This window comes from Aegilops tauschii, chromosome 3 (assembly GCF_002575655.3).
Source record: "Aegilops tauschii subsp. strangulata cultivar AL8/78 chromosome 3, Aet v6.0, whole genome shotgun sequence".
In the NCBI taxonomy this organism is placed as follows: domain Eukaryota; kingdom Viridiplantae; phylum Streptophyta; class Magnoliopsida; order Poales; family Poaceae; genus Aegilops; species Aegilops tauschii.
In genome coordinates this window covers 625,327,595-625,471,773 of record NC_053037.3, presented here as the reverse complement: position 1 = coordinate 625,471,773, position 144,179 = coordinate 625,327,595, and the positions used below count along the sequence as shown (strand labels likewise).

The following is a 144,179-nucleotide window of genomic DNA, read 5'->3' as shown; positions in this document are numbered from 1 at the left end:
AGCATTGCATACATGATAGAGCCTATGGCTGAAGCATAGGGGACATCTTTCATCTTCTCTCTATCTTCTGCAGTGGTCGGGCATTGAGTCTTACTCAACTTCACACCTTGCAATACAGGCAAGAATCCTTTCTTTGCTTGATCCATTTTGAAATTCTTCAAAACTTTTTCAAGGTATGTGCTTTGTGAAAGTCCAATTAAGCGTCTTGATCTATCTCTATAGATCTTGATGCCCAATATATACGCAGCTTCACCGAGGTCTTTCATTGAAAAACTCTTATTCAAGTATCCCTTTATGCTATCCAGAAATTCTATATCATTTCCAATCAGTAATATGTCATCCATATATAATATCAGAAATGCTACAGAGCTCCCACTCACTTTCTTGTAAATACAGGCTTCTCCAAAAGTCTGTATAAAACCAAATGCTTTGATCACACTATCAAAGCGTTTATTCCAACTCCGAGAGGCTTGCACCAGTCCATAAATGGATCGCTGGAGCTTGCACACTTTGTTAGCTCCCTTTGGATCGACAAAACCTTCTGGTTGCATCATATACAACTCTTCTTCCAGAAATCCATTCAGGAATGCAGTTTTGACATCCATTTGCCAAATTTCATAATCATAGAATGCGGCAATTGCTAACATGATTCGGACAGACTTAAGCATCGCTACGGGTGAGAAGGTCTCATCGTAGTCAATCCCTTGAACTTGTCGAAAACCTTTCGCAACAAGTCGAGCTTTATAGACAGTAACATTACCATCAGCGTCAGTCTTCTTCTTGAAGATCCATTTATTTTTAATGGCTTGCCGATCATTGGGCAAGTCAACCAAAGTCCATACTTTGTTCTCATACATGGATCCCATCTCAGATTTCATGGCCTCAAGCCATTTTGCGGAATCTGGGCTCACCATCGCTTCTTCATAGTTCGTAGGTTCGTCATGGTCTAGTAACATAACTTCCAGAACAGGATTACCGTACCACTCTGGTGCGGATCTTACTCTGGTTGATCTACGAGGTTCAGTAATAACTTGATCTGAAGTTTCATGATCATCATCATTAACTTCCTCACTAATTGGTGTAGGTGTCTCAGAAACTGGTTTCTGTGATGAACTACTTTCCAATAAGGGAGCAGGTATAGTTACCTCATCAAGTTCTACTTTCCTCCCACTCACTTCTTTCGAGAGAAACTCCTTCTCTAGAAAATTTCCGAATTTAGCAACAAAAGTTTTGCCTTCGGATCTGTGATAGAAGGTATACCCAACAGTCTCCTTTGGGTATCCTATGAAGACACATTTCTCCAATATGGGTTCGAGCTTATCAGGTTGAAGTTTCTTCACATAAGCATCGCAGCCCCAAACTTTAAGAAACGACAACTTTGGTTTCTTGCCAAACCACAGTTCATAAGGCGTCGTCTCAACGGATTTTGATGGTGCCATATTTAACGTGAATGCAGCCGTCTCTAAAGCATAACCCCAAAACGATAGCGGTAAATCAGTAAGAGACATCATAGATCGCACCATATCTAGTAAAGTGCGATTACGACGTTCGGACACACCATTACGCTGTGGTGTTCCGGGTGGCGTGAGTTGCGAAACTATTCCGCATTGTTTCAAATGTAGACCAAACTCGTAACTCAAATATTCTCCTCCACGATCTGATCGTAGAAACTTTATTTTCTTGTTACTATGATTTTCAACTTCACTCTGAAATTCTTTGAACTTTTCAAATGTTTCAGACTTATGTTTCATTAAGTAGATATACCCATATCTGCTTAAATCATCTGTGAAGGTGAGAAAATAACGATATCCGCCACGAGCCTCAACATTCATCGGACCACATACATCTGTATGTATGATTTCCAACAAATCTGTTGCTCTCTCCATGGTTCCGGAGAACGGTGTTTTAGTCATCTTGCCCATGAGGCACGGTTCGCAAGTGCCAAGTGATTCATAATCAAGTGGTTCCAAAAGTCCATCAGTATGGAGTTTCTTCTTGCGCTTTACACCGATAGACCTAAACGGCAGTGCCACAAATAAGTTGCACTATCATTATCAACTCTGCATCTTTTGATTTCAATATTATGAATATGTGTATCACTACTATCGAGATTCAACAAAAATAGACCACTCTTCAAGGGTGCATGACCATAAAAGATATTACTCATATAAATAGAACAACCATTATTCTCTGATTTAAATGAATAACCGTCTCGCATCAAACAAGATCCAGATATAATGTTCATGCTCAACGCTGGCACCAAATAACAATTATTTAGGTCTAAAACAAATCCCGAAGGTAGATGTAGAGGTAGCGTGCCGACCGCGATCACATCGACTTTGAAACCATTTCCCACGCGCATCGTCACCTCGTCCTTAGCCAATCTTCGCTTAATCCGTAGCCCCTGTTTCGAGTTGCAAATATTAGCAACAGAACCAGTATCAAATACCCAGGTGCTACTGCGAGCATTAGTAAGGTACACATCAATAACATGTATATCACATATACCTTTGTTCACCTTGCCATCCTTCTTATCCGCCAAATACTTTGGGCAGTTCCGCTTCCAGTGACCAGTTTGCTTGCAGTAGAAGCACTCAGTTTCAGGCTTAGGTCCAGACTTGGGTTTCTTCTCCTGAGCAGCAACTTGTTTGCTGTTCTTCTTGAAGTTCCCTTTCTTCTTCCCTTTACCCTTTTTCTTGAAACTGGTGGTCTTATTGACCATGAACACTTGATGCTCCCTTTTGATTTCTACCTCTGCAGCCTTTAGCATTGCGAAGAGCTCGGGAATTGTCTTACTCATCCCTTGCATATTATAGTTCATCACGAAGCTCTTGTAGCTTGGTAGCAGTGATTGAAGAATTCTGTCAATAAAGCTATCATCCGGAAGATTAACTCCCAGTTGAATCAAGTGATTGTTATACCCAGACATTTTGAGTATATGCTCACTGACAGAACTATTCTCTTCCATCTTGCAGCTGAAGAACTTATTGGAGACTTCATATCGCTCAATTCGGGCATTTGCTTGAAATATTAACTTCAACTCCCGGAACATCTCATATGCTCCATGACGTTCAAAACGTCGTTGAAGACCCGGTTCTAAGCCGTAAAGCATGGCACACTGAACTATCGAGTAGTCATCAGCTTTGCTCTGCCAGACGTTCATAACATCTGGTGTTGCTCCTCCAGCAGGCCTGGCACCCAGCGGTGCTTCCAGGACGTAATTCTTCTGTGCAGCAATGAGGATAATCCTCAAATTACGGACCCAGTCCGTGTAATTGCTACCATCATCTTTCAACTTTGCTTTCTCAAGAAACGCATTAAAATTCAACGGAACAACAGCACGGGCCATCTATCTACAATCAACATAGACAAGCAAGATACTATCAGGTACTAAGTTCATGATAAATTCAAGTTCAATTAATCATATTACTTAAGAACTCCCACTTAGATAGACATCCCTCTAATCCTCTAAGTGATCACGTGATCCATATCAACTAAACCATGTCCGATCATCACGTGAGATGGAGTAGTTTCAATGGTGAACATCACTATGTTGATCATATCTACTATATGATTCACGCTCGACCTTTCGGTCTCCGTGTTCTGAGGCCATATCTGTTATATGCTAGGCTCGTCAAGTTTAACCTGAGTATTCCGCGTGTGCAACTGTTTTGCACCCGTTGTATTTGAACGTAGAGCCTATCACACCCGATCATCACGTGGTGTCTCAGCACGAAGAACTTTCGCAACGGTGCATACTCAGGGAGAACACTTATACTTTGATAATTTAGTGAAGGATCATCTTATAATGCTACCGTCAAACAAAGCAAGATAAGATGCATAAAGGATTAACATCACATGCAATCAATATAAGTGATATGATATGGCCATCATCATTTCGTGCTTGTGATCTTCATCTCCGAAGCACCGTGCTTGTGATCTCCATCTCCAAAGCACCGTTATGATCACCATCGTCATCGGCGCGACATCTTGATCTCCATCGTAGCATCGTTGTCGTCTCGTCAATCTTATGCTTCTACGACTATCGCTACCGCTTAGTGATAAAGTAAAGCATTACATGGCGATTGCATTGCATACAATAAAACGACAACCATATGGCTCCTGCCAGTTGCCGATAACTCGGTTACAAAACATGATCATCTCATACAACAAATTATATCACATCATGTCTTGACCATATCACATCACAACATGCCCTGCAAAAACAAGTTAGACGTCCTCTACTTTGTTGTTGCAAGTTTTACGTGGCTACTACGGGCTTAGCAAGAACCGTTCTTACCTACGCATCAAAACCACAACGATAGTTTGTCAAGTTGGTGCTGTTTTAACCTTCGCAAGGACCGGGCGTAGCCACACTCGGTTCAAGTAAAGTGAGAGAGACAGACATCCGCCAGTCACCTTTAAGCAACGAGTGCTCGCAACGGTGAAACCAGTCTCGCGTAAGCGTACGCGTAATGTCGGTCCGGGCCGCTTCATCTCACAATACCGCTGAACCAAAGTATGACATCCTCGTAAGCAGTATGACTTATATCGCCCACAACTCACTTGTGTTCTACTCATGCATAGCATCAACGCATAAAACCAGGCTCGGATGCCACTGTTGGCGAACGTAGTAATTTCAAAAAAATTCCTACGCACACGCAAGATCATGGTGATGCATAGCAACGAGAGGGGAGAGTGTTGTCCACGTACCCTCGTAGACCGAAAGCGGAAGCGTTATCACAACGCGGTTGATGTAGTTGTACGTCTTCACGATCCGACCGATCAAGTACCGAACGTACGGCACCTCCGAGTTCTACACACGTTCAGCTCGATGACGTCCCTCGAAGTCCGATCCAGCCGAGTGTTGAGGGAGAGTTTCGTCAGCACGACGGTGTGGTGACTATGATGATGTTCCACCGACGCAGGGCTTCGCCTAAGCTCCGCAACGGTATTATCGAGGTGTAATATGGTGGAGAGGGGCACCGCACACGGCTAAGAGATCTCAAGAATCAATTGTTATGTCTTTGGGGTGCCCCCCTGCCCCCGTATATAAAGGAGCAAGGGGGAGGCCGCCGGCCAAGGGGAGAGGCGGGCCATAGGGGGGAGTCCTACTCCCACCGGGAGTAGGACTCCTCCTTTCCTTGTGGGAGTAGGAGAAGGGAAGGGGGAAGGAGAAAGAAGGAAGGGTGCGCCCCCCTTCCCTAGTCCAATTCGGACCAGACCAAGGGGAGGGGTGCGGCCACCCTTGAGGCCCTTTTTCGTCTTTCCCGTATGGCCCAATAAGGCCCAATACGTATTCCCGTAACTCTCTGGTACTCCGAAAAATACCCGAATCACTCGGAACCTTTCCGAAGTCCGAATATAGTCGTCCAATATATCGATCTTTACGTCTCGACCATTTCGAGACTCCTCGTCATATCCCCGATCTCATCCGGGACTCCGAACTCCTTCGGTACATCAAAACTCAATAAAACTGTCATCGTAACGTTAAGCGTGCGGACCCTACGGGTTCAAGAACTATGTAGACATGACCGAGACACGTCTCCGGTCAATAACCAATAGCGGGACCTGGATGCCCATGTTGGCTCCCACATATTCTACGAAGATCTTTATCGGTCAGACCGCATAACAACATACGTTGTTCCCTTTGTCACCGGTATGTTACTTGCCCGAGATTTGATCGTCGGTATCTCGATACCTAGTTCAATCTCGTTACCGGCAAGTCTCTTTACTCGTTCCATAACACATCATCCCGCAACTAACTCATTAGTCACAATGCTTGCAAGGCTTATAGTGATGTGCATTACCGAGTGGGCCCAGAGATACCTCTCCGACAATTGGAGTGACAAATCCTAATCTCGAAATACGCCAACTCAACAAGTACCTTTGGAGACACCTGTAGAGTACCTTTATAATCACCCATTTACGTTGTGACGTTTGGTAGCACACAAAGTGTTCCTCCGGTAAACGGGAGTTGCATAATCTCATAGTCATAGGAACATGTATAAGTCATGAAGAAAGCAATAGCAACATACTAAACGATCGAGTGCTAAGCTAACGGAATGGGTCAAGTCAATCACGTCATTCTCCTAATGAGGTGATCTCGTTAATCAAATGACAACTTATGTCTATGGCTAGGAAACATAACCATCTTTGATTAACGAGCTAGTCAAGTAGAGGCATACTAGTGACACTCTGTTTGTCTATATATTCACATATGTATTATGTTTCCGGTTAATACAATTCTAGCATGAATAATAAACATTTATCATGATATAAGGAAATAAATAATACTTTATTATTGCCTGTAGGGCATATTTCCTTCAAGAGGTGGGCTGGTGCCCCTACGCGGGTGGGCTGGTCTTGGGCATGGTTATTTTCTCGGGGCCCATTTTCTCACGGCCCAACATCTATTCGGCAGCCCAGTTTTGTTTTTTACTAGAAACTGAATTTGGGTGTGTACTCTGTTAACTGAAGAACAAAAACAGAGGAAACAGAGCATGAACACTGAATAGGGCCCCTGAGAATACCATTACAATAATTCAAGCAAGTTTTGCTTCACACAAATTCAAATTCATCTAACAAATGATCCCTGGCTAACTCAAACTACTGGGCACCCCTGAAACTAGCTAACACATGAAACTAGCTGACACATTAACTGAAACTCTAACAAATTCTAGCGATTGATGAACATCAAGTAAAATAAACCCATAGCAATGACACAACCATAAAATGCTCCAGCCATCATATTTGCTTGCTGCTTCAAATCGATCAGATGCTTTAGTTGTTTGCCAATTTTCTTCAATTCACACTTCAGTTCTGCACTGTGCATCATCGGATCGGCTCTGTCCGCCAAATTGGGGGCTTGTTCCACGGCAAGCCGCCCCCCAAAATTGAGCTCTTGGGTTCGGGTTGATCCCTCCAATTTCAACCTTTCAACATAGTCATCGAGCCACTCAAAATGCCCACATTTCTTCAGAACCTGAAAAATAGGGGGCCGGCGGCGCATGAATCCTAGATCCACCACCCAGATCCACCGCCCTAATTCGAGGAAAAAAGAAAGAAATCGGGAGAAATTAGACCATAGGATTGGTCAAGAACACAGATCTAACCTGCCCCGGCTGTGGCTTGCTCAAGTATTTCACAAATTCGCGCCCACGGTTGCCATTTTCTTCCCTCACACAAGTCAAACGCTTCAGAGGCTCCATGCGCGGGCAATCGGGGCATCTTGTAAACGGCAGTGGACCGTACTGCGTCCATGATTGGCGGGAGGCCGAAGTCGAGCTAGACATCACTCGCCGGCGGCGCGCTTCGTTGCCGGAGCAGAGGAAGAAGAAGGTGGGAAAGGAAAGGGGCAGGGCAAGCAATGGAGGGCGCGGGGGGGGGGGGGGGGGGGGGGAGGGGTGGGCTGGCTCGGGTCGGGGCACGCTGATGAGCACGGGCATGCTTGCGTGGATAAGTTGTGGGTCCCACCCGCATGCGAGTAACTGCTAGGTCCCGCGTGTCATAACTCGAATCGCTAACCCCTCGTGTTTTTCATTTCATGGTTAAACAGAGCCATGTCGCATTGGAGCTATTGTTTGCTTCTAAAACGTCGCATCACAGCTATTCATTCGAACTACATCGCACTCTTTCCAATTCACATGAAAAACGTCGCACAGGAGCTATTGGCCCCTCTCCGGCGGCGACGGGAACATGTCCAACGCCTGAAGCTCCCCGGCCATGGAAAAGCTCGGCCCCTCGTTACTGGATTTTGGGGATTGATTCGGCGGCGGCGGTGTTGTCTCGCTCTATATAAAGCCAGCCAGAGCCAAAAGGAGCCCTACCTGGTCTAGTCGAGATTGACTTGGAGTGGGGAATCCGCGTCCGGACAACGTAGGGAGTACACACCAAACTTTCCGGCGCAGGTTCCAAATTAATCGGCGCCGACTTGTTCCGTTCGAGTCCAAACTTGCTTCTTCTACCGGAGATGGCGCATGCTCCATGCCGCAACACGGCCCTCAGCAGTCCGTACACGGACGCATGACCATGTATATGTTACTCATATTCTTCCTATATATACACGGCATCTGAACTTGCCAGCGCCGCATGTCTCGTGATATTTGAATTGGTGTCCTGATTACAAAAAAGGTTGGTATTTCAACCATGTAACTGGACTCCGTGGTGCCTGATCTAGACAGCGGGGTCTGCGCCGGGGCGACCTTGGCTCCTCCTTGACCCGCTAGAGTGGGGACTCCGGCTCGCACTTCACGTGATGGCACGACGGGGACGGCGGCTCCTCCTTGACGCGCGCCTGCGATGGTGGTGCCGGGCCCATCTGATGAAGTGAACGCTCCGTCATTATCTCTTCATCTGTCAGATCGGTCTCTGTGAGGAGGTGGGGCCGCTGCTGCGCCGTCTGGTCCTCCTCGTCGCCGGAGGAAATGACGATCTATTGCCGTCGTGGATGCCGAAGGGCCCAGAGAGCGGCGGCGGCAGCGCCAAGATCCACCTGAAAAGGAATTGCCACCGCCACTGCCTCCGCCTACCTGTGCGGAGAACCATGACTTCGATATTGCTATTGGAGTTTTGGTGGCTCGGAGAAGAGGAGGTGGTGATGTGCATCGCCAGCACGAGGCTTACATGGCAGCGGCCATGGCCAGGCGAACAACCGAGAGTTTGTTTCTCTGGACGCGACATCGCATTGAAGTGGTAACACTTGAGAGTGACGTTCGTTAACGCCGCCGGTTTGCCGGAAAGAACATGTTTCTGTCGACTATGAAGGAGTCTATGATAACTTCGTTAATCTCAAGATAATGTGCCGGCTCGGTCTCTCGGAAGTGCTTATAGGGTTAGAGTGTGTGTGCACACGCGTTATAAGGGTGAGTGTATGTGTGTATGTTAGCATGTGCGTACGTACCATATTAAATAAAAGTGTGTCACGTTTTTTTTGAGAAAAGAGGATGACCCCCGGCTTCTCCATCTGGGTGATGCATGCATCCACTTTATTAATTATTCACAGAGACCTAACAAAGTAATACATCCATATGTCTGAAGCCGCCATCTTGACAACAACTGTCGTTATTCCTATCCATTGACTAAGGGATGCACAAAGTGTGAGCCGAATACGACCTCTCACCTAAGCCTAACATCTAAAGCCGAGACTCCAACCAAACCACATACTAGGTCTACATCACAAACTAGTCTGACAAACTTAGGTCGTCGCCGCCACCGTCTTCCATCGATCCATTTTCAGAGCAAATACTGACGCATCAACCTTGACAGGCCACGCCGCCGAGGCTCCACGTCGTCGATGTGTCACATGGAATGCCGCTCCACCACAGATGAAAGAGTGTCATGTTTAAGCATGCAAACTTTATATAGTGACAATTTATTAAGTAATCATGTTCAACAGAATGATCCATACGACCAAGCCCAAGTGTTTCAATTCCTAAACACAAGCAAGCTATTACAGAAGTGAGTACCCTAAATAAGCGTAAACAAACAGATGAAGAGAAGTCAGCCCAGTAAAGCTAGACGAAAATTAAGACGAAGACACAACCATATATAGATGGGGCTGCATAATGTGCGTAACTTAGCTCTACACAAGTTACAGCACTAGTAACTTGGATATATAACTTGGTTTTCGACATGTAGCGCCTGTAATGCTTCGATAGATGTTAGAGTGCCAGCAACATAAGTGGAGTAGTAACTTATTTCTCCCGCCAGTAGTCAAGGTAGAGCTTGGGGACGTCGACGTAGCCCTTGGTGAGCAGGTCGACGCGGATCTTGGCGAGCAGGACACCCATGCTGTGGGGTTCCTTCCTCTTGTGCGCCTGCACCTCCTCGTCCAGCTCCTGCCTCCGCGCCTCGAGCCACCCTTGCGGGAACACCCCGGTGGGCGCGAGCTCCGCGGCGGTGGGGATCTTCACCAGGCCCTCGGCGTTGTAGAAGGCGGCCATGATACGGTTGTCGTCGAAGCGAACCATGCCTTGGGCGACCGGGGTCGCGGTGGCGGGGTCGTACTCCCTGATGATCCTGTCGACCGCGTCGTCCAGTTCACGTGGATCCATCGCCGCCGACTCGGGAAACGTTAGCAGATCTGTTTTGAGTATCTCCCGGAGAGGAGCGTCATCCGAGCAGGACGCCTTCTCCGCGGGCGCCGGGAACATGTCCAGCGCCTCACTCTCCCCTGCCTCGGGAGCAGCCACATCGACGGAACCCTCCTTGCCGGCCATCGGTAGACCCACAATACTTAGTCTCGGACGATGGCGATGGATTTTGGGTATTAGAGATTGATGTGGCGGCGGTGCCGGAGTATACAAAGCCAGCCAGAGGGAGACGTACGAAGCCTACCTTTCCCTTTTCCTAACTCGTGATGCTGGGGGAGTCCGTAAAGAATATTTCACGTGAGGTTCAAAAAATATATATTCACGTGGCCAACGTAAATAAGGCTGATTCTGCTGGAAATACTTAGATTCTGATGTGGGTTTTAGTTCCCTATTTTCTCAATCTATTAATCTTCAAAAAATATTGGTGCAACAACCAAGTGTGTCTCATAAAAAGAATGATAAACCAAGTGCTACATACGGTGGAAAGCTAGCTTTCTGCTTGTTCTTGCTTGGCAATCATGGGTACGTGCTAGTGGAAGTGCATGGATTGTCCCAGGGTGCTACTACACTGTGTGTGCATGTTGCCCAAGGATCATGAAAATCTTTTTTTCTGTCTTTTGAATCATTTGTATCGTAAAAGTTTTGCACTTATAAGAAAATCAACTGTTTAGTCGAGAAATGCCGGGACCTGGCTGACACGACGTGTAGCCAGGTGAAGACAACAGATGTTGCCATGTCGGACGAGGAAAATAATAAAGAGACTGGACTTAGGGCATCTTCGATCTGCACGTCCAGAACTCGCGTCCCTTGCATCCCCTAGGGGCGAGCGGGGGCACAAACCCTAGCCCCCCGCCGCCCCCTCCTCCTCCCTCTCCCGTCCCCTCGCCTTCCCTATAGGTGGTCGCCTAGAAAGCCCGTGCTCCACCGGCATGGATCTCATCTCCCACAGCCGTGGTGCGGCTACCTGGAGGGTGGTGCACGGCGGTGTGAGATCTTCCTACACGTCTGCTCCTCCTAGCCGCGTGGCGTCGCTCCGGTGACAACATGGGGACGATGGACTCGACAGAGATCTACAACGCAAGGGCCCCAGAGTAGCTGCTCCGGACACGGCGGCGACGGTGTCCATTCCGTCATGGTTGATGGGTCAGGAGGTGGCCTCATGTGGAAGTGCCTGGGAGCAGCAAATCAAGGGATCCCATACCCGAATTTGTCGCCGGAAGCGCCTTGCGGCCGGAGCTTTCTCAGGCATCAACGGTGATTGATGCGGGAGGTCCGCAGCCCTCCGTGATATGCAAACGTGGTCATGAACTCATGATCACACACAAAACATGTGCAATCGCTACATGCCACAAAAAGCAAGAAAACATGTTCCGAACTGTAACATGATGTATACGAGGACACAAGAATGTATACATAAATGCGAGACTGACACAATCACACATCCGAGTAACCCAAATATGCTATCAAGAGATAGATAAACAGCTAGAGAAGGAAGCATGCCCGAGTTACACGAAAACTAGAACGGCACTGCACACAACAACATTGCAATGGCCATTGTGAGAATAGAAAACAAACACAAGAGTCTCCAAAAAGCATTGCAATGGCAATCGTCGGACAAACTTAGTTAGATACATGGGAGCTCACAAAATCCACTGTACATGTATGAGAAAACCAGGAGTGAAACGGATCACTAGGAATCAGGCGTGCATTCTTTGCATAAACTGCTTCATCCATCCATCACTGCTGGTGGGTGCTGAACCCGGATGGGCACCGTGAAGTCAAGGTAGAGCTTGGGGAGCTCGACGTAGCCCCTGGTGAGCAAGTCGACGCGGATCTTGGCGGGCAGGAATCGCAAGCTGTCGGGCTCATACCTCTTCTCCGGCTGCACACCTCCTCGTCTAGCTCCCGCCTCCGCTCATCTAACCACCCTGGCGGGATCACCTCGGTGGGCAGGAGGTCCTCGTTGGTGGGTAACCCCAACCAGTTGATGTGGATGAATGCCTGACTGATGTCATAGTCTCGAAGCGAACCATGCCTCGGGCAGTCGGCGTCACGGGGGAGGGGTTGGACTCCTTGATGACCCTGCCGACCGCATCGTCCAGCTGACGTCCGTCCAGCACCGCCGCCTCCGGGAAGGCTAGCAGATCTGACTTGATTCTCTCCCGCGGCATAGCCAGGTCGGCCGGCTCGGGGAACATGTCGACCGGCGAAGCCTCGGGAGCATCCTTCGTTTTGACGACAAACGGTGGATGGTCGCTCTGGGCACGATTGTGATTGTTGTGGATTTTTGAGGCGCCCAGGCGTTTGAGGGGTGTTTGAGGCGCCTGGCTGTAAATGCTCGTAGAGCTTTTGAATTGTTCAGCTTGTTTTCCTGTACTCTGCTCCAGCAGTTCTGTCCCCTCCTTCCGCACTCATAAGAACTCATCTCATGGCAGGGTTAGTGACAGGATGACACTGAGTATATATCAAATTTCATACTGAAATAACATTTCAATAAATCCACATGGCATGAATTATCAGTCTATCACTGTATGCAAAATGCATAGTAGTACTAGTACATAGGGTCACTTGAGATTTGAACAAAACACGAGGATATCCATTCAGGACAAAACAACCTTTAATGCATTTAAAGAGAAGTGATATGAATAGAAAAGATGAAGGAAAACACACCAAAATGCCATGCTACTAGTGCTTGATTACTGTAATGTTAACTTTGCGGGGTGGGCCAGTTTTACGCAACAACAAGAAATCTTGGGACTCATCACTCGTATACAGTTCAAATCCAAACCTTGTCTCTATCTAACCTAGATACCAATAATCAAACCTATTTTGTACGAAGAGTACCTCTTTTATCACAGGATAGACCCAACGATAAAAGTTCACTTATAACGGCTGGCTCCTGAAGAAGAAACTGGTGCCGTCTTGCATGAATCATAGAATTATTGTCGTGGTTTTAGTTAAAACCACGTCACCAAAACATTCACCAGCTTCCACCCGAAAGCATGACACCAAAACAAAAGCTTCAGCCATCTCTACTCCACTGAAGCCCAAGAGCAAACAGATGTCATTGGGAGGCAATGAGTGGTGGCTGGTGGATATGATTTCTATACTATACACCCGCTTACAACTGGGTCCACAAGCGGGGTTCCGAGTGCTAAAAAACAAGCTTGGTTGTGCGTGCTCAAAGGGAAAACAAGGGGGGATCTGCTGGTTGCAATATTCAAACTGAATTTATTGTACATATTTTTCTGGGAACTAGTTTGTTGTATGTATATGAGTGGAGTGGTTTTTACATGAAAATAAAAAAGAAGAAAATGGTGGTGCTGCTTCCAGAAAATGTGGTGTCATCTTTGCACATGAAGCATTTCAAGACATCATTACCCCAGAGTTCTCCAAATGTATTGAACATGCATATTATGAAGCAACATGGATAGTCTACAATTCCGCCGAGTAATATTTGGTACTCCAATTTCATGCCCATTACATTTGAAAAGGCTAGTAACGAGAAGATAAATTTTATTCAAGCTAATCAACAATATGTTGTGGCTGTCGGATATTCAAGCTAATCAACAATCAGCAATGACCATTATACATTTGAAAAGGCTAATAACAAGAAGACAAATTTTATTAATCGATTGAGATTCCTTGCCATAAAAACGCTTTTACTCCCAGATCTTACAAATGCATTCATAATTTTCTTAGAGCAAAGGCACACCTCCCCTGCTTTGATGGAAACAGTTCACAAAACTCATGCCTATCTTGTTGAGCAAAGCATACATGTTCTTCATACTACAATCTAAAAGCACGCATACATTTATATCTATAACTACACACGAGATCTCTTCAATGCGAGAAGGCGCTCTACTACATCTGTCATTGATGGTCTTTCATCCACATCAAGACCAAGACATCAAATGGCAACCCTTGTAATGCTACTAAGAAGCTCCAAATCTCTTGGTTCTTCAAATTCTTTGTCGAACAACTCGGTTGGTATCATCTCTTTTTTCTGAGCATCAAGGAAGTTTCTTAGTAAGCTATTGTTATCCAAATACGTAGCCTTTCTCCCACTTACAAGTTCCAATAGTACAACTCCAAAGCTGTAGACATCACTTTTTTCTGTCAGTAGGCCAGTTTGTAGATATGCTGGATCCATGTAAGTCCTGTCGCCAATGACTGTTAAGGTGTGCTCTTTATCTTTTGCAATCAACCTTGATATACCAAAGTCAGATATCTTTGGTACATAATCATCATTCAAGAGTATATTTGCTGGTTTCACATCACCATGTAGAATTGTCTTGCTAGTTTTTGAATGCATGTAAGCAAGACCATCGGCTGATTCTGCAGCAATATTTAGACGTTTATCTATGTCAAGAGTCACCTTCTTCTTGTCATCGTCGTTGTTGTTGTTGTTGTTGTTGTTGTTGTTGTTGTTGTTGTTGTTGTTGTTGTTGTTGTTGTTGTTGTTGTTGTTGTTGTGAAGAGTGTCATCGAGGCTGCCTCTTGAGAGGAACTCGTAAACTAGCATCGGCATATCAACTTCCAGGCAACAACCTACGAGCCTAACAATGTTCTTGTGGATGACTTGAGATTGAATAATGACTTCGTTTGCAAATTGCTCGTTTGGTGCGATATTGTCCTTAATGGGCTTCTTTACCGCAACTAGTTGATTATCAAGATAGCCCTTGTAAACTTCACCATAGCAACCCTTGCCTATAAAATTTGTAGTTTTTATAATCTGCTTGAGCTCGTCTCTTGTGTAGATCTTTATAATTTTTGCCTTTTCTAGTGCAGGGCCGCCATTTCTCTCAAAAAATTGTCTCATCTTCCTTTTCTCTCTACGGAGAAGGACGACAAACCCCAAAAGTGCTATGAGAAAAAGACCGCCGGTTGCACCTATATACGGGGAGCAAAGAAACCACGTTATATACCTTATAGATCAAACCATTTATAGACCTTGTGCACAAGTGAACCTTTGTGATTATGTGATCAACAAACAGATCGATATAAGGTCAGTTAGTAAAAACATGGATCAGACTATGCCGCAATATATAAAGACAGTCAAACAAATTTGCCAAATCATATGCATATCCAAATTTGTTCTTTAGATGATAGGTTGAGGGTAATTAAGTTGGTTACCTAGTGACAGCTTTGCTGGTAGAGGAAATATATCGGTGCAACGCCCTTGTATGGCATTGCCCCTGGTTCCGGCAGGGCAGGTGCACTTGTATCCTCCTTCCATGTTCTGGCATATCCCATGGCAAGGGTACAGATCTGGCCGCTCACACTCGTTAATGTCTACAAACCAGGCAAGCGTGCATAGTTCTTAGTAATATAAATAGCTAGATAGATGAATTAATGCCACAGATACTCCTACTAGATGAACGAATTGATGAAAGGTCTAGTATATATGTTACCTTGGCAACCAGCAGTTGGTATATAAGGATTGCCTTGGTACCCGTCCAAGCACCTGCAGATGTAGGCATCAGTGTAAAAGAAGGGGACTTGGACGCACATGCTGTTGTCGCTGGTGCACGCGTATCCCTTGGGCGCTGGTTGATGAGGTCGCGGACATTGATCGAAACCGGCGACAAAGTCTAGCACGACGGGCACCCCTCGGGCGTCGTTCCTCCGCAAGAAAACGTCGCCGTCGAGGTCCGTCGTCGTGAAGTTGTACCAGGACTTGTCCGCAAGCATGGCGTAGGAGCAATCTTTGTTTTTGTAGTACTCCCTGTCAAGATACACGCTGACGTCGAACACGCCGGGTCTCAACGGCTCGGGCTGTATGGCGACCTGGCAGCAGCCCCAGCCTGAGCACGCCGTCGTGTTGATGCCCTTGGGCAGGGAGACTCCCGCGTACGCCTCACAACTGGGACCAAGGTTCTGCTGGGCCTTGGCAGATCTCCCGATGCCCATCAGCACGGTGCTTCCCTGTGACAGCAGGAACGGACTCTGGTACGGGAATTGTATAGTTATCGTTCTCGCCGTGTTCCACGTCGAGTTGAATCTGCAGTCGTAGCTGAACGGGGCGTGCACCAGTAGCTTCCCCTCCACCACGGACACGCCCGAGAGCTCAACAGGCGACCAGGATGAGTTGATAAACTTATCTGGCTCGCGGATGATGTTGGTGGAGTAGTAGATTACTTCGGTCTTGGTTTGCCCCCAGCCGAAAGTAGCATCAGCGGGAAAGAAGGCGCGGGGGGGATGGAAGGTGTCATCACAGGTGATTCGGAAGCCTGGGAGGTAGCAGTCATCCTTGATGCCGAAGGGGTAAGGGATGCTCACTTGGCCGCACTTGTCGGGGCACCCCGGGAGCGTGATCGGTGCCGGCGTAACACCATGTTTTTGCTGGCTGGCCACTACCATGATTGCTGCTGCCTCGAGGAGGAGGACGAGGAGGAGCGGTGACAGAAGCAGGTAGGTCGTCATGGTGAATTGGTGCTGGTGATGATGCTATGTGTTTCTTACTCTTATTATATAGTAGTAGATCCAGTTGGAGAACTCTTCTTCCATGGAGTTCTGTACATGGATGTTTGTGACTCTTATTACATGCTGTACATGGATGCCGTCCTGGAAAAGCTTTCACACGGATGATGGTCAGTCAGTCATCAATGGAGCTCCCACTTACACAGATTCATTAATAGAATAAGATGCCCATATCAAACTTTATACACTCTTTGGAATCCTCATTCTATTCCTCCAGAAGAAAAGAAAAGAAACATGATTGATTGCGTCCCACAAAAAGAAAAGATAGATACTTTTGCTAAATGTCAACAAAAAAATTCATGCTTTTGCTAAACCTGATACTATCTTGTCTGCCAGGTGCCATCTCATTTCAGGAGACCCCGGCTTCTCGGGAGAAGAGTGAATACGAATGCTCGACTTGACAGCAAGAGGTGAACCCAAGTGTGCCAATACAAATATATGTTTTCTCTCTAAAAGAATCCTTTTCTGTAGCTGATTGTGCACATCGCTTTCCTCTAAAGCAAGTGGTAGACAATGCAATCCTCCCACACTAATTTAAAACATGCATCTCCAATCAATCGAATGCTTTTAGTTCTTCATCTTAGTCTTCCAACTTTGAACATATAAAATTGCAACTTTGTTGAGCACTGGTTAAAGGTACCCCTACTGGCCACTGTATTATATGCAAAATCACGAGCTGTGTGGGCAACCATCAATATGATCTTTATGAAGAGAAACAGAGAAGTACTATACTCAAGATTCGAGTACCAGCTGACGTCCGTCCAGCACCGCCGCCTCCGGGAAGGCTAGCAGATCTGACTTGATTCTCTCCCGCAGCATAGCCAGGTCGGCCGGCGAAGGGAACATGTCTACCGGCGAAGGGAACTCCCCGCCCTCGGGAGCATCCTCATCGCCGGAGTCGGCCGCCTTCTTTTGACGGCCATCGGTGGATGGTCACTCTCGGCACGATTGCTATTGCTGCGGATTTTTGGGGTTGGGTTCCGGATTGATGCGGCTGCAGTGGTGTCGTCTCATCTATTAAAGTCAGCCAGAGGCGAGGAACATTTTCTTTAGGGCAGAGGCGAGGAACCGTAGCTAGCAGGGAGACCTGTTGGAGTTGTCCGAACATTCATACTTTTTTTTTGAGGGAACCAAACATTCATACTTGAAGGGTCTTGTTCGAGAGTCGGCTTCCAAGCCATGGAGTTTGTGTGCTATACGGGTGTGACTTGTAGTGCTAGTCTGGTTAGAGCTAAACTTGAGCTTTGGCCGTATGGTATTAGGAGTTTTTATGTACGTGGACTAGTTGGAGATAGGTTTAGACGTGAACTAGACAAAGTAGGTTACCACCAGGGCTTGTGGGTGTACATATGCATACACACCGGTCCATGAGATTTGTATCCGACTATGTGAGAACACCAGAGAAAACGCGTGGTACACTGGTACTAGCCACCATAGCTTATGGTTGTTGTTTATTACTTGTTCAAGCGCATTTCTTTTCTTTTTCGAGAGAGCGCGAAAGTTTTAAGAACTCGCCGGCAGCAGCATATTCACTGTAGCACAATTGTGTACATTAGCGTTTCAGTTTTTAATTACTTTGAAGATATTTGGAAAATACGAATAATTTTTTGAAAAAACATGAACAAAATTTTTGAAAACAAGGAAATAATTTTGAATTTCGAACATTTTTTGAAAGCAAGGAGTAAAAATATTAAATGTGATTCTTATTGAATTCCGAACATTTTTGCAAATTTTCGAACAAATTTTGAGAATCTGAACATTTTTTCAAAAAAGTGATCAAGTTGAAACCCCGAAAGTTTTTCGGAACCACGATCATTTTTCAAGTACTGCAAATTTTTGAGTATCCCCTTGTCCAGGACACCATCAGGGGTGCTTTGGACTAGGCAATAGTTGGGTCGAGACAGCAAACCGCGGATGGATGACATGGCGGCCATCGCTGGAGTAGTTTTCTTTTACTATTTGGCTCGCTGGTGTAGTTTACTGGATTGGGTGCAAGTAAATATCTATAGAATCATACATTTTAATTTTTCATTCTACAATTTTCTATTAGTAGTAGGTAATTATTTCTGTTTATTTACTTGCACCCCAAACAGGCAAGCATTCATTCTAGAAACAACAATCAATTTTTTATATCTCTTCCATGATATTTAGCGAAACTATAATAGACACTAACACCAATATATCTATGTAAGCTTAATCTATGGGTCAATAAGTTATCTATCAAGACTTACATTTTTGTTCGTATCTATTTTTCCTTTGATCTAAAATAATTTAGTTAAACAGAAAATTGACAATGTCTCACAAAGGAAACAACTACATCACACTCTTTCTAATTAATATATGCTTTAAATTTAGTGAAATTAAATTCTGCACAACCAATGCTATAATCATTTAATAAAAATATTGTATCTTAATATTTAGTGATACCATTATGTAGTCACTATGCATGAGAAAAAAACTATATTGGTTAAAAACATATTTTGAACACCTAACAGACCACTAGTTGTCATAAAGGTAAATTATAATTACTAAGAACTAAAATAGTTTAGTATAAATTGCACCCTTTTGTCGCGACGCCAGGAATATGTCCAACGCCTCACACTCACCGGCCTAAAAAAGATGTACTTAAAACCCTGGCATCTACAATAGAAGAAAATGAGGGGATGCTTTTTGAAAATTTCGTGTTAAAAGAGGAGCTAAATTTGGGCAGAAGTTTTTATCTATTAATTGTTTTCCTAGTTGTAGTAATTGATAGTCAATTTTGATTCCTTATTATTTTCCAGGTTGCAAAAATTGTTATTGACTAGGGATATATTTTATCTTTACCATGATTTAATATTTAATAGTATATAATGTATTAGTTAACTTTTCTAAACGAATCTAATTTTTTTTCTTTGACATGGATTGTATGTTATATCTTTGACTCGCGCATGTACCGTCCCTGCTTCGCTTGATAGCTTATTTTTGCATAAATAATAAAAAGTCTTGGTGTAACATGTAAAGTTTCATATATTTTTTGTCACTCAATAATCATAGCACACTATCCAGATACTCGGCTATGATATTTTTTCTGCCGGGGAATCTTCCTATGATAGGATTGTAATCCTTCTTTGTAATAGAGTTGGTGAGATTCACCAATATGGAAACATATTGTATATTTCTGTCCTCTATCATTGAGAATAACATATTGAGATTCACCAAAACATATTGTATATCCCGTCTCCTTGTAATATTCATCAGCACTCATATTACCTTGAGAGAGCCACTATAACTTGTTGTACATATCTCTTTTATAGTGCTCAGGAACAAAACGTCGCCTCAAGAATTCTTTCATCCCTTGCCAAGTCATCGGGTGATGTCTTGAACGACAAATTTGATTCCACCAAACTAGCGCGTAACCGGTGAACTCAATGCCAGCAAGTTGTACTTTCTTATCTTCGCTATAATGATGGGCATAAATTTTTTGATCAACACACATCTCCCACTCCAAATAGCCTTCTGGTTCGCACTTGCTGTAGATTGAAGGAATTGAAAATTTTATGCGCCCACTCCGTCATCCATGGGAACATGTGCAACTTGACCCACTCGGTCAAGCGCTCTGCCATGAGTGTCAGCTTCAGGATGGGGCTCATAATGTCGCAGTCGTGGTGCGTACCCCGCCACATGATCAACGTTGTCGTCAAAGCCGTCATCTCTAGCATGAGGTTGTGCCACCAGATGGCAATCATGCACGCCGACATGTCCATCGCGAGCTGCTGGTACGTAATGCAGTGGAGCATGGTGGTGCGGAATCCATCTTTGGTGTATTGATGATGTCCGCCAAACCGTCGAACCTGGTGATCAGATCATCCATCCTTTTTCCGAGCTTCACCTCGAGTGTCTCATGACATTGCTTGACATAGTTGCACGTGTGGTCAAAACCATCCTCAATAATTTGAGGAATATCATCTGCTTACACGGGACATACAACTTCCTCAAAATCAGCAGCATCCTCGGCGCCCATGTTGTTGACAGAGTTCGACATCTTGATCAACACAGTACTATGAACAAGATTTGCTCTAAATACCACGTGATGAAGCAAAAACTAGAGATACGCTAATTCGTGTGTGTAGACGGTCCGATCTTTCATGGTACTATTATAGTCCTCCCGACATAGTAGATCGTTCAATAGCCACAAGAAAATATTCTAGTCGATGTTGATAGTAAATCAGGAAGAAACATTTTCTACCCTTGCAATTTAACAAGAACAAAAATTAGCATGCAATTTAACAAGAAGAAAAATTAACCTACAACCAGATTGATGAGGATCAATCTCAATACAACAGAAATTGGTCCATGAGAGAATGAGGTTCCTTTGCCTCCGGCGGGCGCCGCCGCTGGTCCGCGTTGTCTCGGGTCTCCTTAGGACCATGGGTGTGTGGTGGATCCCAGCCCTTACCGGCGGGAGGGCTCCGTTTCAGATGTTTCTTCAAGTTTTGTTAGGATTTCTGTCATGCTCAGGAAGACAGGACCGCACTGACTTTCTGAAGATGGAATAAGGTTCCTAGCCCCTGTCCTGGGGGTGCGTCTAGCATCGTCTAGCCACCGAGCGCGTGTACCGCCGATAATCTGCTAGTTTCCTTGATGTGGGCCACCCCCATATCGTCTGCGCCTCTTGCCAAATCACTGTACACGCTGAAGCAGGTGCCTCGCGCCTGGAACCAACGGTTTGTCGCATTCATCTCAAGACTTGGCTTCCACACTACGACATCGGATTCCTCCTTGTTCGTGCTTTGACGCGATAAGGACACGAGGTATCTTCTGCTCTACATCGATGACACTGTCCTCGCAGTGTTGAGCATCAAGTTTCTACGCAGTGTATCGATCGTCTTCATGAGGAGTTCTTGATCAAGGACGTGGACCCTCTGTACTTCTTCCTCGGCATGAAGGTAAGCCACACGACTGTCGGTTCTTCCACTCACGGGAGTAGTACGCTACTGAGCTCCTCGACCTAGCGGCCATGACTAACTTCAAGCCCGCTACCACGCCTGACAACACGAAGCCCAAAGTGTCTGCCTCTACTGGTGCCCTTGCTGCAGATGGCCCCCTGTACCATAGAATCGTCGAAGCTTGGTAGTACCTCACGCTCATGCCGCCCAACAACGCCTATGTTGGGCAACAAGTGTGCCTTGACAAGCACGCCCCGCGTGACTCCCAATGGGCGATGGTGTAGTGCGTGCTCGGGTACACTCATGGCACCACTACACTCATGGCACCACTGGTCATGGCCTTCAACCTTATATCTCCTCCATCCATGAGCTCGTCGGCTACTTTGACTGGGTTGGGTGCCCGGATACGCGGTGCTTGACGTCAGGATACTGATCTACCTTGGGGGCTCGCTTTTCTCATGGTCGTCAAAGCGTTAGCCAACCATCTCTTGCTCCACTGGTGAGGAGAGTACCATGCTGTCCTCAATGTCGCTGCGAATTGCTTCTGGCTCGGGAAGCTACTCGGTGAACTTCATGGTGGCATGTGGTCTATTGCGACAATGTTTTCACGGTCTATCTCTCTCCAAGCCCAGTTCATAACAAGTGGACCAAGAACATCGAGCTCGATGTCCATTTCATATGCCAAAAGGTACAGTTCGACGAGCTGGGCGTCCTCCATGTGCCCACCAGTCAGCAGTTATAGCGGACATTGTTACCAAGGGACTCCCGACAACGTCTACCCGTCCATGTCGCATGTACACAATCTCATGGTCCCACGTATAGCACAGGTGGTCGTTATTCTTTGCTTGATAGGCTACCCACGATGTGCATGTAAACCTGTACAAATACCCCTCACATCAATACAATCTTGTGTGCTGCATGTATTCCCTTTCTCCCAATGCCAATACTCGAATTAGATAGTTTATTTTGCAGAAAAGGCACACCTCGAAGGTTGTTGGTTTGAAAACAGAAAGCTGCCAACAGATGACGATAGATTTAAAGATGCAAACTTGACACAAGCCAAAGAGAAGTCGCCACAGATGTATTTGTAGTCAACGGGAATGTCTTCTCTCACTGGATGCACATCACCAGAATGCATGAAATATAAATCCAGAAAAATACGAGCACCAGTGTCAAGTCTAATACTTGAACTCTGATGGGCTGAGAATACCACTGTTCTCCTAACTATCTAACCACAGGTTGGTTTGCTGAAAGTCACTTGTTGCATTCAAATAGGGAAAACATAGTCATGAACTCATTTTTTTTAGAAATGGAGGAGGACCCCCGGCCTCTGCATCTGGACGGTGCATGCAGCCACTTTATTAGTTATTCACACAAGACCTTAGAAAGTCATACAACAGTAAGACTAAAGCCACCGTCTAGGCAACATCTGTCGCTACTCCTATCCAGTCGATGAAGAGATGCTAATAATCTGGGCCTAATACCAAACAGACCTTGCAGCCAAACCTAACATTTAAGACCTGAGGTCCCAACCAGGACGCCTGCCAGGTATGGGGCACCTATCAGTCCGGCGCACTCCTCAACCAGGACGCCTGCCGGGTATGAGGCCGCCGCAGCCACCTGCTACCAATCCATCTTCAGAGCTGTACTGTTGCATCTACCATGCCAGGTCTCTCTACCATCGACGCCACCACGACGCCAGACATCGTGGTCCTCCTGCGCGAGTCCATCGCCACGCATCGGGCGCCGAGTCTCCACTGCGCCACGCCGCCGAGATCCGCCACCATCAATGTGTAGGATGAAGCACCGCTCCACCAAAGAAGCCGCCCACTGGTCCCTCGATCATGTGTACGCCTCCAAGAATGACGCCCCCAAGGAGGAAACGAGACCAACGCGCCGCCGTCATCCGATCTACTGATTTAGGGTTTCCCCCGAAGGTAGCGGATAGAGGTCTGGGGCTTCTCCACGGCGATGCCTTCAAGAAGGTAATGACACAAAAGAGTGCCGCCAACGCCGGTCTTGGCATCAAGCCAAGAACGAGGTTTTCACCCGGATCCGCTCGAACAACCTCCATCAAGCATCGTGTGCACGGGTCGCCGCCGATCTGAGCCGCCGCGCATCGAGCAAGCCGCACCAGCCAGATCAGATCTGTCCGGAGGGCAAACCATGCATGACGCCAACCCAACCACCAGGCCCTCCATGCCGCCACCGCCGATTTGAGGTTAGATGGTCCGTCAGCGCAGATCCGGCCGCTGCCGCCGAACACAGCCAAGGCCGCAGCCCGAAGCAGGGACGGCCGCCGCACCCGCCACCATCGCCGCCCTAGGCCGAGGCAGCCGCCGATGAAGGAAGGCCCACCGCGCCACCAAGGCCAGATCGGCCGTGCCACCATACGCCGCGGGGCTCTGCACCGCTCCCATGGTGCAGGAGAGAGGGAAAGCCCCCGCCACCGCCGTCAGCCCCCGGGCTATAGGCCGGCGGCGTAATTCGGCGGCGGCGGAGGGAGGGATGGAAGGACGAGGAGCCCCCGGCTAGGGTTGCAATCCCGCCCTCTAGCTAGTACTGTCAGCACAAGTATAATTAATACAGTAGTTGGCCTAGTCATGAACTCATGATCACGTACAAAACATATGCGATCTTTACATGCCACAGAAGACAAGAAAACATTTTCCAAACTGTAACACGATCTATATGAGGACACAAGAATACATAAATGCTAGACTACCACAATCACACGGCTGAGTAACCCAAATATGGAATCAAGAGATAGATAAATAGAGAAGGAAGCATGCTGGAGTTACACGAAAACTAGGACGGCACGGCACACAACAACATTGCAATGGCCATTGTCAGAATAGAAAACAAACACAAGAGTCTCCAAAAAGCATTGCGTAATCGTTGGACAAACTCAGTTATCTAAAAGTTTGTTACAGCTAGTACCTGCTACATGGGAACTCAGAAAATCCACTCTATATGTATGATAAACCAGGAGTGAAACGGATCACTAGGAATCAGGCGTGCATCCTTTGCATAAACTGCTTGATCCATCAATCTCTGCTGGTGAGGGCTGAACCCGGACGGGCGCGGTGAAGTCAAGGTAGAGCTCGGGGAGCTCGACGTAGCCCCTGGTGAGCAAGTCGACGCGGATCTTGGCTAGCAGGAATTGCAAGCTGTCGGGCTCATACCTCTTCTCCGGCTGCACCTCCTCGTCTAGCTCCCGCATCCGCTCATCCAGCCACCCTGGCGGGACCACCCCGGTGGGCGGGAGGTCCTCGGTGGTGGGCAACCCCAGCCAGTTGTCGTGGATGAAGGTCTAGCTGATGTCATAGTCGCCGAAGCGAACCATGCCTCGGGCGGTCGGCGTCACGGTGGAGGGGTTGGACTCCCTGATGACCCTACCGACCGCATCGTCCAGCTGACGTCCGTCCAGCACCGCCGCCTCTGAGAAGGCTAGCAGATCTGACTTGATTCTCTCCCATAGCATAGCCAGGTCGGCTGGCACCAGGAACATGTCGACCGGCGAAGGGAACTCCCCACCCTCGGGAGCATCCTCGTCGCCGGAGTCGGCCGCCTTCCTTTTGACAGCCGTTGGTGGATGGTCGCTCTCGGCATAATTGCGATTGCTGTGGATTTTGGGGGTTGGGTTGCGGATTGATGCGGCGGCAGTGGTGTCGTCTCGTCTATTAAAGACAGCCAGAGGCGAAGATTTTTTTTTCCCGGACAGAGGCGAGGAAGCTTCCAGGCCATAGAGTAAGTTTGTGTCCTGTACGGGTGTGGGCTTGTACTGCTAGTCCGGTTAGAGCTTACTAGCAAACATACCCATGCGTTGCAACGGAAAACATACCCATTCCCTGTCTCTAGCTTATATGGACCTTATATATGTTGCAACATCATAAGAGAAAAAAGCATTTGATTTTACATTTTCATATATTTTTTGTTTACTTGTCTACACTATATCATATAAGGGATATCACAAAATAGCACTATAATGAATCAGGTTTACTAAGGTAGTGCTGCATTAGAATCATTAAATAATTCATAAATCTGATGCATTGGATTCATTAAATAATCCATAAGTCAAAGACAATATAGGTCCAGAAATAATACATATGTCAACATGAGCTAAATTCAAATATATTCAGTTAGCAGTTGTCATACCAAAAGCAGTAGGGCAAATGAATACATCTTTAACATAGAAAATTTTGCATGAATCTGATCTTTGTCTTTTATTATCCATGATTACCACCACTGACATCATAATTCTTCTGCCCATCGATAATTTTCACGGCATATGATTCTTCAGGACTGGACACTACAATATCAATTTTACACACGTGCAGAATATTGGCATGCCTTTATGCGTACTCTGAACATATTTAAGGATGGAACATTTAAAGATTAAAATAATATATACCTAAACTATGCTATGGCTGTGTCTTTTGATCAGTTTACATGTATTCATGGTCGAAATATGAAGAAAACAACATACAGTATATCCATATCCTTCAAGGCAATGGTATAGTTCACTAACTGGAAAAATGATGCATTACATATTCGCCAACTATGAACTCTTGTTGTGTGAAGTTTTTCTCATGTTTATCTATCATTAGGGGAATACACAGTGTCAGGTAAGCAACGTAAGTCTTGCATGTTCCATCCTTAAATTTGTTCAGAGTATGCATAAAGGCATGCCAATATCTTCACAGCCATGCACCTTGTACACATCTTACATGGGATGACGACCCAGCAGCCGCCCATCTGCTACGTACCGGCACTGTCGCTTAAATGTGATCTTCTACCAAAAGCTAATCTATCTTGCTCCTTCACAAAGCTAGCTCTCCGTAGCTGATTGATTCCTTGAAGTAGGCACCGACAGGGCAACCACATGATTGGCAAAGTGCTTGTGTTGCTTTGATCGGATAATTTACTGGAGAAATTTTGGAACCACTGCATTTATTTTCCATTGCCCAACGGAAGCCACCATATTGGTGTGCAGTCACGTCACATACCAGCTCTTCAGTCCTCTTGATCTCAAATCGCCCAGATCACCACAGCTAGATATATCTACTCCATCTTCAAGTCTACAGAGCGGCAGTGACCTGGGACGACGTTCCTGACGCTAAGGAACTCCACCATGAGGATTGGAAACGCAGCCATAGCCTCCGGCTCACGTCATGCCATATCTTGCCTTGGTGCTGTTGACTGCTGCGCTGGCCGGGATTCCACCGAGAGCATGACGACCCGGCATCGAAGTGTTCCCCAGACGGCAGTGTGGCGGCACAGGGGTTCATGGTCGTCGCCAATCATCTCTAGTGGGGCGGCTCGGCGCATCGTCCCTCAGCGCTGGTTCTGCGGGCCAGCACGCTGACGACGGCGACCAGTGCACAACCAGCCGAACAGGGCAGCCGGCGACGACTGCAACGGGATGCACGATAAGAAGGCTGCATGCGTTGAGCCACAATGCGCCGCCGGCAAGAAACGGAGGCCAGGCCCAAGCGCTGACCGTGATGCCGGGATGAAGACTGGCACAGAGTTGTGAGGACTGTGACGTACTCGCGTATGAACGGGCACTCGTCCTCCTAGCTCTGTGGCATCACGCACAGCTCCGTTAGCTGCTATAACATGGTGGCGGCGGCGTGGCGGCGCAGGTTCCCCTGTGAGTGTTGACATGTCGTGCAACTCGTGCTAGACCGCCGCGAACAGCAGCTCCGACCTTTCACTCCGGCTCCCCTGCACCGCCGCTGAGTGTGATTCTCGTGGCGAGCAAGGTCGACGTGGTGGCGGCGCCAGCCTCTTCGGTGCAAACGTCGTCGACGAAGGGCCGCAACATGTTGATCAGGAGCTAGGAGGAGACGGCCGTGACAGCAGAGAAGCGAGGCTAGGGAAGCGGAATCTAGCGGTGGACTGGTGCGTGCCGGAGGTCACGTGCGGCGTGATTCGGACGGAACGACAACACAAGATGATAGAGAGAAGCATGTGCAGCGAAAAATTTACGTCCATGGGTTCCAATCGTAGAAGGACACGGGATTGCATGTGGGCTGGTGCAATCAAAGGTTTCCTTTCCAGTCTAATCAATCGGGCGTGCGTTATTATGTTTCATTTTATGGACTGCGGGCTACCCAGCCTCGCGTCAATGGCACTTTGGCCTAGGAACCCTTTGATGTACTAAGAGCATCTCCAGCCGCGCCCCCAACAGGCCCCCTCCAGGCGACTTTTTCGACGCCGGCGTCAAAAAAAGCCCAGTCGCGTCTCAGGACGACGAAAAGCGCCGGTTCGGCCCTTTTTTCCGCCCGGCGGTCGCAGGCCGAACCCGGCGCGTTGGGGGGCGCTTGGGGGCTCCGGCGCAAGGGAAAAGCGCGGCTGGCCCACGCCGTCAGGTGAAAAGTCAAGATTTTCTTCCCCGACTCGCCTCCCACCCCCCGCGCTCTCGGCCGCCACTAGGTATATCCCGGCGCCGCCCCGCCGCCCTTCACCGGTAGATAGTCATTCCCCGCCAGAAAAATAGCAGAGGTTCGCCGCGACAGCCCCTTTGAATTTTCTGTGATGAAATATGTGATAAAAAAATATTTATGTTGATAATTGAACGCCGAGCCACGGCGAACCACGCCGAATATGGGCCTATTCTCGCCCATATGGGCCTTTTTCGCCGAAATGGGGCTTCAAAAGTGGGCCAAAATCGGCGACTCGGGGCGAGCTGGGGACGACGACTGGGCGCAAAACCGCCCCAGCGCCGAATGAATCGCCGGCTCGCCCCCAGGGTACGATTTTTATGCGTCTTGGGGGGGCCAACGGCTGGAGATGCTCTAAACAACGCTTCGGATCTTTTTAAATCTCAATCGTCAATCTTTATGTTTAATATAAAATTAACGGATATAAAAAAATGACGTATGGAGAACTATGAAAGCCTTCGTCTTTTAATATTAGGTATAGATATAGATATAGATATAGATATAGATGTACAGGACTAGTTGGAGATAGCTTTAAACATGCCAAACTAGGTTACCACCGGGGCTTGTGGGTGTACATATGCATACACCCCGGTCCGTGAGATTTGTATCCGACTATGTGAGAACACGGGAGAACACGCATGGTAACTCGTATGCGAGAGAGCGCGAAAGTTATAAGAACTTGCCGGCAGCGGGATATTCATTCTATCACACTCATGTACCGTAGTGTTTCAGTTTTTCACTACTTTGAAGGCATTTGGAAAATACGAATAATTTTTTGAAAAATGCTTTTTTTTAATTCCAAAATAGCTTTTGAAAACATGGACATAATTTGGAATTTCAAACATTTTTTTAACATTGTGACTCTCATTTTCGGTAAACTAGGACAAAAAATTTGAAATTTAAAAATAGTTTTTGATAACAAGGACATAATTTGGAATTTCGAACATTTTTTGAACATTGTGACTCTCTTTCCGGAAAACTAGAAACAAACAATTTGAATGTGATCTTTATTAAATTCCGAACGTTTTTGCAAATGTTTGAACAAAATTTGAAAATTTATACATTTTTAAAAAAGTGATCAAATTGAAACCCCGAAAGTTTTTCAGAAGCGTGATCATTTTTTGAAGTACCCCAACATACTTTCAAATTGCAAACGTTGTTGAGTTTGTGAGTGAAATTTAAAAATAATTTTTTTTAGACATTTCAAAACATTTTTGAATAATAATGTGGTTTTTTAATTTGCAGATTTTCTTTTTGAATTTATGAGAAAAGCTAAAAACCTGATCCTTTTTTGGAATCTGGCCTTTTGGTAGAAACCCAAATATGTTTCCGAAATCTCCAAACATTTATAAAAAATGCAAACATTTTTTGAAAAAGGAAAAGAAGTAAAAATAAAACAATGAAACACCAAAAAAAGGAATGAAAAATGAAAAGAAATAGAAAAAGATAAAGATAAAACTAAAAAAGAACCGAATTTGAAACAATGAGCTTCACATAAGGCTTTCCATCGACGTGTGCAGGCATTGGTTATTCTTCTTCTTCAACACGACCTGGCGGGACTGGGTTGGGCCTTCTTCGAGCTCAGTTAACTTTTTTAATTATTTTATTGATTGAAAGAAAATGGTTGCTTCGTTTCCCTAAAACATAAAGGTAAATGATAAAAATCTGACGTCACTATTTTGGTTGACCAGAATGAATGCGTTCATTTTCATTGATCCAGTGCACAAATCTCCGCGCACAGCGACATTGAAACATCACCCTCCGGAGGCGTTCGATCCGAGACACCGTTCGAGCAAAGGAGGCAACCCACATCCTCCTCCCTCCCCTATCGAAGCTAAGTTGTCGGCAGTTTCTCTCCCACTTTCTCTCTGTCGCACTCTGGCCAATGTTTTAAATAGCGGGCTATGCCATTTAGCGGCGGCTCAGCCCGAAGCTATGAAAAGCTATAGCGGAGCTAAGCCCATTTAGCGTTTTCCATAAATCATGAAGAATTGAAAAAATAAGTATACAAAAAGGCATCATATATAATATATCCCATATACAAATGTTCGTACATCAAGACCAAGGACCAACCAGGTGTTCTAATTAAATAACCAAGCTTCGTATCAATGCATCACATATATAGAAAGAAGAACAAAAAATAATGCAGAAAGTTGGTTTTCTATAGCGGCTTAGCGGGCTAAATGACTCTGAATTTAGCGCTATAGCGGGAAATAGCAGGCTATTAGCGTCATTTTCAATTTGATGTTAAAAGTTCATAGTTTTAGCGTGAGAGTTCTAAAAGGCTATAGCGGGGCTATAGCGGAGCTATTTAAACTTTGATTCTAGCAGACTCCCTTTAGATATATTCCGCCCACATTTCTTCGGCGAGCTGCGACGTTCAGGTCAAGGATCCCAGTTCCAGGATGATCGGGCCGGCTCAAGGACGGCCTGCTGATTTGGAGGGGGGAGTGGATCTCGAGGAGCATCCAATCACGTGTTGCACCTAATGGCTACATTATGCATGCCAACAGAAATAGCATGTCGTGCGAAAGTATGATCCATCTCGTTTGCTTCTCTTCCTTTGAACTTCAGCTCAAACCCCTGAAAATGCGAGAGATGTGACTTCATCTCTCTAATAATGGGACCCCCAATTGACCGGTCCCTCCATTCCAGCCTGCTCCACGCAGGCTAGTGCTTCACCGACCAAAGGATTGGTTATTGCTCTGTGTTGAGTACACCTCTCAGCACCAAATGTCCGCCCCTGTTTTTCTTCCTATGTCCGGAGCAGCCAAAATAACTACGTACAAAAATAGCATGATTCATCCATAAATAGTATGCAAATATTCTAGTGCAACAATAAAAATATGACAATCCAAACAAGAAATTTGAAATAAAATAAGTCAAATTTGAATTCAACTTATTCCAACATATGTTCTAGTTCTCCCAGTGGCAATGCTCAAATTCCAGACCACCGGTAGTGGGCTGGATAACATATAGGTGAAGCGAAGCACGCCCAGACTTGGTAAGTCAGATAGATTGTTCAACAGACACTCAGAACAGATGAGCTACATAACTTAGTGTTGAGCTGCATAACTTAGTTCATACAGTAGACCAAACTTAGATAAACTTAATTCGACATATGACAGTTCCAGTAAGTTGCATAGATGGGCTGCATAACTTAGTCACTGTACATCATATTACAGTAGCAGCATCAAAGATGGGGTGCTGCATAACTTTTAGTTCTCTAAAGTATATATTATATTGGTAGATACATGATAAAGATAGTTGCATGACATGACGACGAATCGACCACCAAGAGTGATTAGTTCTCTAAATTATATGGTTTATTTTGCATAAAAGGCAAAACTGGAAGATTGTTGATTTTTAAAAGGTGAGCTAGCTGTCAACAGGTCCTGGCAGATTTAAAAAAATGCAAACTTGACAGATTAAGCTATCAAAATCAACAGAGCGATAAACAGAACCAAGGTCATTCTTTGCTAAAGAGAAATGATCACTATGAGTCAGACTCAATAGAATTGGATCCGTTCCAAATAGCGAGAATTAGGATTCTTGATCCCTCTCAATCTCTCTTTCAATTCGAGGATCCAGAGAAGTGTTTTCATAGTCATCTCCGAATATTTGATATCTCCAATTATAGCCCCTCTGGGATGTAAAATATATCTCTTCTCACCATGCCCATAGTGTATGAGACAAATGTATGCATTTCGATTAGGGTCGTATGCTATGGTTACGATTCTACCAGATATGTCTTTTTGATTCCGTAGAAAAGCCCAACTTTTTAAATCCATAATGAAAAATAAAGCATAACAGAAGCTAATGAAGTGGTATAAACATGGTTGGCATGGATATTACCTGAGTTCCAGCACATGAAACAAACAACACAAAATCACATGTCAAACATCACCAAAAACAGAAAATAGGTTCTGAAGTAACACAGTCTATATAAGAGAAGGACACAGCCATGCATAAATTCTACAGGCATGAACACCATAAGCATGCACACAACCCAATACTTTTTTCGTGAATACGCTGAGCAGCGTATCATTTCATTGATAGGTGGAAGAAGAATACAGAGTGCAGCTCACTCGGGCGTACACACAAAGGTATCCGAGAGAGTGCATAGCGAGCAGCGGAGGAGGATGCCCAGCCTCGGTACGAAGATCAGGTTACAAGGATGATCCTATCTAAACCTCTGTCGCCGGCCTTGGCCCAGCGGTCGCCTCAACTTTGATCAGCTGCACAAGCACGTCTGTGGAGGGACGGGCACCATCAAAGATGGCCGCATTCCCAAGCCGTGAGGGCGATGATGGAGTTTAGTCCGCGCCTGAGACCGCCTGGGGAAGCCGCCGTGGCCTGCAACCACCAGTCGAAGAAGGAGGTCGAGCCGAGCATGGGAGGTGCAACAAGTCGACACCAATAGAGAATCTCGTGCCAGGTGATCCGCGAGAATACGCCCCCCACTAGGAGATGGTCGATAGTCTCGAGCTCCTGGGAACAGAAGATGCACACCGGATCGTGTGCTAGGCCATGTCTCACACGACGCTCCGCAGTCCAGCACCGAATAAAAGATGCGAGCCAAAGGAAGAACTTGTAGGAGAGGGGAGCCCACCCCTTCCAGATCATACCCCACGCGGGCGGGGACGTGGAGCCGAGGAAGAGTGCCTTGTAGCAGGATTTGGCAGAGTAGATGCCATTCATAGACCATTTCCAGCTGATGGTGTCCGGGGTGCTACAAAGCTGGATTCCTTGCAAGCGATGCCAGAGATCGACGTACTGCACCACCTCGACAGGCCCCAGACTGCCATGGATGTCACGAATCCAAGCCTGCTAGTGAAGGCCGTCGAAAACCAGCGTGCGTCGGCGCCTGCACCGCGGCACCAGAGCAAGCAGCTCGGGGGCGAACTCGGAGATGGCCTACCCATCAAGCTAATGGTCACACCAGAATCGGCAAGTTCTTCCGTCGCCAAGGGTCAAGGAGGTCGACGCATGGAAGAATTGCCTGGTCTCCGCGTCGCACGACACCTCCAGGTGGTGCCAGGGGCGATTGGGATCTGTGGCCTGTAGCCATAGCCATCTAGCACAAAGAGAAATGCCGGTGAGGTGTAGATCACGCACACGCAGCCCACCATACTCTAGAGGAAGGCAAACACGCCTCCAATTGACGAGACAACAGCTGGAGTTGGCATCCTTCCGCCCATGCCATAGGAAGTCGCGTATGATCCTGTGGACTCTTTTGAGGATCGTCGGGTTGATGGCCATGGAGAGAAGGATGTGAACTGGCATAGCCGAAAGGACATGCCGCACGAGGGCGAGCCGCTCGGCGCGCGAGAGGAGTGAGGCTTTCCAGGTAGCCAGTTTCTTGGTGAGCTTTTCCAGCAAGGGGAGGAGGGTTGAGGTGAGTGTCTTGTGGAGCGAGAGAGGGAGCCCAAGGTAGACGATGGGGAAGGTGGTGCAAATATTTGCTTTGATGATAGGCTAGCATGCACGAAGGAACTCAGCGGTGAAGCCGTCCGGGCCCGGAGCTTTGCCCGCCGGCAAGAGTTTGACGGCACTCCAGATCTCATCTTCGGTAAAGGGCTGGTCGAGGGCCGATAGGTCAAAATGGCACTGGTCAATGGTCTCGAGGTTGATGGATAACGGCCTGTCTGTGCATGCTTTGAGAATGTTGGAGAAGTTCTCGAAGGCGGCCTGCGCCATAGCCACCTCGCCAGAAACACGCAAGGGGCCAACCTGCAAACTGACTATATGGTTCTTCTTGGCCCGATGAGCAGCGTGGATCTTCAGGAAGGCGGTGCTCGTGTCACCCTTGCTGAGCCAATTGAAGCGGACTCGCTGCCGCAGGATAGAGCGCTCAAGAGAGGCTAACCCTAGGTAGGAGCGACGAAGCTCCTGACGCAGCCACTTCTCAGACTGCGACAAAGGGCGGGAATCTCGCGCCACATCAAGTCTATAAATGAGCTCCCTTGCAATCATCAGCTAGAGAGAAATGTTCCCAGTAGAGCGCACCCCCCAACTCTGGAGGGAGTGAGCAGTTGCTTTCAAACGCACGTAGATCGTGCGGCAGGGGTCCTGGTCAGGCGGCACCGAATTCCAGGCCGCGTCCATGGTATCAAGGAAGCCATTCAGCTTGGTCCAATAACGCTCAAAATGGAACCGCCTCTTGCCGCGGCCCCTGGGAGAGCAGTTCAGAATCAGAGGGCAATGATCAGAAGTGACAGTGGCCATGCAGGATAGGACGTGGCTTGGGTGCGCAGCTTCCCAGGAAGAGGAGCAGAGAACTCGGTCATTCTTTAGCAAGACGGGGTTGGATTGCTCGTTTGACCAGGTGTAACGGCGACCGCGAAGGTAGATGTCCCGAAGGGCATGGTCGGAGATGAATCTGTGAAATCTTCCCATGGTGCGATGATTAACCCTCCCGGTGTTCTTATCCGCATAGGAGGTAATCATGTTGAAGTCTCCACCCAGCACCCAAGGGCCCGCAATACTGTCCCGCAGTTCGTGCAACTCCGAGACGAAAGCCAGCTTGTCATCAACGGCCTGGGCCCGTAAACACCGGTGATCCACCAGGGAGGTGATCCATCACTAGTGGAGACAGTAGCAGACACGTGGTATAGGCCTATGGTAGGGTTATGCAGGGCGACACGGTCGGCACGGCGGGCGAGGAGAATTCCACCCCTGGTGCCATCGGCTGGGAGAAAAAAGAAGTCCTGAAACGGGGCACCCAAAGTTTCCATGACGCACGACAACGAGACCGAATCAAGTTTCATTTCAGAGAGGCAAGCAGTACAAGGTTCAGCCGAGGTGATAATCGTGCGGACAGCGGTGCGTTTGGCACGGCTGTTTAGCCCACGCACATTTCAAAAGATAATGCCTAGGTTGTGATCCATGAGAAGGGATTGGGGGGGGGGGGGGGGGGGGGGGGGGGGGGGGGGTTGCGACACGCGGGCGCGCGAAGCGATCAGACCTCGACCAGGCGAGGCACGGGGGTTGCCAAGCTGTCAAGGATGCCAGGGGGCACGGTCCACCCAAAGAAATCAGCGAAGGCTTGCACAACGTCTCCCACGAGTGGACGAGCGAAGAGCATGCTATAGCGCTCGAGGGCCGCCTCGGAGATAGGCTCATCATCATCCAGGAGGCCGAGTCGTCGAAGGAGCACCCGCTTGGCCTTGGCCTCCGAATCAAGCCCACGGTCATTCTTGGCAATACGATCACTGCGCCGGGGTGTAAAGTTGGGCGGCACCACGCCTCGCTTGCGGCGAACCGGAGGGGTCTCGAGGACGGGGACTGCACGCGAACTGACGGCCTGGAGAAAACCCACCACGTGATCCGGGACGGGGCAAGAAGCTTGCCCGTTCGACGTGCATGCAGGGATTTGCATGGGTGGCTGTGGAGGGACGACACTTGGCGTGATGTGGTCTGCGGAGCAAAGCATCAGTGCATGGGAGGCTGGCGCCGGATTGGCCGACGCTGTGCCACAAGAATCCAAAACCAGGGTGGGCACCACCTGATCCGCAACAGGAGATGAGGGAGACACGCCAGGGACGGGATCCAGCTTGGGCGCCGAATCGCTTTCACTAGTAGAAAAAGAGTCTAATGTTCAGCTCATTAGTCCCGGTTTGTATTTGAGCCGGCACTAATGTGACCATTAGTGCCGGTTCCAACGGCTAGGCGGGCGGCGCTCATTGGTACCGGTTCGTGGCGAACCTTTAGTACCGGTTCGTGCCACGAACCGGTACTAAAGTGGTGGTAGCCTTTAGTACGGGTTGGTGGCTCCAACCGGTACTAAAGACCCCCCCCCCTTTAGTACGGGTTCGTGCCACCAACCGGTACTAAATGGGTGCGCTGCCACCCGCCGTGCAAAATGTTTAGTCCCACCTCACTAGTTGAGAGGAGCTCGCACCGGTTTATAAGCCCCGCCGCGGCTACCGTTTCGAGCTCCTCTCTCAGAAGACCTTTGTGGGCCTATTGCAAGTCTTCTGCCCTGTGGGGCCTATTGGGCCGTACGGGCCTGCATCCTGGCCCAACTAGAGGTTGGGTTTCTAGTCGTATGCAGGCCATGCGGGCCCAGTAGGTGGGTTGTTTTTTCTTTATTTCAATTTTTTTTTCAAAAAAAAAACCTTTAGTACCAGTTGGTGTTACCAACCGGTACTAAAGGGCTTCCCTCCCCCGGTGCTGGCTCGTGCCACGTGGTGGCCCTTTAGCGGCAGTTCGTGCAGAACCGGCACTAAGGGGGGGGGACCTTTAGTCCCCACCCTTTAGTGCCAGTTACAGAATCGGCACTAAAGGGCCTTTCGAACCGGTGCTATAGCCCGGTTCTGCACTAGTGTTTGGGCAAGAACAGCCTTGGGCGCCGGGCTGCTTTGGGCAGGGACAGACCCGCTGCCATCAGAAGGGTCAGACTGGGGATCAGCGCTGGTGGCCACCGAATCAGGAGGAAGGTTCTCGGTTGGCTGGGATGTTAACTAGGCAAATTTGACAATTTTGACCTCTGGACGAAATCAATTCACGGAATGAACTGGGTGTGAAACTATTTCACGCCCCTGACCATTTTGTGTAGCGCCCGCCACGCCGGTGCCACACCCTACGGTGCAGCGCCTAGCGCGGGGGCGTTGCACTCCTGTCCATCGTGGCAGCCACTGGGCCCGCATCTAGCAGTGCAGCGCCTCCGAGCTAGGCGCCACACATGACTTAGATCCAGCCGCGCCGGCCCTCTCCTCCCCCACCCACCCCATTGCCAGTTACAGAACAGAACAGAAGAAGCCGCGGCGGCGGCCCTCTCCACTCCCCCTCTCAATCCCCTCTCCCAAATCCTTCAGATCCGACGATTTGGTCCGTGCATTTCTTCACCAATCCATCCTAGAAGGTACTCTCCTCCGATCCCCTTCTTTCTATCCATAGAAAATATGATATTTTGAAGATTTGGGGAATCCTTGTTTGATTTGATTAGATTTGAATCTTGCATGTATTAGAACTTTACATGTATTACAACCCTTGTTTGTTTGATTTGTGGAACCCTAGTTTAGTTTATGGAAAAGTTATTTGTATGAAGTTATTTGTATGAAGTAGGCCTAGTTATTTGTGGAACCCTAGTTTATTAGTTCTGTTTGATTTGATATGGTTGGATACATAGATTGATATGGTTGCATCTAGTAGGCCTAATTTAGTTTGAATTGAAAAGATAATCGTGTTGACAAGAATGCTTTGTTGAAATTGTTAGGATGGTTTGGCTTCTCGATGATCACTGGGACAAACAACACCGGTCGTACGCTATGTAGGTGGAGCAACGGGTAATACTGAAAGTGGCCGGTGTTATGAATTTCGTATTTATTTCAAACACAAATGCCCCATATGTAATGTTATGATTTGTTTGTTTGTAGGAGCTTGCACCTCTGAAGCTTCGGTCTCACGGGGTCACCCTTGGATGGATGCGCTATGATGAGCGGTACACACCGTATGTAAGGGAGGCAGGACTTCTCCCTTTCATTCAGTTGGTCAGCCGGTCGACGCCACCCAACAATGCTGCAGCACTCACTGCGCTTATTGATCATTGGAGGCCGGAGGCACACACTTTCCATCTTCGGACCGGGGAGATGACCGTGACGCTCCAGGATATTGCTATGATCACCGGTCTTCCTATCGATGGGAATCCTTTATGTATGAACACCGATTCTGATGGGTGGCGCGAGCAGATGCATGCCCTTATCGGTATGGTTCCTCCGGAGCCTCGGGAACCAGAAGCAGAAGACAAGAAGAAGGAAAGAGTCGCAGCCGGTGCTCCTTTCACGTGGATTACATCGAACTTCAGTACTTGCCCTGAGGATGCTAATGAGGACACGGTGAAGACATATGCTCGTGTCTACATGTGGTACGTGATATCCAGGACTATGTTTGCTGATGGCACATGCAAGAATGCTCCATGGATGTGGCTCAAGGCGTTGACTGTCTTCGATAGCAAATGGAGTTGGGGTTCAGTGACACTGGCTTACTTGTATCGACAGGTATGAAGTTGTTTCCTTTTCACTTCATTGATACATTATCAATGCGCTCTTGCGGCAAATTTGACCATGTTCTCTTTTATGTGCAGTTGGACGAAGCCTATTGTAGGCACACTAGAGGTATTGGTGGTTGTCTACTCGCACTTTTCATATGGAGTTGGGAGCGTTTTTCGGTTGGACGACCGAAGACCGTGAAGTACGAAGATTGGGACGACAAAGACGACCCACTACGGCTCCCCACTTGGGCTCACAAGTGGAATGTGTTAAATGAGACGACGGATGATCCCTCGGTCATGTACAAGTTGTACAAGAGCGAGCTGGACGCGATTACGCCTGAGCAGGTGAACCGACATTGCATAAGTGATTATCATGCTTGTATCGTAACTCGATATCAATTTTGCATTATATCCCATTTTGCAGGTGGAATGGGAGCCGTATGGAAAAGGAGAGAGTTTTGGTAACCCTATGGAGTTCAGGCTGAATCCGATGTGCACTAGGGATAGGGATCTCTGGCATATGCGGTGCCCACTGATATGCAACTGGGCGGTTGAGCTTCACCTGCCGCATCGGGTGTTCCGCCAGTTTGGTTTGTTCCAGCCACACCCACCGGAGTGGGAGGACACGGACAAGTTGCTACACGCGTAAGATATAATTAACCTTGATCACTTAGCAACTTCTCGGCGGTTTCGATGATGCTACTATTCTGTTTCTAACTTGCAGGTTGGATAGGAAAAAGCAGCGGAAGGTCAAGGATTGGGCCAACCATCACAGGAAGTATGTCGTATAGTTCGCGCTTAGTGTAGAGCAAGCAAGGGCTGGAAAACGAGCCCAGCTTCGTGAGCACTGCCCGATCGCGTTCAACAACTATCTCACATGGTTTCTTGCAAGTACCCGCGTGGAGGTATGCAAGCCGGCATATGCTGAGGAGATTTTGGAAGAACCCACCGTTTTTGATGAGGTAGCCCAGCACCAGTACAACGCATTAGTCAGGAAAGGCAACTCAGTGATCCCTTCAGCTCCAATGATGAACTTTGTGGTATTTGCCCTTTTTGCTTTTCCATTCGCGCTATTCACATCTTCGCCTGCCTAACACTTTGATACCGTTTCTGTTCATAGCGTGGCCAGATCAAGAAAGCAGCTGATGAGACCGAGACTATTCGGGAAACAACCCCGGCTAGCAAAAGCGATGGGGAAGGTGCACTTCGAGCATTCATTAAGGTTCACATCTCCTTCAAACTAGCACTTAACATGTGTTGCTACGTTCCATGTCTCATTCACTTGTACATGTTGCAGCACCATGTTGCTGCACATTACATGTGTGGCGCCTAGCTCGGAGGCGCTGCACTGCTGGGTGCGGGCCCAAGGGCTGCCACGGTGGATAGGAGTGCAACGCCCCCGCGCTAGGCGCTGCACAGTAGGGTGTGGCACCGGCGTGGCGGGCGCTACACAAAAGGGTCAGGGGAGTGAAATAGTTTCACACTCAGTTCATTCTGTGAATTGATTTCGTCCCGAAGTCAAAATTGTCAAATTTGCTACCAGGAGAACGGGGAGCTAGCGGTGGTGGGATCCGAGGCGGCCTGGGTATCCGGGCCCGCAGGTGAGGGAGAGCCGATTCTGATTGGGCAGGCGCGTTCCACCGGGCGAGCGACCACGGTCAGCGCCAGCATTTGAACACCGGCCTGACGAGCAGCGACGGACAGGCGGGCCACGAGGAGCGCCGGCGACTGCTGGGTGGGGCCCAAGCACACCCTGCCGGCCACGGAACGGAGGAGCGGCCCTGGCGCGCGGCTAGACAGACTAGAAACCTGCCCCAGTTAAGCTAGGCGAAAGTATGACGATACACGACGGCATTGGAATTGCAATTGACACAGTACGACAGTAGATCATGTAAAGGCAAGCATACGTGCAGTGGAGCACTTAAATAGGTGGGCTGCTACACAGTACATTCACATTGTAACAGTACCGGTAACTTAGATAACTAGTTCTACATATCACGGTGTAGCAGCAACTTGATAGATGGTTCGGCAAGTACTCTCTCCGCCCCAAAAGAAGCGCCTTTGATTTAGTACAAAAAAGTTATACAAAATCAAAGACACTTATTTTGGCACGGAGTACTACTTAGATAGATGGGGCTGCATAACTTACAACATCATTACAGTAACTTGCATAACTTAGTTCTCCACATATACATAGATAGATATGATAAAAGATAGGTGCAGGGCATGAGTATGAATCAGCACCGGAAGAGCATCATCCTTTGCATCTGCTTCATCTACCCATCACAATTTGACGGGCGTGTATATCCAAAGCTGCGGCGTGTGGGGGGCGGGAACGTGTAGTCGAGGTACGGCTTGGGGAGCTCGACGAAGCCCTTGGTGAGCAAGTCGATGCGGATCTTGGCGAGCAGGAAGCGCGAGTTGTCGGGGTCGACCCTCTTCTCCGGCTTCATCTCCCCGTCCAGCATCCGCTGCCGCTCCTCCAACCACCCTGGCGGGACGACCCCGGCGGGCGGGTGGTCCTCGGCGGTGGAGGTCACGAACCACTTGTCGCAGTGGAAGGTCTCTCTGATGCACTCGTCGTCGAAGCAAACCATGCCTTGGGCGGTCGGGGTCCCGGTGGAGGGGTTGGACTCCCTGATGACCCTGTCTACGGCATCGTCCAATTGGCTTGCGTCCAGCACCGCCGCCTCCTGGAAGGTTAGCAGATCGGACTTGATCCTCTCCCGCAGCGTAGCCAGGTCGACCGGCGAAGGCAACATGTCGACCGGCGAAGGGAACTCCCCACCCTCGGGAGCATCCTCATCGCCGGAGTCGGAGCCGGCCGCCTTCCTTTTGACAGCCATCGGTGGATCTAATGGTCAGCCCCGGAACGATTGCGATTGCGGTGTGTATTTGCGGGTGGGTTGTGGATTGATGAGGCGGCCGTGGTGCCGTCTCGATCTATATATAAAGGCAGCCGGCCGGGAGCCGGCCAGAGGCGAGGAACCCAGAGAAAGAGAACCCTAAAAAGAGAATCAATTAACTACGAGTGTCCGAAAACAATTACTACTAGAAATTAACTACAGCGCCTGAGGCGCTTACTTGATGGAAAAGCAACGACGTCTCGCGCTGCTTGTTGGGCGCCCGACGCGTCTGGTCATGTGTCCACACAAACCAAAATCGTGCAGGAATTAAAATTGGGACCGAGTGTGCCAAGCGCCATCTGATCCTGCCGCGTGTGCCAAGCGCCCGAGTAGAATATTGGGACCGGCTAGCGATCAGGTGACTGAAATTAAAATTTCGGTCAAAATCGATATCGTGCATGTGAGCGTGAGTAGCAAAACACAACGCGCTCCACCCCTGCAGGCATGCAACACTGATCACATGTATTTCGTGTGTGCGCGCGTCAGTACACTTCGAGTGAGCGGAAGCAAGGCAGCATGCAGGCATGCACGTATAGACACATCTAAGCTAGGTAGGAGTTTCCAACTTAAAAAAGTAGCTAGGGGTTATTGAACTACTACACATATGCCATACATATTTTTGACTTATCTGGATCTCTGTGACTGGCAGAAGCCGTCAAAAAATGTATAATCATTAACAATAAAACTGTTCAAATTATTTTAAGAAAAAAAATTAATGGCATGGGTATTGCCGCTAAAGAGAAATGAAAATATATAAAGAAAAATAAAATGAGAAGTAAAAAACGAATAATGACAAAATTTGCAAAAAATTTACATAGAAATTGCACTTTTTTATAATATGCAAGGATAATTATAATAGTAGAAATTTCACATAAAGGGGAAATTTCCTAAGAAGGAATGAATTAATGAAATAAGAACAAAAACAAAGTCAAAAGAATGAAGTTTTATATGAAAAAATGAATTAATGGTTTTGGTATTATCCCTTGAGAAGAAATATAATCAAATGAAAACTAAAACAAAATCAAAACAATGATGTTTTCTAAGGAATAATGAATTAGTGGCATTGACGTTACCCTTTAATAAGAAATAAAATGAAAAACAAATTTGCACAAACAACGAAACAATTTGCACATAATATACAAAGAAATTGTGTTTTTTATAATATGCAAGAATAAATATATAATATTGAAATTTTCACAAAAAGGGAAATTTCCTAGGAAGGGATGAATTAATGAACAAAAAATAAAAATAAAATAATGAAAATTTCTACAAAAAGAATGACTTAGTGGTTTTGGTTTAACAATTTAAGAAGAAAGAAAATGAAACAAAATCAAAACAAATAAGAAAGAAAATAAAAATAAAAAGTAAAACAAACAATGAAAATTTTCACACCATATACAGAAAAATTACGCTTTTAAAAAAAATGCAAGAACCAGCATATAATAGGGAAATTTTCGCAAAAAGGAAATTTCCTAAGGAGGAATGAATTAATTTAACTAAAAACCAAACAGATTAAAGAAGATTTCTACGAAAATAATGAATTACTGGTATAGGTATTACCTTTTAAGAAAAGGGAAAATGAAATAAAAACAAAAATAACATCAAACCTTTGCACTGAGTTTGCACTTTTTGTAGTATGCAAAAATAGTCATATACTAGTACAATTTTGATATATATTTTATAATATTTATGTGTATATGTTTTATATTGACCAACATCCCAAAAATACCCACACAAAAAACCCAACTAATAAAGAAAAATCAAAGCAGAAAAAATAAGAAACAGAAAAAGAAAGAGGGCTGGGGCCCACATATAATGACTTTAGCCCATTTAGGAATTAATGAAAGTAGAAATATAGACTAAAACAACTCACACAACAAGTCAAAAGAGCACGAATCTTAAAGCAAAATAACGACCAAAAAATTGACTAACCCAAAATCAAATTTCAGGCAACTTACGTTTAGCTAAAGTGAAGAATATATTACGGGATTGCTAAATCTCAGTTGACTGACACTTAACCAAGTGTCAGTTGATGCCATATCCATGGGATCTTACGTGAAGAACCATGCAAAATTTTCTTTTTTAGTTATTCTATTTTCTTTCTTCCATGTTCTGTCACTTGACTTAGACTTTGTTAAGTCTTAGTCGACTGAGACCTAGCCACACCCAACATTTTATGTCAGCTAAAAAAAAGGTGTGGCCATGTAAATAACAGGTAAGTGCTCTTTTGGCGGGTCGACGCGTGGCCATTGGATTGGGCTTTTGATACGGCACCTCCTGTGAGTGCTATGTATATTATTTTCCCTGTTGCTGATGTTGTCAAGCGACAGTTGTTGTTCTTGTTTCTACCACGCAAGGAGAAGTTCAAAAGAGACATGGCTGTGTTTGCAAGAGTTTGGTGGAGCGTGCTGTGTTTGAAGGAGTCCGGCTGGGGTCCACCTACAGGCGTGGCAATTGTGGCACACCAAGGAGTCCTTTTATTTTTAGTTGTGTTATTTTATTTTCTGTTTAGGAAAAGTGGGTCCGAGTCAAGTTGTTTTTATTTTTCCGTTGGTTTCATTTTCCTTGTAGGACAAGTTGAGTCGGCTAATATATAAAGCCACGTGCAGCCATGTAATAGGGGATGTTTTTTGAGTTTATAAACACGATGTATTTTCGAGGGTAGATACCCGTGTTGAGTTTTGAGGGAGCTGTCCAAAAACCTCCGTGCTTGCTGATTCATTAGAATCTGTGTTGCGTATTGAGGAGTAGAATTCAATCTATTCATCGATCGAAGTTATCATCTGGTTCGCCGTGAAAGATCAGGCCTAAAAACCCTTTTGGATCTCTACTTGATCCTTATCAGCTTTGTCGCATTGTTGGATCTGCCTCTCAAAAAGTCCACCGTCTATCTCTGTTTTTTTCCTGAACAAGATCGCACGTGCACCGTCCTCTCCGCCCCGTACGTGTAGCGCAGTCGTCGTCCCTGGCCACCATTCTGGCCTCCTATAGCAGATTGCCGCTTCTCGTCGTCGCCGCAACGCTGCTCATTGCAGCAACTCCGATTGCATGTCGCCAGCGCTCGCCGTAGCCGCAGTGTTGTGCTTGTAGCACCTCCGGTAGTTCCCGGTGGCAACATAAATTTCACTAACTCCAGCAAAATTGGTGGTTGATACGTCTGCAACGTATCTATAATTTATAAAGTATTCATGCCATATTTACCTAAGTTCTACATGGTTTTGGTGCACTTTTATATGATTTTGATGGACTAACCTATTGACCTAGTGCCAAGTATCAGTGCCAGTTCCATACTTACCTAATGTTTTATGATGTGGATAAAGAAAATGATTCACTCATATATAAAAAGTTTGATATACTGATTTTTTTTCATAAATCTGATCGTGTTTTATCAAGCTGCACATTCTGGCTACAATGTTTCTTCTATAATTTTTGCCGTATAGTATTGACTAATGCAGAAAAATTAAATAGGATAACATTCTCAAACTACTGTTGGAGATAACAATGACATGTGCACCACCAAAAAATAACAAGTTATGACGAATGTGAGTGAGAGAACATTTTACCAATCTCGGCAACATTCAACCATAGTTACATTGATTTAATTGGAAATTGAGATCGTAAATTGGAGTAAAATGAGAAGATCGAGCATATGGATTAGTTATGATATGGTAGTAATAAAAATATGGGGGAATGAAAAAAATGAAGTGTAAGAAATAAATGTTTAGATTTTCTCTAAAATTCCAAAACATCGTTGTGAACAAAATCAAGGGATGAGAAGGACTGGAATAGTGAAAGATGGATAGTAGTATGAGAGATACTTGTTTTGCATTATGCCACACATACCACGATCCTTTTTGTCCTTCACCATCACACATCATTGTACCTACCAGCAACCTAATACAAAAAGGAAGTGAATTTGCTCCAAAGTCTAATCATATTTTCCCAAGATGTAAATGTTGTTCATATTATCTATATCATGATGAAGGCAACAACGAATAATATATCAAACTTTATAGAAAAAACCTCCTTTTCACGTTAGGTCCAACATGACATCCAACAACACAATAATATTATTACCTAAGAAGCAACCACTGAACCATGGAAATGGCACAACTGATATTTGACGTCCCCTATATTGCTAAGTTAGGTACATGTATCCTTTGGATCGCTCGTCCTTACGCAATCGGTCGTTTAGTTACCTCCTTTTTCTTGTATGAACTGCAATGCCCTTTGACATGTGTTGGCTAACCTATCATGTCATTGAATTAACTATCCTCTCTTGTCATGGTGCACACACATTTTTTATCTCACAAACTAGTCTTCGTACCCGCTCTTGGAATGTACTACGTCGCCAAGGCCAACCTCCAAAGTGTGTCAATGACCTCTTCGAATTAATCACTATAAATCCTCACGCTATCTTCATCCAAGAAACAAAACTTACCTTCTTAATGCTAAAAAGTCCTTTCTACCACCTAGACTTGATATCACTGAGGTGAGGATATGGCGCAAGATCAACCATAGCATAGAGAAGAAACTGATAGTTCTATCATGGGATTCCGAAGTAAATATACCCTAGAGGCAATAATAAAGTTGTTATTTATATTTCCTTATATCATGATAAATGTTTACTATTTATGCTAGAATTGTATTAACCGGAAACTTAGTACATGTGTGAATACATAGACAAACAGAGTGTCCCTAGTATGCCTCTATTTGACTAGCTCGTTAATCAAAGATGGTTAAGTTTCCTGACCATCGACATATGTTGTCATTTGATGAACGGGATCACATCATTAGATAATGATGTGATGGACAAGACCCATCCGTTAGCTTAGCGTCATGATCGTCTAGTTTTATTGCTATTGCTTTCTTCATGACTTATACATATTCCTCTGACTATGAGATTATGCAACTCCCGAATACCGGAGGAACACCTTGTGTGCTATCAAACGCCACAACGTAACTGGGTAATTATAAAGATGCTCTACACGTGTCTCCAATGGTGTTTGTTGAGTTGGCATCGATCAAGATTAGGATTTTTCACTCCAAGTATCACAGAGGTATCTCTGGGCCCTCTCGGTAATGCACATCACTATAAGCCTTGCAAGCAATGTGACTAATGAGTTAGTTACGGGATGATGCATTACGGAACGAGTAAAGAGACTTGCCGGTAACAAGATTGAACTAGGTATGATGATACCGAGGATCGAACTCGGCAAGTAATATACCGATGACAAAGGGAATAACGTATGTTGTTATGCGGTTTGACCGATAAAGATCTTCATAGAATATGTAGGAGGCAATACGAGCATCCAGCTTCCGCTATTGGTTATTGACTGCAGATGTGTTTCGGTCATGTCTACATAGTTATCGAACCCGTAGGGTCCGCACGCTTAACGTTCGATGACGATTTGTATTATGAGCTATGTGTTTTGGTGACCGAAGTTTGTTCGGAGTCTCGGATGAGATCACGGTCATGACAAGGAGTCTCAAATGGTCGAGAGGTAAATATTGATATATTGGACGAAGGTATTCGGACACCGGAAAGGTTTCGGGAAGGTTCGGGTATTTTTCGGAGTACCGGGAGGTTACCGGAACCCCCCGGGGAAGTAATTGGGCCTTATTGGGCCTTAAGGGAGAAGAGGAGGTAGGCCAAGGGAGGAGGCGCCCCCCCATGGAGTCCGAATTGGACTAGGGGAGGGGGCGGCGCCCCCTTGCCCTTTCCTACCCCCTCTCCCTTTCCCTCTTTCCCACTCCGGAAAAGGAAAGGGGAATCCTACTAGGACTTGGGAGTCCTAGTAGGACTCCCCACACTTGGCGCGCCCCTAGGGGCCCGGCCTCCTCCCTCTCCTCCTTTATATACGGGGGAAGGGGGCACCCCAAAGCAGATCAATTGTTCTTTAGCCGTGTGCGGTGCCCCCCTCCACAGTTTACCACCTCGGTCATATTGTCGTAGTGCTTAGGCGAAGCCCTGCGTGGATCACATCACCAACACCATCACCACGCCGTCGTGCTGATGAAAGTCTCCCTCGACCCTCAACTGGATCAAGAGCTCGAGGGACGTCATCGTGTTGAATGTGTGCTGAACACAGAGGTGCCGTACGTTCGGTACTTGGATCGGTTGGATCGTGAAGATGTTCGGCTACATCAACCGCGTTACTAAACGCTTCTGCTTTTGGTCTACGAGGGTACGTGGACACACTCTCCCGTCTCATTGCTATGCTTCTCCTAGATAGATCTTTCCTGATCGTAGGAATTTTTTTGAATTACTACGTTCCCCAACAGTGGCATCCGAGCCAGGTCTATGCGTGCATGATATATGCACGAGTAGAACACAATGAGTTGTGGGCGATAATAATCATACTGCTTACCACCAGCGTCTTACTTTGATTCGGCAGTATTGTTGGATGATGCGGCCCGGACCGACATTACATGACCGAGTTCATGAGACAGGTTCGACCGACGTGCTTCGCACACAGGTGGCTAGCGGGTGTCTGTTTCTCCAACTTTAGTTTAATCGAGTTTGACTATGGCCGGTCCTTGTTGAAGGTTAAAATAGCACACTTGACAAAAAATCATTGTGGTTGATGCGTAGGTAAGAACGGTTCTTGCTGGAAGCCCGTAGCAGCCACGTAAAACTTGCAACAACAAAGTAGAGGATGTCTAACTTGTTTTTGCAGGTCATGTTGTGATGTGATATGGTCAAGACGTGATGAGATATAAATTGTTGTATGAGATGATCATGTCTTGTAAAAGTTATCGGCAACTGGCAGGAGCCTTATGGTTGTCGCTTTATTGTATGAAATGAATCGCCATGTAATTGCTTTACTTTATCACTAAGCGGTAGCGATAGTCGTAGAAGCAATAGTTGGCGAGACGACAACGATGCTACAATGGAGATCAAGGTGTCAAGCCGGTGATAATGGAGATCATGATGGTGCTTTCGAGATGGAGATCAAAGGCACAAGATGATGATGGCCATATCATGTCACATATTTTGATTGTATGTGATGTTTATCCTTTATGCATCTCATTTTGCATAGTACGGTGGTAGCATTATAAGATGATCCCTCACTAAATTTCAAGGTATAAGTGTTCTCCCTGAGTATGCACCGTTGCTACAGTTCGTCGTGCCGAGACACCACGTGATGATCGGGTGTGATAAGCTCTACGTTCACATACAACGGGTGCAAGCCAGTTTTGCACGTGTAGAATACTGGGGTTAACTTGACGAGCCTAGCATAGGCAGATATGGCCTCGGAACACTGAGACCGAAAGGTTGAACGTGAATCATATAGTAGATATGATCAACATAGTGATGTTCACCATGAAAACTACTCCATCTCACGGGATGATCGGACATGGTTTAGTTGATATGGATCACGTGATCATTTAGATGACTAGATGGATGTCTATCTAAGTGGGAGTTATTTAGTAATATGATTAATTAAACTTTAATTTATCATGTGCTTAGTACCTGATAGTTTTTGCATATCTATGTTGTTATAGATCAATGGCCCGTGCTACCGTTCCCTTGAATTTTAATGCGTTCCTAGAGAAAGCTAAGTTGAAAAATGATGGTAGAAACTACACGGACTGGGTCCGTAACTTGAGGATTATCCTCATTGCTGCATAGAAGAATTACGTCTTGGAAGCACCGCTAGGTGCAAGACCCGCTGCAGGAGCAACACCGGACGTTATGAACGTATGGCAGAGCAAAGCTGATGACTACTCGATAGTTCAGTGTGCCATGCTTTACGGCTTAGAATTGGGACTTCAAAGACGTTTTGAACGTCATGGAGCATATGAGATGTTCCAGGAGTTGAAGTTAATATTTTAAGCAAATGCCCGAGTTGAGAGATACGAAGTCTTCAACAAGTTCTATAGCTGCAAAATGGAGGAGAATAGTTCTGTCAGTGAACACATACTCAGAATGTCTCGGTACCACAACCACATCACTCAGCTGGGAGTTAATCTTCCTGATGATAGTGTCATTGATAGAGTTCTTCAATCACTGCCCCCAGGCTATAAAGGCTTCGTGATGAACTATAATATGCAAGGGATGGAAAAGACAATTCCCGAGCTCTTCGCGATGCTAAAGGCTACGGAGGTAGAAATCAAGAAGGAGCATCAAGTGTTGATGGTTAACAAGACCACTAGTTTCAAGAAAAAGGGCAAAGGGAAGAAGGGGAACTTCAAGAAGAACAACAAGCAAGTTGCTGCTCAAGGGAAGAAACCCAAGTCTGGACCAAAGCTTGAGACTGAGTGCTTCTACTGCAAAGGGACTGGTCACTCGAAGCGGAACTTCCCCAAGTATTTGGCGGATAAGAAGGATGGCAAAGTGAAAGGTATATTTGATATACATGTTATTGATGTGTACCTTACTAATTCTCGTAGTAGCGCCTGGGTATTTGATACTAGTTCTGTTGCTCATATTTGCAACTCGAAACAGGGGCTACGGTTTAAACGAAGATTGGCTAAGGACGAGGTGACGATGCGCGTGGGAAATGGTTCCAAGGTTGATGTGATCGCCGTCGGCACGCTACCTCTACATCTACCGTCAGGATTAGTTTTAGACCTGAATAATTGTTATTTGGTGCGAGCGTTGAGCATGAACATTATATCTGGATCTTGTTTGATGGGAGACGGTTATTCATTTAAATCAGAGAATAATGGTTATTCTATTTATATGAGTAATATCTTTTATGGTCATGCACCCTTGGTGAGTGGTCTATTTTTGTTGAATCGTGATTGTAGTAATACACATATTCATAATATTGAAGCCAAAAGATGCAAAGTTAATAATGATAGTGCAACTTATTTGTGGCACTGCCATTTAGGTCATATTGGTGTAAAGCGCATGAAGAAACTCCATGCTGATAGGCTTTTGGAATCACTTGATTATGAATCACTTTGCGCTTGTGAACCATGCCTCATGGGCAAGATGACTAAAACTCCGTTCTCCGGCACAATGGAGCGAGCAACTGACTTATTGGAAATAATACATACTAATGTATGCGGTCCAATGAGTGCCGAGGCTCGCGGCGGGTATCATTATTTTCTGACCTTCACAGATGATTTAAGCAGATATGGGTATATCTACTTAATGAAACATAAGTTTGAACATTTGAAAAGTTCAAAGCATTTCAGAGTGGTGGAAAATCATCGTAACAAGAAAATACAGTTTCTACGATCCGATCGTGGAGGTGAATATTTGAGTTATGAGTTTGGCCTTCATTTAAACAATGTGGAATAGTTTCACAACTCACACCACCTGGAACACCACAGCGTAATGGTGTGTCCGAACATCGTAACCGTACTTTATTGGATATGGTGCGATCTATGATGTCTCTTACCGATTTACCGCTATCGTTTTGGGGTTATGCTTTAGAGACGGCTGCATTCAAGTTAAATAGGGCACCATCTAAATCCGTTGAGACGACACCATATTAACTGTGGTTTAGCAAGAAACCTAAGTTGTCACTTCTTAAAGTTTGGGGCTGCGATGCTTATGTGAAAAAGTTTCAACCTGATAAGCTCGAACCCAAATCGGAGAAATGTGTCTTCATAGGATACCCAAAGGAAACTGTTGGGTACACCTTCTATCACAGATCCGAAGGCAAGATATTCGTTGCTAAGAATGGATCGGTTCAAGAGAAGGAGTTTCTCTCGAAAGAAGTGAGTGGGAGGAAAGTAGAACTTGATGAGGTAATTGTACCTTCTCCCGAATTGGAAAGTAGATCATCATAGAAATCAGTTCCAGTGATTCCTACATCAATTAGTGAGGAAGCTAATGATGATGATCATGAAACTTCAGATCAAGTTACTACCGAACCTCGTAGGTCAACAAGAGTACGATCCGCACCAGAGTGGTACAGTAATCCTATTATGGAGGTCATGTTACTTGACCATGACGAACCTACGAACTATGAGGAAGCGATGATGAGCCCAGATTCCGCGAAATGGCTTGAGGCCATGAAATCTGAGATGGGATCCATGTATGAGAACAAAGTGTGGACTTTGGTTGACTTGCCCGATGATCGGCAAGCCATAGAGAATAAATGGATCTTCAAGAAAAAGACTGACGCTGTTACTGTTTACAAAGCTCGACTTGTTGCGAAAGGTTTTCGACAAGTTCAAGGAGTTGACTACGATGAGACCTTCTCACCCGTAGCGACGCTTAAGTCTGTCCGAATCATGTTAGGAATTGCCGCATTTTATGATTATGAAATTTGGCAAATGGATGTCAAAACTGCATTCCTGAATGGATATCTTAAAGAAGAGTTGTATATGATGCAACCAGAAGGTTTTGTCGATCCTAAAGGTGCTAACAAAGTGTGCAAGCTCCAGCGATCCATTTATGGACTGGTGCAAGCCTCTCGGAGTTGGAATATATGCTTTGATAGTGTGATCAAAGAATATGGTTTTATACAGACTTTTGGAGAAGCCTGTATTTACAAGAAAGTGAATGGGAGCTCTGTAGCATTTCTAATATTATATGTGGATGACATATTGTTGATTGCAAATAATACAGAATTTCTGGATAGCATAAAAGGATACTTGAATAAGAATTTTTCAATGAAAGACCTCGGTGAAGCTGCTTGTACATTGGGCATCAAGATCTATAGAGATAGATCAAGACGCTTAATTGGACTTTCACAAAGCACATACCTTGATAAAGTTTTGAAGAAGTTCAAAATTGATCAGTCAAAGAAAGGGTTCTTGCACGTGTTACGAGCTGTGAAGTTGAGTCGGACTCAATGCCCGACCACTACAGAAGATAGAGAGAAAATGAAGGTTATTCCCTATGCCTCAGCCATAGGTTCTATCATGTATGCAATGCTGTGTACCAGACCTGATGTGTGCCTTGCTATAAGTTTAGTAGGGAGGTACCAAAGTAATCCAGCAGTGGATCACTGGACAGCTGTCAAGAACACCCTGAAATACCTGAAAAGGACTAACGATATGTTTCTCGTTTATGGAGGTGACAAAGAGCTTGTCGTAAATGGTTACATCGATGCAAGGTTTGACACTGACCCGGATGACTCTATGTCACAAACCAGATACGTATTTATATTGAATGGTGGAGCTGTTAGTTGGTGCAGTTCCAAGCAGAGCGTCGTGGCGGGATCTACGTGTGAAGCATAATACATAGCTACTTCGGAAGCAGCAAATGAAGGAGTCTGGATGAAGGAGTTCAGATCTGATCTAGGTGTAATACCTAGTGCATCGGGTCTAATGAAAATATTTTGTGACAATAGTAGAGCAATTGCCTTGGCGAAGGAATCCAGATTTCACAAGAGAACGAAGCACATCAAGAGACGCTTCAATTCAATCGGCGATCAAGTCAAGGAAGGAGACATAGAGATTTGCAAAATAAATACGGATCTAGATGTTGCAGACCCGTTGACTAAGCCTCTCTCACGAGCAAAACATGATCAACACCAAGACTCCATGGGTGTTAGAATTATTACTATGTAATCTAGATTATTGACTCTAGTGTAAGTGGGAGACTGAAGGAAATATGCCCTAGAGGAAATAATAAATTTGTTATTTATATTTCCCTATATCATGATAAATGTTTATTATTCATGCTAGAATTGTATTAACCAGAAACTTGGTACATGTGTGAATACATAGACAAACATAGTATCCCTAGTATTCCTCTATTTGACTAGCTCGTTAATCAAAGATGGTTAAGTTTCCTGACCATAGACATGTGTTGTCATTTGATGAACGGGATTACATCATTAGAGAATGATGTGATGGACAAGACCCATCCGTTAGCTTAGCATCTTGATCGTCTAGTTTTATTGCAATTGCTTTCTTCATGACGTATACATATTCCTCTGACTACGAGATTATGCAACTCCAGAATACCGGAGGAACACCTTGTGTGCTATCAAACGTCAAAACGTAACTGGGTGATTATAAAGATGCTCTGTAGGTGTTCCCGATGGTATTTTTTGAGTTGGCATAGATCAAGATTAGGATTTGTCACTCCGAGTATCGGAGATGTATCTCTGGGCCCTCTCGGTAATGCACATCACTATAAGCCGTGCAAGCAATGTGACTAATGAGTTAGTTGCGGGATGATGCATTACGGAACGAGTAAAGAGACATGCCGGTCACGAGATTGAACTAGGTATGATGATACCGACGATCGAATCTCAGGCAAGTAACATACCGATGACAAAGGGAATAACGTATGTTGTTACGCGGTTTGACCTATACAGATCTCCGTAGAATATGTAGGAGCCAATATGAGCATCTAGGTTCCGCTATTAGTTATTGACCGGAGATGTGTCTCGGTCATGTCTACATAGTTCTTGAACCCGTAGGGTCCGCACGCTTAACGTTCGATGACGATTTGTATTATGAGTTATGTGTTTTGGTGACCGAAGTTTGTTCGGAGTACCGGATGAGATCACGGACATGACAAGGAGTCTCGAAATGGTCGAGAGGTAAAGATTGATATATTGGACGAAGGTATTCGGACACCGGAAAAGTTTCGGGAAGGTTTGGGTATTTTTCGGAGTACCGGGAGGTTACCGGAACCCCCCTGGGAAGTAATTGGGCCTTATTGAGCCTTAAGGGAGAAGAGGAGGCTGGCCAAGGGAGGAGGCGCCCCCCTCCCATGGAGTCCGAATTGGACTGGGGGAGGGGGCGGCGCCTCCCTTGCCCTTTCCTACTCCCTCTGCCTTTCCCTCTTTCCCTCTCCGGAAAAGGAAAGGGGAATCCCACTAGGACTTGGGAGTCCTAGTAGGACTCCCCACACTTGGCGCGCCCCTAGGGGGCTGGCCTCCTCCCTCTCCTCCTTTATATACGGGGGCAGGGGGCACCCCAAAGCAGATCAATTGTTCTTTAGCCGTGTGCGGTGCCCCCCTCCACAGTTTACCACCTCGGTCATATTGTCGTAGTGCTTAGGCGAAGCCCTGCGCGGATCACATCACCAACACCATCGCCACGGCGTCGTGCTGATGGAACTCTCCCTCGACCCTCGACTGGATCAAGAGCTCGAGGTACGTCATCGTGTTGAACGTGTGCTGAACGTGTGCTAAACGCGGAGGTGCCATACGTTCGGTACTTGGATCGGTTGGATCGTGAAGACGTTCGGCTACATCAACCACATTACTAAACGCTTCCGCTTTTGGTCTACGAGGGTACGTGGACACACTCTCCCGTCTTGTTGCTATCCTACTCCTACATAGATCTTGTGTGATCGTAGGATTTTTTTTGAATTACTACGCTCCCAACAGATTCACCCTGGCATCACTCTCTGCAGGCCATTAAGGGGAGATTAAGATCTTGCCATTGCGGCATACTCCTCCAACCCTCTTCTTCTCATCTAGGACTGGATTAAAAGCTCATAGCTTGTGAGCTAAATGACTGCTCGATAGTTCGGCTCATTGTGCTCGTGGCTCGCTTCTAAATGAATAAATCCAATCATCAATTTCAGCTCATATAGCTTAACGAACGAGCTAACGAGTTTCACGAGTAGCTCGCTAAGCTCGTTAGTAACAACACAACACATATTTCATCTTACGTGACAAATTTTTTGTAGCACCTCAGCCTATCTATTCAATCTAATCTACATAGGAGACCAACAAGCTAGTGCATTTCCTTTTGTAGTCACCATCTTCCTTCTTAAAAATCACATCTACACACTCATCATGTAGACTGTAACACATCAAAATATGTAAACGAGCGCTCACGAGCATAACGAGCTTCATACAAACCGAGCCGAGTAGGGTTTTCTGGTCGTTAATCTTAACAAGCTTAACGAGCACGAGCTTAACGAGCATGAACTTAACGGACGAGCAGCTCGTTAATCCACCCCTGTTCTCCTCGGCCCAGGGCATCCACCAGAAGAGCCTATGTGGCCACCGGCGAGGGTCGCATTGGGGCCTCGATTGCTCCCCTAGTTGGGTGGAGGTTCTGTGCAAGCTAAGGCGGTGGCCTTGGGTTGGGTGGGGGTGAGGTGGGGTAGGAGCCACACTCACATTTTGTCATATTTTAGTCAGACCTTTATCTAAGAAAGGCGAAATATTCCCATGTTGACTTAATGACTTCGGTTGATTACTATATACAATAAGATAAGCATGAGCAAATTTTCAACGTTTTAATGTTTGGGCCGAATGCATACATTAAAAGAAAATTACTAGCTACATAAAAGAAAGGGACATGGTTAGGAATAAATAATCACATATATCTGCACATTCAATCAACCAAAGAAATTCACAGAATCTTACTCCAATATTATGCATCACATGAAACTGGTTCTCACCTAACGAGCTTGCATTGCTTCATGTCTATCAATTACTGAAAACAAGGAATCACCTGACGAGCTACCTGAATAGTAGACTCATACTATTATTTTTTGGGGATATGTTCATGTAGAGTGGGTAATGCAGGATATGAACCTACCAAAGTAATAAATTCAGGATGGACGGAGAATTTATAATCCTATCAGTAACATAAATAGGAGAAGTTGCAAATTTATGAACATATTTCATCATTTGATTCATGCCTTTTTCTTTCAATATAGCCATGAAACCTTCTATGCCATAATGAGTATCATAAGTGACAAGTTCTCTAATTAACTCCTCAGGAAAAGTGTAACCATCAGGTACATCAAACATCTTAGTTATAGTAGGAGTACTAGGTGTAGCAGGTGATTCCTTGTTTTTGGTAACTTTAGATTCTTTAGCTTTATGAATATGAGCATCGAGTAATTCACCAAGTGGCACAATTTCATCAAGCAGAATAGAAGCATCATCATGAGTATCATCAATAGTAGAAGCAATATCAGTTACTTGTGACATATCAGATTGAATACCAGGTGGTGGTGTCACAAGTTGACTTAAAACAGTAGGTGAATCAAGTGCAGACCGAGTTGGCAGTTCCTTACCTTCCCTTGTCTTAGAGGGTATGATCTTGGTCTTAGAGTCTCTCAGATTATTCATAGTGAATATAAATTGTAGCAGATATTTAACTCCCAAGTGAACTTAATAAATATAGCTATGCTCCCCTACAACAGTGCTAGAAAATAGGCTTGATGACCCACAAGTATAGGGGATCACAATAGCCTTCAAGGGTAGTATTTCACCCAAATTTATTATTTCGGTACAAGGGGATCCGGTGAATATTTATAAGACTTAGTAGTTGAGTTGTCAATTCAACCACACTTGAGAAGTCACTTCCTTGCAGCAATTTATTAGTAGCAAAGTGATATGATAGTTTTGTTAGCAGTAGTAACAGTAGCAATAGTAACAGTAGCAATATTCTAGCAATAGAAACAACAGTAGCAGTAGTGATTCGAGCAAGAAAATATCATGAAAAGCGTAGGCATGGAGTAGCGATGGATATTTTGATGAGATTCATATTCTAACAGTGACAACCTTGAGCGATGCACAATAGCTCCAAATCATTAATGATATGTAGACATGTATTCCCGTATATTGTCATACATGCTTGCGGTAAGAACTTGCATGACATCTTTTGTCCTACGCTCCTGTGGAAATGGGGTCCAATGGAAATAAAGGGTAATTAAGGCGCCCCTTTTAATAGAGAACCAGGACAAAGTATTAACACTAAGTGAATACATGAACTGCTCAAGTTACACTCATCCCCGTAGAGTATACTAATTATATCACCTTAGGGTCTACGGTTCAGACCAATATCAAGTGCATATAACTTGCAAATACGATCAAGAACTCAAATATGTTCATGGAAACATAATAGGTTTATATCTGAAATCATTGCACTCAGACCCTAATGACAAGCATTAACATATCAAGGTCATAGCAAGATCAATATCAGAACATTACTGATACTAGGGGTTAAGCCCTAAAAAATTGACTGTGATTTTTTTCTCGGGAAGACGGTATTTATGGACTTGGAGGTAGGGCAACTGGAGGCTCGAGGGCCCCACAAGCTTAAGTGGCACGCTCGAGGGGGGGGGGGGGGGGCTGGCTCCACTAGAACTTGTGGCTCTTTGATGGGCCTCCTCCAGTGGATCTTTGCGCTAGTACTTCTTATATATTCTAAAACAATTCTCCACAAAATTTCGTCTAATTTCAGAAATTTTATTTTTTCCACAAAAAACAACACCAAGGTAGTTCTGCTGAAAACAGTGTCGGTCCGAGTTAGTTTCATTCAAATCATGCAAATTATAGTCCAAAACAGGAGAAAAAGTGTTTGGAGAAATAGATACATTGGAGACGTATCATAAGGTAGCATTTCTCAATAGTTATCAATCTACAAACTGAAAAGGAAGCCCTCGAAGATTCGAGTAGTAGACATTCTAATTCATTGTATAATTAGCAATTACTAGATAGACTATACTTAGCATCTCATTATTTTTAAGAGAATCTCTAGTAGATCCCGTAAATAGGTTTATTTGGTAAAATAATCGCCAGTTTATGGGATGGAGACTATTTGGAAAGCCTGAATAGATCATGTATATTCGATAGTCCCGGAATTGTTTTGTGGGATCCCAGATACACCGGCCCATTTCCTCAATATCTACGAAATTTGAACTTTTTTTACAAGGACCTCAAAAACATAGAAACGGTTGGCGGGAGGGGAGTTTCAGCTCCCACCGTGAGCTACCGCCGCCGCCCTAGTCGAAGCCGCCATCGCCAGTTGCTGCCTACCAGTGCCACGCTAGCCGGACCCGCCGCCGCCGTGAGTTGCTGCCTCCACGCTAGCCGGAATTGTCATCACGAGCTGCTATTGCCGCTACTGGCCGCGCTGCCGGCCGGCGTGGGATTGAGGTGCCGCTGCTGGACGCACGCTGGCGGCCACGCGAGTGAGCGAGCTGGCTACCGTTGGCCGGTGCTGCCGCTGGCTGGCTGCTGCACAAAGGATCCTATTGCTTTTACTTTTTATGGGTGAGGGTGTTTTGTGCTATCCACATGACCCTTTTGTAAATTCATTTTTTTACGGGATCTATTTTGCCCACATCTAAATCGTACCGTAAATTCCTACAAATTCATTTTAGGGCTTACCATACACTGTTTTTTAGAGGACACAGTTTAGCGGATCTGCTAGAGATTCTCTAACTTGCAAAAGGCTGAGATTAAGCTATCCATGAGAAGAGATCTCATGTATGCTATGATTTTTTTTCAGGTTTACTCGCTCGCTCAGGACACACACTTAGGCTAATGTTGCTCCTATATGTCTCTGTACAGCTTGGGGCATGTGGTTAGGTACATGAGGAGAAACTTGAGATGACTCCTAAATAGTGGATAAAATTTCACTAGTAGGTTTTGACTGGTAGGTTTTATTACATAAAATTTCAGAGTAATATATTCCTTTTATGGGAGTATTGGTAGATATGTTATTCCATGTCAGAGTGGGTAAAATAGTGGAGTTTTAAATGTGATATTCCCCTATTTATACTCATATGTCATTAATGCAGGAATCTCGGTTTCAGCATTTCTGCATAAGCCAAGATGAGCTTGGTCATTTACTTAATCTACCCCTATTTACAAAATCCATCAATTACCTACGTCTTGTTAGAGAAACTATTCATGCCACCAATCCCTCTGCACGGATCTGCGATGAATGGTCATATAGTTGGGTCACACACTATTCTTCCACAAAATATGACATTTTTTATTGAAATACATCATCGTATCAAAACCCTTCAAATGGATTCGGAAATCTAATGTGGTAATGAAATAGAAGGTTTTTTCATGGAATGTTTTGTCACAAGAGCTAAATGCTAGAAATGTGTTGAACAAGAGAAACTGCAACATTGGTAACAACCTTAGATGTCTCCTTTGTGTCTTGGCCTTGGATGAAGTAGTTGAACATCTAATTCTACACTACCCATTTTATATTATATGTTGGACATGTTTCAACATTAGCCGTACTTCCAATCCGGATCGTGTCGTGGTTTTGTCACGGCAGATGTCCTAGAGAAAGGACTTAGTCGTGGAGCCATCGCTACGGGTTTGCTTGAAGGGGTTAAAGCGGACAAGGGACGCAAGAGAGTTTTATACTAGTTCGGCCCCTTCGATGAAGGTAAAAGCCTACGTCTAGTTGTGATGAAATTGATGGGGTTTCGATGACCAGGGAGCGAAAACGCTTTGCCTGAGTCTCGAGTTGTTGTCTGTTGTCCCTGAACCGCCGCCGGGTCGTCCCCTTATATACATGGGTTGACGCCCGTCGGTTTACAGACTCCGAGGCCGGCTCATGATCGTGTCCGGCTCGGTCTCTGCTACGCATATCTTACAACCCAAGTTCACATCTCAATACCGGTTTGTGTCTACATGCCTTAAACCGGCGTTGGGCCCTAGGCCTTCATGAAGCGTCACCGTCTGTCTTCATGGGCTTCAGATACAGATGAACTACTTATGAAGTTAACCCGGCCTCTCCTGGCCGGTTTACGCCCAGTGGTAATATCCCCAACATTAGGCCCCAGAATGATTTGAACTGGTTCATGTCAATCCTCAATACTTGAGAAAATTTCTTCTTCAACATCTTCACACAGTCTTGTAAACTGCCATGACATCATCTTCTAGGATCTTGGTAAACCGCCGTGATGTCACCTGTCATTAACGAGCCTCCGACAATCGAGGCGACAACATCACCTTATATCCAAAAATCCGGCTCCTCGATTTTCGCATCTGTCGTTTTATCTCCTTATAAATAGGGCCAGGGGGTCTTTCCAGTTTCCCCCTCATGCCTCTTTGCTTCATCTTCATCCTCGCGACGCCCGAACCTTCGACCTCAGCCGCCGCCGTCAACCTTCGACTGCTGCACCAACCTTGGCCGCTGCATCGACCTGAACGTACCAGAGCTCCTCCGCGCGCCGCCGCTGCTTAACAGCATCCATAAGTCTCCCCTTTCTCTTACCATAGATCTGCCCTTAGGGTTTCTATCGTTCATCGGTGTTCATCGCCGCCCTTCTTTTCCCTTATTTATATCCATGGGTTAGATCCAAAAACCACATAGGTCTCGTGCGGTAGTAGTTTAAACCACATAGATCTCGCGCTTTAGCAGTCTCAACACCTGTTTGATATCCAACTCATCTCATCTTGGTGAACCTTCAATACACTGCAATTTAGGTCAGAATATATTTTGTTTTTCCTACGCGCGGTAGATCTGAAATTACCATAGCAAGATGTGAAACTTGTTTCTTCCTTCTCTTACACCCTTTGAATACCAGATTGGCCGGTTTAACCTCACAGAAAAAATGATGACCCGGTAGATACCATTAGTCCCCTGTTGAACCACCAATGCATTACACCGTTCCATTGCCAGACTCCGGTTTACCAATATGCTAGTATCCTCATACTGCTGTATAGTTGTCCACTATAAATCTTAAACCGGTAATACTCATGTTTCAGATTTTCCTTGTCATGGCTAAACAAGTTTATGAGTGCAATTGGGCTGCCTCTCGAGTAACCGAGGAGCAATTAAACAACCTTGTTCAAACGGGCACCTTAGCCAAGAAAGATGTCATCCACTGGAGGGTCCCTGGCCCGGAAAATCCTCCTACACCCAAAGATGGAGAAGTAGTCGTGTTTGCTGATCATCTTGGACGAGGTTTTAGCCCTCCCGGTTCAAAAAAATTCCGAGATGTGCTAGCCAATTTTCAGCTGCGCCCTCAAGACATCGGTCCCAACTCTGTTACCAACATCTGCCATTTCCAAGTATTCTGTGAAGCTTATCTGCAAGAGGAACCTACAGTCGAACTGTTTAGGGATTTCTTTCACTTAAACCGTCGCACCGAGTTCTCAGATGGACCCAATACGGAACTGGGCGGAATGGCGGTTCAGAAGAGGAAAGAAGTCACCTTCCCCCATCCCAAACTCCACAGTCACCCCAAAGAGTGGAACCAAACTTGGTTTTACTGCATGGATACCTCTCCATCTGATGAAAACCCCCTGCTGGTTACCGCCCTGAACGCCTGAGCAACACACACCCGTTTCCTCAGAGGTTGACAGCAAGAGAACGGGCCAACTATGCTCCCCAACTATCAAAGCTTAGAGCCTTCATGGTGAACGGTTTGATAGGAGTTGATCTTGCTCGTTGCTGGATAAGCTGTAACATTCTGCCCTTAAGCCGGCGCCCCGGTTTGCTGTGTGAGTACACGGGTAGTCTGAAGGATGCTCAGCGGCACATTGATATTCAGCTTACAAACGAAGAAGTCACCGAGGCTGTAAAGAAAATACTGAACGAACCGGAGGCCGTCTGTGCCCAAATCGGACTACTCCCTTTCTGCACCTTCAACAAACCACCAGCTGTAAGAATCATACAATCCTTTGTATCTGAATTTTCTTCTGTCCAAATATTCTCTGAGCGTGTGATTATTTTTTGACAGGGTGATGATCCGTTCTGGAACAAGAAACCATCACAAGATAAACCGGCAAAACCGCAAGACAAACCGGTCAAGCCAGTTTGTCCAAAGACCAAGGTTGTTAAGAAACCTGCCAAGAGAAGGACCACTGCATCCTCCGATCTACCAGCTGATGACAATGTGCATAATCCGGAATCAGAGGTAGAACTTGACTCTCTAGGTTCATTTTTCATACATCTCATTGACAATGATTATTATCAGGACGACGCTGAAGGCAGTCACGCAGAGGATGTAGAGGTAACTATTCTTTCCTCCGATTCAGATCCTCTGCCAAAATCAAAAATCCGTCAAGCAAACCGGAAAGTAAAATTTTCTCACCCTCTTGCTTATTTGGACCCAAACTTTCTTTTGAAGACGCAGCAGCACGAAGCTCGCCGTACAACCCGGCACAGCGGCCAGGTAGTTACCTCCGCCGGTTTACCGAACAGTTCGGTTTGGAAACGCCGATCAGAGGTCTCTTATCTCATTGATACTTCATGCCCAAAAGCAGGTTGTTTTCGCCAGCCTCTTAACCCGTCTGATTCAAATTATCAGGGTACTTCTCACTCATCCTCTGGCGAGTCTTCGGCCACACAGCTTCCACGCCTCAAAACAATTCCTGGGTGAGTTATGCACATGTCTTTATTCTTGATATGTTATCTTTTCATACTGTACTGATCCTTATGTCTTATCTTTTCGCAGCGCCAAGCCAAGACCCAGCAAGAAAGCTCGGTTGAACAAACCGGCTGATGATAATGTAGCTGCTGAACCAGAAACAACTTCAGATCTGGAAGAAACTGATGCTGACGCCATGCTTCACGATCCGCCGCTTCAAGACCATGCTTTCCTTGCTGAACAAGTGCAAGTTGATACTACAAGTCATGCAGACCGGCCAACCAGCCCTGTCCGAACTGGTGACAAACCGGTCAGTCCAGCGAAGGACACTGATAAACCGCCAACTCCGGCAAGAGCTGCTGATGAACAAGATGATGACGTTATGATTACTGGCACTGGCCACTCCACTCCAGGCAACCCTGTAGCTTTGTCAAAACATACTGCCAAGGATGATCTCTCTGCTATCGGCAAAGGCAAATGGAATGCCGATTTATCAAGCTTCGCCAACCTCAGTGTTCAAGATATTCACTCTGGCTTCTTGAACCGTCTGTATACCAGCCGTGACTATGAAGCTAGTTTGGTAAACTTGATGAAGGAGCGATATGAGGTAACTACTGTTTTTCTCCTTTGTCCAATTGTAGTCCATCGACTTGTAGTAGCTCCCAAGTGACGGTTTATGATACCAATCTAAACCGGGACTTTTGTCATAACTTAACTTTGCCTATTTAGCCTCCAGGGACCGGATTACCTTGTTAAGGTAAATAGGTTCCTTAAAATTTGCCATACTGCTCTTTCGCCGGTATAGTCCCCAAGGGCCGGTTTAACTTTATAAAGATGAACCAGGACTGTAGAAGAATTCCCATATCAACAGCTTTTTGAGCAAACACACATTAGCCCCCAAGTGCCAAGCTTAATACTTGTATTGTGCTTGGGACTTGTAAAAAATTCTGAGTAAAAGCAAATATGCATTAGCCCCTAAGTACTAAGGGCATAACTTGTTATGTGCTTGGTACTTCAAATATGTATTGTCAACTCATTATGTATCTGTCTCTTTACAGGCGGAGCTGAGCAAGAAGGAACGCCAAACCGCTAATCTGCAAGAGAACATCAAAACCCAGCAAGCTGAAGCCTCCAAAGCGAAGGAAGAGTTGACCCGCGCTCTAGGCGCTATGGAGAAACTGAAAGAAGGTTTCAACAAAGAGCGGGTGGATTGGGAGACTGAAAAAGTAGCTTTGATGAAAAGGGCTGAAAACGCAGAAGCCGCTCTTAAACCGGTGGTTGACGAGCTGACTGGTGTAAAGCGGCAAGTGCATGCTATGACCGCTGCTGTGTTTGGTAAGCATCTTGTCTTTAATACTGTCAACATATCTTCCCATGCATTGCCGGTTTACTGATGTTTGCAATGATGCAGGAACTCGCGTTAGTCATCTGGGCTCTGATGTTCAGAAGAAGCTGAAGGCTGCCTATACACTGATAGAACAACTGTATACCGGCGCTCAACGAATTATCTGCACCGCTTCTCACAATAAGCCGCCCCCGACGTTAATCAAAGATACCTTAGACAGGCTATCTATGCTGCCTGCCCGGGTAGAAGAGCTGAAGAGGTCTGCTGCAAGGGCTGGCGCTCTGACCGCGCTAACCCGGGCAAAGCATGGGCGCCTGATCTTGCCCCGACGGACGTGGCTAAAGGCTACCCAAGCTTGAAAGAAGACGGATCAGAATTTTGCACTGAAGATCTACGCGCCATAAACCTGGAAGTACGTCCACTGGCTTGTCAACTTGCTGAAGAGGTTGATCTTTCACATTATCAGGCGAGTTATGATATCAATAACAAGCGGGTTGCTGCACCAGCTCCTGAGGCTCAAAACCTGATCCCTCCAATCCGTAAGCACACTTATGCCCCTGATATTGAACCGTCCCCCCTTATAAGTGACGAAGCTGTGTTCCAAGCTTTAACTGGGATCGACTGGACAACTGTTGACTTCCAGCCGCTGGGTAGGGACGAAGAAGAAGAACCGGTGCAAGATGACCCACAGCCGTCAGGTCAAGCTGCTCAGTGATCATAACCCAGGGGCCGGTTTAATCTTCCATACTGCAATGTTTATTGAGAAACAATTATTCCTTTGGGCACTGAAACGCCTTGCAATAGGCTAGTTAAAACACTTGGTCTGTTATGCCTTCGTGCATATTTATCTGCAACTGATGCGTGTTAATCCGCCATGCTTGAGATATGATGTTCATAATCCATAGCTATTTATTCCAGTTGTTCCTGCAGATAAAAAGCTTAAAGCGCCCTGGCAGTTTACCACCGGGCGGGTGATGATACCCAACTATATATATGCCCAAGCTTTATAACCAAGGTTGTAAAAGATAACCAAGTATGGAAATATATGATACCTGCGACCTTTAGGCATAGTGTTGGTTGACCAACCTTGTAATGAAGGTAATAACCTTAATCCGGAGTAAAAGTATCTCCTGTTATATAATGCCGGTTTACAACAAAACCGTTCCGGGTTGTGATAAACACCGGCTTATTCCATACTGGTGACTATGAGTCAAAACCAGACCGGGCTGATAGTCTCCGGATTATAACTTGGTCATGTACTGACAACTTGTAGTTGACAGCCCAACCGGGTTGATAAACACTGGTTTGAAAACATCACAAATCTTAGCAAAAGAAAAAGAAACTTAGCAAAAGGCAAATAAAACCGTTGTAGTCGAGGCTTTTCACGGGCTGCCAAGCCCCAAATTTGATCAAGAGGTGTTGCTATGGTTTGGGTTCGACCAAGCCCCCAAGTAATGCTGTGGCTTTACGCCGATCAAAAGGCATTGCTATGGTTCGGGTTCGACCAAGCCCCCAAGTGATGCTGTGGCTTTACGCCGATCAAGAGGCGTAGCCATGGTTCGGGTTCGACCATGCTCCCAAGTGATGTTGTGGCATTACGCCGATCAAGAGGCGTGGCCATGGTTCGGATACGACCAAGCCCCCAAGTGATGCTGTGGCATTGCACCGATCAAGAGGTGTAGCTATGGTTCGGATACGACCAAGCCCCCAAGTGATCTGATATCAAGCTTTAAGAAGCTCAATCAAGGGGTAAACCGGACGCTGCTTTGTAAGCTCCATGTAACCACACGTGATGTAAGAAAACAATAGATACCCCGCTTTAGCTGAGGTTCCGGTTTATTATATTGATCATAATATATACAATGTCATAATATGTACATAAGCAGAGCCTGTAGCTCAAGTATAGTAGGGCCGTAGATGAGAAATATTCCATGGCCGGTTGGTCTCCTCCTCCGATTTACGTGAGTCTTTGTGCTCTCGAACATCGATTAGGTAGTACGACCCATTGTGCAGATCCTTGCTGACCACAAAAGGTCCTTCCCAAGGGGGGGGGATAGCTTGTGCATATCTGTCTGATCCTGGATGAGTCGAAGCACCAAATCTCCTTCTTGAAAGGTTCTGGTTCTAACCCGGTGGCTATGATAACGACGCAGATCTTGCTGATAAATCGCCGAACGGGCTGCCGCCATGTCATGCTCCTCATCTAATAGGTCAAGAGCTTCATGCCGTGCCTTCTCATTATCCGCTTCAACATATGCCGCTACACGAGGCGAGTCATGACGGATGTCACTAGGAAGAACCGCTTCTGCTCCATAAACCATGAAGAACGGCGTGTAGCCTGTCTATCTGTTGGGTGTGGTATTGATGCTCCATAACACTGAAGGTAACTCCTCAACCCAACAACCCGGCGTCCGTTGCAAAGGAACCATAAGCCGGGGTTTGATGCCTATCAAGATCTCTTGATTGGCCCTCTCCGCTTGACCATTGGACTGGGGGTGAGCCACCGATGACACGTCAAGCCGGATGTGCTCACGTTGACAGAACTCCTTCATGGCACCCTTTGACAGATTGGTACCATTATCTGTTATAATGCTGTGTGGAAAGCCAAACCGGAAAATCACCTTTTTGATGAATTGAACCGCCATGGCCGCGTCACACTTACTAATTGGCTCTGCCTCTACCCATTTTGTGAACTTATCAACCGCCACCAAAAGGTGAGTCTTCTTGTCCTTGGACCTCTTGAAAGGCCCAACCATATCCAGCCCCCAAGTTGCAAACGGCCAGGTGATTGGAATCATCCTCAATTCTTGAGCTGGTACATGAGCACGCCGTGAGAATTTCTGACAGCCATCACATCTTTTAACCAAGTCCTCGGCATCAGCATGAGCTGTCAACCAATAGAAACCGTGAAGAAACGCTTTGGCCACCAAGGATTTTGAACCGGCGTGGTGCCCACAATCTCCTTCGTGGATCTCACGCAAAATTTCACGGCCTTCCTCAGGAGATACACAGCGTTGAAACGCCCCTGTCACACTGCAATGATGTAACTCTCCATTGATAATAGTCATGGACTTGGACCGCCGGGTTATCTGTCTGGCCAAAGTTTCATCCTCTGGTAACTTGCCCCGGTTTATATACGCCAGATACGGAACCGTCCAATCCGGGATAACATTTAGAGCTGCCACCAACTGAGCCTCCGGATCAGGAACAGCCAAATCCTCTTCACCAGGGAGCTTGACGGACGGATTATGTAAAATATCCAGGAAGACATTAGGTGGAACCGGTTTACGTTGGGAACCCCGGCGGCTTAAAGCGTCTGCCGCTTCATTCTTCCGCCGGTCCACATGATCCACCTGGTAACCTTTGAAGTGACCTGCAACAATATCCACCTCATGACGATATGCTGCCATTAGTGGGTCCTTGGAATCCCAAGTGCCGGACACTTGTTGAGCCACCAGATCCGAGTCACCGAAGCACTTAACTCGGCTGAGATTCATCTCCTTAGCCATCCGAAGACCATGGAGTAAGGCCTCATATTCAGCTGCATTATTAGTGCAAGGGAACATTAAATGGAGAACATAACAAAACTTATCACCTCGTGGGGAAGTTAACACGACTCCAGCCCACGAGCCCTCCAATTGCCTGGACCCATCAAAATGAATAGTCCAATAAGAGTGATCCGGCTTCTCTTCTGGCGCTTGTAATTCTGTCCAATCATTGATGAAATCCACAAGTGCCTGAGATTTGATCGCCGTTCGGGGTATGTATTTCAACCCGTGAGGCCCGAGCTCGATAGCCCACTTAGCAATTCGACCAGTTGCCTCCCTATTCTGGATTATATCCCCCAAAGGAGCAGAGCTGACCACGGTGATGGGATGACCTTGGAAATACTGCTTAAGCTTCCGGCTTGCCATGAAAACCCCATACACCAATTTTTGCCAATGCGGGTACCTCTGCTTGGATTCAATGAGTACCTCACTAATATAGTCAACCGGCCGCTGAACCGGATATTCCTTTCCTGCCTCCTTGCACTCCACCACAATAGCCACACTAACAGCCCGAGCGTTAGCTGCCACATATAGCAGCAATGGCTCTTTGTCAATTGGAGCAGCGAGAACCGGTGGATTAGCTAGCTACCGCTTTAAGTCCTCAAATGCTTCATTAGCGGCATCACTCCAGACGAAGTTATCTGTTTTCTTCAGCATCTGATACAAAGGGATGGCCTTCTCGCCGAGGCGACTGACAAAACGGCTCAACGCGGCAATCCGGCCTGCCAGGCGTTGAACATCATTGATACACTTCGGTTTAGCCAAGGAGGTGATGGCTTTGATTTTTTCCGGATTAGCTTCAATGCCCCTGTTAGACACCGAAAAACCCAAGAGCTTGCCTGCAGGTACACCAAAGACGCACTTGGCCGGATTAAGCATCATTTTATAAACCCGCAGGTTATCAAAGGTTTCCTTCAGGTCATCAATCAATGTCTCCTTTTTCCTTGATTTCACCAGAATATCATCCACATAGGCGTGAACATTGCGGCCGATCTGTCTATGAAGACAATTCTGCACACACCGTTGATAAGTTGCCTGTGCACTCTTGAGCCCAAAGGGCATGGACACATAGCAGAAGGCTCCAAAGGGAGTTATGAAGGCCGTCTTCTCCTGGTCCTTAACTGCCATTTTGATCTGATGATAACCAGAATATGCATCCAAAAAACTTAACCGCTCACAACCCGCCGTAGCATCAATAATCTGATCAATACGGGGGAGGGCAAAAGGATCTGCTGGACAAGCTTTGTTGAGATCTATGTAGTCCACACACATACGCCAAGTGCCATTCTTCTTGAGGACCAGCACCGGATTAGCCAACCACTCAGGATGGAATACTTCAACGATAAATCCAGCCGCCAAGAGCCTGGCTACTTCTTCTCCAATAGCTTTGCGTCTTTCTTCATTGAACCGGCGGAGAAACTACTTGACCGGTTTATACTTAGGATCAACATTGAGAGTGTGCTCAGCGAGTTCTCTCGGTACACCAGGCATGTCAGAAGGCTTCCATGCAAAGATGTCCCGATTCTCACGGATGAACTCGATGAGCGCGCTTTCCTATTTCGGATCCAAGTTAGTGCTGATGCTAAACTGCTTGGACGAATCGCTAGGCACGAAGTTAACAAGTTTAGTCTCATCAGCCGATTTAAACTTCAGGGCCGGATCATGCTCTGTAGTTGGTTTCTTCAACGAAGTCATATCTGCCGGATCAACATTGTCTTTGTAAAACTTCAACTCCTCTGTTGCACAAACCGACTCAGCATAAGCCGCATCACCTTCCTCACACTCCAGAGCAATCTTGCGGCTTCCATGCACGGTTATAGTTCCCTTGTGACACGGCATCTTGAGCTGTAGATAGACATAACAAGGCTGTGCCATAAACTTAGCATAAGCTGGCCGTCCAAATAGGGCATGATACGGGCTTCTGATTTTCACCACTTCAAAGGTCAAGGTTTCTGATCTCGAGTCATGCTCATCTCCAAAAGCCACCTCCAGAGCTATCTTACCAACAGGATATGCCGACTTACCAGGCACCACACCATGGAACACCGTATTGGACGGTTTAAGATTTTTATCTGTTAGCCCCATGCGATGGAAAGTTTCATAATAAAGGATATTGATACTACTCCCTCCATCTATGAGTACCTTAGTGAACTTATAACCTCCCACCTGAGGTGCCACCACCAGAGCCAGATGACCCGGATTGTCAACCCGGGGTGGATGATCGTCTCTACTCCACACAATGGGCTGCTCGGACCAGCGCAAATAACGGGGCACCGCCGGTTCAACGGCATTCACCACCCTTTTATGAAGCTTCTGATCGCGCTTGTCCAAGCTAGTGGTGAAGACATGATACTGTCCGCTATTCAACTGCTTCGGGTTGCTCTGGTAACCCGACTGCTGCTGCTGATTGCCCTGATGATTATAGCCACCTTGGTTACCTTGATTACTTTGATTGTTATGTCCACCCTGATTGCCATGGAACCCTGAACCGGAATTTCCTCCGCCTGAACCGCCTCCTGATCCATGATCATACCGGAAATAGTCAGAATTTTTGAACTCTTGCATGTTGTAACAATCTTTCCAGAGGTGTGTGGATGGTTCCTCCTTCGTCCCATGCTTTGGACAGGGCTGGTTTAACAGATACGACAAATGGCCCAGGTTAGGATTTGGCATTCCATTGCGCCGGGGCGGTTTACCCTTATGCCGCTGGCCCTTGTCATGTGTATTAGTGTTAGCCACAAAGTCTAAACCGTGGTCCGCTTTACGCTTGCCGCCGTTTCCATGACCCGCCGGGTTGTGGTGCTGCCCCTTGGCGTTGCCGCTCTTCTTTCCCTTCTCTGTCTTATCATCGTCAGACTCGGGATCCTTGGTACTATCAGAGTCGGCATACTTCACTAGTGCAGCCATGAGGGTTCCCATGTCATTACAATGACGTTTAAGCCGTCCCAACTTCAACTTCAATGGTTCAAACCGGCAATTGCCTTCCAATGTTAAAACTGCGGTGTCAGCGTTGATGCGGTCTGATGAATGCAAAATCTCCGAAACCCGGCGCACCCAATGGGTTGTTGACTCTCCTTCCTCCTGAACACAGGCAGCTAGGTCCACAATTGACATGGGCTGCTTGCATGTATCCTTGAAATTCTGAATAAACCGGGCTCTCAACTCGGCCCATGACCTGATAGAATTAGCTGGTAAGCACTTTAGCCAAGTGCGGGCCGTTCCTTCTAGCATCATGGTGAAGTACTTCGCACATGCCGCATCATCCACGTCCAGCATCTCCATGGCCATCTCATAGCTTTCGACCCATGTTTCAGGGGATAAATCGGCGGTGTAATTCGGCACCTTGCGCGGGCCCATGAAATCTTTGGGCAGGCGCACATTGCGCATCGCCGGGACAAGACATGGCACTCCCAAGGAACTAGAGGTAACTCCTGGTTCCACCGATGTGGTTGGACGAACCGGAGTAAGCTGACGGGCCTCGTGCTGCGCCACTAACTCGGCCTCTCTGCGTGCCCGAGCCCGGTCCACCACCTCCTGAGCATCACCGGCACCACCATCCGGGTTATGGCCACGGGGCAGATCACGGTTCCGTGCATTGCTTGATACTACCGGTTCATCCATACGCCTGCTGTAACTCTGGCTTGGACGGGGAGTCGAATGAACCCGATCGCGACTATATGAATAAGCCTCCTGTTGAATCAAGGCTGTCTGAAGAAGCTCCTTAACCCGACGCATCTCGACCGCTACTGGAGAATCTCCTTTGATCGGGATGGCCGCCAGCCGTGAAGCGGCAGCGACAATGTTGTCCATTGGGTTAGAATAATGACCCGGTGGTGTGGGGACATGAGGTACCACAACGTTGTTCTGACGAGGCGGATCCACCAAACGTGGCTGAACCGGCGCCCCTGCTCCGGGTGCCTCTGCCTGGTTTACCACCGGCGGATTACTGGTTCCTGCTCCTGGGGTGTTAAAGAGATTTCTAGCCTCATAAACCGGCGGCAGGCGAGATCGGTGCCTCCTCTTCAGGACTTCGTTCGACGCACTCTGATCCAGCATAACCAGATAAGCTTGTGCATCCAAAGCGGCCCGCTCCGCGGCTATCCTGGTATCCTCAGCTGCTAAGTCGGCTTTTGCCTGGGTGATCTGATCTTTCACTTTCGCGATTTCTGCATTGTGTGTATCCTGATCCGCCAGGCTAACCTCCGCCATCAGCGTTGCGAACATGTCAAACAAATCAGATAAAACCTGAGCCGGCGGTCGCACATGGCCTCCTGCCCCAGCCGCTGCCGCCGCTGCTGATATGGAAATCAACGCCGCTGCGGTCGAAGAGTGGAGCGCTGGTTGTGTGCCGGCCATGAAGATCGCCACCCGGCTTGGCAGATCAGAGGGGTCCGGAATAGTCGCCATCGGAACAGCCCCCAATCCGGCCATCTTGTAACTGATATAACAACTCGGTCTCTTCAGTCGATGACTCGTCGCCGGAATAAACGATGGTCTCACCACGAGATTCCGATCTATCCTCAGATTCCCCTCCATGGATAACTCCCACGAAGGCACGCTTCATGACAGGCTTGACCCGGGCAGATCTCGCACGCTGAGCCATTTCGACGAGGTCGGTGCAGATGTCCGGCTCAGGGCCCGGTTCGCCGATCTTGCCAATGAAAACGTGTATGCTACCAAAGGGGACCCGGTACCCGTACTCGATTGAGCCAACCTCGGGGCCCCAGCCTGCATCGTCGATGTAGAGCTTGCCACGACGACTCTTGGTCATCCGGCCCACAGTGTAACCCTTGAGTCCTTCGAAGTTGCCTTCCAAGAACTTGAAAACATCGTGCGATAGCCCCACGGTGGGCGCCAACTATCGTGGTTTTGTCACGGCAGATGTCCTAGAGGAAGGACTTAGTCGTGGAGCCATCGCTACGGGTTAGCTTCAAGGGGTTAAAGCGGACAAGGGATGCAAGAGAGTTTTATACTAGTTCGGCCCCTTTGATGAAGGTAAAAGCCTACGTCTAGTTGTGATGGAATTGATGGGGTTTCGATGACCAGGGAGCGAAAACGCTTTGCCTGAGTCTTGAGTTGTTGTCTGTTGTCCCTGAACCGCCGCCGGGTCGTCCCCTTATATACATGGGTTGACGCCCGTCGGTTTACAGACTCCAAGGCCGGCTCATAATCGTGTCCGGCTCGGTCTCTGCTACGCATATCTTACAACACAAGTTTACATCTCAATACCGGTTTGTGTCTACATGCCTTAAACCGGCTTTGGGCCCTGGGCCTTCATGAAGAGTCACCATCTGTCTTCATGGGCTTCAGATACAGATGAACTACTTATGAAGTTAACCCGGCCTCTCCTGGCCGGTTTATGCCCAGTGGTAATATCCCCAGCAGATCGTATTGGCTCAATATGATTTGTACTGCTAGATTTTATGAGGAGCTTTTCTTGGACATTTGAATTGTGTCCGCTTGGAATCTTTGGAAAGGAATGGTAATATTGTATTTAAAGGGATTTGTCATACGCGAGCAGACCATAGAGAGTTAGTTTTATGCTTGACATCTCAGTTTTACGGTATAGATTGCCGAAAAACCTTAGCTATAATATTCCCACTCTAGAGTACTCCTCATAATTCCTCTTTTCTCCAATTGTTGCAGTGAAACAACTTACCATGTCGATATCACTATAAAAACTATGTCCCCATTGATATTATACCATCGTAGTCTATTGTTCATTGGTAAATGATTCATGAGGTGTGCAATCGTAATCCACTAGAAAGCTTGTTGTGGTGAGGTGCAATTCATGCATCTGTGAGTTGTTAGGAAAAACTAATAGATGACATCATGTCTTCTTATTCCCAACATCCCACCACTCCCATTTAAATTTGGTATGAAATTTCATGTGTTTCTCGTATGAAAAAGGCATATATTTCCAAGTTAACTACTTCACTTTACTAGTATTCTTTACTATAAATAGAAGCAATTTTTATGTTTTTAAATGCATGGGTTGAACGGCGCCAACGAGCTAGATATGATGTAAATAGAAAAAGCGGAAAGAAAAAACCATGGTGGAAAAACACTAGCTACATAAAAGAAGGGCCATATATCATGTGGGGATAAATAATGAATCCCACATATCTAGATATCAAGTCAATCAAAAACATTAATAGTGGCCCTCAAATCCTACTCCTATATTATTGATTACATGAATTTGAAATGATATGTGACAATCGGGATAGTAATTTAAATAGCACACCTAATAGGAAATGAAGGCCTTAATGAATTTGTAGCTAATACACACTCAACAGGGTTGCCATCAAATAATGTGGCATTTCCTACACATTTATGTACCACAAAAAAGAAATGAAATTTGTGACATGTAATGAACATCCCAATTGAATGTATAATGATGCATTAATCACCATTAGGAATCGCAATTATTTCACTAGCAAGAACTAACTACGAATGAGAAGATATTTCATGCGTGTGATGTCATTTTCAGGCGCTCTCGCTCGTCTAGGACACACACTTAGGTTGATGTTGCTCAGATATGCCTCTCTACAACTTGGGGCATGAGCTTAACTCTGCAAGGAGAAAGTTGAGATCGGGAAGATAAGTTTCGAATGCGAGAACTATTACTATCATTTTCAAAAGGATCTCTTCCTATCATGTGCGTAATAGTAGAAATGTTACTATGCGGCAATATGAATGAAACAATGGAGTTCCGGCTGAGGTATTCCCATATTCATAAACATAGGTCATTGATGCAAACATATTGTTTCATCATTTATGCATCAGCCAAGATGTGCTTGTTAAGTTATTTCATCTACTCCTATTGCCAGAAGCTCCTAGTGAAATGCATCTTGTGTGAGAAATTATTCATGCCATCCATCTGATTAAACAAAACCATGATGAATTGTCATATCATAGGGGTCCACACGATTCTTCCAAAGGATATTACATATGATTATTCAAATATATTAGCCTATCAGAATCCTTCAAATGGTTCTAATTTGGCTTCTTCTATAAGTTTGGGTAAATTCCAGAAATATGTTTAATAGGAGAAATTACAACATTGGTAACAACCTGGCTTTTTTCCATTGTGACTCGAGCATAGATAAAATAATTGAACATCTAATTTTCCTCTACCCATTTATTCTATGGCTGAATACATCTCAACATTAGTTGGACTGCAAATTCGGATCAGATTGCCTTAGTATCAACTTCTAGGGCTAGCTTAAATGTGGATCTTCTCTTCAATAATTTCATCATAGTTTCTAGGAATCTATGGAAATGAACAAATCTATAAAGGTATTCAACAACTAGAGCAACCTTGGGAGTTCGGTCTAAGGTTGACCTCTCGCTTTTATGTTACAGGGTGCTGAAGCACCTAAACAATAGTTTTTCCTCCCTAAAATACTCTTTTTAATTCTCTCTTTGTCCGTTGGTGGTGGCGAAGCACCCTACCACGTAAATATTCTTGTAACAACTTTATTCTCTTAATAGTGTACCAAGATAGGAGCCTCCAGCCAGCAATCAACAAAAAACCTAGATATGGGTGAAGCGAGATCCATGTATGTGATTAGCTGTAAGGTAGAAGGTGAGATGAGCTCATATCTTCTTATACCTGACAACTCACCATGGCTCTCAGCTCTTTTCTCAAGGCATAGCTACTTCCTGCAAGTGGATTGACAACAATGGACAGTTAAGTGCAAACAAGCTAGCTCATTTCTAATGGAAAAATTGGTGGATCATTACCCTCTATTAAGTTCGTCCTCATTTAGACTTTAGATTTGGAAACCTCGGTACCTATCATCATGGTCAGTTTTTGACAATGTTGATATGAGCTTACTTAGATTAGCAATATTACAGAAATTGCATGAAAATTATGTCAAAACTTCACTGAAACACTGAAGACTGTTGAGTTATTATCATATGCATGATCACTATCATATGAGAGGAGTTCTTAAATCGTATGGCCATGTGCAAAGGAGATACACTCGTCCTTCTAATGTACTGTCTAGTAGTGCACCGCCGCCTAGGATCTCGGTGGATATATAAGCTAGAGGCCACCACCCCGAGAAGTTTATCTACCTCCTCTGCTCTATTTCCTTTCTCCGAGCAACTGAGCGAGTGATGTTGCTTGAAGCTACATCAGTATTTCCCCAAAGAGGAAGGGATGATGCAGCACAACGGTGGTAGGTATTTCCCTCAGATATGAAACCAAGGTTATCAAACCAGTAGGAGAACCAAGCAATACAACGTAAACAGCCCCTGCACACAAATAACAAATACTCGCAACCCGACGTGTTAAAGGGGTTGTCAATACCTTTCGGGTAACGGCGCCAGAAATTGGCATGTAGACGGAAGAAAGTTGTAAATATTGATAGATCGAATGCCAAATAAAATAAATTGCAACAAGGTATTTTTGGATTTTTGGTTTAATAGATCTGAAATAAAAGCAAAGGAAAATAGATCGCAAACGCAAATAATATGAGAAAGAGACCCAGGGATCGTAGGCTCCACTAGTGGGTTCTCTCAAGAAAAATAGCAAACGGTGGGTGAGCAAATTACTGTTGGGCAATTTATAGAACTTGAAATAATCATGATGATATCTAGGCAATGATCATTATATAGGCATCACGTCCAAGATTAGTAGACCGACTCCTGCCTGGATCTACTACTATTACTCCACACATCGACCGCTATCCAGCATGCATCTAGTGTATTAAGTTCGTGGAGAAACGGAGCAATGCAACAAGAACGATGACATGATATAGACAAGATCTATCTATGTAGAGATAGACCCCATTGTTTTATCCTTAGTAGCAATGATATATACGTGTCGGTTCCCCTTCTGTCACTCGGATCAAGCACCGTAAGATCGAACCCACTACAAAGCACCTCTTCCCATTGCAAGATAAATAGATCAAGTTGGCCAAACAAAACCCAAATATCGGAGAAGAAATACGAGGCTATAAGCAATCATGCATAAAAGAGATCAAAGAAACTCAAATACTTTCATGGATATAAAAAGATAAATCTGATCATAAACTCAAAGTTCATCGATCCCAACAAACACACCGCAAAAGAGTTACATCATATGGATCTCCAAGAGACCATTGTATTGAGAATCAAGAGAGAAAGAGAGAGAGAGAGAGAGAGAGAGAGAGAGAGAGGGAGAGAGGAAGCCATCTAGCTACTAACTACGGACCCGAAGGTCTACAAAGACCTACTCACGCATCATCGGAGAGGCACCAATGGAGGTTGTGAACCCCATCCGAGATGGTGTCTAGATTGGATCTTGTGGTTCTGGATTCTGCAGCAGCTGGATGAATATTTCGTCGACTCGCCTAGGATTTGGGGAATATTGGGGTATTTATAGAGCAAAGAGGCGGTCCGGGGGGCACAACCCACCACGGTGCGCCTGGGCCTCCTGGCGTGCCCTGGTGGGTTGTGCTCTCCTCGGAGCACACCCCCAGGTGCAGCCATTGCCCATTATGTTCCTTCTGGTCCAAAAAAAATCTCCTAAAGTTTCGTTCTGTTTGGACTCCGTTTGATATTGATTTCCTATGATGTAAAAAACATGCAGAAAACAACAACTGGCACTTGGCACTATGGCAGTAGGTTAGTACCAAAAAATGATATCAAATGGCTATAAAATGATTATAAAACATCCAAGATTGATAATATAACAGCATGGAACAATCAAAAATTATAGATACGTTGGAGTCGTATTGATACATCTTCGTCGTATCTACTTTTCCAAACACTTTTGCCCTTGTTTTGGACTCTAACTTGCATGATTTGAATGGAACTAACCCGGACTGACGCTGTTTTCAGCAGACATTCCATGGTGTTATTTATGTGCAAAAACAAAAGTTCTCGGAATGACCTAAAACTCCACGGAACATCTTTTTGGAAAATATAAAAAATACTAGAAGAAAAATCCACGTCAGGGGGACCACACCCTGTCCACGAGGGTGGGGGGCGCGCCCCCTGCCTCGTGGGCCCCCTGACGCTCCACCAACCTCAACTCCAACTCCATATATTCACTTGCGGGGAGAAAAGAAATCAGAGAGAAGGATTTATCGTGTTTTACGATATGGAGCCGCCGCCAAGCCCTAAAACCTCTCAGGAGGGCTGATCTGGAGTCTGTTCGGGGCTCTGGAGAGGGGAATCCATCGCCGTCGTCATCATCAACCATCCTCCATCACCAATTTCATGATGCTCACCACCGTGCGTGAGTAATTCCATCGTAGGCCTGCTGGACGGTGATGGGTTGGATGAGATCTATCATGTAATCGAGTTAGTTTTGTTAGGGTTTGATCCCTAGTATCCACTATGTTCTGAGATTGATGTTGCTATGACTTCGCTATTCTTAATGCTTGTCACTAGGGCCCAAGTGCCATGATTTCAGATCTGAACCTATTGTGTTTTCATGAATATATGTGAGTTCTTGATCCTATCTTGCAAGTCTATAGTCACCTACTATGTGTTATGATCCAGCAACCCCGAAGTGACAATAATCGGGACCACTCCCGGTGATGACCGTAGTTTGAGGAGTTCATGTATTCACTATGTGTTAATGCTTTGGTCCGGTACTCCATTAAAAGGAGGCCTTAATATCCCTTAGTTTCCGTTAGGACCCCGCTGCCACGGGAGGGTAGGACAAAAGATGTCATGCAAGTTTTTTTCCATAAGCACGCATGACTATATTCGGAATACATGCCTACATATATTGATGAATTGGAGCTAGTTCTGTGTCACCCTATGTTATGACTGTTACATGATGAACCGCATCCGGCATAATTCTCTATCACCGTTCCAATGCCTACGAGCTTTTTATATATTGTTCTCCGCTTATTTACTTTTCCGTTGCTACTGTTACAATCACTACAAAACCCAAAAATATTACTTTTGCTACCGTTACCGTTACTTCCGTATTACTTTGCTACTAAATACTTTGCTGAAGATATTAAGTTATCCAGGTGTGGTTGAATTGACAACTCAACTGCTAATACTTGAGAATATTCTTTGGCTCCCCTTGTGTCGAGTCAATAAATTTGGGTTGAATACTCTACCCTCGAAAACTAATAACATTGATGAAAGTGATGATGAAGACTCTCCCCCTAATAAATATGAATCGCCTGTTATTCCTGAGGGTTATGTTCTCGAAAAAGAAGCTGCTTTAGCTACTTTAGCTTGCAAAGATAGATACGAGCTCAAGAGGTTATTAGTTAAATGGAAGCAGCAATCTCTTAATGCTAGAATGAAACCTGACCCTGCTTTTGCTACTTCACCTATCTGTGTTACTGATAAGGATTATGAATTCTCTGTTGATCCTGATATAATTACTTTGGTTGAATCTGATCCTTTTCATGGCTATGAATCTGAAACTGTTGTGCCACATCTTACTAAATTAAATGATATAGCCACCCTATTCACTAATGATGAGAAATCTCGCTACCTTTATATCCTTAAAATATTTCCGTTCTCATTAAAGGGTGATGCTAAGATATGGTTTAATTCTCTTGATCCTGGTTGTGTGCGTAGTCCCCAGGATATGATTTATTACTTCACTGGTAAATATTTCCCTGCTCATAAGAAACAAGCTGCTTTAAGGGACATATATAATTTTGTGCAAATTGAAGAAGAGAGTCTCCCACAAGCTTGGGGGAGGCTTCTCCGATTACTTAATGCTTTGCCTGATCACCCTCTTCAGAAAAATGAAATACTTGATATCTTTTATAATGGACTAACCGATGCTTCCAGAGATTACCTGGATAGTTGTGCTGGTTCTGTTTTCAGGGAAAGAAGACACCGGATGAAGCTAAAATTTTTATTGAATAATATGTTGACAAATGAAAATAATTGGACACTTTCGGAGCCAGCTCCTGAGCCTATTCCTAAACCAACTCCGAAGAAAAGAGGTGTTCTATTTCTCAGTCCTGAAGATATGCAAGAGGCAAAGAAATCTATGAAAGAAAAAAGGTATTAAAGCTGAAGATGTTAAGAATTACCTCCACCTATTGAAGAAACTCATGGTCTTGATAACCCGACACAGGTAGTAAAGGTAAATTCTCTCTATAGATTTGATGAAGGTGATATTGCTCACTATAAGTCTGCTAGACAATGCTTAGAAGAGTTTGATAATTTTATTGTCAAACAAGAAAACTTCAATGCTTATTTTGGTAGACAATTGAAATACAATTCCGATACGCTTGAACACTTGGGTGATTATATGTCTAGAGTTAAAGGTGAACTTAAACTCATTACTAAACATGCTTCTATGGTTACCACTCAAGTAGAACAAGTACTTAAAGCTCAAAATGATTTGCTCAATGCATTGAATAGTAAGAAAAATGATTATGTTGTTAGAGTGGCTACTAGAACTGGTAAAATGACTCAGGAACCTTTGTATCCTGAAGGCCATCCTAAGAGAATTGAGCAAGATTCTCAGAGAAATAATATTGAGGCACCTAGTTCTCTAAAAAGACGAAAAAGAAAATTGATAGGACTTTGCATACTTCTAGTGAACCTATTGCTGAACCACCTGATAATCCAAATGATATATCTATTTCTGATGCTGAAACACAATCTGGTAATGAACATGAATCTAGTGAAAATGTTAATGATGATGTTCATGATGATGCTCGACCTAGCAAGGATAATGATGTAGAAATGGAACCTGCTGTTGATCTTGATAACCCACAATCAAAGAAACAACGTTATGATAAGAGAGACTTTGTTGCTAGGAAACATGGTAAAGAAAGGGAACCTTGGGTTCAGAAACCCATGCATTTTCCTCCCAAACCATCCAAGAAAAAGGATGATGAGGATTTTGAACGCTTTGCTGAAATGATTAGACCTATCTTTTTGCGTATGCGATTAACTGATATGCTCAAAATGAATCCTTATGCTAAGTACATGAAAGATATTGTTACTAATAAAAGAAAGGTAACGGAAGCTGAAATTTCCACCATGCTTGCTAATTATACTTTTAAGGGTGGAATACCTAAGAAACTAGGAGATCCAGGTGTACCAACTATACCATGCTCCATTAAAAGAAACTATGTTAAAACTGCTTTATGTGATCTTGGAGCCGGTGTTAGTGTTATGCCTCTCTCTTTATATCGTAGACATGATTTGAATAAGTTGACACCTACTGAAATATCTTTGCAAATGGCTGATAAATCAACTGCTATACCTGTCGGTATTTGTGAGGATGTGCCTGTTGTGGTTGCAAATGTACTATTTTAACTGGCTTTGTTATTCTTGATATTCCCGAGGACGATAGTATGTCCATTATTCTTGGAAGACCTTTCTTGAATACTGCAGGGGCTGTTATTGATTGCAACAAAGGCAATGTCACTTTTCATGTTAATGGTAATGAGCACACGATACACTTTCCGAGGAAACAACCTCAAGTTCATAGTGTAAATTCTATTGGAAAAGTTCCATCGATTATTTTTGGACGTTTTGAATTTCCTCTTCCTACTGTCAAGAAGAAATATGATATTCTTATTATTGGGGATGTGCATATCCCCGTTGAGGTAACATAGTGTTATTCGAAATTTCTCCGGTTCCATGTTATTCGGAATGAGTTTGTTAACAAGACTTGATCAACCTTGTTAGTGGATTCTTTTTGATGAGCATGAGATGGATGAAACTAGAAGGCACAACCTTCTGTACCCTCTTTCTACTTTCTGTTATTTAGTTGAAATAAAGTAAAAATTAGTATTTTTCTGTCTGTTTCCTGAATTATCTGTGCAATAGTAAAATACCCCAAAAATAAAAGTTCTCCAAATGCCCTGAAAATGGAATATGATTTTTTCTGGAATATTTGAGAATATCTGGCACTGAGAACACAGTAGGGGGAGCAAGCACCTGGCCATGAGGGTTTAGGGCGCGCCCCCTGCCTCGTGGGCCCATGGTGGCTCCCCTCCACTTATTCCTGCACCCAGACACTTCCTCTTCCTCCCAAAAAAAAGTCACCATCCAACTCAAGCACGAGTTCTAGCTCATTTTGCTGCGATTTTTGATCTCCTTGCTCAAAGCACCTCTCACAAAACTGCTTGGGGAGATTGTTCCTTGGTATGTGACTCCTCCATTGGTCCAATTAGTTTTTGTTCTAGTGCTTTATTCTTTGCAAATTTGTGCTGCCTAGGTGACCATGTTCATGAGCTTGCATGTCAAATTTATATGGTTCCAAGTAGTTCTAATGCTTGATATAGGCTCTAGGCACTTGTAGGAGTAGTTGCTATTAATCTTGTTGAGCTTGGTTCACTTTTATTTTAAAGTTACTAAAACTTTCAGAATTTTTTCAGAGGAAGAAATATGCTTAGGAAAATGTTCCAAGGTGGTTCTTCAAGGAAGCAAGGACCCAGGCTTGCAATGCGTGATGCTGACGATGAGCCAGCAAGGGACGCTCCAGTGCGGCCTTGTGAATGGCCTTCAGAAAACTTTATGGATCGAGCAGGAATCAAGGAAGAATTTAACGCATATTTGCGTAACGCTGATCTTGTGAGGTTCGAGGCAGAGAAGTGCCGCCAATACCATTATCTCACTAGTTCATTTGTGAGGAGGTTTGAATTTTCATCTTCACGCAATTCTCAAACTGCCATGTTTGATCTTTATGAAAAATCTTATACGATGGACTTAGAGGATTTTACCACTGCTTGCAAACTTCCACAATGGGGTAGTGCTAGTGAACCCCGCAATCTGAATTTAGAGATTTTCTTGCTAGTATAACTGTGGGGCAATCTAGAGACATAGCACAAGCTACCATAGGGAGCATTCATTTTCCTGCTATACATTATTTTGCTCTCTTCATAGGTAGGTGCATAAATGGTAAAGATGAAGCATGTCATATGTGTGTCCCTGACCTTAGTATTCTTAGGAGTGCTGTGTTAGGAGACAAATCTTATAATTTGGGAGCCATTGTTGCACGTAGGTTGCATCATAATAGATTTAATGGAGATTTCTTTGGAGGAATTTATGCAACCCGCTTAGCTAATTTTCTTGGTGTGGACATACGTGAGGATGATATTGAGTTGCCTCCTACTTATTTAGACTTTAATGCTATAGTTCACCACCAGTTTGTCGAGAGGAATGAGTCACCTCTCCGATGTCGCTTAATCTTTGACAGACGTCGTGCTGTTCGTATTACTCTCCCTGCTCCTGCCTTCTTTAATTATCAGGCAAAAGGACGATATGTCATTACCAGAGAGGAGGCAGATGAGTACGAGAGGAGGGCGGAGGCAGCTCGCCGCCACGCCGCAGCTCAGGAGGCGATAGCTGCTGCATCTCAGTACGACCCCGGCTACAACTATGGATATCCGCCAGGCCATCCGTGGCAATAAACCAACTTAGGCCGAAAGCCTAAGCTTGGGGGAGTACGTATCTCTCACTGACATTACATTTATGTTCACACACTCATTGCTAGATGTCGGTGCTCATACTCTTTCACTGTAATATCCAAGCTAGTTTATTTTCCTTTTTCTTGCTTTCTTCTTGTGTGTTTAATAAACCTTAAGAAAAAAAGAAAAAAATTAGTGTAGCTTTTAGTTAGTTTACTTTTCTTGCTGTGGTAGTAATAATTAAAAAGAAAACCCAAAAAGATTTCCCGTTCTTCTTTTGCTTGTTGGGAGCTTTCCCGTGTAAATAGTTTTATTTCTTTTCTTTTCTTTGGGGGTCGATAGGAGAAGACCATGATTAAATTGTTGAAGTGGCTCTTATATGCATTATTGTTGATTTAACCAAGAGCCCATATTGCCTTGTATTCTCCTGTTTATTGAATGCTCGCAGATTCCAGCTTAGTCCAATGCACGTGCACTCTTATTGTTTTCACATCGTTCGGTCGTGCAAGTGAAAGGCAATTATGACGATATATGATGGACCAACTGAGATGAGAAAAGCTAGTATGAACTCGACCTCTCTTGTTTTTGTAAATATGATTAGTTCATCGTTCCTGATTCAGCCTATTATGAATAAACATGTTTGCAATGACAATTAGAGATCATAGTTGCTTATGCCATGCTTGATTAGCTATGAGTTATAATGGTTTACCTTGCGTGCCAACATGCTATTAAAATGGTTATGATGTGGTATAGTGGGGTGGTATCCTCCTTTGAATGAATTAAGTGACTCGACTTGGCACATGTTCACACATGTAGTTGAAACAAATCAACATAGCCTTCACGATATTTATGTTCATGGTGGATTATATCCTACTCATGCTTGTACTCAATGTTTATTAATTTCAATGCATGTTCATGACTGTTGTCGCTCTCTAGTTGGTCGTTTCCCAGTCTTTTGCTAGCCATCACTTGTACTAAGCGGGAATACTACTTGTGCATCCAATCCTTTAAACCCCAAAGTTATGCCATATGAGTCCACCATACCTTCCTATATGCGGTATCTACCTTTCGTACCAAGTAAATTTGTATGTGCCAAACTCTAAACCTTCAAACGAAATTCTGTTTTGTATGCTCGAATAGCTCATGTATCAACTAGGGCTGTCCGTATCTTCCATGCTAGGCGGGTTATTCTCAAGAGGAGTGGACTCCGCTCCTCACTCACGAGAAAATGGCTGGTCACCGGGATGCCGAGTCCCATGCTTTATGCAAACTAAATCAAAATAATTGCAAAAAAACTCCCCCTGGGACTATTGTTAGTTGGAGGCACTCGTTGTTTCGAGCAAGCCATGGATTGATGCTTGTTGGTGGAGGGGGAGTATAAACTTTACCATTCTGTTTGGGAACCGCCTATAGTGTGTGTGGCATGGAAGATATCGCCATCTCTTGGTTGTTATGTTGACAATGAAAGTATGCCGCTCAAAATATTATTTATCTCTGCCTTAAAATCGAGCTCTGGCACCTCTACAAATCCATGCTTCCCTCTGTGAAGGGCCTATCTATTTACTTTTATGTTGAGTCATCACCCTCTTATTAAAAGCACCAGCTGGAGAGCACTGTTGTTATTTGCATTCATTACTATTAATTTATATTGGGTATGACTATGACTGGATCTCTTATACCATGAATTACAATGTCTAGTCAGTCCTTGATCTTTAAAGGTGCTCTGCATTTATGTTTTGCGGTCTCAGAAAGGGCTAGCGAGATACCATCCTGTTATATCATATTATGATTGTTTTGAGAAAGTGTTGTCATCCGAGATTTATTATTATTGCTCGCTAGTTGATTATGCTATTGATATGAGTAAACATGAGATCTAAGAGTTATTGTGAATGTGGTTAGTCATGATCTTTGCTGAAAACTTGAATGCTGGCTTTACATATTTACAACAACAAGAGCAAACAGAGTTTGTAAAAGTTTTTCTTTATCACTTTCAGTTTATCAACTGAATTGCTTGAGGACAAGCAAAGGTTTAAGCTTTGGGGAGTTGATACGTCTCCGTCGTATCTACTTTTCCAAACACTTTTGCCCTTGTTTTGGACTCTAACTTGCATGATTTGAATGGAACTAACCCGGACTGACGTTGTTTTCAGCAGACTTTGCATGGTGTTATTTATGTGCAGAAACAAAAGTTCTCAAAATGACTTGAAACTCCACGGAACATCTTTTTGGAAAATATTAAAAATACTGGAAGAAAAATCCACGTCAGGGGGCCCACACCCTGTCCATGAGGGTCGAGGGCGCGCCCCCTGCCTCGTGGGCCCCCTGACGCTCCACCGACCTCAACTGCAACTCCATATATTCACTTTCGGGAGAAAAAAATCAGAGAGAAGGATTCATCACGTTTTATGATACGAAGCCGCCGCCAAGCCCTAAAACCTCTCGGGAGGGCTGATCTGGAGTCCGTTCGGGGCTCCGGAGAGGGGAATACGTCGCCGTCGTCATCATTAACCATCCTCCATCACCAATTTCATGATGCTCACCTCCGTGCGTGAGTAATTCCATCGTAGGCTTGCTGGACGGTGATGGGTTGGATGAGATCTATCATGTAATCGAGTTAGTTTTGTTAGGGTTTGATCCCTAGTATCCACTATGTTCTGAGATTGATGTTGCTATGACTTTGCTATGCTTAATGCTTGTCACTAGGGTCCGAGTGCCATGATTTCAGATCTGAACCTATTATGTTTTCATGAATATATGTGAGTTCTTGACCCTATCTTGCAAGTCTATAGTCACCTACTATGTGTTATGATCCGGCAACCCCGAAGTGACAATAATCGGGACCACTCCCGGTGATGACCGTAGTTTGAGGAGTTCATGTATTCACTATGTGTTAATGCTTTGGTCCGGTACTCTATTAAAAGGAGGCCTTAATATCCCTTAGTTTCCGTTAGGAGCCCGCTGCCATGGGAGGGTAGGACAAAAGATGTCATGCAAGTTCTTTTCCATAAGCACGTATGACTATATTCGGAATACATGCCTACATTATATTGATGAATTGGAGCTAGTTTTGTGTCACCCTATGTTATGATTGTTACATGATGAACCGCATCCGGCATAATTCTCCATCACCGATCCAATGCCTACGAGTTTTTTATATATTGTTCTCCGCTTATTTACTTTTCCGTTGCTACTATTACAATCACTACAAAACCCAAAAATATTACTTTTGCTACCGTTACCGTTACTTCCATATTACTTTGCTACTAAATACTTTGCTGCAGATATTAAGTTATCCAGGTGTGGTTGAATTGACAACTCAACTGCTAATACTTGAGAATATTCTTTGGCTCCCCTTGTGTCGAATCAATAAATTTGGGTTGAATACTCTACCATCGAAAACTGTTGCGATCCCCTATACTTGTGGGTTATCACGTATCAGCATCTCCAAGCTTAACTCCTACTCGTCCTCGAGTAGGGAAGTGGTAAAAACAGAATTTTTGATGTGAAATGCTGCCTAACATGTCATTTGGACATTTGGACTTTTATATTGCTCAAAGCAATAGTCTAGTTTTGACATGATAATTTATATACTCAAGCATATCAACAAGCAACCATGTCTTTCAAAATATCAACGCAAAAATAAGTTATCCCTCGCCCATCATGCTCAACCATTGATCCATTCTTCAAACACACTCGCATACTAGCTAACCCAATACTCAAGTACGATCATATTGCCTCCTAGTTGGTGCTTTTATAAGAGAAGATGGAGACTCAAATTCAAAACAAAAATTGCATAAAGTAAAAGAAAAGCCCTTCGCAGAGGGAAGTAGGGATTTGTAGACGTGCCAGAGCTCAAAGCGAAAACTTAGAGATAAAAACATTTTGGGAGGTGTATCCATCCCACCAACGAAAACGACTTAGAGTTCCCAACACTTTCCATGCTAGATATATCATAGGTGGTTCCCAAACTGAAAATAAAGTTTATTCCTTTTTCCACCATACTTTCACTTTCCATGGCTAACCGTATCCACGGGTGTCTTTCATACCAACACTTTCCAAGGAATTTATTATTTGACAACATAAAGTAAATTCATTTTTTTTATTTCGGGGCTGGGCATCCCTAATACCTTTGCCTTACTCTCGTACAGTGACAAGTGAATAAACACTCATCGTGAGAATAACATATCTAGCATGGAAAATATTAGCCACCCCTCACCACTCCGCGAGCGAAACGAACACACAAAAGAGAAGTTTATTTTGAAAATTAGAGATGGCACATGCAAATTTGCTTAGGATGGCAAAATCATACCGCATATAGGTAGATATAGTTGAATCATGTGGCAAAACTGGTTTAATGGATTTTGGATGCACACGTAGATATCATACTTAGTGCAAAGTGAAGGCTAGCAAAAGATTGAGAGGCGACCAACCAAGAAACGGATATACTCATAAGCAAGCATTAAGCATAATTAATACCGAATGATGCACCACAAGTAGGATATAATTTCATTGCATGACTGTTGACTTTCATGCTTGCATTGGAATCACAAACCTTAACACCAATATTCTTACTAAAGCATAATTACTCATCAACATAACTCACATATCACATCATCATACCTCAAAACTATTACTAAGAATAAATTTTATCCAATGATCTTCATGAAATTTTTTATTATATCCTTCTTGGATATCTATCACTTTGGGACTTATTTTCATGTGTTGCTTTTCATAAGCTCAAACAAACATAAGTGAAGATCATGAGCATAATATTTCTTTCTTTCTCTCAAATTAATTTAAGTGAAGCAAGAGAGAATTTCTTGAAATTTTTACTAACTCTCAAATAAATCTATGTGAAGTAAGAGAGAATTTCTTCAAAAATACTCAAGCACTCCGTCCTCAAAAAGATATAAGTGAAGCACTAGAGCAAGTCCATAGCTCAGAAAAATGTAAGTGAAGTAAAGAGAGCAATTCTAACAAGTCATGACATAATTTTGGCTCTCTCAAATAGGTGTGTCCAGCAAGGGATCAAGACTTAAAACACAAAATAAAACAAGCAAAGACTCATATCATACAAGATGCTCCAAGCAAAACACATAGTATGTGATGAATAAAAATATAGCTTCGAGTAAAATACCCATGGTCGTTAGAAGAAAGAGGGGATGCCACTCGGGGGGCATCCCCTGGCTTAGTTGGCTGCAAATTTTTGGATAATAGCTTGGGATACCGGGGCATCCCCAAGCTTAGGCTCTTCTACTCCTTATTCCTTCATCCGTCGTAAGATAACCCAAAACTTGAAAACTTCAATCACACAAAACTCAACAAAACCTTCGTGAGATCCGTTAGTATAAGAAAATAAATCACTACTAGAAGTGTTGTATCAAACCAATTTATATTTTGTTCTTGCATTATATCTACTGTAATCCAACTTTTCTATGGAAAAAACTCATCAAAGGAAACCATAGAGCCATCAAAACAAGCACACAACGCAAACAAAACAGAATCTGTCAAAACAGAACATTCTGTAGCAATCTGACTATTTCGAATACTTCTGTAAGTCAAAAAATTCTGAAAAATTAGGACGACCTGAGCAATTTGTATATTGATCTACTGCAATAGGAATGGGTATTTTATCGCACTGTGGTTAAAAATGAGAATTATTTTCGCGAGCGCAAAAGTTTCTGTTTTTTCAGCAAGATCAAACAACTATCACCCAAGAAGATCCTAAAGGCTTTACTTGGCACAAACACTAATTAAAATATAAAAAACACAATCATAACAGTAGCATAATTTTGCTAACACTCAAAAAACAGGAAGCAAAAAGCAAAAATAAATTTTATTCATTGGGTTGCCTCCCAACAAGCGCTATAGTTTTACGCCCTTAGCTAGGCATAAAGCAAGGATCTAAGTTTTGTCATCCTTGTTTCAAGATCCATAAGATGCCCTCATGATTGATTCATATGGTGGCCTAATTCTTGTTCTAGGGAAGTGTTCCATACCCTTCCTCAAAGGAAATTGGAACTTGATATTGCCTTCTTTCATATCAATCACGACACCGGTAGTGCGTAGAAATGGTCTACCAAGGATAATTGGACAAGACGGATTGCAATCAATATCAAGAACAATAAGATCTATGGGCACATAATTCCTATTTGCAAGAATAAGAACATCATTAATTCTTCCCATAGGTTTTTAATAGTAGAATCCGCCAAGTGCAAATTCAAAGAACATGATTCAATATCGGTAAGACCAAGCACATCACATAAAGATTTCGGAATTGTAGAAACACTAGCGCCCAAGTCACACAGAGCAAAACATTCATAATTTTCAATCTTGACTTTGATAGTAGGTTCCCATTCATCATGTAATTTTCTAGGAATTGAAACTTCTAATTCCAATTTTTCTTCAAAAGCTTTCATCATAGCATCAACAATATGTTTAGTAAAAGATTTATTTTGACCATTAGCATGGGGTGAATTTATCATGGATTGCAACAAAGAAATACAATCAATCAAAGAGAAACTATCATAATTAAAGTCTTTGTAATCCAAAAGAGTGGGAACATCACTAGCTAAAGTTTTGACCTCTTCAAACCCACTTTTATCAATTTTCTCAACAAGATTTTCACCCTCCGAAATATCGGGACGCCTTCTAGCTAAAGTTGACTCTTCTCCAGTCCCTTTTTCATCAATATTAACTTTACTAAACAAGGAATCAATATGAGAAACACCAATCATTTTAAGATCTTCATCACTTCTATCCTCTCGCGAGATTGGTTTAGCGGCCATTTGATTCACTAGAGTAGCTTGTGCATCGGACATTTTTCCTAGCAAACTTTGAGCAAAAGCATACTTAGATTTGAGATTGGAAACTTCACTACTAATATCATGAAGTTATTTTGTGATAGCATCCAGCACAACGGAGTGCTCCTTAAGTTCTTCGGTAAAATACTTATTATGCTTAAATTGTGTAGTCATATATTCCTTAGTACTTTTCTCAATTTCAAGCAAAATATTGGGGTAAGGAATATCATAATACTTTCTTTGAGGCATCATGACCACGCAAACAAGAGCGCACACAAAAACAGATCCGGCAAGAAAACGGCGAACGAAAAGAAAGAGGAGAGAATAAAATGGCAAATTTTTGTGAAGTGGGGGAGAGGAAAACGAGAGGCAAATGGCAAATATTGTAAATTGCGAGGAGATGAGATTTGTGATTAGGAACCTGGTATATGTTGAAGATCCTCCCCGGCAACGGCGCCAGAAATTCCTTTTGATGTCGCTTGAAGCTACGTCGGTATTTTCTCAAAGTGGAAGGGATGATGCAGCACAGCGGCGGTAGGTATTTCCATGAGATATGAAACCAAGGTTATCGAACCAGTAGGAGAACCAAGCAACACAACGTAAACAGCCCATGCACACAAATAACAAATACTCGCAACCCGACGTGTTAAAGGGGTTGTCAATCCCTTTCCGGTAACGGCGCCAGAAATTGGCACGTGGACAGGACAAAGTTGTAAATACTGATAGATCGAACGCCAAATAAAATAAATTGCAGCAAGGTATTTTTGGATTTTTGGTTTAATAGATCTGAAAATAAAAGCAAAGGAAAATAGATCGCAAAGGAAAATAATATGAGAAAGAGACCCGGGGGCCGTAGGCTTCACTAGTGGCTTCTCTCGAGAAAAATAGCAAACGGTGGGTGAACAAATTACTGTTGCGCAATTGATAGAACTCCAAATAATCATGAGGATATCCAGGCAATGATCACTATATAGGCATCACGTCCAAGATTAGTAGACCGACTCCTGCCTGCATCTACTACTATTACTCCACACATCGACCGCTATCCAGCATGCATCTAGTGTATTAAGTTCATGGAGAAACGCAGTAATGCAATAAGAACGATGACATGATGTAGACAGGATCTATCTATGTAGAGATAGACCCCATCGTTTTATCCTTAGTAGGAACGATACATACGTTTCGGTTCCCCTTCTGTCACTGGGATCAAGCACCGTAAGATCGAACCCACTACAAAGCACCTCTTCCCATTGTAAGATAAATAGATCAAGTTGGCCCAACAAAACCCAAATATTGGAGAAGAAATACGAGGCTATAAGCAATCATGCATAAAAGAGATCAAAGAAACTCAAATACATTCATCGATATAAAAAGATAGATCTGATCATAAACTCAAAGTTCATCGATCCCAACAAACACACCGCAAAGAGTTGCATCATATGGATCTCCAAGAGACCATTGTATTGAGAATCAAGAGAGAGAGAGGAAGCCATCTAGCTACTAACTACGGACCCGAAGGTCCACAACGAACTACTCACGCATCATCAGAGGCACCAATGGAAGTGGTGAACCCCATCAGAGATGGTTTCTAGATTGGATCTGGTGGTTCTGGACTCTGCGGCGGCTGGATGAATATTTCGTCGACTCCCCTAGGGTTTTGGGAATATTGGGGTATTTATAGAGCAAAGAGGCGGTCCGGGGGGCACCCGAGGTGGGCACAACCCACCAGGGCACGCCTGAGCGTCCTGGCGCGCCCTGGCGGGTTGTGCTCTCCTCGGAGCACCCCCCAGGCGCAGCTAGGGCCCATTATGTTCCTTCTGGTCCAGAAAAATCTCCGTAAAGTTTCGTTGCGTTTGGACTCCGTTTGATATTGATTTCCTACGATGTAAAAAACATGCAGAAAACAGCAACTGGCACTTGGCACTATGTCAATAGGTTAGTACCAAAAATGATATGAAATGACTATAAAATGATTATAAAGCATCCAAGATTGATAATATAACAGAATGGACCAATAAAAAATTATAGATACGTTGGAGACGTGTCAGCGAGCACATTTGGTTAGGTGGCCAATCATGGCGCGACACAAGATCCAGATCTAGTGGTTCAAGCGCACGGAGGTGTGGTAGGTGTGCTTCACCAAGCGTCGGGCCGGGTTGTTCATGCAGGTGGGCGAGCTGGCCGTGTTGTGTGGCTCCTAGGTGTCTGTCGTTGCATTCTCCACAGGCATCAAGGCTTTATTTTGAAGCCAGAACCATAGAAATGTTGTTCTATGGTATTTTTATTGCATATAAAAATTATATATACAAGTTAAAAGGAATAATACAAAGAGAGTGGTTTTTCACCCACCCTTGGTGCACCCATGGTGCACCTACGCAAGAAAACATAACAAAACATTTTGAAAAAATCAAAAACTTTGTGGGAATGATGATCATAAAAAAATGTTAGAGATGCTTGGAAATTTTCATGGTGAAATGATATCCGAGGAGCTCTATACAAAAAACACAAAATTACTCAAAATGTACGTGCACTGTTGATCGAAATTTGTAATTTTATCTCTTTGTACAGCTCTCCTCGCATGTCATTTGACCACCAAACTTTGCAAGCCTCTCTAACATTTGTTGATGATCATTGACACAAAGTTTCAGTTTTTTCGAAATGTTTTGATATGTTTTCTTCCGTGGGTGCACCATGGTGGGGTTAAGCAACTACTTTCCCTAATACAAAAGAAAGCATGAGGCTCAACCAATTCAAGTTCTAGGGAAATCCATTGTGTTAAATAATGGTTTTAGCTGAGATGAAGATCAATCCAGTTCTTGAATTGTGTGACATGTCTGCTCTTAATTCTATGATATATTAGTAGCAAGTTATTCTTCAGGAGAAATCTCTAGGAAGTGACACTGGGTGATCTATTCTTGATTGAATTTATTCGTATCCAGATATTCCAGTATCCCTGATAATAGTAAGAGACAAGTTACAGGGTAGAGTAATCCTGGTCAAAAGGACATCATCAAACATACATAGGCCTCTGTTTCTGGAGAAGCAATCGGGCTCCCAGAAGGCTAGAGCAAACATGTAGTCCCAGAAAAGCTGTAGTGTAGTCTCTTGAGAGCTCACAGTTATAGGAAGGAACATGATTTTGTTCCTATAAAGCAAATTTCTTGAATTAAGTCAGTCATGCAATAGAATCCATAAGAAATTTTTAGTTCCGAGGAAGCAAGCACTCACGGTCTAGGAGATCATGATTAAGGACCTTGTACATCTGAATAGACTAGCCAATTGCGCATGCGTTGCAACGGGTATATACTCTCCTGGTTCACTATCAATCTTATCGAACATATACCTTATATCAATTTTCATACCATTTAATTTGGTGAGAGTATGGGTAGGAGAAGGCAATAAATTTTTTTGATTTAGTTGAGATTTTGGTAAGGTTGATTTGATTGAATTAATACAGGACGGGTTTTAGGAAAGTATCTATTTGATTTAGATTATTCCAATTAATATTTTTTTGTGCGGTATCAATTGGGGTTAACATAAAACCAAAGGGGGATGACAACGTGGGAGAAAAAAATCGGGTCGGAGGTGGAGGTGACAGAACGAACTCCCCTTCAACAACTTTTTTATTTTGTGTCGCATCTGTTTTTTTAACACAGTACAGACGCAAGCACTCATATAAACGCGCACACACTCACCCCTATGAACGCACACACGCACACCCTACCCTTATGAGTACCTCTGAGAGACTAAGCCGGCATATCATCTTGAGATTTTACGAAGTCACCGTGAGCCGGCATATCATCTTGAGATTTTACGAAGTCACCGTAGGCGCCTCGTAGTCGACATGAACGTCTCCTCCCACTGAAAGCGTATGGCCGGAAATTCTGAAATAAATTCAGAATATATGCGAGCACCAGGATTTGAACCCTGGTGGACTTGTGATACTACTGTCCACCTAACCATCTCAACCACAGGTTGATTCGATGTGCCGCATCAGTTGGGTTTAACAAAAACAGATAGGAAAGCAAAGGGGGGGAGCAACGTAGAAGTGAGAGGATCGGGTAGGAGGAGGAGGCGACGGAACGAACTCCTCTTAAATAATTGTTTTTATTATTATTTTGTGCGGCAACAGTTGGGGTTAGAAAAAAACCAGCAAGAAACCAAAGGGTGGAGGGGATCATGGGAGGAAAAAACCGGGTGGGAGGGGGCGACGGAACAAACTCCCTTGTAACAGTAGAGATGAATAACTAGGTGCTTTCCATGGGTATGCCCATTTATCAGATTTCACATTGAGTTGGTACTGTTGGAGCAATAACATCAATTTTTGTTATTGCCGGCAGACTTGTGTGATAAAGACTTCTTGAATAGCAGAAGAGCACAACTCAGGAAATTTAACTTTGAGAATGGTCTCCAATTATTTTGCCATAACATGACAGTGCTACTGTGCCATCTCTTGTTATATGCATCATGCATCTAGGTGATGATCTGGATGTTCAATCTGGATGCATGTATGCAATCGCGTTGTTCCGGTGCTTCATTTATAACAATATAAAAAGTGATTCATCACCTCGGTTTGTTTTCACATAGCCAAACATTTAGCATAGTGTAATTGTTTTAATATATTTGAAAGTGTTCACCTAGACAAATAGGAAATAATTAATGGGAAATATCCCGCTAACATATACATGAGGGTGATTGATGTGGCGAGCACGTAGACGTGCCGCCGAGTATGCCATTTTTTTATGGTGATCGGAGGCATGCATATTTATATTTTGTCTTGTAACAAATGTGCCCCGGAAAAAGATGAATTATGTCCCAACTACATTGTTTTTTTTTAGAATCCCAACTGTACATTGTTAGGAATGCTAGCTTTTGTGCGGCAAACAATATATGCATGGACATTTTGTTGTCATGTCCCGATCGATTGAACCACGTGCGAAGGAATAGTTACTAATGTACGTCACGGAGTACGTAGTTATCCTTTTTCTTTTTTTTGCATGGTTACTTAGTTATCCTTTTTTTGAGGAACGCTTGCTTTTAATCCTCAAAAAAGAAAAAAGAAAAGGAACGCTTGCTTTTGGGTGCGAAGGAATAGTTTCTAAATAATACGGTGTCTGTAGTTATCGTTTGACGCGTGAGTTTAATGTATACAGCTCAGCGCATACCGAATCGTATCTCATTGCCTATCACGAGTTTTAATGTACGTAGCCCAGCGAAGCGATTCCTCTCCTATATAAACCCCTCGACCCCGAGACGAAGCCACACCCACAGCCACTCCTCTTCCTCCCTTTCTCTGAGCCTAGCCACCGAGCAAGCGAGCAATGGCGCCGCCCAACCGGAGAGGTGGCAGCGGCCGGAAAAAGACCGTCATCCGCCGGATCGAGCAGAAGGATGCCCGGCACATCAGCTACTCCAAGCGCCGCAGGGGGTTCTTCACCAAGGCCAGCGATCTGGCGGTCCTCACCGGCGCCCAGGTGGCCGCCCTCGCCTTCTCGCCCGGCGGCAACGTCTTCTCCTTCGGCCACCCCTCCATCGACTCCGTCGTGGAACGTTTCCTGCCGGCGGAGGGTGCGGGGGTTGGCGCGAGGGAGGAGAGCACGGCCGACGACCGCTTGCTGGCGGGAGAGAGCGCGGGGGAGGGCGCGGCGGAGGGCGCTGCCGACGAAGACAAGAAGCTGCAGAAGCTGCACGAGGAGTTCGACGAGCTACGCACGGAGCTGGTCGACGTGAAGAAGCGGGCCAAGCGCAACGAGGAGGCCATGGCCAAGGAGCGCGCCGCGGGCGACCAGATTGCGGCTTGGTTCGACCCGAAGGCGCGCGACATGGGGGACGGGGACATGGCGGCCTTCTTTGCCGCCCTGATGCAGGTCAAGGACGTCGTCTCCGACCGCGCCAACCAGGTTCTCCTCGAGGCGTTTCAGTTCGACGTGAGCCGCATGGCGGAGGTGGCCCCGCCGCCGCCGCCCCAGATCTTCGGTGGCAGCATGTTCGAGTTCGGTAGCAGCAGCGGCAGCGCCAACGACGGGACGGACTTCCAGTTTCTGGTGCCTCCGCCACAGGAGCAGGGGCTCCAGGCCGGGATGGATATGCAGCAGATGGTGATGCCTCTGCCGCCGGGGTTGGCCGGCGGGCTGGATATGGAGCAGCAGATGCAGATGACGATTCCTCCGCCGCCGGGGCTGGCCGCCGGGATGGATATGGAGCAGGTGCAGATGACGATGCCTAAGCCGCCGGGGTTCGACGCAGGGATAGAGATGGAGATAGACCAATGGCTTAATGTGATGCTGCCGCCTCCGGAGTTCCCTGCCGGGATGGAGACGGTGCAGCAGGGGCTCCATCAACCGAACGCCGGCTTCCCGTACTGAGATCCAAACCCAGTCAGAGCCCGAGCCAGTGCATCTTCTATTTGAGTCTCGGCGTCAATCTCTTTTTTGTTTTGAAATGTAGTCGTCGCGTCAATCTTTGGTATATGCTGTGCGTCTACCCTGGATTTGGACGAAATTAAATATTTCATCAATATTTTTATTTGGTCATTTCCTTTCCTTACCATGCATATCATAATTAATGGGCTGTAATCTGTATTGCACCGATATGATGCTGGCTGGAATGTAATGAAATACAAAGGTCGATCTGTGCTGGATACATCTATGTATTAATTACTGCGTATATTATTACTAAAACAAGGGACAAAGGAGCCATCACATGCATTCACATCATCTACAATTTTGACAACGTTTATCATGTTTTTTAAGCGGCTGAGATTTAAAAGATTCAAAGGTTACATACAACTATATTTTGTACAAACAATTCACGTCAGAGGAGGTACATGCCATATGACATATGTATATGCAAACAAGAATACACGTGCAAACCTCGCGGCAGGCGTGGTGAGCAATCTTCAAATCATTCAAATTATAAAGAATACACGTGCAAAAACCGCATGGGACATGTTTTAGCAAATTCAAAATTCGTATAGAATACACGTGCAAAAAGTAAAAAAAATTAGAATACACTTACAAATATGTGAAGCATCCCGACTAAAAAAAACATGCCGAGAATCACGTGACACATATTCATACCGACCTGGACACACACCGCAAATAGATACGGACATGCAACATGAAACTCTCGCCCGTACCACGGCCGCCGATAAAACACACTGCATGAACCAAGACGCCCAAACGTCTAAGACAGCTACAGTGCAGCATGCCTAAAAAATTATACAGGCCCGTGATGCTTGCACGTATGAAAGTCAACTAGGAGTACTATGGAGGGAGTACTGTAAGTGTATAAAAGTTAGTCAAACATTGAAGAGTTTGACTTGAGACAAAGCTCATATTCAGAGTAAAAAGAAATGGAGGGAGTACATAATTTTGCATGAGGTCTATAGAAACTCCGGAAGGTCAACCGTAATAGGAAGGCAGCATTACCCAAGGAAAAAACTCCAGAGAAAAAAACATTCGCCAACTACATAGCGAAACGGCCACAAAGATCGACAAAACTGTCAGAGGGGCAGATGCAAAGATCGTCAACCAATCATAAACATAAAAAATCCAACAAATATGTCAATTTATGATAATAATTATATACATGCAGTTTTATCAAGCTGTGGATAAAGATAATATGAGTTTTTTTATCTTTTGTAAAGTACATCATAGATAAATCTTTTATGATGAGGATAAAGAAAATGATTCACTCGTGTATATATATAAAGTATCATATACTGAATATTTTTTCATAAATCTGATTGTGTTTTTAGAAAGCTGCACATTCTGGCTACAATGTTTCTTCTATAATTTTTATGTATATTATTGACTAATGCAGAAAAATTAAATAGGATAACATTCTATAGACAAACTACTGTAAGAGAAAACAACGACATGTGCACCACCAGAGAATAACAAGTTATGACGAGGGTGAGTGAGAGAACATTTCACAAATCTTGGCAACACTCAATGATAGTTACATTGATTTACATTGGAAGGCGAGATAGTGAATTGGAGTAATATGAGAAGACATCGAGCATATGGATCAGGTATGATATGGTATAAGAAATAAATGTTTAGATTTTCTCTAAAATTCCAAAAAATCTTTGTAAACAAAATCAAGGGATGAGAAGGACTGGAAGATCGAAAGCTGAAGGATAGTACGGGAGATACTTGTTTTGCATTATCGGGCGCATACCACGATCGCTTTTGTCCTTCACCATCACACATCATTGTAGTTGCCAGCAACTTAATACAAAAAGGAATTGAATTTGCGCCAAAATCTAATAATATTTTCCCGAGATGTAAATGTTGTTCATATTATCTATATCAAGATGAATGCAACAACAAATAATAAATATAAAATCAAGATGCGCAAATGCGCAGGTCTCACTGGTAGGTATAGATATTATACAAATATCTATGCACAATCTTTCGTGTTCTTCTGTTACTCATTATCTTTCCTTTTTAGGGGAATCATAATCTTACCTGTTAATTCGTTCTTATTCACCCAAATATGGTCCTTTGGACCATACAAACGTTAGGCCCAACATGACATCCGACAGCACAAGAACATTATTGCCTAACAAACAGCCAGTGAACCATGCCAATGGAACAACTCATATTTGACTCCCCCTGTCTCGCTAAGTAGGTACATGTACCCTTTGGATCGCCCATCCTTACCCAATCGGTCATTTAGTGACCTCCCTTTTACTGTAAGAATTGGAATGTCCTTTGCCATGTGTTGGCTAATCTACCATATCATTGAATTAACTATCCTCTCATGTCCTGGTGCACACAAATTTTGTCTCACACAAACTAGTTGTCATTTCTGCACTTGGAATGTACTACGTGGCCAAGGCCAACCTCCTAAGTGTGCCAATGACCTCTTCGAATTAATCTCTACAAATCCTCGCGCTACCTTCATACAAGAAACAAAACTTACCTTCTTAGAAGCTAAAAATTGTCCTTTTTACCAGCTTGACTACATATTACTGACATGAGGATATGGCGCAAGATCAACGATAGCATAGAGAAAAAATTGATAGCTATCATGCGATTAGCCCTCGCATCACTCTCTGCATGCCATTCAAGGGCGATTAGGATTTTGCATTCCGGTACACTTCTCCAACCCTCTTCTTCTCGTCGGCACGAGGGCATCCACCGGAAGAGCCTATGTGGCCGCCAGTGAGGGTGGCAGGGAGGCCTCGTTTGCTCCCCTGGTTGGGTGGAGGTTCTATGCATGACGAGGCGGTGGCCTCGGGGTGGGTGGGGGCGGGGCTACTCTCACGTTTGTCGTATTCAAGTCTCAACTTCATGGAAGAAAGGTGAAATATTCCCATGTTTACTTAACGACTTCAATTCATTATGATATATAATTAGATAAGCATGAGCAACTCTTCAACCTTTTAATGTTAGGGCCGGATGCATATATTAATAGCAAAATAATAGCTACATAAAAGAAAAGGCCATGACAAGGAATAAATAATCACATATATCTGCACATTCAATCAAAGAAATTTATAGAATCTTACACCAATATTATGCATCACATGAAATTGGTTCTCACCCGACGCGGTAGCATTGCTTCATGCTTATCAACCTACAAACTAAAAGGACCGCCATGAATAATTGACTAATGGATACCCTAATGTGAAATATAATAACACATTATTTCCAACTAGCACATGCGCCCATGCGTTGCAACGGGTGAGAAATTAGTGTGTTTTCAAATTTCGCGAGAAATGTTAGATGTTGCTCATTTCACAAAATCCACTTTGTGTGCCACTGTGTGACTTCTTTTTATCCAACTCTAATAAACGTCATAAATAAGGTTACTCTCATCTCCAACAACTTGTGAAAGTAATGTTATTTTCGCCATCCCTAGGCTACCATATAGTTCCACTAAAAGGAATAAAAATAGCTAGATTCAAGAATGAAGGGAAAACTTTGTCAAACTTGCACACTTGTGTTACATTATCTTTCTTTGAGCAACTTAATTTTACTTGACTGAGATGTATATGACACCTTGAAAAACTACGGCTCCTATGGAAATGTGAAAAAAAACACTTAATTTGTATGTAGGAATCCTTTGTCAAACTTGGAGAATGTATAATTATTTTACTTTCTTTCAGCAACTTTACCTAACATATCTGCTAGCATAAACATAGATAAGTAACATGTCTGTATCAAAATATAGAAAAAATTTGAAGGTAAGATATGCTTGACAACGTCTGTGCTTCAATACGGAGAAAACGTCAGTCAAAATGAATTAGGGTTGGCCGGCTCAAGGAGCCATGTAGTCGTAATGAATCAGTTGTTGACCAAATCGAAGAACCATATCGCGGGACAAACATTGCTGATGATAAAAATGATGGATCAATTGATGGTACGGTTCTTTGGGACGCAAGTTCAGGCATGGCTTTGAAGAAAATAAATTTCAAATTCGATAATTATCTTTCGACCTCAATGAACATGTACATACACATGCATTTGGGTGGAACACAAACGTGCCCAATTAAGCCATGCAAGTCATACAGCATATATAACAATAATCATTCTAAGAGCACCTAGAAAAAATTCTTTTGCCAACCGAAGCGATCACACAATTACTTAGGTAAACATCCAAAATCACGTAGATGCACCCTATTATCTAGTTCAATTTTGATAAACATACAAAATCACAAAGAAGTTCAATATGAACACCCTCGAGTAACAAGTATAGGAAAAAGGAAAAGAAAATTAAGAAGAAGGGGCATTGTTGTTGGTGCCTTGGTGGTGGTATTCAAGTGCACACTCGAGTCGACGTGGTGTAGTTGTTGGCGCGTGGCGGTGTCGGACGAGTACGGACCGACACAGATGCATGGAGTAGGTACGGCGACACGGATGGATGGTTATCGACCAGAAAATTGCCGAGATCATATTGGTAGAAATAAAATTTTCTTACATGACCGCCAGTTCTTAGATCATCACGTGAATTTACAACCGATGCTTATACCCATATTTTCATGGAGATCCTTAAGCTATGGGTTCTTAGGGCCTGTTCGGCAGCTCCCCAACTCCCAGCTTCCCCGAATCCAGGAGCAGAGCTGGCCCGAACACCCTGGCTCCACGAAGCTAGCTTCTGGGATGTGTGGCCTGGGTATGTGCAAAAACCGGGAGCTGCTCATTTGAAGATCCCAGAAAACGCAAAAGCTGGAGTTCACTTTTATTACGAGGATGTGCCACCGCCAAGTGACATACATGTTCGATAGATAGGCTGGAGAAGTCTCGATACATCTCGATCCCCATTCTCCTCCTCCCGTATCCCCACCGGCTAGTCCAACCCTAGCCGCCGGACATCCCGCCGCCGCATCCTCGCTGGTCAACTTCGTCCGGCAACCTCGACCCCACCCCGAAGAAGTTCTCGTCCTCGAGCAGCCCTTCTTCGTCACGCTCGCGACTCCTTCAAGCTCGCCCCATTCCGCCCCCACCTGACAGCAGCCGGCACCCCCGCCGTCGGCGACGCTGCTCCTCTGCCTCGCCCTCGCCGCTCGAGAAGCTCAAGGTGAGCTCGTGCAGATGTGCAACCTCACCACTCTCCATTCAGTTCATTTTACATTGAGTTATAGGCCATTTGGTCCAGATTTTTGGATGTCTAGATGCACAATCTTTTGTAAATGAGATGAACTTTTCTGAATGAGAGCATACATATTTGTAGACGAGAGATATAATTTGGTTCACATTTATAGATGTACAAATTTATAGATGAGAGCTATGATTTTTAGATTTATAAATGAAATAGGCCCTGTACAGAATTATAGATGAAATAGACTCTGTATATGTTTATAAATGAGATATTCCACATACATACGTACAGATTTATAGATGAAATAGTCTTTGTATATGTTTATAAATGAGAGCATACAGTTATTTTTATGACATGAATCTTTATTTTTATAAATAGGGATTGACTATTCGTCACCCTGGTTGAGGAATAGTTATTCTTCACCCCCTTTATTTTACCATCAATACACCATAATTTTACGTTTCGTAAGTTTTGTCTTATTTCTGACGTAAAAAGAGACCGTAAAAAAAATACAATCGTCGTAAAAAATATTTTATGTTATATAAAATTACAAACGTAAAAACATAGTGTAAAATACACATAAACTGCAAAATTTCTTGTCTTATGCCCTATATTTTTATTTTTCATGCCAAATTTTACGTAGTGAATCAATAAGAATGTAACTATTTGAATTCCAAACGTAATTTAATTATGAAATGATCGTAAGATTACCTCGGGTGAAGAATAACTTATTCTGCACCCTGGGTGATGAATAGTAACACTATATATATATATGTGTGTAGTATGTAGTATATAACAATGATTAGGTAGTTACAAATATTTCCTACAAGCAGTGGTAGTTACCACCACTTGCGTTTTGTATGTTGTATGTAGTATCTGTCGAAACCGAGAGTATGTATGTGTAGTATGTAGTATATAACAATGATTAGGTAGTATATATACTAATTTTTAGGTAGTATATACCATTTTTTGAGTATGCTCTTTTTTAGTACAAATATGTACGTATTTCACAAATATAACAAAAACTATGGGCTCATATGCAATTTTTTCATGTAACTTGCTTTGAAATAGCTTAGATATAGTATATGAACATATTTAAAATAACAAAAGTATATATAGTACCATATGGTAGTATATGAGACATGTGGGGTAACTACCACCGGATGGTAGGATGGATTTTCCCTATATATATATATATATATATGAGAGCATACAATTTTATTAGCACACTCAAAGTGACATGGACTTTTATATAGAGTTGTTAAATGGTTGCCGAATGGAGTATTGAAAACACTCGGATTATCACCGAGTTGTTTGTCAAGCAAGTGAGAGCTGGAAATAAGCCAAATACTCACTTGACCTCCAATGCATATGATGAGGTGGTGAGGCAATTCAAAATAAGAACAGGGTTGGAGTACACGAATGATCAATTGAAGAACAAATGGGACAAACTGAGAGGTGAATATGGTGTATTCAAGAAACTTAAGTTGAAGGAGACAGGAGCGGGATGGGACACAGAGCGCGACATTGTGAAACAAGATGCTGAGTGGTGGAAGAAGGCAAAGATAGTGAGTTTTCATCCTCATGTTGTGCATACCATATCTTTCTTCATATTACATGTTGTTGACAAAGGTTATCTTGTTTGTATATTTACAGGACGTTCCAGGTTGTTACAAGTTCAGGAAGCATGGACTTCGCAATGAAGAGAACTTGCGCATCATGTTTGAAGACATCACATGTGACGGTTCCGATCATTGGAATCCGACTTCTGGCATCCCCCTACTTCTACTACACTAATATCAAGTGCCATAAATCTTGAGCAAATAGAAGATGTTGATCTGTTGGAGGATCCCGAAGAGGCACCATCTCCTATTACACCAAAGGTTAATAAGAGGCATGGCAAGATCATTTGTGACACAAACAAGAAACCCGAGACCGCACAAGTGATGCAGGAGCAGATTACAATGATCGGGGACATTTGTAAGGAATCACACTCGTCATTTCAGTCGTTCTTTAAGCACGATGACACCACCTCTGTTGCATCTGTTATGAAGGAAGCAATTGCTTGTGGTGCAATAGAAGGCAGCGATGAGCACTTCATTGCCTCTGAGCTTTTCATCAAGAGAGAGCAAAGGGAGATGTTTCTGAGCATGAGTGTTCACACTCGTTTGGGTTGGCTAAAGAGGAAGTTCAACGTCAAGTACGGGAACTAGTAGTTCCCAGTTTATGCCATATGTGTGATGGTTGCTTATGTCCTATGCTACCGAACCATTTTATTTACTATGTCAGTGGTTGAACAATATTTTAAGTTGAACAAATTGTTTCCTATATGGCTTGTAATAACTGGTTGGATAATATTTATGTATGAAGTGGAGTTTCGTCTTCATATTTCTTGTTCTCCATGCTAACCATTGTTTGTTAACTCAATGGCTTTGTATGTGCAGATGTCATCGGACAGTGAAAGTGACGATGAAAACTATTATGAAATGAAGAAAAGAATGATTCGTGCCCATGCACAAGAAACGAACATTATGTATCTGAGTGCATCAACCATATTTGGGAAGTATTGTGACAATTGGGTGATGAAGGCCAATCCTAGGACATCTATCTTGAGTGGATTTGGATGGTTGCAAGAGACTATCGGTACACCCGGAGAGACATTCACCATGCTGAGAATGAAGGCGATGGTATTCTTTGAACTTCATGACTTGTTGAAGGATAAGTATGGGCTCGGCCATTCCCCGTTTGTTAGTAGTTATGAGTCTCTTGCTATGTTCCTTTGGACCTTGGGTGGGTGTGAATCAAATAGAAGAACCCAAAACCGTTTCAAACATTCCGCAGATACAATCCACCGCAAATTCCATGAGGTACTACTTTGTGTCGTGAAGATGTCTGCTGACTACATCAAGCCTAAGGACGCAAATTTTAGGACCATACATCCAAGGATTCTGAATGACAGAAGGTCTTATCCACACTTGAAAGACTGCATTGGTGCAATAGATGGGACTCACATTAGGGCTTCTATTCATGAGGCCGGACAAGTGAGGTACATCGGAAGAACTGAGCAATAACTCAGAATGTGATGGCAATATGTGACTTTGATATGCATTTCACTTATGCTTCTATTGGTCAACCTGGTTCTATGCATGACACAACTGTGCTATATACCGCAATGCATATGGACAAGGCTACCTTTCCCCATCCGCCAAAAGGTGAGCTTTTTTACTTGTTGCAAGTTATCTCATATATCCAACAACTTACATTCATTACTCTCTATGTTATTTAGGCAAGTACTACCTTGTAGACGCTGGCTATCCTAATAGAATTGGATATCTTGCACCCTACAAAGAAGAAAGGTATCATGTCCCTGATTTTCAAAGAGGTGCACCACCGAATACTCCTAAGGAGAAGTTGAACAAGATCCATTCATCCAAACGCAATTGCATAGAGAGAACCTTTGGAGTTTGGAAGATGAAATGGCAAATACTTTTGAAGATGCCAAGCTACTCAATTGAAACCCAAAAGATGATAGTTGCTGCTACTATGGCATTGCACAACTATGTTCGCTTCCATGACAAATCAGATCTCCACTTTGTTCGATGTGATAGGGATCCGGATTATGTGCCAACAATTCCTGAACGGTATAGGAAATTTTCTGTTCCGACAAATGCTTCAGATACATCAACTTCGGAGGAAAACGGTGTTGACATGGATCTGTTTAGGAACCAACTTGCTACTGACATTGCTCTAGGTTGGTGAAGTACATGTTAGGAACATGTACCACTTTTGATTTGCAAACTTATGCAAATATTGTGCCCTTTGTTATATGAAATACGTGCAGACTGTCTTGGTCCTTAAGATATGTGTTGCCATATATATATTTTCATTGAAAATACATTTCTGTTTAATAATTTATAATTTATGTACAGAAAGTATTGCAAACTACCCTTTATAGTTCTCTGGTTGTCAAAAACGCACAGAAAACTCTTTGTCCCGGCGAATCTTGCCATCTCTGTTAGAGAAAGAAAGCAGAGGAAAAGGAGAAAAAACGCTGCCTGCCAGCGAACTAGGCTGAAAAATGCCCTCCAGGCACTCCAAACTAGGCCTTTAGCCATCTTTTCAGCCCCTAGGAACTGGGCCTCACGTGGCTTTCCATCCAGCCTCCATCTTGGGCTCACTTCGGCCTCTCATCAATGTCCAATAAGGCCGAATCCCACTGAAGATGGCTGGCAGCCCATCTATGGCGATCGAAACCTGGAGGTGAGACACCGAACGGATTTCTGAGCGCTAGCGCTTGGGTCGGAAGCTGGCGATGGAAAAGAGAAGCTGGATTTGAGGATTTATTGGAGTTGAGAAGCTACCGAACAGGCCCTTACTAAGCAGGTTAAGCTCCAAAACTGGCTGACACCACAGAGCACTTGCTTCAGGACCTGAATATATATAGAGTTGTGTTGCTGCCAGTGACTTTCTGCACATATGTATGTACAGCGCATCGCACTGGTTAGTTTTGCAGGCATGCTATTACTGCATCACGCAAAGACTTGGGGCAACATGAGTGGACACTCATACAGCTTTGCTTCGTTTAGACTCATACAGCTTTGCTTCGTTTACACCGCGGCCGCTACCTATCATCGGCAACATGCACATGCTGGACCAGCTGATGCACCTTACGTAGGCCGGCAGCCAGGTACAGCGGCATGTTCCATGTACTCCTCGGCCATGTCCACATGATACTTGTCTCAACTCTCAACTCTCAACGCAAGCATACACACCAGAGGAACACAACGTCTTGGACGTCGCCTTCTCGAACCGGTCGGCGAGCATCGCCATCGCCTGCCTCATATAGGACTGCGTTGATATGGGTTTTGCCTACTGCGGGAACTTATGGCACAAGTACGCAAGCTCAGCTCGACAACATCGTCCACTACCCTTTCGTCCAGCGTTCTCCTCTGGTACTCAGAGGGTCCACCAGTCGTACTCGAGCACCGCGAGTTCAGCCGTGTGAAAGGACCCGAGCCAATATCATTGGCCGGTTTCTCTGTCCCGGATGTCGGCCACCCAAGTCCCCCACCACCGTTGCCGGACGCCGTGGCACTCCCTCTGCGGCGGCCGCGGCGCAGGGACGTCGGGGAAGCCGGAGAAGCTGCATCGTCGCGGCGGTGGCGGCGGCGGCTGATTGAGGAGGATCTGACGAAGGAGGATGCGCGGCTCGCGTGGTGGCGCGGATCCGCGCTGCGGATCGGCGGCGGGGACCTCCGGCTACCGCCCGGCCATTGGGAGGAGAGGGGTTGGTGGGGAACAATGGGGGGAGGCGCCGGCGGCACCGAGGGGGAGGAGGAGAGGCAGAGGAGGCGAAGATAACGTGAAGGATTTTTACTCCAACGCCGCACGGTGGAGTAAATGTAGGCGGGATACGGCCTGGTGGATAGTTTTTCCTCCTCTATTGGCTATTGGAGTTTGGTTAGGTGTGCGTTACTCCCCCTAACGCAGCATAGGGGATCGGTTACAGTTACCCTTAGGCTGCGCATATATTAACTGCATGTTACTGCACGTCATGGGAGAAGTCAGAACAAGCACCGAGTCATCTCTGGTGAACAGAACAGACGACAATCTCTTTTGGCTGGTTTCTACAAGTGGTTAGTAATCGGGAAAAGCGTGCACAGTGTTCACGTTTTAGGCTGTCAAAACTAACACTGGGTAAAATCGTGTCAGCACCAAATCACCTGCGTTCCATCGCAATAACTTCTCATCAACCTTTTGAATCCATGGACGGATGGACCTACTTCTTCATCTGCGAGTTATTGCGCCATGCATGGCAACAACTACCCGCTTGCCGGCTGCCACCATTTAATTACTGTCACGCGCTCGCACCTGCCCATCTCGTCGTCGTCCTCTCTTTAAACCCCCCTGCCACTGCGTTACTCGCCTCATCCAACTCTCTGAGACCAACCAGCCATGAGCAAGTGGTGGTGCATCGCCTCCCTCCTGCTGTGCCTCGCGGTGGCGGTGGCGGGCAGGGGCATGCCTGCTCGCGACGACTGCGATACTGTTGCTCTTGCTGCCGGTCGCAACGGCCAAGACGGTTCTGGTTTCGGTGAAACCAAGACCGCCTTTGCTGGGAGCAATGGTGGTGACGGCGGGCTCTTCGGCGGTGCCGTCAACGGTGGCCCTCTCGGCGGGGGCATCGCCGGCTTTGGCCCGCACGGTGGCTTTGGTGCCGGTGCCGGGCCGTTCGGTGGTTTCGGCGGTGGCTTCGGTGCTGGTGGTGGAGGTGGAGGAGGGGGAGGCGGCGGCGGCGGCGTGATACCTTGAGGTGGCCGGGACACGAGCGCGTATGTAAACGTGGTAGTAGCTGTACGTGTGTCCCTGATTTCATTTACACGCATCTGTTAGTGTAATAAGAAGTCCTTTGATTAGCTGCGTGAGCATGCATGTATGAGTCATACGTGTCATCATGTCATTAGCCTCATCGTGTTCGTATCTGATTAGTTAATGTATAAATGAAAGCATTGGTGTGTGAGATGGTTTCTTGGTCTGAGCATGGATGCATGAAGTTAGCCGTGTTGCGGTGTTTGTATCATATTGATGCTTATTTATTAAGCTCCACTTTTCGAAAATTTATTAAGCTCCAAAGTCCAAACAATATAGTGTCATTTTCCCTTGAACGTCCTTCATTCTTAAGCACCGCTGACTTGCTAGAAATTACTCATTTGCATCTGCTAGTGATATGTTCTGATCTGAATCTTCCGTGATTCATACGCAGTACGAGTATTATTGGTGAAAAGTTGCAAAACTTTATGATGTGCCACGAGAAAGATCCAACAGCTAAGTGAAATCGTCCGTGGCCTTTTAGGGCATCTCTAACGGCAACCTGCAAATTTTCTCACGCATCCATCCGTGGATAGGGGAAACCAGTCTGCGGACACGGATGCGGAAGGCAGCCATCCATACTAGTCGCATATATTTCAAACTTTTTTTCAGCAAACAAGATAAAATTTATGCAAATACAATCGGTTTTCATGCAAGCTGGACGAAAACGGTAATATTTTGAACATATTTTAACTAAAAAGGTAAAACTATGTGTATGTACGGTCTCTCGGAGCTTCACTCCCATGACAGGTATACATTACACTAGTTTACGGCCGGCTGCAGCGGATCACTGGCCGAGGGAATACTCCAGTTTTTTATACTTAGGCTTTAGGGATAGATACCCTCTCCTAAGAGGCCTTCAAAAGGGAGTTTGTGTTTTCCTGCGAGAGACCAGGTATGGCACATTATCATGTAAAAATATTTCTCTAGTTTTGTATACAATGGACTTTTGGGATAGATCCCCTTGCTTAAGAGGCCTTCCAAAGAGAGTTTGTGTTTTCCTGCGAGAGACCATGAATAAAGATACGACACGTTAAGGACTCATGGTTGGTTTCAACAATGGTATATATATGTTGCGCGTATCTAACGGTTACATGATAATAATTTTGAAGGACCCACCAGATCAATGGCCAGTATTTTCTAATTAACATGGATTTTTAAAACTAATTCTCTTGCTTCTAAGTAACCCATCAGTTACTTTTGATATATAATAAATACATAGATAGATAGACAGATAGATAGATGCCTATGTTATGTTGATTTCTCTCATTTGAAAATACCGATTTTAGTTGTTTCGAAAATCTGATTTCGCTTTATTGAGAAGCCTATTTCACTCTTTTGGAAAATGGTTTCCCTTGTTCCAAAAATATATTCCACTCATTTCAAAACACTTAATTTCCACCAATTACTCATTTTAAACCAATTTATGTCATTTCAAATAACTGATTTCACTCATTTCAACTAACAGGTTTCACTTACCTCAAAAAGATAAATTCACCAAATTTGAAATACTGATTTCACTCATTTCAAATATCATATGTCATTCATTTTATCATACTGATTTTAGTTAATTAAAAAATCACGCATTTCAAACAAATTGATTTCACTCACTTCAAATAGCAGATATCCTTTCAAAAAACAATCACTCATCTCAAAATGTTGACTCCACTCATTTCAAAACACTGGGTTACTCATTTCAAAAAACTTACTTCACCAAGTTCAAACACATATTCCGCTCAATTGAAAACAATGATTTAACTTCAGAAAAATTAATTCTCTCCTTTTAAGAAAATTACTAGTTTAAAAATAATCATTGATTAGAAAAAAACGAATTTCAGCCATATTAGGCTTGTTTTGGAGATATCACCAAAAGAAAGCGACATGTTTCGAGTGTGGCTATTTGGCTCCCGAGCTCATCTGCTCCGCCATGAAGAGTAAAATCTATAACATACTACAAAAAAAATTTAAAAAAATCCAAGGAAAGATGTTTCAGTGCGTAACGTCAGTGCCATGTTTTGGCTCGTTTGGACAACTGCGTAACTCTCATAAACAATACAAATCAGTTGTCCTAGAAATAGTGTATTGTTCTAACCGATTATTATTTTTGTTGAGAGCTACTCAACTGTTGGAATGAGCTGAAATTTGGCACGAACCTCACGCCCTAAAACAAAAGAAAAGTATTTTTTTAGTAATTATTTTGAATTTACTATTCACCGGGTGCAGATGAGCCCAGGCTCAGAAATGGATATTTTACATGTTTGAGTTTATTTATTGCTTATTTATTTCAACACATTGGGCTTGTTCTATGTTTAAGCTTGTAAATTTAAATGTATGTACTAGTTGGAGGGAGAGACAAGTGTGGTGTGACAGAAAGTAACTATTCAAGGGAGATGAGAGGTGACACTGAAGATAAAAGGTGGCCAGGATCATGGTCAAAAGGGGTCAGTCTAGGTGACGTGCTAGAAGAAATACAAAACAGTGATCGGTAGGGACCGACTAGGTGTCAATTGACTGAATCCTACATCCCAAGAGCAATATTTTGAACATTGCCTAAGAGTCATCCTCACTATTTTTATCTATCTTGACATGCGACCTATCCATATCATTAAGTAGCTCCACAATGTAAAAATGTTTTCCCACTAAGTCATGCACATGCTCCCACTAACTCTACATTCACGTGCAACATGCCACAAATAACCATTAACTATATTAGTTTGTTTTTCTACATGTATATGTCGTGACGCCATCCGATCCACTCCATACGTCCAACACAAGTCCCCGTCTAAACATTGGATAGACTTTACGTGTTGTTAATGTGATCGTCTTGTTCCCAAAGTGCAAATGACCGACTTTTCTCATTCTCATTCTCTTGTGCTTCGTGTTCATGCCTCTTTTCCTCCCCACAGGCCACATAATTCCTCACTTCTCCATCTCTGTTGTCCATGCTATGCTACCATCAAGACTAGTTGTAGAGTTGGTTGTTGCATGCGGTTGGCTCCTTTTGGCATTTCCCTATGATGCTCACTCTTTTCTTCATCTGGTTACAGCGATACAATATGAAAATTGTCTATTTGTTTTATCCCCGTCATTCATCTTTGGATGTTTTTCAGTACAAAAAACTATCAAACCGTGTGATTGGATTATTTCTCTCGTCTCTCGTCCAAAGTAGTTGGCACCGAGACAGAAGAGCCCATCTGGCGGATCACATTTCCTGTAAATGAAGAACCCTGGCAATGGCAAACTCCTCAATCTCTCCTCAGATCCCTCCTCGTCTTATAGTCGGAACCTATGACATGAACAAATTGATTGGTGGGAGAGATTCTCACTCCTTGTGATTATGCTTGTCAGTAGAATTGTTACATGGACGATAAGGGCCAAGGGCAGGATTAGCCAGCAACCTATGCTACTTGTATCCTTAGCGATGTCGCATCGACATGACCTAGGAAGCACCGTGCAAAGCTCACATTGCCCCTCACCACGATGAAAACCACGACATCCATGATGCTGAAGATGCCCTCGAGTTTAGTGGAAGGAGCATTACGAAGGAGTGGGGGAGGGGCTAGCTAGATCGTCTTCCGCGGCCACCGACCTCCCATCATCACCAACAACCTCGCTGACCACCGCACGCGACCTCCACGGCTTCAGTCTCGCCATCAATGCACTCCAAACTAACACCACCCTTGGACCTAGTCTTTGGAACGTGAGCTAGCACATGGAGGCGACTATAGGGAGCCAATCCAGCATATATCTCGGCCCATCAAAGGGAAAATGTGGCCCTAGACTTCCCCATCAACGTCTAACCATTTAATTTCTCCACCTTTTTTCGCTAGACTTTTCAGAATTATCCCTACAAAAAAATATTTAAACATAAAAATAGCATGAAATTCAATAAAATTCAAACAAATCCATAGAATTGCATAAAACTCAGAAATGCAAGAAAAATAGGTTTCATTCTGAATAATAATAATAATAGTAATAATAGTAGTAGTAGTAGTAGTAATAATAATAATAATAATAATAATAATAATTGGAGGTCGATAAAAAATAGGCACACATTTATGCGTCCCTCTTTTCTACTTCTATTAGCTAAATTCTTGTCTTCGTCCTTTTCTTCGGGAAGAATGCCGGAAGCCTAGAATAACGTATCTAGCAGTGAATGGTGCGACTGGTGTTTCCTTGTTTAGACCACCATATTTGTCTGTTCTTGATATATAGTCTACTCTGGCATGTACATGCTAGAATCACTAGTAGAAAAAGGGTCAAATGTTCAACTCATTAGTGCCGGTTCGAACGGCTATGCATTAGTGCCGGTTCGGGTTAAACCTTTAGTACCGGTTCGTGCCATGAACCGGTACTAAAGGGGTGGTGGCAGGCTGGCGTCAGGCCGGGGCCCCACGAGCCCTTTTAGTGCGGGTTTGTGACACAAACCGGTACTAAAGGTCTAACCTATAGTACCGGTTTGTGTCACCAACCGACACTAAAGAGTCTTAACCTATAGTCCCGGTTGGAGACACAAACCGGCACTATAGGGAAATTTTCAAACTCTACCCCCCCCCCCCCCCCCGTATCGCCATTTCAATTTGAAAAAAACAAAAGAAAATTATAAAAACTTCAAAAAATAAAATCCTTCGAGAGGTAGTTATATTACTACATCTACTAGTTAGGAAAATTTAAAAACTTAAATTTGGACATGTTTTGCAAAAATTGTAGGGGAAATGTAAAACGGCTATAACTTTTGCATACGATGTCGGAAAAGAACGTATAATATATCAAAATGTTCAGCATGAAAATCCGCATCCGGTTTTATTTTGCATACAGCCTGTTTGCAAATTTTTAGAATCCTCAAATTCTAAAAGGAAAAAAAAGATATGCTCAAATTTCAGTTTTTTTGAATTTGGGTCAAACTGTGGTCAAACTACTTATTCAAGAAATATTAGTGTTACTAAATAATTATTCAAGTGTTACTAAATAATTATTTCAGTTTTTTGAATTTTGGTCAAATCTGGTCAAACTATGATTAAACTACTTATTCAAGAAATATAAGTGTTACTAAATAATTACTGTTTTTTAGAATAAAAACAGAGAAACGTGTGACCTAATGCTCAAGCTAAACTCCTGAGGGTTAATAGGATTGACAGCTTACATTTTTCAGGAAAACAACAAGTTTAGACTTGGAAAGTAGGGGGAATAAAACTCTGAAGTTAAGCGTGCTTAGGCTGGGGTAGTGAGAGGATGGGTGACCGGCCGGGAAGTTAGACGATTTGGAATCAGTGATCCATACATGAGTACTTAAGAGGGGTGATTAGATACTAAATCATCAAATAATTCAGAAAATCAAAAAAAATCCAAATTTTTCAAAAAAAATTCAAGAAAAAAAACGTTTAGTACCGGTTGGTAAAGGTCCCCCATACCATGGCGCGAGCTCACGCGACGTGGTGGGACTTTAGTGGCGGTTCGTGCCGAACCGGTACTAAAGGGGTGGGGGGGCCTTTGGTCTCCACCCTTTAGTGCCGGTTGCAAAACCGGCACTAAAGGCCCTTACGAACCGGTAATAAAGCTCCGTTTTCTACTAGTGAATATTGATAAGTTTTTAATTTTGTTTTTAAAAAGAGCTTCATGTAGCTGGAGAGTAAACACAAATTCTTACTCCTCCGCTAGATCCCTACACATATATCAAATTAATACTCCATCCACAATTATTTTAACATATGTACTTTTATCATATTGTTGGACACAAAATGCAATGATATGTACCTATAGACTTGCTTAGACAAAGGAGCTGAGTGTGCCTCTAGGTCCAGAACCCCGTACGCTTGTCATCCCAAAAATTACGGTCGCGTTTATAATTCTTTCAAGATGACAAACCTGGTCTCTATCAGAAGTTTATCAGTCCATACTTCAGTCTGAAAAACATGGGTTGACTGGCGGCCAAAACTAGTCATGAACACAGTGTCGAAGCAACAAAACAAGATTCAAAATTTTGCATGCATACATGTGGCAATCATTTTATGCATGATGCATATCAAACCAATGAAAAAAGACATATACTTGATGGTGAGTCGATCTGGACAATACTAATTCTAGACAAAGAGCAAAGCATTCTTGTTTAAGCGAAAACATGAAAACCCCGGGTGGCCATCAAAAACCAGTAAAAAGCAAGGCAGTGGTTATTGGACAAATTACACAAAGTTAATTTTCTGTTTAGTACTCCTTTCGTCCCATAGCTTGAAAAACATTCTTATATTATGGGACGGAGGGGGTAGTAGGTAACTATTCTTTCTATTTCTTGCACCCAAAATCGATAAGCAAGCATTCTAGAAACCTTGATCAACTTTCCAGCTCTCTTCCATGATATTTAAGGAAAATAAATAGACACAAATGGGAATATATATGTGTAACGCGCCTCAGTGGCACAAATTAGTCTATGAAAACTTAATAATGTGTCTGATTAAAATAATGTGTAACCGTATGCTTCAAATTATAACAAACAAACAAAATACTATGCTGGTATATGCTTCAACAATCTCTCTCTAGTGTCTTACAAAATAATGCTAGTATATATGTCTTACAAAACAAACTACTACAACAATCTCTCTCTAGTATATGCTTCAAATTTAGTGAGATTGCAATTTTGACCAATGTTAAGATTAATTAAAAGTATTATATGTTAAAAGTTAGTAATTTAAATATGTTTTTGCTAAGCATAATAGAAAAACTATGCTGGTATTTTTTGTCTAAAATGTAACAAAAAGTCAAATATTAAAAAAGATAAATTATAACTAAAAAGAGATAAAAGAGTTTAGTCTAAATTAAATAATAGCCGTTTCAAGTTTTAAAACCCTCTCTCATACGTAGGGATTTTAGAATATATCATATTATTAAAACAAGAGACAAACAAATCACAATTTTGTCCACACATATTAATTTATCCTAACAATTAATATTAAATATAAACATCTAACATTGAAAGATTTAAAAGTTATATACAAATAACACGCATGTATCAATCATAGAAAACTGCAAGCATCATCACGTGTGTAGGAGAAGGACAACTCCAATCTTACAACACATGTGTTGTATGTGGAAATAAAGTAAAATCTTATATTTGGAAGATCCAATGATGACTCCTCTAATCCTAATGAAAAAAAAAGAAAAAATAATTATCAAAGGACATTTATAGCTCTTAAAACAATCGAAATATGTTTTTTTATGACTCCTTCCCTACCTTTTTTAGAAGGACTTCTTCCGTACCAAACCGGCTGTATCACTGCTCCGTCCAATCATGTTTCATGTATGAGTTCTACCGTTCGTAACCTGTCGCATGGTTATTCCTCTAATATTTGGTGCAAAAATACATCTCTAACCAAAATGCTTTTGTTATCATTTTCTTAGACATATTTTTTTTATCATTTTATCTAAATAGTAGTCTAAATGTCATCCTACCAGTAATAAAATTGCATAGGGAAAAAAGAGTACTTACAATAATGTCTACATCCGAAATTGTATCGAAGGTAATCACTCACATCCCAAGCCCATGTTCACGCCCTTTCTCACCATCCCTTTGTTCGCACCAATACGGGTTATTCAACCACAGCCCGTAGCAACTACGACCGCTGAATTGTCGTCACGACGAAGGGGTGGGTGTCAAGGTCAATGATGTCAACGGGAAGCTTGGCATTGATCAAGGGTGGGAGGGTTTTGTCATAGCCCACAATCTTCGGATTGGATACTTCCTCACTTGCAAGTTCCCAAGTGATGATATTTTCAAGGTCAGTCTTTGACCATTCTGGCCCTGAGGTAGTGGTCAAGTGCGGCCAACACGTCCCAGCGCTTGCCGTGGTCCAAGAGTTGTAACATGTCTGCCGTCCTCTACTACTATGCCTATGACTCTTTGGTTGTGTGTATCTCTTGCGTGCTGGTGTTGTGCCTATGACTATATCTATATGACGGTATGCATGCTTATTTATTTATTGTTTGACTGGAAAGGCAGGAGCTCTGCCAACCATCATTAAAGCAGGGGGATGGGTATGTGCTTGTTAATGTGCGAGCAATGCTACACATACGTAGACTTACGTTGACTTTTACGTAAACCTCCACTTGGCAAATTCCAATTGGGAGTACAGGGGATGAGGGGCCCACCCACCTAGAAATCAGAGGGGGTGGTGGGGGTGGGGGGGGGGGGGAGAGAATGTAGTATTATTCTTAATGTGCTTATGCCTATGTTTTTAATGTGGTTATGCGTATGCTTTCTTCGTACTCATGCGGGGACACTAACACATTTTTATCTACGAGTGAGCTATGTATAAATGATCGGCTTGCCGTCAGTTTGTTTAATGAGTTCATATGGTGCGAAGGTCACTCTAGACTCTGCGGCTAGCATCACGTTCCATGCACCTATAAAATGATCAGGACAGGAGCTTCTCAACTGGTCCGAGTATCTTCTCATCTTCTCAACTGGTCTGACCCAACACCAGCTGGTGCGGTCCGGCCGGAGAGCGTGATACCTTCTCGCCTCCCGCCTGAGCGACGCGCCCATGTCGCCCTTCGACCTAGCATAGCCAGCTGAGTATCCGGACGCGGATTTTTACAGCTCAGGTTTCTGTACACCCTTTATCCTTACCCTCCAACATTGCTTTAAGATCCATGCTAGACAACTAACTTTGTACATCAGATTTTCTCTTTTTTGTTTCTTCAAAATAAAACAACATATGAACTTTAAACTTTGCAAGACACCAAAACATTCTAACTAGAATGTGGGAAAAAACTTTCAGATTTTTTTGTTAAACATAAATATACGAAATTAGATTTTTTTTGTATTAAAAAATATACTTTTTGGTATTTATATTGCACGAAAAAATCTAAAAGTTTTTTCCCACATTCTAGTAAGAATGTTTTGTTGAGCTGCCAAGTTTGAAGTTCATATGTTGTTCTATATGGGAGAAACAAAAAAGACAAATGTACTCGCACGAATCGCGATGCAAAAATGAGTGGCTAGATAAGGGGGTGTAGGAACGCCTATGCTTTCTCAAATGTTAACCCTGAGTATCCGCCTCTGGCCTGGACGCGACAGGCACCTCTGCGGCCGCCTCCCCGCCGCGCGCACGGGCGTCCAAGTCCACGGTCGTCACGCTGCTCAGCCGTGTCCGCTGGCAGGACGACAGCGGCGTGCTCTCGTACGAGCTGTCTCCGGAGAGCGCGTCGTGGCTGCTGGAGGACAGCCACCGCATCGCCTTCTTCTCGCTCTTGTGGTTGTGGCATTGGCTTCTTCTTCTGCTAGCTAGCAGCTTCTTGATATTCCTCAAAAATTTGAGCTTGCCATGCCCGGCAGGATTCTTGGGCGTGGCCGCGACTGCCGGCGGCATGACTGGGCTCCGCCATGGCTCGTCGTGATCTCCAAAACGCAGCTGGTGATTTTTGCCGTCGCGGTCTGTCGTCTCGTTAAGCGGCGAGAAGAGCGCGGGGTCGTAGCCGCCCAGGCCGAGGCTGCCATACCGCAGCATGAGCTCCTTGGCCTTCTCGCTGGAGCGGTAGCTCATGCTTTTGCTCAGATCCATGGCCGACGTCATGGCTCTGCCATCACCGTCCTGATCTTGTTGGGCGGACGAGGGGTGGTGGTCTCTGCCACGGATTTCGTGGCGGAGGCAGGCGTTGACCCACTTGAGGTAGACGAGCTCCTCGACATGCACGCAGTGGTCGCTGCGTAGCTGCTCGATCTGCCTGGTCAACCTGTCGTTCGCCTCCCTCAGGTAGTTTGCTTCATCAACGATGTCGTCCTTATAAATTCACAAGAAAAGAGGATGATTAGGTAGCTTGTTTAGCCACATATATGGACGGAGATTGCCGATCGTAGCCCGTGGTAAAGTATTTTCTAAGCAAAACAGGAAATGGGAAATTCAGACGCTTCGCACTGGGAAGGAAATGTTCTCTCAAAACAAAATGGCATATGTCTTCTAAAAAAATGTACTACTCGCTGATCCATATTAATTGTTGATGATTTAATACAAAGCATACATATATGCGTATGCTTTCTCAGTGGGACACAGAGTAACTGACATACGGCTGAATATCTTGTGCTACGGAAGCACCTCACATTAGGTGCTCCCAATTTTCAAAATAAATATTTAAATGTTTCAAAAAATTCCAAAAACAATTATGGATGTTCACATCACATGAATGTAAGATCCCTAAAATTTCAAATCAAAATTGGAAATATACATTGAGGAACAAAAAAGACAAATCTAGCATGAATCTTTTGCAGAAAATCCTCGAACATTCCCGAAATGATGGTTTGGTCCACATTCCGTGATGCCGCCCATTCGATCTCAGAGCGATGGCTGAGGTCGCGCGGAGCACCTAATGCGAGGTGCTCCCGTAGCACCTAATGCGCGGGAGCACCTAATTCATGCAGGTCGCTGCTTATGCGACAAGGAATTTCGCTACCTTAGGGCAGTTAGAGTTATTGCCGCTGTTTACTGGGGCTTCCATTTGAAGCTTATCACACTTCTCCTTCCGACCTTCCAGACCCGGGCAGGTGTCAGACTCTATACACGTGTTACCGCTTAGCAGAGTCATGTGTTTTTAATAAACAGACACTACCCCCAATTCTTTTTGAAAAAGTTAGGGTTTTTAGAAGTTTTTTCCTCTATGGGAAGGGCACCTTCCCTTGATCAGTTGCTTCAACCCTCATCGGGTCGAATGGATTAGTTCTTGAATATAGTTTCCCGCAAGGGACATTACTTAACTGACCACGGAAAAATATTGCATTCTAGTTTGATCATGAGTGAGTTCATTGTTGTTGTATAGCGAAACCTATACTCCAAAGCTTACCAACGAACGTGAATTCCCCCTATTTTGCTTGGGTAATTTTCCAATCGGCTAATGTATCTCAGGAATTATACAACATTATAGAAAAATGCAGCTACTTACTCGTTTGGAGTTAACATAGTTTGTAAAGGTAATATCAAATAAAGACTACGAAACTATGTTCACTTAGGTCATCAATAGCCAATCTGTGACCATAACATAAACTAATTAAATGACCATCTTATGTTCAATGGCCATCTTGTGTTTTGCCAAAAAAACAGCAAGCCAGCACATAAAGAAAGCTATGTTACCAGCATTCCTATGGTTGGATAATCCAGACATCCAAAGAATTGGTTTCAAATGTCAACAATTTTTGTTGGATTTGCTATTTCAAAGCGTCATCGGTTAAGAAAGAAGGACTTTTTGGTCGACAAGAAGATATAAAAAAATGTTTTATTATATTTTTCTCTCCCAGAAGATAACTTTGTTTACTTAAAGCTGGAAACCAGTCGACAATCGACACGCACTCCCTCCGTTCCATAATACTTGCCGTCGGCGACAAGTATACATAATGTGGAGGGGGGGGGGGGGGGGGTCGTAATTTTCGCAAATTTAGACGAAATGACAGAAAATGTTGAATTGAAATCAAGAATTAGGAATGCAGTTACCTCATGAACCAGACTAACAGTAACAGAGGAGGAGACCTGCTCCGCATGCTGCAGCCTCAGAGCAAGCTCCCTGTTCTCCTCCTCCAGCCCGGCCTTGGCCTTCCATAGCGTAGCCGCCTCCGCGGCAAACGCCCTCTCCCTCCTCCCGCCCGTCAGTTCCAGATCCATAACCTTGTCCCGGAGCATCGCCGCCTCCCTCTGAGATTCCACCCGCTCGACCTGCACCCGCTCCTTGAGCGCACGCAGCTTCTCATTGGCGCGACGCAGCTGCGCCCGGACGGCCTCCAGCTCCGCCGCCTGGGTCTTGAGCCTCTCGTTCTCCTCATGCAGTAACAAGGCATTGAGCTTCAGGATCCAAGTCTCCACGGCGGCGACGCTGACGCGGTGCTCGAGCTGCTCTCTAAGGCCATCGAGGTGCATCAGCCGGAGCTCTAGCCTCTGCTCCCGCTCCACGAGCGACAGCCACAGCTCCTTGAACCGCTCGACCTCCTCCTCCTTGACCAGCTGACCGTGCTTCGTTTCCAATGCAGAGGTTGCTCCAGCCACGTCGGGTGGCATGCTCTGAACTCTTGCCACCGGAACCGGCTCATCGTCCCGGGCACCGATGGACGCGCTGTGAACCACGTTCTCCAGATATTGGTGCTTCGATACCATGGACAAGAAATTAGAGGTGGTTGGATTGCCACGATCAAGAAACGAAACGGGAGCTCTAGCCTAGGATCACGACTTACATTATTCCATGACAGAATTCTGAGGAGCCCACTGTCCGGCGCAGGCAGAGGCAGAGCACGAGGTCTGAGTCTGACTGCTGCAGACAAATCCATAGACGCAAATCAAATCGCACATGAAAAGAACTTGAGCATGAGTGAGCCATGAAGTATTGAAACAAGCTGCATACCAGAAGTTGGCCTAGCTGCAGCAGAAGCAGCCAGACGTCGCCGGCGTGGTTGCTGACCGGAAACAAAGAGCACAGCCACGTAAAGAGCAACAGCAGCGGCGACGACCATCACGGATCCCTGCGGCCTCCCTTGACCACTGTTGTTACTCCATCCGAGAAGGCGACTAATCAGCGATGGAACAGGGAAGCTGATCAGAGTAGGATCGAAGCCCGCCCTCATCGGATCAAATTGGACGGAGAATATGAGACCTCCCTCCTGGTCGTCCATGGCGTCAAGCGAGCGCCATATGTTGGGCATGCTCTGCTCTCCAGTTCGCCATGCCCAGAAAGCTTGAAGAGGCCCCATGCCGTATTTACGCCAAACTCCTACATTGAGTCTTGATCTCTCCTACATTGAGAATTTGAGAGGACGATGCACTTTTTGCTCGTGTTCGCGTGCCACCTTGTCCTTGTGACCCAGCACGCCGAAGAAATGGAGGTTCAGTTGGTGCTTGGTTGGAATTGTTTTGGCGCTGTGAGTTAGTTGCATCTAGAGAGAAAAACAAAACAAAAATGATTATGTGTAATTTTTGTCGTCTGGGAATAGGACGGATAGTGTAGGTGTTGAAGATATATATGAGCGCGTCATGATGTATATCAGCGGTGGCAAAACCATGTTCTGCATACCATGGATGCTATACCACCTCAACCAACTATTTTTTTTTTCTGGCCGCATACATATACATAGAGAGCCAGAAAAAATGTTCACGTGTTTTGAAAATAAGTTCATGGCATTTTTAAAAAATATTTATGATTGTTGACATTCTAGAAAATACTAGCTGGCATTTAAAAAAAATTATGATTCTTGACATTCTAGCAAAAACTAAAAAATGTTGATAGCATTCTAGAAAAACGTTAGCTGGCATTTTATAAAAAATCACAAATTTGAATAAAATGTAATTGACATTAAAAATGTATTTATAAGGGAAATTTTACGGTGCATTATAATACACCAGAGCACGTGTATTATATGGCCGATTTATCGGATGAGACTAACTGGGCCTTTTTAAAGCCCAACGGTATTTTTGACCTAAAAATTCTTTAACTTTAATTGGCCCAATTAAGTCCACGGGTATTCCGGTCCTAAATTTTCTAATTAACTTAATTGCATTAACATTGCACTTAACTATAACACCACGTCATCGTGCGTGGTCATTTGAATTTGGTTTCGAGCATCATCTCCTCTCGAGCCCTAGTTGAAAGTGCAACTAATCCGGATGGTTTTGATAATTCATAACAACATATATCTCATATATTATACATTAAAAGTAATATACGGTGGAACCAGAAGACTGCAAATTGGGCTAGAAAATCTCACATAATTAGAAAATACTAGCCCTTGATTTGGTGGGTCTAGTAAAATTAAGAATATGTGACCGTTCAACTGCGTGACATATATAAAACATGGTGGGCCACAGCCCCCACCTACAGCCCAAGGAAAGACAATATTTGTACTCAAATAATGTGCAACACCTCACGTACATTTCTAGGAAAGAAAAAAACTAAATGTGCTCCCCAAGAAAAAATTGGGTAATAAAAAAAGATACATCTCCCAACATACAAACCTAGGAAAGAAAATAAACTAGACTCTTCAACGAAAGTAACTGCCCTATTATCTATTTATATATAAAAAGTAATTGACGAGTTAATAAAAAGCAGAGAAATAGTCTAGAAAAATCCACGTTAATTAGTAAATACTAGCCCTTGATCTGGTGGGTCTATTAAAATTATGATTATATAACCGTTTCATATGCATAACATATACTATTTGGATGCATGATATATATAGCATTGTGGCAACCCACCACGAGTCCGTGATGATAAAAAAAACACCATGAGTCCATACCTGTTGGGAAACATTGCATGAAAAACAAAAAAAAATCTACGCACACGTAAGATCTTCTTGATCCAGCGAGACGGTGAGGTAGTGGATGACTTCCGGCAGCACAACGACGTGGTGACGGTGATGGTAAAGCTATCTCCGCAGGGCTTCGCCTAAGCACTACGAAAATATGATCGGGGGTGTAAACGGTGGAGGGGGCGTCGCACACGGCTAAGCAATTTTCGTGGTTGTGCTAGGCGTCCCCCTCCCACATATATATAGATGGGGGAGAGGAGGGAGCAGCCAGGAGGCGCCCCCAAGTAGGCAGAATCCTACTTGGGGTCCTCCCCAAGTCCCCCCCCCCCCCTTTCCTTATTGGAGAGCGGGAGGAAGGAAGGAGGAGGTGCCCCCCCTTTCCTTTCTCTTCTGAGGAGGGAAAGGCAGGAGGGGCCACCCCTCCCCTTTCCTTCCCCTAGGGTCGACCAGCCATGTAGAGGGGCGCACCAGCTCTAAAGTGGGCTGGTCTGTCCCCTCCTTTGGCCCATTAAGCCCATACACTTATCCGGGGGTGTCCGGAACCCCTTCCGGTGACCCGATGACTACTCGGAGCACTCTGAAACACTTCCGGTGTCAGATAACCATCGTCCTATATATCAATATTTACCTCTCGACCATTTCGAGACTCCTCGTCATGTCTGTGAACTCATCCGGGACTCTGAACAACATCCGGTCACCAAATCATATAACTCATATAACACTATATCGTCAATGAACTTTAAGCGTGCGGACCCTATGGGTTCGAGAACTATGTACACATGACCGAGAGACCTCTCCGGTCAATAACCAATAGTGGAACCTGGATGCCCATATTGGTTCCTACAGATTCTACGAAGATCTTTATCGGTCGAACTGTGATGACAACATACGTAGCTCCCTGTGTCCATCGGTATGTTACATGCCCGAGATTCGATCGTCGGTATCTTCACACCTAGTTCAATCTCATTACTGTCAAGTCTCTTTATTCGTTCCGTGATACATCATCTTGCAACTATCTCCTTAGTCACTTTGCTTGCAAGACTTCTTATGATGTGTATTACCGAGAGGGCCTAGAGATACCTCTCCGATACCCGGAGTAACAAATCCTAATCTCGATATCTGCCAACTCAACAAACACCTTCAGAGATACCTGTAGAGCATCTTTATAATCACCCATTTACTTTGTGACGTTTGATAGCACACAAGGTATTCCTCCGGTATCCGAGAGTTGCATAATCTCATAGTCGAAGGAATATGCATTTGTCATCAAGAAAGCAATAGCAAAAAACTGAACGATGAATATGCTAAGCTAACGGATGGGTCTTGTCGATCACATCATTCTCCTAATGATGTCATCCCGTTATCAAATGACAACACATGTCTATGGTTAGGAAACCTTAACCATCTTTGATCAACAAGCTAGTCTAGTAGAGGCTCACTAGGGACACAGTATTTGTTTATGTATTTACACATGTATTTAAGTTTCCAATCAATACAAGTCTAGCATGAACAATAAAACTTTATCATGAATAAGGAAATATAGAATAACAACTTTATTATTGCCTCGAGGACATATTTCCTTCAGCCTCTCACTTTCACTATCATTAATAATCTAGTTCACATTGCCATGTGATTAACACCCATAGTTCACATCGCCATGTGACCAACACCCAAAGAGTTTACTAGAGTCAATAATCTAGTTCACATCGCCATGTGATTAACACCCAAAGAGTACTAAGGTCTGATCATGTTGTGCTTGTGAGAGAAGTTTAGTCAACGGGTCTGTCACATTCAGATCTGTATGTGTTTTGCAAATTTCTATGTCTACAATGCTCTGTAATGAGCTACTCTAGCTAATTGCTCCCACTTTCATTATGTATCTAGATTGAGACTTAGAGTCATCCAAATCGGTGTCAAAACATGCATCGACGTAGCTCTTTACGACGAACTCTTTATCACCTCCATAACCGAGAAATATTTAGTTAGTCCTCTTAGGTAAATAAGGATAATTTTGACCGCTGCCCAGTGATCTACTCCTGGATCACTATTGTACCCCCTTGCCAAACTCATGGCAAGGTACACAATAGGTCTGGTACACAACATGGCATACTTTATAGAACCTATGGCTGATGCATATGGAATAACTTTAATTCTCTCTCTATCTTCAGCCGTGGTCGGGCTTTGAGTCTTACTCAACTTCACACCTTACAATACAGGCTAGAACTCCTTCTTTGACTGATTCATTTTGAACTCCTTCAAAATTTTGTCAAGGTATGTACTCATTGAAAATCTTATCAAGCGTCTTGATCTATCTCTATAGATGTTGATGCCTAATATGTAAGCAGCTCCACTGAGGTCTTTCATTGAAAAATTCTTATTCAAGTATCCTTTTATGCTATCCAGAAATTCTTATTCAAGTATAGGCAATGAGGCGGTTGTGCTGCATAAGGCAGCCAAGTCCAAGGCTGCACCGGGGAAGCTCCCGTTGGAGCAACGCATGGGCGGCAGCCACCCCCAAGACCCCGTTAGCAAAATGTCATAACAATATATTAATATTTATTGTTGTGCAAAGGAGAAGGCTATTTTTTGTAGTTATATTAGTTTATTTCCTCAAGATACAATGACCTGGCTTATTCTGTGTCCAAGAGGAAGGAAAAATATATTTCTAGGTGTCATGTGACTTACCTTTTAAAAGGAATAACCTCATGCTATTCAGTCTTCACTATTTGCTTCACAGAACTATTGTAGCCATAAAAAGAAAGGCCATCATGGAGTATATATAACATCGTTTTTCTATTATTCTGCAACTCTATGTACCTCTAATAAGAAATCCTATTTTAGATGCCGAGTTGATGAAATTTGTTCCATAAGATATATGCGGTAATTTGGGATGAACCCAAATATCTCCTTTTCCTTCAAATAAATTATCCCTGGAAATATCTGTTTTGAGTAAACATTTCTTTATGGTAGGCATGTTTCAACTGCTAACCACGCCCGGTCACAATCACATCTTTAGTGCGTTGATTCTGCCAGTGTCACAATATTGGAATAACCGAGACGTGTGAGTCATCTATAATCTATGAGATGGCCAAATGGACAAGATTGTTTGGAGTTGAACAAGATTCTCAATATAATTGTGCAAGGTAGGGGGGAGAAAACACATATTGGTGGACAGTACGAGAGGAAGGAAGCAAATTGTCACGTGGTGGCCGAGAAGATGGAGGAGAGGAAGGCGATAATGAGACGCATTTGTCTACCACATGAGGCCGAGAAGATGGAAGAAAGGAAGGCGACAATGAGACGCATTTGTCTACCACATGACGACCATGAAGTATCATCCCATGTGGATAGTCAACGACTCCAATGTCACACAACATTTTTCTTTGTAGACTTTGATAGCTTGTGGCAATGCATGGGCATTGAACTCAGATTCATTTACTTTTGCAGTTACCCATGGTTTGATGGATCAAGAATTTTAGTAGCATTTATTGCAAGGAGGAATATCATATATCCATAAACCTCAGGGTTTTTTTTGCAGCAGAACATGATCATGATGAACTGGACAGATTTTTAAAATGCCCGTGGCAACGCACGGGCATTCTATAGTATGAAATATATGTTTCGCTTGATATCTTTTATTAGTTCAATGCCAAGTTATATAAATCTGTCTGTTGCGTATGTGATTAATATTGACAACTTACGTGGTTGAATTTATATCCTCTCTCCATTTCATATTAGTTGTCACTAATTTAGTATAGTTTATAATAAATCAGCTACAACTAATATCACGGAAGTGTCCACTTCCATGACGATACATCGCGCGTCACAGAAGTGCTTTCGTCAAGGGTGACCGACACGTGGCATCCACCGTAACGGAACGCCGTTAAGCTATCGGGTCCGGTTTTGGATCCGATAACCCGTTAACAGCCCCGACCAATGGGGATTTTCCACGTGTAAAATCATCATTGGCTGGAGGAAACACGTGTCGGCTTACCGTTGGGACAGGTGTCACTCACCCAATGGGCGAGATGCGCTTATGAAATGTTGACACGTGGACCGGCCCAAAAGTGGCCCATAAAGTTTAAATGGGTCGGCCCAACTAAAGGCCCACAAGATTTTGTGGTCCATAATGGGCCGGCCCAGCCAAAGGCCCACGAGATTTTGCGTACCATAATGGGCCGGCCCAGCTAAAGGCCCACAAGATTTTGCGGGCCATAATGGGTCGGCCCAGCTAAAGGCCCGCGAGATTTCGCGGACCATAATGGGCTGGCCCACCTAAAGGCCCACAAGATTTTGCCGACCATAATAAGCCGGCCCAGCTAAAGGCCCACGAGATTTCGCCGACCATAATGGGCCAGCCCAGTTGAAGGCCCAAAAGATTTTGATGACACTAGTTGGCCGGCCCATTAACAGGCTGCCATGTTTTGGGCCAAATGTCGGCCCATATTTGATCCGGTCCATTAACAGCTTGCCACGTTCCGGGCCTAATAAAGGCCCATATGTGATCCGGCCCGTTAAAAGCCTACCACGTTGTGGGCCAAATTACGGCCCAGATCAGATCCGGCCCTTTGAGAGGCTTTGGGCTAAATTATGGCCCATATCAGATTCGGCCCGTCAACTGGACGCTATGCTTTTGGGCCCACTTGATAAAAGCCCACTTAGTAATTCGGCCTGATATTAGTTTCGGCCTGTTAAAGGCCCATTTTTAACATTTCAGCCCTATATATATTTCGGCATGTTAAAGGCCCGTCATATAGTTGGGCCTAACTACGGCCCCGTTTGCATCCGGCCTGCTCACAGACGATAATCTGATTGGGCCAAACAAGGACCGAGACAATTTTGGCCTGTTATAAGCCGATGATTTGGTTGGCACAATCATGGGCCGGGGTCTATTTCGGCCTGCTTCCGGCCCCTGAGCTGTTCGGCACGTTTCAGGCCCAACCTACTTTTCAGCCTCCTAAAGCCCCATTGAGTTTTCTTGGGAAAATAGGGCCGGCGGTTTACTCGGCCTATTAAAGGCCCGAATCTACTAGTGGGCCAGTTTACATTTAGGCCTGTTAACGGACCAAGATGACGGGGCCCATGATGCGGATCATACATGGTGATTTGCATGATGGCCCGATTATGTACCGTAATTTTACGGTTTGGCCGGTTTACTACGAAGACAGGATATATATACAGTAAAATAACTGCAGCATCATGAAAGAAAAAAATCTAGACTATACAATAAAGAAATTACGGCATATTACATTCACTGGGCATCAAAGTTCGCCACTATGATAATAAAGCACAAGCAGACAGCAAATTACATACACTGGGCATCAAAGATCGCCACGAGTGCAATTAAACATGCCGACAAAATAATATACAAAACCGACAACACTTCAATAGAGTTCAAGAAAGGTTAGCCCTGCTCGGGAGCTGCAGCGCAAGCAGCTGAGCAAGCTGGTGAGACTGCACTTGTTTGACACTTATATCCTCCTCACTCTGAAAGATAAACAAGTAGACAGATGACAGGTTTTGCACATATAAGTATCAGTGCTGACAATTCATCACAATTTTTACTGACGAATAAAGTGACACAGTTTAAAATAGCATTAACACAATATGGTATTGTTCAGTTCAAGACATGGCAGGAAATGACATTGTGAAGGAGTTGGCAGCTTCACGACACCACTGGATTACAGATCAAAAACTCATAAGTATCAATGGTTAGTGTGCTGTCAATTTATCCCGTTTCAGATTGGCAAAATAAGATCACTTCCTCTGTATAGTTTAATTTACATGGTATGAAGAAGGAACTTGGTTGTACAACTGAAAACTTAAATTGAGAAGGACAAACTTTTGTTTATGAACTACTCCCTCCGTCCCATAATATAAGAACGTTTTTTACACTACACTAATGTAAAAAACGTTCTTATATTATGGGACGGAGGGAGTACATAATAAACTTTAAACATGCAATTTGATGCAAACACCAAAAATAAACAGCTGTTGCAGTCATGCCTAACCAAATATACACAACAAAGTTTGAAGGCTTAAGAAGGACAAACTTACATTATTCGTGAAGGCAGGCTCTATAAAGCCTTGTCCGTGTTGATGGGGGGGGGGCAATTCAAGAAGTTTACCATAGAATCTTCTTCATAAGTATTGCCTTTATTCAACATTTTGCTAAGAGTAAATATAGATGTGACAATATAAGAAAAAATGGAGAATATTTAAGATAAGATGAAGAGTGATGCTACATAACCAAGTAGCTATAAATGTAAGTACAACGATACAGGCAAAAGGTACAGCCAAGAGCAATGCAGAGCTAAACTTCTTCAGTACCATCGGTGTTATCCAACCTTATGGTAAGAGTAAATATAGATCTTATATGTAGAAAATGAAGGGCAAAGGAAAATAAGCTGCAGAGTGATGGTACATGAACAACTACCTGTCAATATAAGTACACTGATAAAGGACAGCAGGTACTTACAAGAACAATGCAGAGCTAAAAAATTTCATTGGCATTGGATATATTCTACACTAATGTAACCATTCATACAGATCAGATAATTTGGAGCGAACAATTGATAAGCAAGCTATCATGCATACTGCTGTCACATAATGAACTAGGTATGTATGCAAGTACAGTGATACAGGACAAGAGGTACTAACAAGAGCAAAGCAGCGGACAACATATTTGCGATATCCTGTCATTCTTTTCAAACCGAAATTCTTTTTCGAGCAGATGTCCTACAAAAAAGATCCGTAAGGCACATGCGGAAAAGTAGAAGTTCAAATTGTCATGCGATATCATAGACAGTACCTCATCCTCGGAACGAGACCAGTGCATAACAAGGTTTTTCCATTCAATTTCTTCTAAATTTAGCACAGGAGACTTCACCAGAAATTCGTTTGCCATCAAAGTGTGATTTCCTCAGGTAACACCAATACTGCTGCAATGCTTCCTTGAAAAGCGCAAGCAAGCTTTGCTCGTCATGACTATCCAGATTGACCCTCGCCTACTTACAACAATGTAATATAAATCATTGATGTGTTCAATCAGTAGAAAACAGGAAAATAATCACCATGAATAATAGCACTTACACGTAAGTGGGACAGGAAGATGTGAAAATGGTGTTTGTCTTCACTATAATCTTCCCATGATGGGAATATATGCACGTAGTCCCTAACAACATTGAAAGCATTGTCTTTTAAACTGGGAATAACTGGAATGGGGTTCCAATCTGCAGGAATTGGCCGCCTCTGTAGTTGGGATAGGTCTTCGGCCGGTGGACTTGCTGTACTTTTTGCTGGAGTGGGATTTTTCTGTGGTATGGCTGGTGCTATGGCAACTGAAATCGGCATACCTTTTGCTGGAGTGCAGGTCCTGTGTGGTGGGGCTAGTGGTGTGGCCAATGAAGTATGGGTACAGTCTGCTCGAGTCGGTCCTACGTTTTGTGTCACTGGTTGTACAACCAATATAAGTGGGGTGCTGTCTGATTTCTCCGGCACAACCACGTTTTTCAAGGACTTTGCTGGTGCTCCTTCAGGTTCGGCAATCACCCTCTTCCTTTTTGATGTCTGATGCACAATAACAGCATTTGAGTGGAAAAACATGGTATGATGACAGATGGAATATGTATTGATAATGGATGGGCATGGCATCTCGACATATATGATGAGTAAACTAAGCAGATGGCGGTGCAACAAAGTAGAAGAAATGCAAGACAACATATGCAAGATATGCGCAATCAATAAAACCTTGCCAAATTAGAACAGGCACCTTGATGGGTGAACATGACAGACCATCTACCTTTGACTCCTCGAGGTTTGAATAGTCATTAGGATCATATTCTGAACAAGAATCTACAGGTGGGGAGCGTATGAGTTTCATTGCATCCAGAATGGCACTCAATGCCTTGGTGCCAATTTTGTAAGTCATTGCAGTGTTCCACAATATTCTTCTGATCCGCGGATTCTGTTATTCACTGTAAATACGTATAATATCTGAGAACCATGAAAACACAAATAGTTGTGAGATTATCTTTGTAATGCAGAGGATATTCTAATATAGGGGCGCCCCTGTAAACACTTGTGTGCTATCATTGGATTCTGATGAGAGAGCTCATGTGTGATGTAATATGGTGCGTGCATTTATATAATCTGGCACAAGTACACAAAAAATAGGCTCCAGAAGTAAGGATAGTTGGCAGATGATAGGTTCAAAATATACTGTATAGAGAGTTTATTGCCAAACCATGATGACAAGAGCACACAGCAACTAGGCAGATCATAGTGTACATAAAAGGGGCACACCATAACCACGATATATAAATCGGGAAAGTGGAACTGGCTTGAAAATACGGTGTTGTATTGCTGCTAGAAATTGAAAGCCTATCGAGCACGTACAGGCCAGCTCTATCTGCTGTTGACTGCAGATGTCCCTGCTTCCCTTCCTGACAAGGAACATACTGTACGTACTAAATACATAATAACAAAAGAGGAACATGTTAAATAACAGAAGAGGAAGCATATTCTTGAGGTTCCGCTTAATTGCATAAAATGTTGGTTGCCCACTCATGATGAATCAGAGCGCCCAAAGAAATGCAATTCCATGTTGTCTCTCTATATGTGACAATTTTGAACAAGAGTCATTAGGATCATATTCTGAACAAGAGTCAACAGGTGGGGAGCGTATGAGTTTCATTGCATCCAGAATGGCACTCAATGCCTTGGTGCCAATTTTGTAAGTCATTGCAGTGTTTTGCTTCAAGAGTGGACTGCTGCTAGTGCGACACAAAGCAGCTACACAGATCATAGTGTAGATATAACGGGAAAACCGTAAGCATCAGAGTAAAATCAGCTAAGTGGAACTTGCTGGAATATATGTGCTAGTATTGCCGGTACGGCTAAAAAGGCTTCGGATACCAGCTCTCTTCAACTGAAGGTGCGGTACTGTTAATATCAGTGTAACTCTCAAAGGCGACATAGCTCCCCGCATTTCCTTGCTATTCTTATAGGATTCAAGTGGGCAGGCCACTACAAATCTTATTCCCATGTTTACAAAATCCTACGAATCAAAGAGGTCCGAAGAGTTCAAAGTGTTCATTACAACCGACCATATAGACCTCTACACTGCAAATGTCCCTGCACATCTTCACTACAAGGAACATACTGTACTACTATCATACTCCCTCCGTTCCAAAATATAAGTCTTGGTAGAGATTTCCACTATGGATCACATACAGATGTATCTAGATAAATTTTAGAGTGTAGATTCACTCATTTTGCTCCATATGTAGTCCATGGTGGAATCTATACAAAGACTTGTATTTAGGAACGGAGAGAGTACTTATTAAAGAAGAACGGAAGAGGAACATGCTAAAGAAGAGCAAGCAGATTTTGGATAATAAAATGTTCGTTGTGTAGTGCCCACACATGATGAACCAGAGCGCATTAAGAAAGCAACTCCCTGCTGCCTCCATATATGTGGTGCACGTGCTCTTTGAAAGTAAAGTAGGAGCATTAGCTGACCAATTAAATGTTATCTGTTTTAGTAATATCAACATCATATCAGATTCGTACTTGAGCAACAAGTTTGGAAATATGAGTGGCACGTTGTTTAGCTTGATGGATTCAGGAGCAGTGCTAAGCAGGTACGATGATGGTACTGCATATAAAGGCATGTCTGCATGTAAGTCACGTGACTTTTGTCATTTGGGTCAGTCGACCATTTCAGGCGGTTGGATGAAGATCCTACGTCTCCTAACCCTTCTTCTTCCTCGTCTCTGATTCTTCCCATACAGAACAACGCACGGGCCGCCGGCCGGACCACCGGCCCCCACCGCCTGTGTTCCTCCGCCACCCCCACCCCCATCCCCCCCCCCCCCCGCGTCGAGTTTTCTTCGTTCGGTGAGGCCCCACCACCGCCCCCCACAACCACCGTCCCCACCCGAGCCCCTTCGTTCGCACCGACGAACTCCGGTGAGCTTTGAATAATCGACTGACCCAATTTTGAAATTTAGTCTACTGTGATTTAACGAGTGTGGAATATAAAAGGGGAAAACCATAAGCATTGGGAGTATAGTGTTGAGCGTGCCATGGCGGATCTAAAGGTGCAAACCGAACAAAGGTAACTTCACAACCAATGTTTGCTTTCAACTAGCAAGTAAGTGATGGACAAGAAATCAGAGTAAATCAGTGGCGATCTATTTTCTTGCTGCGATATATAAGTTGAGCAGATACGAAAGAGTACCGCCTCTGGTGCGGCGCCGTGTATGCATCTGCTAAGAATTTGACGGTGTTGCGTTAGTGATGGCTGTCGGCGGCGTGGAAGCAGATCTAGGAGGGTAGACGGCGGCGGCGGGGCGCGGTGGACGAGACGGTCATAGGAGCGGCGCCGGCAAGGTGGACGACGGCGGGGATGAAGCGAGAAGACGGGATGTAAGGATCCCGGTCCGAAGCCGTGGATGAGGGAGGTTGATCTCTTGTAATGTACGGCGGCGTCGGGGTATCAGCTCCGACATGGTGGAGGAGGACGGCGGTGGATGGGGTGGCGGACGGAGGAGGCTGGGGTGGAGGGGGTGTTTTGGCGCCCACAGAGTACAAATGGGGAAATGGAGGTGGAGAGGAAGGGGGGAACCATGTCTTCAGGGCGCGCTTGTCTAAAATGCGAGGAAATTTACAAATTAGCCCTCGTTTCAAATTTCCTACATTACAACAATATTAGTTGGTTGGGGATAGGACGGTAATCTCGCATACACCGAATATTTGCCGACGAGAGTTTGTTTTTGGCGCCCACCGTGTATGAATCGGGGAGGGAGTCGATTTCGGCCGAGGACACACTGTGTTTTGGCGCCCACCGTGTATGAATCCGGGTGAGAGGCGGTTATGTCACGTTTGAGTGAAATTACAAACCTACCCCCATCGAAACCTATAGGAATCGAGCAGATAGGCTTTGCGTGGCAGGGATAGGCAGTAGTAATTTCCATCTCGCAGATTTTGGTTTCGGGCGGTTACTGCGACTTTCCCCGCTTCGTTCAAATTTTGCAGAGTGCGTGTTTACCGTGCCAACTCAATTCGAATCCCGTTTGTATTCTATTTTTTTCGGGCAGGATCCATTTTTGATTGGAATAAAATTCTATATACATCATTTTTTATATATACTTTCAAAAGCACAACACCCTTTATACATAAATATGGTTTACAAATGGCATGATCTCAGATTCATAAGGATGTATCCATCAATTTGGATTTTCAAATATTTGAAACCACTTTATGTTGAAATCCAATGTATGCATTCCTCGCTAACTGTCTCCAATTAATGTGTGTTTCATATGGGGTTTTTTAATTCTCAAACATGTATAGTGTGTTTCACACACGCAACATATAGTGTAATCCCGTTTAGACATTAATTGCATATAACCATGCATTGTTTCTAATTAAAGAATCTATGGATCACCAATATTGATAAACTATATAACATTACACGTGTCCCCAAATTCAAATGAATATGCATGTTTGATACACCAATTTGCGTTATGATATTATCAATGTTGTGATCTCCAGTTTAAATATTTGAATCCCATTTAATCCAGATATTCGTCTCATATAACTATCACTCATGCTTATATAGGACTATCTCTCTAGACCTATACGTGTTCATCGTCTCTCGGGTATCTCTCGTGCTACCTGTATATCGACAATGATCTTTTATCTTCGTAACACACTAACGGTACTCTCTCCCTCGACCTTCATCACTCTATCTCTCTCTAAGTATATCTGGCTCCCTGCTATGTGTCTCTAACTATGATTCTCCATGTGGAATCTCTTTCTCTCACACAAACACAAAACTTTGTCACCTGGGGTCTCATTTCTCTCTACTATTCCCCTGTGTGCCACTCGCACACCCCTCATACAGAGATGTCTTTCGCTCCTTAGGTATGAGAACCTACGACTCTTCCTCTTAAATATCTCTTTCTCACACACAAACACAAACTCTGTCTCCCAGGGTCTCATATTTCTCCACTGTTCTCTTGTATGTCGCTCACACACACTCTCTCTCCCTAGAGATATCTTGCATTCCCTCATATGTCTGTCTAGCTATCACTCTCGTTTTGAAATATCTTTCTCTCTCGCAGACACAAAAATCCGTCTCTCGGGATCTCATTTCTCTCCGATATTTGTTGTATGTCAGTCACATGCACCCTTTCTTCATCTCTCTCACACCCATCACCCATAACTCAGCCTTCTGATCCACTCGACTCCTATCTCTAACGCACACTAGCTAGCATCTTTATCTTTCTATTTATCTTTTTCTCCGTCAACCTTTTTTCATTTATAGGTTGATCTCTTTTGCACAATCGTTGTGCCTCACTCCCACTGCTCGCCATAGATGCATGCTCCAGCCCACGCCACTATCTCTTAAAGACAAAAACACATGCTTAATTGCCGGGCCTTCTTCCCTGCATTCTCACATTCATGCATATTGTCATACCGATCCGTCTCTCCCATGTCGTTGATCTTATGACTTATGTCTTCTTTCTTTTATCTCGATCATGAGCGTGCACACACACACATCCCACGTATACATGTATACCTCTCACACATGCACGTTCAAGGTCTCTATGTCTCCATACGTAGTTAATTACCCTCAACCCTAACGCCACATGGAATCGTTGTCTTCTTGTGTGCACATAACTTCCGCCTGGATGGGTAAAACACACACTCACACTTAACAATCTCCCTCTAGCTACCCCCCTCTCACTCTTCCCCTATATCCCCGAAACCAATAAGACCATCCCTTCGTTTAATTCCCACCTACATGCACCATCGATATATAGTAGTCTTCCTCAGTGTCTCTCGAACAAACACGTTCTCTCGATGTCGACTACTCTCACGCGCACACACCTTCTCTTCCCTCTCTACGGGCATTTTCTCTCTCGCACCCCATCGTTGGTGGCCTCTGCCATACACATCACCTCTCCATGATGAAGCCATGCACACTTAAATTACATACGCCACCGAGGACCCTGCGACACACACACACAAACACACACACACACACACACACACACACACACACACCCACCCACACACACACACACAAACACACACACACACACAATAAGACTCCATCACACGCACACGCACACACACACACACACACTAAGACTCCATCTTTCTCTCTCTCTCTCTCACACACACAAACACACACACACACTGAGACTCCATCTCACACACACATGCTCTAGGCCGAGCATTTGTTCCTACCACCCTTCATCCACCCTTACCCGTATGATAAACAATCACCTTAATTTACTTGTATAACATGGAAAAATTCCACTTTACTTTAGTAGTTAGCAAACTTATCATCTGTACCCTTATAAAAACCGAGTTGGCGATGATGGTCTGCCTGCCATCTTGTAATATAGACCGTCTGATATATATCTGACGGATAGAAAGCAAACTATGACAATTTTACAAAAGATAGCCTCACCTCTCTCCACATGCTTATCTCCCACAACCTCATTGCTGAGCAATTAAAAAAGAAAGTCTGTGGAACAATCTAGCATGGTGGCCGCTGCCGCCTGCCGGTGCCGTCCATCCCCATGCCTCTGCCCATTCCGACCACCAGTCACCACCACGCTCCACTCCTCCTCACCTTATCTCTCATCTTTCTTTTTTTCGATGACATTCTCGAGATACCAGTTTTCCGATAAAATTCTCGAAATATCATTAGTTTTTACACATGGGATTACTCCTGCGTGGGTAAATCACAACAGGTGTTTTGTAAAAAAATGCATATTGATGTTCCGTGCAATGCACGAGCATCTTGCTGGTAATTATATAACGCTAATCACGAGCAGGAAGTGACATTTTTTTACACAACCACGTTAACATGGCCACGTAAATCACTAGCTAAAGTAAATACCATTATACTTATATCCCGATGCAAAAGGTTGAGTACATGTCCGAAGAGTAGAGTCGCACACACGCACTCTATCTCTCAGAATCTCTCTCTCTCTCACACACACACACACACCAGTTACGTGATGCCCACTTAAGCAGACACATATGTTACAATTTGTGCACCCGCGGGTACACGTGATGCTGCGCATTTATTCTAGCCGGACGACGAACCCAAACAGTAGCTGCATTCATTCCCCTCCCACCGCCTCTTCTCTGGTCGCCGTCGCCCGGTAGCCATGGCCCGGCCGAAGGTAACAACATACGCCATACTCCCGCCGAAGCGGCGCTTTAATCTGGAAATTTTAGTGGTCATGCATGCATCTTTTTGTGCTAGCACTCTTATATAAGGGTTGACCGGTCGCTTCCCGCGGATGTGCGCGGGCGGTGGAAGAGGAAGGAGAAGGGAAGCGGGCTGTGGAGTAACGTTTTTTACCACAATTTCTTAGGAAACTGAGTGTAATAATTGAGTAGTTTTGCAAACTACCAGTACTACACCTGAAACGGTTCAAAACATATACTCCCTTGCCAGCGCGCGCTTCCCGCGTGAAACGGTCAGCATCGCCCTAGAGCGTCAGTGCCGCATTAATGCCCGGCCAGAGCGGAGGCGACCTCTCACTGGCGCCGGCTTTGAAGCGGCGCGACGGCCGGGAGAGCGCCGCTTCCCGGTGCACGCGACTGCTCCGCGTCGAGGCTGGCCATAGGCCCTGTTTGAATCCATGGGTTAGAGTTAGTTTGAGCTAGTTGGGGCTCAAATAGCCCTAAAGTATCCAAGCATGAGGGTTTAAATTGGTGCAAGTTGCACCGAACCCACCAAAAAAACTATCCCACCCAAGAGGTGCTAACTAGAGATAGTTCTCATTGGGACCACTGAAAAATCACTTTTCTCTCTCCATCAAGTGCATTTATTGTCAATCTAACCCTGTCACCCAAACACCTCTTTCGCTACAGTTAGTTCAGGGTTAGTCTAACCTGTAGCTAAGTTAGAGTATCCAAACAGGAGCAGTATAGGACATGCAAGTTGCTCAAAGCATACAGTCAAATTCGTACGTGAAAGGATTTTTTTCTTTTTGAAAACGGAACGTGAAAGGAATTTTTTTAGAATGCTCTTAGCATGTCGCTAACATGTGATGAGTTAACCTACCTCAATAGACGACAAAAACGCCAGCCCGCCGCACTTTGAGAGAGACAAGGAGGGAGAAGTGATACGGGCTGCTAGATTACTAGAGATAGGTGTCGCACGGAAGCCAAGAAATATGGTGATAGCGTGGGTTAGCTATGTACTAGTATGATGTAACTACACTGGGCTGCCGTGTTTCGTACTCTTCCAGTCCACTGTGGAGATGATTGGTTGATTTTATATCGCCGAATAATATAAAATATTATGAGTGCAGACGCTCCATCCCGAGGATCATTGCTCCTTCTCGGTCGTCGGAAATCTATGTTCTTCCACTCTCTTTTTTACGTGAGCTTTGTTCATCCTTTTGCCAACAAGCGACACATCTAGCATCAAGGTGCACATGTCATGCAAGGATCGTTCCATTTATATGAAGAACACGTAGGACTAGAACTATGAGACGGACATGTACCCAGGAGTGGACGTGCGAACTTGTGAAATGTAGCGCAGTAAGTGAAGTAGAAAGGCACAAATAGTATGAACATGCGTGGCATATAGGCATTTGTCTCTTACTACCACTAAATGTTGTACGTGCAATGCCCGGTGATGTTATGGAGTATGTGACTAAGTACTCTACTACTACTACACTAATTGGAGGAACATATTAGGTTTTATATTTGTTTACGTGTATGCCCCGAGAACTTCCAACTAGACGTGTCTTTCTCTCCGGGTCGCACTTTGTATTGTTCATACCACTAGTACAGTAGTACTACTACGTGTGGTCTCCGACCCAGAAGTGGAGACGCTCTACCACGCTGTTCATGTCCCACTCCTTTCGCTGACGTGTGGGACATCCAGCACGTGTTGTGTGTTTGGCACTCCTTCATCGTAAGAGTTGAAACGCTAGCATTCATTAGAAATAAAAAATAAATATAAATCACCAGTTATACTATACCACGCGGTTTCCTTGCTCCTCGATATTAGAAATAATACTTCCGCTCGCCGACATGTGGGACGTCGACCATCCTGGTCCATTTGCCATGCCCGCAGAACTCCAAGGGAGAGTCACCCCGGTCGTCGCGCCACAGTAATTACTAATGAGCCATCAAATCACAGGCCCAACCTTACCCACTGGGAAGTTGCTCGAACGAAGGAACCATCATGACTTCGTTGAATTCCGCTTCTTGAAGAAAACTACTGTACCAGCAGTTCTGCTAGCTACAGTAGTTACTCCAGCAGAGGCCTCCTTTAGTTCATAGGATAGGAAATTTATAGGAATATGAAAATCATAGGAAGTGAGATGACATGCATCTCAATTCCTATAGAGAAAGAGATGCCATTTGATGCATAGGATAGGAATTTTTCCATTGAGTCTATGCTAATGTACTGGTAATTTGCTCTAAAAACTACAGTAGTAACTAGTAGTACTGGTACATGCTCGTAATTAACTAAACGAACGTACGGGCGACACAGACACACACACTAACTACTAGTACTACTACTTCTCACATGTTGGCCAGACGCCATCCTTCTCCTTCCCGGCTTTGTCGGCGACACCCCACCGTGCTTGGATCTCCGCCGACCTCTCCGCAGCAGCGCGTGCATCCTCTTCTTTCTTGCGGCGGCGGGCCTCTCTTTTCTTGAGTGCTTTCTGACTTTTCCGCTCCCTCTGTGCGGCTTTGGCTGCCTCTTGCTCTACCGCCCATTCGGCCTTGGCAGCTTCAAATTTCGCCCACATAGGTGTGAGGTCGCGAGCAGCGATGAACTCGGCACGGCGGGGTGCCACCGCTTCCCTGCCATTCTGTGTGCGGTCGTGGGCGGCGAGGAACTCGGCGCGGCGGGATGCCATCGCTTCTTTACCGGTTAGTGTGTGGTGCGGTGGCATGAACGATGCTTGGTGACAGCTCTTGGGTGGAGTGGCCGGACAACCGTAAAGTGCATTGGTTTGTCAAGAGCTCAAGGACAGAAAACGAAGGAAATTTGGATTCCCCTTCAAATCCTAGTCATTTATTACCGAGTAAAATGCATTGGCGGTCATTGAACTTGTCTTGATAGCTCACTTTGATCATTGTATACGAGATATGGTGATTATACGGTCACTGGCTTAGCGTATAGCTCCATATTTGTCTGGTTGACCAGTCAACAGTCCGCATGCGCCTCATCAGCCCGTGTTCTTTATCTATCTATCTATGCGGGCCTACCTGTCAGTGGAGAAAGAAATAAAAACCAAAATTATGCGTATGTGACATTACTATTTAGACGTTTGCTGGAGGCCTCCGCGAACACCGAGCATGTATTCACCTGGCTCAACACCAATGGTCATACTCGCAACTCGGCGCCTTGCTCATGTATATCGTCCATCACAACGACAATCTATAAAACAGCCTAGCTAGAGAGGGTACTTGGTGCGGAGTATGTACTATCGTGAACAACCGATCATAGTGCCACTGCAGACGAGTGTGTGTCTGATCGATTCGTCCATTATTCGTAAGTTATGCATGGTTGTGTGGTGTCTAATGGTGGTCGTCGAATGCTAGCTGGCGACAAGAGCGGTTGCATGGACGCCTGGTTGTCAATACGTGCCGCATACGCTTCAAAGGCTCATCATCCATGAGTTCACATTTTACCACCACGCCAGCGTCTGACCGCCCTGGCCTACCAAAACCCCTTCCATCGCTAGCGCGCGCTTCCCGCCCGAAACGATCACCGTCTCTCCAGAACGTCAATGCCGCATTCACCGGCCTTAACTGCAGGTGCAGTTGGTGAGTCACTGACATGCGGGCCAGATACCCGTTGGGCCCACATGTCAGTGAGACAATGCGCCTGCGGTTAAGTCACTGAAGCAGCGTCCGCATTCGCCCGACGCGACCTCTCACTGGCGTCGGCATTGCAGCAGCGCGACGGCCGAGAGAGTGCCTCCCGCGCGGCATCCCAGTGCAAGCGACTGCTCCGCGTTAATGACACCACGGCCATCCTTCCGTCCGCTGCCAACATTAATGACACGCGGCTGCCGACGAACCTACTCCGGTGCCAGCCGTCCATCCGTCTGCCGCGGCTCATTGCCATTCGCCCGCTATATTAACTTGAGCCCCAGCTCCCAGCCATAGCCAAGGACCCACACTCATTCTCCTTTGGTCCCTTCCTTCTGTTGGCACCACTCCAACCATGGCCTCCGGGCACTCCAAAGCTCTCTCGGACGTACTGTCGCAGGAGCAGACGAAGGACATCGGTGGCTCCGCTCCGGGCACGCTCCAAAGCTCTCTTGGACGTACTCTCGCAGGAGCAGACGAAGGAGATCACCGGCTCCCCCCCCCGGCCGCCCTCCGCCGCCACGACCACAAAGCCGGCAGCGAGGAAGAGTAGTACATGTTAGGTCGCCACCGCTCTGGTCCCAGGAAGGCCACCGCTCCTCCACTCAGTCGACGCCAAGCTTGGTGGGATAAAAATCGGCGGTCGATTAGCCGCTTGATGGCGATGTGGAGGCGGAAATCTTCATAACCTTGTGCTCCGGAGGAGGAGGTTATCGAGGCGGATAGGGAGGCAAAGGCAATGGCCGGATTTCTCGGGTTCATGACCGGACATGGTGGTCGAGGCCCGGCGATCATTTAGATTAGGTTTACAGTAGGTTTTAGTACGGTTTGTGCGAAATATGTAATGAATTTTGTCCTGTTTATAGGAAAAGTTCTCAAAAGGTAATGAATTTCATCCGGTCAATTTGAAATTTGCTTTGTTTGCACGAATTTCGTCCGGTTAGTTCATATAGTTGTCGAAAGGTATGTGGGCAGCATTAGATGGCATCCATTAGTGTCCTCGGACAGATGTCGGTGTAAATTTGAGGGCCAACGCTGGAGATGCCCTAACTATCATGCTATAATTGCTAACAGTGCTCCATTATTTCGCAGGAAACAGTTATCCCTCGTTCAAAATCAGATCCGCCGTGTTCCGCACTCCTCCCACATAAGTGTGTAGACTCTTGCTTACATAAAAATGGAGCAAGTGGACGGCACTGTAGCACGTCATATCACTCAAAGTAGCCCGCCTAACGCGCGGGAAAGCACCGCCCTCGTCATTTTGTTCTGGATTTCTATCAATCGATCGCACGAAAATGTTACGCTTTGCAAGTTCAAAAGGAAAAGGTGGCACACTTACAACTCGTACGCGTCACGTTCACATCGCACCCCCGACAGTCCGGCTCGCACGCCGCTCACCAGAGGGGACACGCATTGTCTTGCATTTTCACTGACATGTGGGACTGCAATTGAATAAACCGTCGATAGCCGAAATCTAATCGCTCAGCGGGCGTCGGCTGAGAGGAAAGAGACGGGGGAGGGAGAAGAGATCGCCCACCCGCCGTGCACGGACTCCAAGAAATATGTGGTGATAATGTGAGGTGGGCCATGCGGGAGTCCGCACCGCTTCCAAGCCCGCTTCTTACCGCCCTGGCCCACCAGAACCCCTCCCCCACCCCACCACCTCAGCGCGCGCGCTCCCCCCTTAGAGGCCAGCTGCCCACATTCATAGCAAGTAGTACCAGTAAAATTCTGGGCTATAAAGGACATGTACAATGGTTGATAAGATAGTCTTATCATAAGTCTTGCATGTAATTTAGAGATGACAAAAAAACATGTGTACAATGGATCATCTCTTAGCCTTATCTTCAATAACTAGTTATTCCTAAAAACATGGTGAAACATATTGTGCTAAGAGATCATCTCTTGTCTCCTCTTAAATAAGAGAAGACAAGCCTTTTCTTATCATTTCTCATTCCTCCACCTCATCATTTATCCTATGTGGCATCCCTACAATAGAACCATCGTACATGCCCTAAGCCCGCTTATGTGGAGGAGAGAGATCTGCAGGAGCCCGTCTCTACACGTGCTCCTAGGTATAAACAACTAATTCTAAAAAAAGAGGCATAAAAAACAATTGTGTCTAAAAAAAGAAAGGTAAAAAACATTTGAGAGGAAATAGATAGAGAGAAAGTGAGAAAAAGTTGTAACCTTATAGCCAACCTTATAGTCAACACTATGGTAGTATTACATGAGGAAGGAGGGAGTGGTGCACATGCGAAGTTCACTGGGCTGCCGTGTTTCACACTCCTTCATCGTAACGGTGGAGACAATAGGTTTCATCAAAATTAAACAATGAATACTCGTTGCTCGTCCACTATATCGGAAAGAATACTTTCATTCGCCGACATGTGGGACATCGACCAGCCTGGTCCACCTACCATGCTCAAAATTATCCTGGTCCACCCCAGTCGTAGCGCAGGCTCAGCCTTTCCCAATGTAAGTTAGTCGGACGAAGGAACCATCATGACTTCGTTGAATTCCGCTTCTTCAAGAAAACTTACTCTACCCGCAGTACTGCTACCACACGCGAAGACTGGACGACACTGTACCACGTCATATCACTAAAACCCACTAGGCCAAACTAGCCCGCCTAGGATTTGTACTCCCTCCGTTTCAAAGTTAGTAGTACAAAGTTGACTCATCTCTTTTGGAACGGAGGGACGTCTCTGTACTGCTATGATTTTGTGTTGTACGTCTCTGTACTTTTTCTACGATTTTCCTACCCTATGAACCAAATGAGGCCTGAATGTATCTGTGTCGACTACTGTCTGATCGATCGCTAGGCCTACAATTTTAGGAGCTTGGGCTATTGGCCGATCGACGACGGATCAGTATAAGCGTACCACGAGCTCATCAGCCCCAACATTTCTCTTCGGTGAGTGTTTTGCAAGTACTATAGCTCGCACACTAGCTAGCCTACTAACACCAAGAATCATCAAATAAGCCCTGCTGATATGATAAACAGTTCAAACTTACATCTAAGCATGCCATATATTACATCAAAAGCTGGTGAGGATACATCTGTTTCCATAACTCGGAGAGGGTTCGCATGATTCACTATCAAACAAAAGTAGCAAGTACCGCCCACACAAGACACTGCACTAGCCCTAAGATGGTTTGATAACACGCATCGTTCTGGTAATTAAACACAGGGCAATGCAAACTATCCTGAAGGATTAGCGCGACCAACTATTTCTTGACATCGATCTCTCGGGCATTGACCACAGCACGAACAGCAGCATGGGAATCGATCTCTGGGGCGATGTCCACAGGACTGGCCGCGACATCGGAATCGATCTCTGGGGCGATGTCCACAGGATGGACAGCGGCATCGGAATCGATCTCCGGGGCGATGCCAACAGGACGGACCGCGACATTGAAAACGATCTCTGGGGTGTTGTCCACAGGACGGGCCGCGACATCGGAATCATCAAGGACGTCCACCGGCACCTGCACAACCCTAACATATTAGCAAGCGCATTGCAAATAATCAAAAACCACAGCTATAGTAATAAGCCATTATTTTTTACCTTGTGCAGCTCACCGGGGGATCCCATCCCTCCGGGGGCCATCTCCTCGTCCTCGATGGGGGCCATCACCTTGCCAGGGGAATACTGCTTCTCAATGGCGACTATCTCCTGAAACTCGGCCTTGAGCCTCGCATAGGTGGCCATCAGAGTTTCTGGGGTAGGCACGGTGGGGCCCTTGCTGTTCTTCCAACTTTCTTTGAGGAGTTCGTCCGCCAACGTCGTCAACTCTTTGGCCAGTGCTTGTTTCTTGGAGTTCTTCGTCTCCATGGGTTGGCCCGCCAACATGGTCAACTTGTTGGTCGGTGCTCACTTCCTGGAGATCGCTGTCTCTAGTGGGTTGTCCGCCGGCAACTCTTTGCCTAGTTCTCCAGGATCCATCAATGAACTGACAAACAAAAAGCAATCGAAAGGAAACCACAATCGCAATGAAAACGGGAAAAGAATAGGCTGTGCGAATTGGTCGGTGCTTCGCAAAAAGAAGATTCTTGGAATGAAATTATAGCAGCATCACTGATTCGCCCACCTTTCCTTCGTCAGTACAGAAGAAAAATGGCAGAAGTGAGTAGCGTGGAGTGAGGCTTTCTTCAAGAAAGGGGAGAAAGGGCTTCAACGAGCGTTCCAGTGAAATGATTGTTGCTTCGTCCAGTCCAACTTCGAGGCCACTTTACCACTGCTGGTAAAGGTGTGGGTTTTGTGATATGACGGGTCATGACGGCCACACTGGGGTGACCGGTGATTTTCGACTGTAGCACCTCGCTGTGATTTGGTGGATGGCACGCGGGCCCGGATGCTTTGATGTCCCGCATGTAGATAGAGCGGCTAGTCATATAGGAGTGCTCAATATTGTGCACCGCGACTAAGGCGGAGAGGAAAACGAGAGAACTACGTAATTAATGCATTAGTTAAATTAGGGTAGTTTTGTAAAGTACGAGATACATTCCTCCAATCGCAAAATGCGTTGGTTGATGAGATTTGAGATTTGAGCCCTATAAAACGGAAGGGAGATTTGAGATTTGAGGTTTGAGATACTGCACGCGGTGTAGTCTAGTCACTTGTTGGAATCTCTAGAAAGACTTATACCGCATGATTCTTTGCTCCTTCTTACTACTACGTACTACTTCGCCGACATGTGGGACAACCAGCAGCATCCGGGTCGACATAATACGTGTCATGCGCCATATTAGAGTGTGGAACGGAAGGGGGGCATCACCCCGGTCGTACCGCCTGGCCCTGTTTGGATACTCTAACTCAGTTAAAGGTTAGAGTTAGATTCTAATCCTGAACTAACCCTGAAGTAACTCTAGCGAAAGAGGTTTTTGGATGACAGGGTTAGATGGAGCGCGGATACGGCGAGGTGCCTTCATGGGCGGTGCGAGAGGGAGGGAGGGAGAGGACGAGAAGCTTCTAGGAAGTGGGGAGGGATCTGCTGCGGGGAGAGCGAGAGAAAAATGTGTTTTTAGTGTCCCGAGAAGAACTAACCCAAATAAGCACCTCTTGGGTGGGTTAGATTTTTTGAATGGGTTAGACGCATCTAACCGAAACTAACCCTCCTGTTTGGATATTTTTGGGTTAGTTGAGTTCAAACTAACCCAAACTAACTCTAACGCATGGGTCCAAACAGTAACGCACCGTCAAATCGCACAGCTCGACCTTTCCAGCAGTAAGTAA

General features: G+C 44.5%; 5 protein-coding genes across 6 annotated transcripts; 3 read left to right on the top strand and 2 right to left on the bottom strand.

Annotated features, from left to right (window-relative positions):
• Positions 1-13,760: 13,760 nt before the first annotated feature.
• On the bottom strand, positions 13,761-16,566 carry LOC109758536 (wall-associated receptor kinase 1). The gene is made up of 3 exons (XM_020317396.4): positions 15,509-16,566; positions 15,231-15,389; positions 13,761-14,987 (listed from the first exon to the last, which is right to left on the bottom strand). Exons 1-3 carry the CDS (start codon positions 16,518-16,520, stop codon positions 14,005-14,007), a joined length of 2,154 nt encoding a protein of 717 aa, XP_020172985.1. The 5' UTR covers positions 16,521-16,566; the 3' UTR covers positions 13,761-14,004.
• A 77,623-nt stretch (positions 16,567-94,189) lies between these two features.
• Positions 94,190-95,233, top strand: LOC109758527 (uncharacterized). Its single transcript, XM_020317388.3, has one exon. The coding sequence runs from the start codon at positions 94,190-94,192 to the stop codon at positions 95,231-95,233; it is 1,044 nt and encodes a 347-aa protein (XP_020172977.1).
• Positions 95,234-101,686: 6,453 nt separating this feature from the next.
• LOC109758528 (L10-interacting MYB domain-containing protein-like) lies at positions 101,687-102,634 on the top strand. Its single transcript, XM_020317389.1, has 3 exons — positions 101,687-101,989; positions 102,078-102,165; positions 102,249-102,634. The coding sequence occupies exons 1-3, from the start codon at positions 101,687-101,689 to the stop codon at positions 102,632-102,634; spliced, it is 777 nt and encodes a 258-aa protein (XP_020172978.1).
• Positions 102,635-106,312: 3,678 nt separating this feature from the next.
• LOC109758535 (uncharacterized) lies at positions 106,313-106,941 on the top strand. Its single transcript, XM_020317395.4, has one exon. The coding sequence runs from the start codon at positions 106,377-106,379 to the stop codon at positions 106,731-106,733; it is 357 nt and encodes a 118-aa protein (XP_020172984.1). The 5' UTR covers positions 106,313-106,376; the 3' UTR covers positions 106,734-106,941.
• Positions 106,942-115,357: 8,416 nt separating this feature from the next.
• Positions 115,358-119,659, bottom strand: LOC109758524 (uncharacterized). Of its 2 annotated transcripts, none has more exons than XM_020317386.4 (4): positions 119,160-119,659; positions 118,993-119,066; positions 118,262-118,903; positions 115,358-116,563 (listed from the first exon to the last, which is right to left on the bottom strand). In XM_020317386.4, the coding sequence occupies exons 1-4, from the start codon at positions 119,503-119,505 to the stop codon at positions 115,823-115,825; spliced, it is 1,803 nt and encodes a 600-aa protein (XP_020172975.1). In that variant the 5' UTR covers positions 119,506-119,659; the 3' UTR covers positions 115,358-115,822. The 2 variants fall into 2 exon arrangements, with proteins under 2 accessions (XP_020172975.1, XP_020172974.1); XM_020317385.4 differs by having other exon boundaries at positions 118,993-119,069; positions 119,160-119,658.
• Between the last annotated feature and the right edge of the window lie 24,520 nt (positions 119,660-144,179).

Bases quoted from the DNA above. Each gene is read 5' to 3' on its own strand.
- LOC109758536 (XM_020317396.4), bottom strand. From the start codon at position 16,520: ATGACGACCTACCTGCTTCTGTCACCGCTCCTCCTCGTCCTCCTCCTC. The intron at 15,390-15,508 runs GTAACATATATA...CCTGGTTTGTAG, and splicing joins ACCAACTGCTGGTTGCCAAG to ACATTAACGAGTGTGAGCGG. The intron at 14,988-15,230 runs GTAACCAACTTA...CCCCGTATATAG, and splicing joins ACCAGCAAAGCTGTCACTAG to GTGCAACCGGCGGTCTTTTT.
- LOC109758527 (XM_020317388.3), top strand. From the start codon at position 94,190: ATGGCGCCGCCCAACCGGAGAGGTGGCAGCGGCCGGAAAAAGACCGTC.
- LOC109758528 (XM_020317389.1), top strand. From the start codon at position 101,687: ATGGTTGCCGAATGGAGTATTGAAAACACTCGGATTATCACCGAGTTG. The intron at 101,990-102,077 runs GTGAGTTTTCAT...GTATATTTACAG, and splicing joins GGTGGAAGAAGGCAAAGATA to GACGTTCCAGGTTGTTACAA. The intron at 102,166-102,248 runs GTTCCGATCATT...TTGAGCAAATAG, and splicing joins TGAAGACATCACATGTGACG to AAGATGTTGATCTGTTGGAG.
- LOC109758535 (XM_020317395.4), top strand. From the start codon at position 106,377: ATGAGCAAGTGGTGGTGCATCGCCTCCCTCCTGCTGTGCCTCGCGGTG.
- LOC109758524 (XM_020317385.4), bottom strand. From the start codon at position 119,505: ATGGGGCCTCTTCAAGCTTTCTGGGCATGGCGAACTGGAGAGCAGAGC. The intron at 119,070-119,159 runs GTATGCAGCTTG...ATTTGTCTGCAG, and splicing joins TGCAGCTAGGCCAACTTCTG to CAGTCAGACTCAGACCTCGT. The intron at 116,564-118,261 runs GTAACTGCATTC...TGAATTTATAAG, and splicing joins CTGTTAGTCTGGTTCATGAG to GACGACATCGTTGATGAAGC.